Genomic DNA, 141282 nt, shown 5'->3' on the forward strand with positions numbered 1-141282 from the left:
CTCTTCTGTCAAATCTCCCTCTCTACAAGGACACTGGGGAAGGCGTTTAGGTCCCACCTTGTTAATCCAAAATACTCTCTCCATCTGAAGATCTTTGACTAAATCACATTTGCAAAGACGCTGTTCCATATAAGGTAACGTTGCAGGGCAGGGATCAGGACCTGACATCTTTGAGGGTCATCGTTTGGCCTACCGCAGGTAAGGACAGCACTCCTATTTGCCTGTAGCAACCTGGGAAGGTCTTTGAAAGGTATGTGACCCAGAAAAAAGAGGAAAGAGAAGGGAATGGGACGCGAGAAAGTGAGGAAGGGTAAGATGTGAGATTGCCATGTAAATGGTTAATGCACTTCGGTGCTCAGTTAGGCTCAGAGCTGGGGTGGTGCGGGTCATGGCACTCCCTTCAGCGTGATCGAAATCGAGTGGGGCTAAGTGTCGATCCCACTGGGTTCTCATAATTGAGAAGCCCCGTCTTGGAACACTATCATAAAAGAAAAGGGGTACTAAGCTTAAAGGCCTCCCCAAGCAGAAGTATCAATTGTTGTGCTTTTCTCTGAAGAGCCTAAGTGCCTCCTCCTCTCTCTTCTCACCATCCCACCCTCGTTCTCCTCACCTTAAAGACCAGGTGCCTGAAGGTCCCTCCAGTTCAGTCAAGGACACAGCTCCACACCAGTTTCTAGCAATTCTTTTGCCTTAAGCACGATTGGGAGAGGACTGTGTGTGTGTGTGTGTGTGGCAACAGTAGTAATTCAGGCTATTTGATTATAAACTTTGTGTGCAATAAGAAGATGGGTTAGGTGGAATTTCTTATGTATTATTTCATAAATTGCTATCATGAAAGGAGGTGTGGAACACAACTGCTTTAAAATCTGCACATGGGGTTTCTTTGGGAAAGAAAGATGGATCGCGCATCCCCAAGGCTGTGGACTGGATGAAGGATAGCAGCTCCGTTTAACAAGTGTCTGCTGCGTGTCCTCAGCTGCGATCTCATCCGCTCCGCCACCCTGCTCCTTAGGAATGAAGACGACCATTTTACACGCCAGGAAGTGAGGCTTGTAAAGGCCAAGAAGTGGAGGAATGGGAGTTGGAGCCGTCTCTCAGCAAGGTCCAAGACCTTTCAAATAAATGCAGCTGCTCTGAAAATATTTCAGATGTGCATGGTAGAATCTGTTAACCGGTCAGCCCTTTATCTTATGTTTTCCTAAATGGGAAGGGGTGACTCCAAAACACAGCACTTTGGTTAGATCGTTTGGGAAGGGAGAAAGGTGTATGCAACTGGCAGCAAGCCGGAAGGAAGCAGGAAGCGGAGGGATTCACACGCCAAGGCCTGCCTGACCAGTGGATTAGCTGATGAGCTGCCTATTCTGTGAAGAGTGAGGTACGTGGGAGGTGGAACAGGTCCGTCTCTTTCCCATCGCTTTCTTGTTCTCCTGCCTTCATCGTCATTCACACAGACAGGAACTATGGACACAAATGGTAAATGCTGTGAGTTCTGCCTCCCCTAGGAACCGAGACACCCAGACACCAGTGGCCTGAGGCTGGAGATGGGGGCGTCAGGCCTTTGTCCTTCCAGTGCACAGAGCTCCCTGGGCAGGGACCTAAGACAAGCTCTGGAACCCATCAGTAACCCCCTCCCCATGCAACGGCCACAAATAAAGGGGCTCCGGCTTTGCCCTTGACAAAGGCCATGCTGATTCCTGGAGAGGTGTCTGGGAGCCGACAGTTGCTGTTCTGAATTTACAGGCTGAGACATCGGATTGTGGGAGAAAACGATGAACTCACCAGAGGGCCTTCATCTGCGCGGCCTTTTCCAAACAGCGGCTCGGGCTGTGCACCTGGGAGGCCAATGGCGTCGTTTCTGCGCTGCGGTGTTCGGAGCAGCTGCCCACTCTGCTCACTCGGACATTACACTTCGTGGGCTGCTGTGCAGGTGATGGGTAGATGGATAAGAATGCTGACTGCAGGGTCTGACCCTCGAGCTGTTTTTTAAAAAATAAACATAGGACTAGTTTTTTGTTTGTTTTTAAATTTTGGGGACTTTAGAGCTCTATCCTTTCACTTTTGGTGAGAGTCAGCGGTGTTGACTGTGGCCCAGCATGTAAGTTGCCTTATTGAGAAAGGAAATTCGAATGTGCATTTAAATTTGATTTTAAAAGTTCTTACTGTACTTAATTATTTCTGAAATTTATTTTTATATTTGGCATGCTTATGCTGTAAGTTTGACACATTTAAACATCTTAATAAATATTTTCCCTCAGACTTGAATTAATAGATCAATTTCACTTGATAAAACATAGAGCCTATACTTGAAGTTTGCTTACAAAGCACTCTCACAAAAACTGGGTCAAATGATTTAATCTGTTCTCTCCGTTAGAGAGCAGCCTTTCTCCCCTCCCTTCCTCCCTTGTAAATGTGACTCAATTGATTTGGTACACTGTCTGGTTCTCTGATATCTGTGAAATTACTACTTCTAAAAATAGCTGCTCAGTTCCTTTTATGCTTTATTTATTTCTGAGGTAGGCCGATCATCGTTAGTGTTGCAACACTTTGAAAATTGTCAGGTGGTGAAGACCGATGATCAAGACCCACAAAGATGTCATCTGAGGTTTTGCAAAGTCTGCATATTCAACTCATTTTACGTATTTTTGACTGTGATAAGTCTAGAATTTTCAAATATCCTTGGAATTATTCCCAAGAATTTTGCTTTATGAAAATCAACTAAATTTTAAAAATAAGATGATTTGAGCACATGACAGGGTGGCAAGTGTGAACGAAGTTTGGACGTCCCTTGTGAAATTTGATTTCCCTCTCAGACTTAGTTCTCCCCTTGCACAGAGCGGGCTGGAGTGATTATCTGATTGCACTGTGGTGACATGGTTAACAAGATCATATCGTTTCTGTATTAGCAGCAGTGTAATAACTATTCTAAACTTAAGCTCTGTGTTCTTTTTCCTGGGCTAGAAGTTAACTCATCAGAATTCTGTGTTAAAACTAAAATTCCTCCCACCTTGCACCCAGTGCTGCAAGGAGGGACCATGTTTGCTTTCACCGTCTTTTAGTGGCTAGTGCAGTGAGTGGCCTATCCTGGAGTCAGGTACAAAAAAAAAAAAAAAAATCTTAGTGGCCACCAAGACAATTATGCTCAATTGTTTTATCAGGTGTAAACTAACCTCCAGAGCAGCATTGATCAGATAGTGTTTTAATAGGATCAATATGTGCAAACATGTTAGGAGATCATAAACGGGGAAAAACTACACCACTGATTTGTCCTCAAATACATTATAAAAAACAAAATATCGCAGAGCAAGGGGGAACTATTGTGAAGATGGTTGACTGCAACTAAAATGCCTTCAGGCCTGAGAATCGATATTAATTGTACCATAAATAAGTGAGTGTCACTCGATGACAGGTGTTGCAGGACCTGACAGGAGGTCAGCAGCCGGTCCCAGCTGTCCAGAAGAGCTGCGCTGTGTTGTCGCTGTGGCATCTCCAGTGCACAGGGAAGAGGCCCCGCCGCACACAGAGTGAATGCCATCGGCCGTGCTGCGGTGACACGCTGCTCTAAGCCTTTGCCAAGCTAACGCCAGGCTCGCTCACCTAACCTCACAACTATTTCTGGTAGTGGAAATCATTACTGAGTTACAAGAAGGACCCAAAAATTGACCACAGAGTTATGATGATGGGGGGTGGGATGTAGATTCACTGATAAGACATTCCAAATTACCTTTCAGAATTTTGTAATATGCTAATGACTCATGATTTTACACAGAGAAACTAGAACCCTGTACAAGGATTTTACAGTGCGTAAGACCCACCTTCCTGTTGTCCCTTGCTTGGGGCACATGATGTGTGCATGTAGCGTTGTCCTATCTCTGGGGCAGGTGAGCTGGGAAACTCTAGCCTGTCTTTTAAAGGCACAGGCGGGTGCTGCAGCTTTGTATGATAGTTAATATTAATAGCTCCTTCTCTGATCCACCCAACTGGGGCAACACCCACCAGCACCACGGGGCCTGGGACACACCTCTCTTAAAGCACCGTGTTGGAATGTTGGTTCCCAGCCCATCTCTATTTCATCTCTGTTTCTCAGCTTGACTTAAAGATCCCAGGCAGGTGTGCACCTGGCCCAGGTCAGGGCTCCCGGGATATTTGCACAGTGAATGGGATTCTCCTTTATAGAACATAGCTGAGAATTCCTGTGCTACTCTCCGGTCTTCTCCCCACCCCAGGACAGTCAGGATAATGACCTGTTCCACCCTCTTGCCGTTAGGTAGACCATGTGACCAGTTGTGGCTGGTGGATTATGAGCAAAGGTGACATTTGTCACCTACTAATTGTCTGCCAGCTTTGTTCATGCATTTGATGAACATGCATTGAGCATGTGCCCAGAGGCGGCGCACTGTGCTGGCTGGTGGGGTGCAGAGATGGGGGAGGATCAGGCCCCAGCCCAAGGGAGCACGACAGGTCAGAGGCGTGCACAGGACAACACTGTAAACACCATGTGCTAGGTCCCCTGGAAAGCTGTGTGCAGCCCTGTTTCAGTCTCACCTCCTGGGTGCCCCTCAGTCCTCTGGAGCCTCCACCATGTGTCAAGGTCACTGGTGACCTCCATGTGACAAAGGCCAGTGGCCACGTATTTGTCTTCACTCATTCATTCAATCGTTCATTTTTCTGCACATCCTACACACATGATGTGCACAATTCTGGCCCTTAGGATGCCTCAACAAGCAAAGCAAAGATCCCTGCCCTTGTGGAGTCTCCATTCCAGTGGAGGGAGAAAGGCAATACATAGTAAATACAAATGAATAAGTAATACGCCGAAGGTTTTAGGTGCCATAAGAAAAAGAGTGCAGCAGCAGAATTGTGTTTTCAAGTGAGGTGGTCAGGGTGGCTCCAGCCAGAGAGAGATTCTGGCAAAGACTCAAACAAGGAGAGAGTAACAGGAGAAGGACAGGAGAGGCAACAATGGGGAGTCAGGTCGGGCAGGGGTGGGGCCACCGTCAGGATTCTGGCCTTCGCCTGAGCAAGACAGGAGTCCCAGGGGTTCTGAGCGGATGTGCATCATGTTCCAAAAGGGCCACGCTGAACACTTCATTTGGAAGGGACTCATTTGGCTCTGGGCCTTGGAGCCAGCAGGCCATTCCCACGCAGAAGCCCTCACTTGGCACCTTTCCTGCATCCCCAGTCTGAGTTCCTCCTGCCTCGGGGATGCTCCGCCCATTTCCTTTGCTGGTTCGGCTGCTGCCAGCCCCCAGGCGGCCACTGCCCGTGTGTGGTCTCCAGACCCTCTTCTTATGTCTTTTCACACCACATTCCCTTTGTCTCTTGGTCATAAATATTGGACATCTGCCCTTGATTCTAATTTAAGTCTAGGCTTATCCTTATTCCTCTTCTTGTTTTTTTCAGATGGGGTCTTGCGGTGTTGCCCCAGCTGGTCTGGAACTCCTGGGCTCAAGCGACCCTTCTGCCTCAGTCTTCCGAGTAGCTGGGACTGTGCACCCAGCTGGACATCATTCCCAAATCCCAGATTAGTTCATCTAGTCACTTGGCATCTTTTCTTGGAAGTCTAGACAGCATCTTGAGCTTGATCCTCCAGAAGGAATTCCTGCCACCCACCTTCCTCCAGAACCCATCATCCACTGTACTTTCAGCCAGACCTCGTGGCTCTCCTGGCAATTTTGCCACCACCGCCTCCCAGTTGCCCTAGACCTAGAGCTGCAGTCCTCTGGGCTCTTTTCCCCGTCCTTCTTGTCCAGTGCCCCAGGAAGCTTGTCTATCAGGACATTTCTGCGTGTCTTCCTGTGTCCATACCAACCACCCAGTCTGCAGTGCCAGCATCTCTTGGAATAGATTGTTCCCGGCTTCTCCGTGTGGCCTCCTACAAACGTGAGAGCATGTCCCTGCCTTCTCAAAAGGGGAGAGCATGTTCCTCCTCCAGCAGCTGTTCACCACGCGTGGCATGAGAGCCAAACACCTTTCCCCGGTGTGGAGTGGACGCTGGGATAAGCCACCCAGGTCTGGCCTCAGGAATGAAGGACTTGTTCCCCAGCTGCTGGGGACATTGCTGGCAGATGGCCTCAGCCCCTTGGATTTAGATGAAGAGAGGGCCCTCGTCCAAGGTCACGATTCATCTCGGAGAAGTGGACATCAGATAACCGATCGCTGTGGGGTGTGAAGGCCACATCCCCCAATCTAGGGCGGCTCTGAGGGTCTTGTCATCTTTGGAACCCCCCACAGGGCTGGCCTCGACTCCCACTGAGGTTGTAGCTCAGCTCAACCTCCCCTCCCCACCTCACCCTGCTTCCTTCCCGCCCGCAGGGGGTGGGCCCCAGAGCAAGCCCTCCTTAGCCTCCTGCGGGCCTGGTGGGCACCCACCGAGCCTGTTCCCCCTCTCCCCGCCTCCCACACCATTCTCTGTGCTCCCCCCCGCGCAGGGGCCCTGTGTGGGCTCTTTGCTCAGCGGGAGCATCCTTCCTCCTGGGTCTCAGGACTGATCCTTCTGGCACTCAGCTCTCATCCTGCGCTGAATTATTTCCATCACAGCTCCTGACGATTCCTGATACATTCTTGTGTATTTGTTCACTGTCACTTACCCCACCGAAATTTCAGTTCCATGGTGCATCCCTGCCACGTGGAATAGTGCCTGGACATAACAGGTGCTCCGTGAATACTTATTGACCCAACAGGGACCTGGAAGGGAGTTCTTGGTGCAAGGGCTGGCATGGGCAAAGGCACGGGGCTCGGAGAACACTCTGGACCTACCTGGAGGTTGGGCCCAGCTGGAGCCCTGCAGTGGTGAGGGCTGAGGCTGGAAGAGGGTGGGGTGGGCCCTCTGTATACACATGTCCAGGCCTGGACTTCCCTTGGGTGACAAGGACACAGTGTGGGGTTTTACAATCAGGACAGACAGGTTCAGGTTTTGAGTCTGGGTGTTCTGTGGGAGGTGGAAGGAGGAGGCAAAGGTTAGAAGCCAGGGGCCTTCTGCAGTGTTTGCAATGAGGAATTAAAGGAGCTGAAACAAGACGGTGATGGAGGTGGTGGGCACCCGCAGCCCAGGCAGGCCCGTGACTCACTGGGTTTGGGACTGGGAGAGAAGGCAGGAGCCTGCAGCAACTCCCAGGTTCAGGCCCGGGAACCAGGCGTAACCCAGAGCCCGACCCTCAGAGAGCTGCTGCCTCAGTTTCCACATTCCTTCCTCATGCCCCTGTTGGGATGATTAGCTCTGCTCAGAAGCTGCCCCAGCCCTACCATTCCTGCCTGTGGAATCCCACTCTGCTGCATGAATCCACCGGGTGTTGATCCAAAAGAATTGAAGGGGTCACGAAGAGGTATCTGTACTCCCACACTCACTGCAGCATTATGTGCGACGCCAAGGACCAGACTCAACTTAAATGTCCATCAACATGGGAACAGATAAAGAAAACGTGATATGTACACACAATGGAATATGTTCAGCCTTGAAAAAGAAGGAAATTTTGTGACACATAACAGGGATGGATCTGGAGGACATTATACGAGGTGAAATAAGCCAGTCCTGGAAGGACACTCGCTGCATTAATCCACTTCTACGAGGCGACTAAAATAGTCCAATTCGTAGCATCAAGGAGCGGACTGTGGTGGCCAGGGCCTGGGGGAGGGTAAATGAGACCAGCCGGTGTAAAGTTTTAGTGAAGCAACATAAGTAAGCTCTAGAGCTCTGTGCCCACAGTCAATAGGACGCTGTATTGTACACTTAAAACTTTAAGAGGGTAGCTCTCGTGTGTTCCTACCATGATAAAATAAGATAAAATAAAAAATCCTGGGATGAACATTCCCAAACAGGCCTGGCAGGATTCCACTGTTTTGCACATGCTGAGAAGGGTCGTTCGTCTGGGGACGGTGCTTTCCAGACACCAGTCTTGCCGAGACCTGCGCATACGGCGGTCCCGGAGACGCGCTGCGAATGCCAAGCCCAGCACTTCGTGGGACGTGTGACTTTTTAATATGGAGGGTGAATACGTGAAGTCACAAGGACCCGGGAAATCAGGGATGTGTGGTGGCTCTAACGGTTCACCTGCCACTGGGGAATGCACCTGTGTCTGGGGACAGTCTCTGTTTGAGGCAAGATACCGTCTGAGGACAAGAGCGCCAAGCCAAGGCCTGCAAAAGGGGACAAGAGAGCAGGGGCCGGGAAGCCAGGAGGGGATGGAATTAGAGCTTGGCAGCGCAGTGGACGAGTGGGCAGGAGCCAGGATCTGGAACCCGGGGATTCAGAGCTGGCTCGTCAGGGGGTGAAGATCTTCTAAGGTCTCTGAGCACTGGGAGAAAGGGGACCGTGGACAGAGCTGCATGAAGCCCGCGCGCTGGCATGTGATGTCGGGCTGATGCAGTGATGCAGTGGCAACTGCAGCAGCCCTGTGGGAGGTCGGGGGAAGGCCAGGTCACAATAGGTCTGGCTGGGCTAGAGGTGCTGTTGCCAGGCAACCGTCCCTCTGCTTCTTTCTGTTGTGATTTTCCTGACTTGGTCCTGGGGTCTCTCTCTCTGGAGAGCGGCTACAAAGGCCAGGCCTGTCCTGAGGGGCGGTGCCCATGATGCACGGATACTTTTTTACCCTGGTGGGCGGCCTAATGCCCACGTGTCTGATGGTGACCAGGTGTCCCTCTCACAGGCAGCAGAGGCCCTCCTGGCTGCTGTCTGACTGTGTCTAGTTCATTGCTACCGAGACGGCCGCGCCCTAGGAGCCCTGGTCAGGAGGAAGTTGGGTCTGGGTGTGTGGTCAGGGGAGACCCAGAGCAGGCAGTTCCGCAAAGCACAGGAGACAGCAGAAGCAGTTTGATTCCGTGCAGAGGCTGAGAGGAGAGGGCAGCAGCCTCGCAGCCCCCGGTCAGGGGCACGTGCACTCCGCCGGCCGATGAGCGCGGAGAGAGAGGGCCCGGGGGCCAAGCCCAAAGCAGGTTCCCCACAGGGAGCCCTAACTGGTGGGTTTGGAGCCAGCAGGCACGCGCTCCGTGGCCACCTGGGATGGAGAGGGGGTCATTGCGGCAGCTCTGGGCAGTCGCTGCGGGGTGTGGGGTCTGTGGAATGAGTCAAGCAGGCTGTCTCCAGCTGTCCCATACGAGGTGCGGAGGGGTCCCCAGGAGGCGGTGGTGCGAGGCAGGTGTGTGGGAAGAGGACGACTGGAAACTGAGTCAGGAGTGGCTGAGCCCGGCTGGTGTGAGAGTCCAGTTTGCATTCAAAGTGCATCCGAGGGAACATGAAATTGTTGCAGGTTGACAATGCTCACCTGTGCCTCCACAGGGCTTCCTGTTTGCTGCCCCAGGTGTAGCGCCGTGCCTGGCACGTGCGGGCACTCTGTGCTGATGAGTGAGTGGGTGTGGGATGGAGAAGGAGGAGGGGCAGAGGGAGGGGGGGCTGGTGGGGATGTGTGCAGATAGGGGTGGGGTGGGTTGATCTCAGTGTGGGAGACGGGCAGTGCCAGGCAGGTGGGTGTGGCTGGAGATGCAGAGGTGACCGTGGCTCTGACACACGTACAAGGGCAGCCGAGAGCAGGCAGGGCCTGAGCCCAGGTGGGAAGGTAGGCTGTCAGGGGGCACAGGTGGGAGACACACGACCATGTCACAGTCCTGTCCGAACTGGCATTTTTAGGGCTCTGCATGGTGACTGGCATGGCGTCGGTGCTCCACGGAGGCTTGTTGAATGAACAAACTCATGTCTCGGCTGAACACAGCTGACTGGCTTTCAAGTCCTGGTGTCGAGCTGGGCAGCAGGCAGATCCCTGGGATGCTCAGGGGCCTCACGTGGAAACACGGCGCTGCGGGACGGACGCTTCTGTGCACCGCAAACCGTTTCCCAGGCGCAGTTGCTCGCCGCACGGAAAGCCGCTTGCTGAGCCCACAGGCTTTGCCAGTCGGCGTGGTTGGAGGTCGAGGTAATGAGTGGAAAGCACGTGGCAGTGGGCGGGTGTCTGCACCCCGAGAGCACGAGGGCAGGTGCCTGCACCCCGAGAGCACGAGTCCCCGTGAAAGGTGTTGCGTTTGAGAGCTTAAGTTTCCCGACGGGCTCAGGACCAGTTCCTGTGCTTTAGGGCAGGGACTTGCTTGGGGCCGTTCACCTGCACTCAACTCCATGGCATTTCTTACCTTTCCAAAGGGAGGGGCTGCAAAATCTCCTCTAGAGAGATTACCTTGTTTCCGTTCCTTTTCTCTGGGTCTGTGTTAGCTTCCTGTGGCTGATGTAACAAAGTGTCACAACTGGGTGGCTTAAATATTAGAATTTGTTCTCTTACAATTTGGAAACCAAGAATCCAGGTGCAGATTTTAGGGGGCTCGCTGCCTCTGAAGGTGCGGGGGGCCCTCCCTTGCCTCTCCCAGCCTCTGGCGGGTGCCGGCAACGCGTCGTGTTCCTCGGCTTGTGCCAGCGTCACTTGTCTCTTCACATGGCCTCCTTCCTGTGTTCCTCTCCTCTTGTAAGGTCGGCAGTCCTTGGACTTAGGGCCCACCCACTCCAGTATGACCTCCTCTGAACTTCACTACATCTGCGAGGACCCTCGTTCCACATAAGGTCACACTCTCAGCATGCTGTGGTGACCATGCCGGGCAGGAGGCACGCGCTGCCTTTGGTGCAGCAGTTCTCAAACTGCACCCTCATCGGCACCCCTGTGTTGGGCCTCGTGCTTGTGCCGGTTGGCATGGGCTGGATTACTCACGCCACCTCCTTTGGTCTTTGCCTTTTCCCCCCTTGTTTTTTCCCTGCTGAAGATAAGAATAACAGTTCGTAACCTGAAGGGCCACAAGGATTAATGACAAAGTGGTGCCCTAGACATGCCCCTCCTGGAGCCAAATGCCCACACTCTGCCTGTTCTTCCCCATGTCCTTGCTGTGGGGACACTTGCCTCTGCGGCTTCGTGAGCACCCAACCCCCACCCCACCTCTGCCCCATCGACTGGCCTGGTGACGTGTGCCCTGTGTGAAGATGGCCTGGGTTGAACCGACCCCCCGGGAGAGAATCTAAGTCTCAGTCTGGCACGATTCACATGCTGTTGACACCAGGGCTGGGTCAGTCCTGGCTGGGTGTCCTGTCCTATGCATGGGACGGTATGGAGCTGCGTCCCTGGCCTTGACCCACCAGATGCTTGTGACGCCGGCTCCTAGTCACAACAGCCCAAAATAACTCCAGACATTACCCAGTGTCCTGGGTGGGGAGCAGAGTCAGTCACCCCGAGTTGAGAAATGCCGGCCTGGTGCACCTGACCGTGGGCTGCAGAGGCTGGGAGGAGCCCGTGGAGAGGTCGCGGCAAGCGCATGCCAGGAGGCTGCACCAACTGTGTGGAGAAGACTGTGAGCTCGGCCGAGGGTGGCAGGGGGCACATGTGGGCAGGAGCCAAGAAGTCACATAGCGCCCTGCTTTGGTGGCACCCCAGCAGGAGGTTCCGGACGTCGGCCATCATCCCCTTGGGGGCCAGCCCTGCTCTCCCCGTCCCACCCCTGCAGAAGCACTTGCCAGCGAGGCCCAGTTGCCCCCACCACCGTGACAGCTGGGTTAGGACCATCGGAATCTTGCCGTCAGGCAGGCTGCAGGTTCTGGGTGGTTGTCAATGTGGTCACTGCACTGGTGATCTGGTGGTTGTCAACTGTACGGTCACCGGACTTCCACTCCCACTCAGGAAAGCATGCGCCACGCGAGTGTCACTTTACTGAGTGCTCCCTACAGTGTTGGTGGACCCCACAGCTGATCAACGTGTTCGGAACGCTGGGGTCTCTCACCCTCAGAGACCCTCAGAGAGTGGCCGTGATCACACTGTGTCCTGCAGAGCCCCGGTCCTCCAGCGCATCGTCAGAGGTGACGTGATGGAAAACGAATTCAGACACGTTGAGACGCCCCCAGCACCCTTCGGCAGCTGGCGCAAGAAAGGGCTGAACAGACACTTCACTGCAGGAGAGACACAGGTGGCAGACGGGAAGTTCAAAGATGCTCAACACCGTTAATCGCTAGGGAAATGCAAACTACAATGACCGTGAGACAGCACCACACACGTGTTGGAATGGCTAGATTAAACATGCAACATCAAATGTCAGCAAGTATGTGGAGCAACTGGAATCCTCATGCCTCGCTGGTGGGAATGTAAAATGGTGCCACCACTTTAGACAACAGTTTGGTGGCTTCTTGTGCAGTTAAACATACCACGACCCAACAATTTCACTCCTAGATATTGACACAACAGAAAAGAAAACACAGAGCAGCTTTATCACCTAAATTGGAAGCCACCCAAAGGTCCATCAACCGGTGCTTGGATAAAGAAATGGCGCTACGTCCACGCAATGGAAGACCACTCAGCATGGAACAACTGCCAATACAAGAACACGGATGCTCTCAAAAGCATCGTGCTGGGTGAAAAGATGCCAGACGCTGAAAGCTCCACACTGCACGACTATTTATGTGACATTCTGGAAAAGGCAAAGCTGTGGGGACATAAACCAGGGGTGCTGAGGGTGGGGGAGGTGATTGACAGCCAGCCAAAAGAGGGAGCTCTTGGGAGTGGTGGGCATGCTCTGTCTTGGTGGTGGTGTTACTGTGACTGGCTACCCCCGTCAACACTTAGGGAGCCTAGCCCTAAAACAACGAACTATGCCGCATGTGCATCCTGCCTCAATAAATCCGCCTTAAAGAGACAAAAAAAAAATGCAAAACAAAAGTCCTCAAGCTTACACGGCCCTGACGGCTTCTGAAATCGTGCTGTGCTCCCCTGAAAAGCTCAAAGGATGACAATTTTAGAGCCATCCCTCCTGAATCTTTATTTCTGGGTTTTAGGTTTTGGGCGTAACTCACACAATCTCTTTAAACATAAGAAGTAGGAAAGCTTGATGTGACTTGCTGCTGGTCCCTCCATGCAAGGATCAACCCTCCGGATCTCTGCTGAGCCTTTAGTCCAGACACTTTATTTTTCTATAAACAAGGATATTAGGAAACAATATTTTTGGCAAGCATGGCTTGCAGAGACTTGTTTTCTTTGGAATATTTCTATAAGCAGAAATGTGAATGGTGAAATCAGTCCCTAGTTTTGGTGAATGTTTTTGAAGTGAAAAGTCAAAACTTTGACCAGGGCTACGATATTTATATGCCCTGAAATAAAATGCTGGTTTGGAAACTGTATCCGTTAGGAGCCCACGTTTAACCCAGGGTTACCACCGGGGGAGAGGCAACTGTGATTGTGAGGGGCCTGGCCTGCAGGGGGCAGGCCCCTGCCTCCTGTGTGGTCCCTGGGACATTCCTTTGTGCTGTGCCCACACCCTTCCTGTCCCTGCCTCAAGCCCAGCCCCCAGGGCAAGAACTGCCGCTCTGGTGGGTCCTGGGCACGGTTTGCCAGGGGCAGGGCGCCCGGCCCGGAGGACCTGCTCCTGGGGAGCCCATGCTGCTTGGGCTTGCTCCCTTGGCTCAGACCCTCTCCTGCCGCCTTCTGGATCTTTCCTTGGGAGCGGAGCCAGGCTGTCCTCCTTGCAGGCCAGGAGATGCCGTCCGGCCTGGTCTCCTCCCTCTCCCTGCAGCTGTGCTCGAGCCCGCTGAGTCCAGCTGCGGTCTGGGAGGAAGGGGGCTCAGGTCAGCCCCAGGCCTCAGCATCTGCCAGAGCACCCTGCATCCGCGACGTGGCATCAAGAGCCCCTCTCCAGGTGTTAATTCTGCAGGGCTCTGGCTGCTCCTGCCCAGTGTGGCTTCTGTTCCCTGCACACAGCTCCCTTCTAAGGGGGCATTCCGGGGTCCTGTCCATCACGGCGCCTCCCTGCCGCATGGGCCTGCCCCAGGGGCCCCAGACTCCTCAGAGAGTGCCCAGGCCTCTAGGGAAGCTGAGCTGCTGCTGACGCTGCCACAGGCCCGGCATCGGGAGGACAGCACAGCCCGACCACTGTCCATCTGCAGTTCCACCACGGTAGCTCTTCAGGTTGTTAGCTTGGTGACTTCTGGACTCAAGTTTTTTTTTAAAGAGAGTTTATTTTATGGAAGTCGTTTCAAACATAGCAAAGTCACAGACACAGGAGAGTACAGGGCGCCTGTCTGCCTTTCCCCCGACCCACCTGCTGTCCAGCTGTGCTTGTTCGCTTTGGCATTTGCTCTTCCTGTCTCTGTCTACACCCCATGTGCACGATTTGCGATCATTTGCGAATCAGCAGTGTTAACCATGACCCTGATCCCTATGTACTTCAGTGTGCATTTCCTCAAGATAAGAGCATGATTTTGCATAAGCACTGGGTCAGGTTCCTGGTGAGAGATCAGCAGAAAGCTCCTAGCTTGTTGGAAGAGGTGCTCCTCTCTTTCTCATTCTGATTCTTTCTTCCACAAGCCACGCCCTGTTTCTGCTTACCTCTTTCTTCTGAGGTCAGCTCTAGTTCCCTGTTCTGTGTCTCTAGCTTCTCACTGTGAGATGGCCCCTCCTGGGCCCATAATCCTGCAGAACCACCCTGTACTGTTGTGCAGTCTGTGCACTGCATAAAGGCTTCAGATGAAGGGAGCAGCTCTTGGTCTGCTCATGGGCCAGGTGGTCACAGAGCTGCATTTGCCCAGAGCAGACTTTTCCTAATCCGCACAAGGTGGCATAGCGGCCAGGAGTGGCCAGTAAACAAAGGTGTTTTAGAAGGTGGGAGTGATCCATGGTGCCCAGTGGCGTGGAGTTAAGAGAGAGGCAGACTGAGACTTGAGCACTGCGTTTAGAAACAAGCTGTCCTTGGTGATTTTGAGATTTGTTTTCACGGGGCAGTGGAGGTGACAGCCTCATTAAAGTTGGTTCAAGAACTGGAGGAAGGAATTAGGACATCAAGACCGTGTCTGTGTGTGTGTCTCTGGGTGTGCAGTGAATTCTTATAGTTTCCTGTTACCTTGGATCCGCTTTGAATGGCAGTCGGACTCTCACCAGGGCCCGGCTCAGCCACCCCGACACGGTTTCCAGTCCTCCTCCTTCGAGGTGGTTGGTCCAGACACCTGCCTCGCACCACCCCCTCTGGGGACCCCCTCCCCCACCTCCTATGGGACAGTGGACGCCACCTACTTATCTCATCCCTCTTGTTCCCACACTCCACAGGGACTGTGCAGATCTGCCACAGTGACCCCCCTCTTAGTCCCAGAGTGACCCACGGGGCTCGTGCCTGCTGGCTCCAAACCCACCAGTTAGAGCTCCAGGGGGAAGCCTGCTTGAGTAACGCCCTGAACCCCAGTAAAGATGCTGGCCCCCAGGTCTCTGCCTCCTCCCCTCTCCTGCTCTCCCCCTCCCCTGCGGGTTGAGGCTCGTGTCCCCCAATGCCTCCCCTTCCTGTTGGCCCTGCGAGGACACTGCCCTCCCCCTGCCGGGCCTGTGAGGCATCAAACTGCCTCTGCTGGTTCCTGCACCTCGTGGAGCTGCCTTCCCTGACCACACGCCTCAACCTAACTCCTTTCCTGGGCAGGGCTAGAATTTATAGCCACTCTCAAGAGACAGACCTCAGACCAAATTAGAAAGAATAGATATTTACAAGACAGTGTGTGTGTGTCATGCATATGTTGAAACCTCAACCCTGAATGTTGTTTATAAGCCACCTGTCTTTGGTATTCTGTTAAAGCCCCCCACGTGGACTAAGTCAAGGGCACTCCCCATGGTTGTGTAACGTTTTGAGCTGAGTTCAAATGTTTTGAGAAAATGCACATAGTGTGTGGATCACAGAGGTCCTCCCCCATCCTCACCCCTTCTCTACTCTTTAGTTATCAGGGTGTGCGGGGTGGCCATGGACCATGACACACAGCTAATGTCATCCTGTGCTTGCACAGGCTGGAGATGCCCTTGACCATGTCGTCTACATGCAATCTGTTTGCAGACGTGCTGGGCTCCCCGTGTGCGAGCGTGCACACGACAGGGGTGCTGGGATGAGCTGGGCTCCCCGTGTGCGAGCGTGCACACGGCAGGGGTGCTGGGATGAGCTGGGCTCCCCGTGTGCGAGTGTGCGCACGGCAGGGGCGCTGGGATGAGCTGGGCTCCCCGTGTGCGAGTGTGCGCACGGCAGGGGCACTGGGATGACTTTGTCTTTTTATTCATCTTTACGTATCTTTCACCACTTTAGCCATTCAGGCTGGAAAAACTCCTTTTTCATGTAATAATTGAGCTCAGAGGAGCTGGCCGTGTTGCTCATCGTCACTGGAGCCAGAAGGTATTTTAGTCTCTGCTCGAATTGGCTTCCTCACTTCTTTCCAGGCCCTGCAAGTGCCTTAAAATTTCCATTTTTTAGGTCAAGCCGTTCTTTAATCAGCCAGAAAGCACAGGACACACGTATTTCTTAGTCTCTTCCAAACTGAGATGGATAAAGGAAGTTTTCTTTTTTAAAAAAGTCTGTGTAAATTTACATTCATTTTAAGAAGAGAGAAGGAAGGCACGCTCTCCAACCCTCCTATCATGGCTCATGTTTTACTCAGTAACGCTTTGCAGATGGCCAAGGAATGCCGGAGCTGCTCTGTCTCTGCGTAACATCGGGCCCAGGGCCTGTGTGTCTGGGCCGTGACGGTGGCCGGGGGGTGACAGGCGTTCGGTGGGTGGCGTGGGGTGTGGGTTCCTGCAGGAGAAGGGCTCTGCGGCACCACCCGACAGAGCTGGTTGGCAAGTCAGTTCCTCCAACACCAACTCTACGCCCCTCGTGGTTCCCAAGAGAAAGTCACAGGACTTCAGAGATGGGAAGGAACGGGTCTGCTGGGTCAATCTGCTCACCTTCCAGAGGAGGAGCTCAGCTCCCAGACGCCGGGGCCGCTCCAGAATCAGAACTCAGACCCTTTGACGCCAGGGCTCTTTGCTGCAAGGGCGGGAAGGCTGGGCAGGACCTTCGCCTGTTTCCCGTCCTCTGGGGACGTCCTCTCCTGTCCTGTTGGGACACTCAGGAGGAGGCGCAGGCAGGGCCCCTCCCGGGAAGGTGAACTGGGTGTCAGGAGGTGGCGGCTGCCAAGTGTGTGGAGTGGGCAGGACCCTGTCCTGCTGCTGGCTCTTCCTCTGTGGCCCTTCTCCAGCTCTGGATCTCTTTGCAGACACTGGTCCTGGTGCCACCTGTCCCCGAGGTCGTGGGAGTGTAGAGCGATCTCCTTACCTTACAACCTGGCTTCCATCTGTTTCCTCCCCGATACCCACAGTGCAGGCAGTGGTGGCATGATCCGTGTTGCAGCCTTTGATTTCCCAGGACCTGCACGGGTCAGCTGTGTCCCCATGCCTGTCAGTTTGGGGGCCACACCCCGGGCTGGCTTGGCGTAAGGAACGCAGACCAGAGCTAGTCAAACTGCCGCAGACCCGTCGTCCCTTTCCTTGAGAGCTTGTTTCGGGATAGGTGGTTCCCGATGGGAGCTCCTGCATCCATCTGAGAAAATGAGAGATTCCCTAAAATTGGCCGATTTGTTTTTGCAGAAACAAGAAAAGTCTGGTAGTGGAACGCACTCTCCTTTGAGGCATTGAAAGTCTGTTTATTACAACGTCTGGGACCAACCATTTGACATAGATGTTAACGTTCCTCTGCTCTGGTGAAATAGGGACAAATGGAGGAAATGTTTTGCAGAATGTGGAAGCATAGTTCCTTTCGACCAGTGCCATTGTCTTAAACAGAGCACGGTGGCAGGAGGCAGCGTTTGAAGGGTGTTACAGGCTGAAATGTGCTCCCAAAATTCATATGTTAAATTCCTAACCCCCAGTACCTCCGAATGTGACTACATTTGGAGACAGGGTCTTTAAAGAGTGATTAAATTAAATGATGTCATTGGGGGGCCCTAAATCAATCCGAATGGCGTTTATCCAAAGCAGAGTATAGGGCACAGACACACTGAGAGGCAAGACGGCTGTCTGCCAGCCACGCGGAGAGGCCTCAGAGGAAACCAAGCCTGCCGATGTCTTGATCTTGGACTTTCAGCCCCCAGAACTGTGCGAAAAGAAACATGTGCCATTCTAAGCCACCCAGTCTGTGTGTCTTATTATGGAGGCTCCAGCAGTTGATAGGGTGAAATAGTTAGAAGTGGTGTTTGACTTCAATTGAAACTCTTATAAATGCTGCAAACTGCAAGCCCAGGGTCAAGGTGGGAGGCTGCACGACTCAGTAAGTGCCAATACATACCCAGTGACTACTGACTGGTTAGCAGGTGGGGCCACGATGCAGAAACTGCTCTTGTTTTTACCGACACCCTCAGCTGTCTGGGAAACAATGCCATGGTCACCCACTGCACCTGTTAACTATGGAAATAAAGGAAGAGAGTTTCAACGGTGGTTGCGTATGGAAACTTCCCTGTGAATGACATAATAAATCCCTGAGACAGAGGCTGCTGGTGCCCACCTCAACATCCATCCTCCCCTTCCCTGTCCCTCTTGGCAATAGAGCTCCAATTTTGTGTGGAGTAGCTAATGTGCCCAGCTGAGAGACAGCCCTGCCCAGCCTCTTGTTCTTCTTGGCCCTCATGTGTTCTGCCAAAGAGAAATCCACGGAAGTGTGTTGTGAGAATTCTAAGAAGTCTTCTTCAAAGGGAGGGGGCACTTCTCTTCCATCCCTCTGCTTCTCTTGTTCTGTTGCCTAGAATGCCAATGTCGTGGCTGGAGCTCCAGCAGCCACCTTGTTCCACGCACCCACTCCAGGAAGGGAAGCCACACATGGCAGAAGAGAAAGGCAAAAGCAGCCTGGGGGTCTCACGGCTTCATGAAGCTGCTGTGTCTGCCCTGAAATCCCAGACATGTTGCATGTGTGAGAATCAAACCCTTCTGTGTTTAAGCCACTATAGCCAAAACTTTGCTCCGTTCAGCTGAACCTTATCCTAATATTTCTGTGGTTCAAGGTGGATGAAATCACCTTAGTCCAAAGAGATTTTTTTACAAGTACGTGACTGTACGTTTGGTGTCTAGAGATAGCTCCCTCCTTTCTGGCCCCATAGGGCGTGAGACCCGCTGGGTTTCCTGGGTCTGCTGCACTCGGATAAATGAGGTGTCCTCCTTGTCCCCACATTTGCGACTCTGTCAGTCCACGATGAAGAGGAAGCCCGGAATACGCTCCTCTGCCAGCAGCCCCGCAGCCCCGCACTGGCCTCGCAGGGAAAGTGCTTGTGAAACCCGGACAGCCACGTGCCACTGAGACCGTGCAGACAGCTGCTGCAGGTGAACATGGCGAGCTGTCCCTTCCTTCCGTGTGTGCGTTCTTGGCTTTACTCAATCTTAACCCCTGTTAGCATTTTCTCTGTAAAATAAGTGACGCTGGAGCTTGGCAGACTGGAAAAGGAGTGGGTGAAGGAAAGGTGAGGACTGGTGACAGCAACCTGGTGGTCCCGCGTCCGGGGCCTCGACACTGACTGCCGGCCGCCCAGGCAGATGCGAGGCCGGGGTGGGGCCAGGTGGGGCCGGGTGGGCCGAGGAGACCCTCAAAGCACCGAGAGCAGCAGTGCTGTTCCGTGTGGCCGCAGAGCAGGCCCACTGCAGGCTAAGCTGAAACTCGGTCCAGTTACACGTGGGACCGTGGCTCAGATAAGGGGGCAGCGCCAGGAGGCCGGAGGGCACTCAGGAGACAGTGTCGTTGGCTGATCGATGGAGTGTGTGCTTGAACTGGGTGATCTGTTTCCAAGCAGCAACCTGACCAGGGGCAGCGGGGCTGGCCTTCCGGCTCACACAGGTTAACATCCTCGCAGGTGTGCAGGGGCCCAGAGGCTGGGTCCATCCAGTGGCTTCCAGAGGCTGCTCAGGTCTGGCCTATGTCCCGGGGGTGGGGGGTGGAATTTAAGAGATGTGGCCCTAGGGGTCGTCTTTGGTCTCAGTCTTTCTTTGGGGAAGGCGGTCCCTGCACTGGTTGAGGCTTAGCTCTGGGGAGTGCGGCCCTGACTCCGTCTCTGGCCACCCTAGAATTTCCCTCCATGTCTGGTCCATAATGAGCCAGGCCCCACAGCTTGCCCACCCGCTGGCCCACATGGGCAGCCCAGCAGGGAGTTCTCGGCTCCCACAGCCTGGTAGGAGGGGCCGTGCCCTCCTCGGGGTGGCTCAGACGGAGCCACCCGTAGTCTTCAAGGCGGGGCTGGCGGGAGCCCCAGCTCGCCCCGACCTCTGCTCCACTCCTGTGTACTTACCTGCCCTGCTATAGGTGTGGCCTTTGGCTCAAAGCTCATTTTAAAACATAGAACATAGAGTTTCACAAATGGTTAGATGTCACTGGTTTGCAAAACTTAAAGATTTTTAAAAAACTTTATGCCCAGCTTGTCATTGGTCCACCTGGTCCATTCTCTTGAGCAAGGATGGAGACGCAGACCCCCTCTGCCATAGAGAGCGCCCTCCCTGGCCGCAGTCCTCAGTCTCATCTTGGCTGCGGATCGGAGTCCCCCCAGGGAGCCTTCCAAAAGCTAGATGCCAACCTGCACCCTGGGCCACCCTGCTCCTGCCTCTGGGGCAGGTATTGAGCCCACAGCCATCCCAGCGTGCACCTGGGCTGAGCCACTGCCACGGCAACACAGGGCACAGCCAGGGCAGGTGAGTGCTGGGTTGGGGCCCCACTGTCGGCCCAGAAAGCCTGCCCTTTCGAGGGGCCCAGGCTTGCCGAAGGCACGTATGCTTCGGCCTCCGGGATTCAAGTTGCCCTGGGCCTGGGGCTGCAGTTGGAGCCCTGGGCGATGACGGGGTCTTCAATGGCAGCAGCCCTTGGCACAGCCCGGCTCTGAGCTGCAGGGTCCTCTTGAATGCCCCGGGGCGACAGCAGCCCTTCACAGGCTCACTGTGGGCAGAAGGCGAGAGCGTTGTGGCCTTGCAGAGTGCCAGGCAGAGGCTGCGCTGCCCTTTCTTCCGGGGGGACAGTCAGAGTCAGATCTGAAGCTGCCCAGGCCGCCTCGTCCTCTGTCTGCGGATCCTTTGGTAGATGCCCCTAGACGCCCCAGAAGCTCTGCGGGAGGTTCCAGGGTTTCCCTCTCCAGTGCCCTGGGAGCGTCACCCGTCTGCTAAGGCCTGTCACCTTTCCCTACTCACGGGTTTGCCCCTGGAGAGGCTCCAGCCCGAGCCTACGGCTTTCTCCTTTCTCTGCTTTCCTCCCCCTCTGGCAGCATTCCGCATTTCCTGAGCTTGGCTTTCCTGCCTTCTCTGGGGTCTGCCCCTGTCTGTATTCTCGTCCAGGTGAAGTTGCTGGTTCATTTAAATTATCCTCTGCTTTGTCACTGTTTCCTTCCAGGGTATTCTCCTGTCACCGGAACCTTCCTCCCTCGGTTCCAGACCTCGGCTAACTTGGCCCTGGGCTCCCTGAGTGGTTCTGTCTGGGGGCACTGAAATCCCCTCCACGTGGCCGTGGTCTGGTCGGGCCAGTTCACGGCCTGCTCCAGCGTCCTCAGGTCCACTGCTCACCGTCCCCTCCTCGTCTCACAACCCTGGGCTCCCCTGGTGGCCCAGACAGACGAGCCAATGCCGTGTGCGTGTGCATGTGCGTGTGTGTGCGTGTGTCACGGTCTGTGATTTGCACACAGGTAGTTGCTTTTCCTTCTGCCTGCCAATGTTTCCTTCATTCCCTTGGGCTGAGGTCGCATGGTCGTCAGGTTGGCTTCCCACTGGTTTCCTGGTGAGGGAGCAGAAGAAGAAATAAATTGATCTCAGTGGGACTCGGTCTAAGTAAAGAAAGCACGAGAAAGAACTTCACATGACCCTGCAGAGAACGGTGTTGGTCCAGGAATATTATAGTGACAATGTTGGGTGTGGACATTGTGCCCAGCAACGTAAAACATGATGTCTGATGAGGGGTTATGAGAACTGGTTCTTGACTCTGTAGGCACTGGCGTTCACAGATTGCCAAGTTCCTTGGCATGATTACCTGAGAGCCTTCCCATCTTGATTTAAGTTATGCAGCCGTGGCACTGTAGAGGCCACAGCGGCTGCTATCCTCCCACTTGGGGGCAGCCGTGGGCTGGAGGACTCACCCCAGTGTCCTTGGGGCCAGCCAGCTGGGGTCCGTCCTCACACAGGGCTTGAGCTGGGGCACAGCGCCGTCAGCGCAGGAGCGGGGCCAGCGTCCGCCATCCCGTGGCTGTGCGTGTCCTCAGACAGCGGGTGAAACAGGCACTGATCACAGTTTCCAAGAGAGGAGAGCACTGGGTGCTCCCTGGGGCACGAGGGTGCTCCCTGCAGCTCCTCCCTAGGGAGACGGCAGGCACCAGTGGCGGCACCTTTAGGCTGGTTTTTGGTTGGGCAGAGGAGCTCCCTCCACTGCAGCCAAACCCAGCTCTTTTGTTGAGGAGGCAGAACCCGGGTAGCGGGGCTGCACACACCGGCAGGAGGTGGGGAACCCGTGTCTGTTGGCAGCTGAAATGGGAAAGCACAGTGTGGCAATCCACACAGGGGGCGGGGTCATTCAGACATGAGAAGCAATGTGGAGCTGATACACGCTACAGCACGCATGAACCTGGAAACACCCTGCTAAGCAAAGAGCCAGGAACGCAGGGCCAGTACTGTGTAGCTCCCCTGACGTGAGAGGTCCAGAAGAGGCGAAGCACAGAGACAGACAGGGGGTCCCGGTTGCCCAGGGCAGAGGTGGTGAGGGCCTGGGGGGGATGGAAGAGGGGACAGTCAAGGGCATGGGGCTTCTTTTTGGCATGGTGAGATGTTCTAAGATTGGTTGTGGGGATGGTTGCACAACTCCAGGCTAAGAAATGATTGAATTTTACACTTTAAATGTGTGTACGGCATGGGAGTTATATCCCAACAAAGCCGTTACCACAAAAAATACCTAGAAACAAGCAAAAGGGGGCCGCCTTAGGTGGCCGGTTCTGGAGGCAGCGGGGAGGGTGACAGTCCCCTACGTCCACTTGGGGGTCCTCCTGCTTCCTGGACCTGTGGCCACAGCCCCGCCCCTGTTAGTTCTTGTGCTGTCACTGAGTCTCTGGAGAGGCAGCCACAGAGCCCATGGCAGCCGCTCTTCCTGGCAGAGGAGTGGAAGGAAGAGGCCGCGTCCCTGGAGCTGATCTCAGGTCTGAGCTGGGCCTGGCGGAATCGCTATTGCACAACCGAATCCACACGTGGCAGAAGTACCAACAGGTGCGACATTTCAGCTTCAAGCCTGGTCAGGAACGCGGTTCAACACGCCGACAAGGGTCGTCTTGAACTGACATTGAGCTTGGTCAGTCTCTGCGACTCTTTGCACAAATCGAACCTTGTTCTCTCCATTTGGAGTCACACGCCCTGGATTTCAGGGAATGGAAACAGGTCTGAAAGCGCCAGATGCTGTTGGGATTCTAAGTCCTTGGCAGTTGGGAAGCCAGTCTTTTCACCGAGACATTAGGAAGACGGTGGCCTGCGGGTGGAGAGGGCCTTCCAGAACGCGCTGCCCAAATCCCGCCTAACTCCAGGCCGGTAAGCCCAGGAACCTGCCGGGGGAGCGACGGAGCCGGATGTGGTTGAGTGAAGGATATTGAAATAGGAGATTCTCCTGGATTATCCACTGGGCCCAATGTCATCACAAGGGTCCTTCTGGGGAACGAGGGAGGCAGGAGGGCCAGAGAGAGAAGCAGAGATCAGAGCCAGAGAGAGGATGGAAGATGCCGGCTGCGGGCCTTGGAGATGGAGGGAGGCGCCCAGGAATGCAGGATTCTCCCCTGGAGCCTCCAGAGGGAACACAGCTCTGCTGACACCTTGGTTTCAGACTCCTGACGTCCAGAACTGTAAGGTACTGTGTCTGTCCATCTCGGCCGCTGTGGCAGACACCACAGGCCAAGTGACTTATCAACAGACATTCACTCCTCGCAGCTTCAGAGGCTGGAAGTACGAGACCAAGGCACGGGCAGATCTGGTGTCTGGCCAGGGCTGCTTCCTGTTTATAGACGACACCTTCCAGCTGAGTCCTCACCTGGGGGAAGGGGCAAGGGGTCTCTCTAGGGTCGCTTTTATAAGGACACTAATCCCATCCATGATGGTTCCATTCTAATGACCTGGTCACCTCCCCAAAGCCCCACCTCCTAATGCCGTCACCTTGGGGGTTAGGATTTCAACACATGAATTTTGGGGGGACAAAAACCTTTAGTCTATGGCAGGTAATAAACACGCGTTGTTTCAAGCCCCCGAGTCTGTGTAATGCGTTACAGCAGGGGTGGGAAACACACGTGGGTTCTACTACTGGCAACGGCAGGAGAACAGGTGAGGTCTAACACAAAAGGGAGCCGTGAGAAACCCTGAAACGCTGGTCCCCAGTCACAACAGGCCCAGCTCTGTTTTTCCAAAGCCACTCGCTGCTCTGACTCTGCGATGCGGCTTACACGGGGGTGGGGGTGGGGGTTTCCCAGTTCCTGTGGAGGGGTGGGTCTTGCCCAGTGTGGCCCGGTGACCTGGGCTGGCTGCGGCCTGACAGGGCTGCCTGGTCACTTGTCCTGGTGCATCCTCCGGCTCTCGTTACCTGTCTCGAGCCTGACCCACCTTCCTCCTGCAACCCGGGTGCCCTATGACCCGGGTGGCCGCACTTCCTTCCTGCAGTCATTCCAGAGCATCAGGGGCCGTGTCCTGCTGGGAGGAGGGGGGAGCTCGGTGCCCCCCGTGCCATGTGGTTTCAGGCTGGGGAAAGCGTCTGTGAGCGAGTGACATCTAGGCTGAGAGTGGACGGGCGTGCAGTGGGGAGGAAACATGTACTCACCGGGACAGGGCACTGGATTCCAGACGCCTTTGAAAGGGCAGGGCTCATCCGCTTGCTCACTTATCTGCCTGCGAACTGCTCACGGGGCACCTCTATGCCACGCCCTGGGTTGGGCCGGGGACAGATCAACTTGTATGATGCAGCGTGGACTGAAATGCGCAGCGGCAGCAGCAAGTGTCTGCTTGTGTCTGTCTGGAGCAGGGAAGGCGGCGGTGTGGGTGAGCGAGGGCTGGGAGCCCAGAGGCTGCGGGAGAAGGACCCGCGAGGTTCCGAGTTCCCAGGACCAGCGGCTGGGGGACAGTGGTGGGGGTGGGTGGGAGGGGGCCCCAGGGGACCCCAGTCTCTGGCACGGACAACCAGGGGAGTGTGGGGGCCCCTTAAGGAGAGGGGCAGGCACAGAGAAGAGAGTTGTAGGGGGTGAGGGTCCGCGTGTTCCCATTGCAGGGGCTCCCTTCCCACTTCTCAGGGGGAGGCCGGGTCTCTGGACCACACCCAGATGGAAGCCCTGCGGTGCGCACAGGGTGAGGCCAGCCAGCACTCGTCCTACGGGGGCTATGGCGTCCAGCCGTGTGCCCTGTGCCCACCACCCCAGGGGTCCCCTGCTGCTCGGGTGGGCACTGCAGTGCACTCCATGGGGTTCTGCCCGTGGCTCCCCTAAGCACGTCTACTCTTGCCCTGCTCACAGGGCGGGCTGGAGGACCACAAGGTGAGGTCCCGGGAGCGACCCTACCCAGCAAGGCCTGGGCTTTGAGGGTGGATGCCTCAGGCTCTCCTCCCTCGATGGGACGTCCCTAGTGCAGCCCTCTCCCTGGGGCACCTGTCCTCCCGCCTCTCCTGCACTTCCTGGGATCACTGCCCCAAAATCAACCCTTTGCACCCGGATTCTCATCTTCAGGTTTTTGAGGGAGGGAAATGAAACAAAGGCGTTCGTGCAAGTCTTTACGTGCCGTGATCGGTTGCATCCATTGGGGTGAAAAGTTGATAGGGCAGGTCATTTTTCAAAATCAGAAAATATTAACACTGAGTAACACTCTGTGATAAATTTTATTGAGTCGTGAAGAGTTCAATTTATTTATTGTGATCTTTGGATAAAAACAAAACATTTAGAGCTAGGTTTTTCTGACATTGTAAAAACTCTTCTCTAAATTAATCTGCCCTCTGAAATCAGCACGTAGCTGCACCTGCCGTCCTTCTCTGACTGAGTTTGGGGACAAGGAGGGGATCAATCCAGCAGGGGGGATTTTGGGTGGGGTGACCTTCCTAACACTTTCCAAGTCACACCGCGGAGGCGCCTTCGCTGTGCCTGCATCTGAGGTTGGCGCGGTGCCCTCGCCCGCCTGCCTGGACACGCCCCTTCCCTCCGGGCGACACCTGAAATGCAGAGAAATACATCAGGCGCTGCCGATGGCAGAAAGCGGTGTCTGCAGGCGTCCTGTGCTCCGCCCGGGGCTGGAATCCATAGTGAGGGGGCGCGGACAGCAGGGTGAGTCCAGAAAGAAGACGCTTTGCTGACCCCACCCAGCGCTAAGGACAGGCAGAGACCCTATTTGTGGCAGCCTTCCTCCCAAGGCTCCAGGTCTGTGACGTAATTGCAGCCAAACCAGAATCGCACCTCAGTTGCTGGACATGATGTAGTTAAATACATCTCGCCTGTTACAGTACTTAGCGGTCTGGGCCTGTCTGGCCGGCTCAGGTGGGCTGCAGGTCAGTCCCGCCGGCCCCGTGGCCACTCTGTGCTGCCCGATAAGGAGCACGAGCTCAGCCCACTGAAGCTCCCAGGACGGCTGCTGGGGCAGCGGGACCCAGGACGGCGGATTCCAGAGCATCGGTTCACCCTTCTGTTACAGAACTGTCATCCCACCCCCAAGCCTCTAAGACAGAGCCCTGCCCTCAGGCTCTGAACCTGCTGTGTTTAACAGTCAGAACACGGGGGCGGGGGCGTAGTAACCACCTGCGATGACCTTGAGCTGCATGGGGGCCGGTCCCTGCACAGCGGGTGGGGAGGGGCCGTGTGAGCCACAGACACCCGCCAACCCTGGGGAACTCTGACCTTCTGGCAATGGGCTGTCACCACCGTAGCCACCTCAGTACCATTAATGAGTGTTTCCAATAACACTAACAAGGCAGTATTAGCAGCTAAAAGCACTTGACCTCTTATAGCGTTTTCACATCCGTGGTCCTGGGCGATCCTGACAGTGACCTGCCAGCTGGGTATTGTCCCTTGTCCTCATTTCCCGGGAGAAGCTGAGACTGAGGGGAGTCAGGGAAAGTCACCCAGCTGGCGAATGATGGAGCTGAGCCCATGGGGCCTTGCGGGCCTCATGCCGGGCTCTGGCTGGGTTTGGTGACACTGGCTGTGGGTGCACAGGAAAGTGGCCACACGGGCCTGGCCATGGCTCCATCCATGCGTTCTTGTCCAGCCCCTGGGAGCCAACGGCGTTCCTTGTGATATGACTGACCATGGGTCACGTGAAACCTTGGACTCCACTGGCATGTCTCCAAAGGCTCAAAAGTGTCCTGTGTGACTCACTCCCTTTGGCGTGGGGCTTCCATCCCACCTGTGTGTCCCCTTCCATGTCCTCACCACTGGCCTGCCCAGCTTGGGTGTCTTCTGGGCTCCTCATCCCAGCCTCAGAACACCCCACATACCCCTGTGGGCTGTGGCTTTGGCCCCCAGGATAAGCTCTTCTGGCAGCAGGTGGTCCCGGCATTGGAGGTGTTTCTGCAGAGGCCGGACCCCAAATCCCATCCTCACAGGATTCTGTGTACCTGTTTATAGCTTCAGCCTGGGAACATGGGCGGGGAGGAAACTGATGCCACAGGTTGATAATCTACTGCATAAAATAGCACTGTTCTTATTTCCCTCTTCCTGACTTTGAGGGAACCTTCTTTTGGCCCAGCTGCCAGCTTGTGTTTGTCCCCATGAGCATCTTCCCTGCCTTGGCCCCGCCAGCCTGGCCCCTCTGGCTCTGTCTGGGGTGGGGTGGGCATTACTGTGAATTTTCCCACCTTGAGGCTGTCGTGAGCCCTGGGTCCCCTGTTTTTACTGCCCTGGCCCCCAACCCACTGGCGCCCTCCCCTTCCTTCCTATTTAGAACAACTAAGTTCCAACGGCCCCTTGTGCTTGGCCACTGTCCTGGCATCTGCAGCCAGAGCACCTGAGCACCAGAGCACCTGAGCACCTGAGCAGTGGACGGTCTGAGAGCATCACAGGCAGCTGTGTCTGGGCTGGGAACAGGGTCCGGACGCGGCCAGCCCTTCTCGAGTCCCAGAGTCGGCAGAAGAGAGTGTGGCGCGGGAGCAGTGATGGTGTGTTTGGATGGAATCCCCCTCCACAGTGGCTCCCCACGTCTGACTGTGCCTGACCCAGGCTCAATGACCCCCACTGTCCTCACACGTGGGGCAGAAAGGTGGGGGAGGCGAGAGGCGTCTTGAGGGGTGGTCCTCCCCACGAGGGGAGTGGGGGAGCTAAGTGACTTGTTAGCTGAAAGATACCAGGAGAGTTAGAGGTGTTTGCTGTCCGTGTGGAACTCAGTCGCATTTGGGGAACATCCACACCCTGCCTGCCCAAGTCTGTCTGTGTTGCTGCTAAGGAAGCGCAGGCTGGGTAAGTGATAAAGGAAAAAGGCTTATTTGGCCCACGACTGTGATGGCTGGACGTCCAAGGTGGGGAGGGCCCCAGGCTGCGTCCACGCATGGCGGAAGGTGCAGAGAGCTGGCGTGTGCAGGGATCACGTGGCGGGAGAGAGAGCAAGGGGGGAGGGGCCAGGCTCTTTTTAACAACCAGCACTTTCGGGAACTAACAACGCAAGAATCACTCGCTCTCAAGGGGGGCATTAATCTATGCATGGGGGGTCCACCTCCCATTAGGGGACCCACTCCAGCATTGGGAATCCAGTTTTAACATGCGGTTTGGAGGGGACAACCACCCGACAGCACTGCCCTTGTTTCCCGGAGGGTCTGGAGGTGGCTCTATTGCCACTGCCCCGGACCTGGCCGGGGACGTCAGGCGGCTGTGGGAGCCTCTTACAGACCCAGGACTGCGGCTCTGCATCCGCTCTGCATAAGCCGTGCGGTGGCCTCCTGTCCAGCCAGTCCGACAGCGGCTCCTTATGAGTTTTCCGCTGATTGTTCCCCTAAAACTAAGCACAGCTAGCCACGGCAGCTATCCAGCACCGGGCTCAGCATCCACACGCCCACCCCCCGCCAGGGACAGGTGGCGGCTCAGGAAGGAGCACCTGCTTCCCCCATGGCAGCATCACTGTAGGGGGAGGACCACCACCTATGACTCTTGTTCTTTCTCCGTGTCTCTAAATGCAAAGGAAAAAGACGGGCCATTTCAACAGATTCAGGCCAGGGTGGGGGTGGGGAGATCATAGTCTTTAAAATTTGTTTCCAAAACAATAAGGCAGGATTTAGGCATTGCTAACTGACTGTCCCATGTTTATTCTGAGTACAGTGGAATCTTCAATGGCAGGATTTATGTAAAACCTGTCTCAGTGAGAAAAAATATTTGGTTTCCCAGAGACTGTGCTGGGGGAGGAGGAATTCCAGGAAACCGAAATTGGGTTTGAGCATCTCTAGTCCAAACAGTGGGGAGCCGCTGGTTTCCATGTCTGCCGGGGAATCGGGTGACTTCACTGAGCTAAATGCAGGGTGACCGTGGTGCAGGGAGGTTTCTACTTCGAGGGAGAAATTCTCACCCTTTCTTACCTGCAGGACGGTCACCCACTGCACATCTGAGGACTCAGAGGGCAGCAAAGCATACCAAGCTATCACGTTAGACCTTGGGAAGCTTACTTTGGCTGAAGGGAATTTATTTTAAGATTCTGAAGTCATCACCCCTGCACTTTGTTTTCTGAGTAATGTGCCCTGTCTTAGAGACACTCGGGAGGAAATGCCTCCCTCCCGCTTTATTTAGGTCATCGCCACAAAGCCGACACGAAGGCCAGGTGTGCGGTCACTGGCTGGCTGCTGCCAAGGGCAGATTTATGGCCCCACACTGGACCCCCTGGCAGTGGATCCTCCACCCCGGCTGGGCGGTTGCACATGTGTCACTCCTGTGCATTTATGCTTCAGCTACGAGGCGCTGGGCCGTGGGAGCGGAGGGACGGGGGACAGGAGCTGTATGAATGTGCAGGTGGACAGGGAATGGGCCGTTTCTCATGGGGGTCCAGGAAAATAACCCATCATTCTCTTTCTTCTGGAGTAGCAGTGAGCAGGTTGCTCCGACCAGTTGCCGAGGGCATCTAACCGATCTGTCCAAGACAGGAGTGTCAGCCACCAGTCTCAGGCCAGGGACGGATGGAGGCAGGAGTTTGCAGCGGAAACTGTGTCTGACCTTCGAATTGCTCCCTGGGATGACATCCTCGATTAAAGCTTTTGTCTCCTTTCCCCCTGTTCCACAGCAAGCATACTCCAAACCGACTTTTCTCTAACACCAGTGGACGCGGGAATCCCTGGAGACCTTGTGGAAGTGCAGGTTCGGATTCCATAAGTCTGGGGTGGAGCCCAGGAGTCGGCCTGACCCTCGAGCTCAGTGACGGTGGTAACACTGCCTCCTTGGACTCCAGGAGACGTCTAGAACCAGGCTGCTGACATGGCCTTCCTTTCAGCACGGTGCTGAGCCCGCGCCAGGCGCCGCAGAGTGCTTCTCCGTGAGGGTTACAGGCCAGCGTGTACTGACACTTGTCTGGCATGAACGCCAGTGTGTGCATCTGTGTGAACGTGGATTCGTACTTGCGGGAACCTAAGGAAAGCCCAACTGGCTGTGCAATCCAGGGGACCTGACCGTAGCTGTGGGGGCTCAGGTTGTGCTGGGCTCAGAACCAGGCACCTGGCCCGGCTTGGGTGTCCCCCCAAGATATTCAGGTGCAAGCTGCTATTTGCAGGGTCAGGGCACTGCCTCTCTGTTAGCATGCTCTCGCTCTTGCTCAGGCTGGTCTCGAACTCCTGACCTCGAGCAATCCTCCCGCCTCGGCCTCCCAGAGTGCTAGGATTAGAGGCTTGAGCCACCGCGCCCGGCCCATCAACTACGTACTTTGAAATGTGAAACGTGAGATTTTCCTAAATGACTTGTCATAGTGGAAATGACAGTAGCTAATACTCGTTGAGAGCCCCACGTGCTGGTGTGTGCCAAGTTCTTTACGTGCAGGGTGTGATGTGCCCCTCCCATCAGCACTATGGAGTAAGGCCCGTTATTATCCCATGTTGCAGATGAGAAGACTGAGGAGCAGAGCTGGGCTGTTCCAGAGACCACCCCAGAGGTCACGCCCCAGAGGTCACCAGCTCAGAGGTCACCACAGTATCCTTGGTTCTGGCGGCCACTGGAGGTCTCCAGTGAATGGGGAATGTGTTACCTGTCACTCCCTGAGTCCAGTGTTCTGCAGAAAGCGGTCGAGTCCTGGCTGGGGCAGGGTGGGAGCTGGTGTCAGAGGACCCGGGTTTGCATCCTCATCATCCACCAGGAAACTAGTAGTGCATTAGCCCCTTTCCTCTCAGCTCAGGGAGTTTCATCTTTTTTGGAGACAGAGCCTCACTCTGGGTAGAGTGCAGTGGCATCAGCCTAGCTCACTGCAGCCTCAAGGTCCTGAGCTCAAGCCATCCTCCCTGCTCAGCCTCCCAGAGTGCTGGAATCACAGGCGTGAGCCACCGCACCCGGCCATCAGGCAGTTGTTTTAAGGATTTTAAGCCACGCATATAAACACATCAGCAAGTTGCTGGGATCATAACAGGTGCCCAGTAAAAACGACAGAGTAAGTAGCAGATGGGCAGGGAGTGAGAGCCTTTGCAAGCTGCGGGGAGCTCCCCACGCCCAGGGACCCATGCAGTGACCAGGAGGCACAGGCACAACCCAGCAGACAACGTTTTTATCCTAAACGCTGTATTATGAAAATTTTCAAACACAGAAAAGTTGAATAAATGTAAAGTAGACATCCTAGGTTCTACAACTAACATTTGCTATACTTGCTTTATCGAATATCCACACACCTGTTTCTCTCTCATCCATCGAGCCATGGCATCTTGTGTGAATGCGTTTCAGGGTAACTTGCAGACCTCCGTACGTTTCCCTAAATATTTCACCACACACATCTGCAAGTTAGAGCTCCATATTTGTTTACCCCTTTTGTTTTGGGGGGTAAAATTTAGATACAGTGTAGTGCACAAATGCTAAGTGTGCATTCACTGCGTTTTAGCGAATGTATAAGCTTCCTCTCAAGTTTAGAACATCACCAGACCCCAGGAAGCTCCCGATGCCCTTTCAAAGCAATACCTCCCCTCACTCCTCAGGAGCAACCAATGCTCTGATTTTTTTCACCATAGATTCTAGAACTTTATAAAAATGTAATCGTATAGTGAGGTCTCGGTTGTATCTGGCATCTTCCATTCAGCGTAATGTTTCTGTGGTGCGTTCATGTTGTTTGAGATTTATCAACAGTTCGTTTCTTTTTGTCACTGAGTAGTATTCCAGTTTAAGAATGTGCCACAATTTGTTTACACACTCTCCTGTTAGTGGGCACTTGAGCTATTTCCAGGTTTTGGCTATTCATGAAGATGCTATGAACAGATATTTTTGTGGACATGTTTTCCTTTATCTTGGGCAAATATCTAGGATTGAAAGTGTTGGGTCCGGTGGTGTACGTTCAGTTTTGTGAGGGACTTCCAGACCCGTTTCCAGGTGGCTGCGCCACGTCACACGTCACCGACCATGTCTGTGAGTTCCAGTTGCTCCACGTCAGTGTTCTGTGCTGTCTTTTTGAGTGTCAGCCATTCTGGAGGGAACTTCAATTACCTTTCAAAAAGGTCATGTTGTCTTCTGTTGTTTTTCCATCCTTCTTTGGAGGCCTGTTTAAATTTATCCAACTAAATAAACCCAGAGCCAGTTCTCCAAGACTTGTGTAGAGTCTAACATTTATCGTTACTGCTGTGGGTCCCCCTGGCTGGCACTTCTGCCCTTCTATTGGGTGCCAGGACTCTGGCTGTCATCTCCCCGCTGTTTTCAGGGAACGTCCAGGGGGCAGCTGTTCACATCCTGGCATGGGTGACTTTGTCACCGGCTCAGTTCCCTCAGGAGGAAGTCCTGCCCTGGGGACTCAAGCACAGGAGCCATGGTGCTCAGTGCTCCCTCACCGTCCCACCTCACCTAGTGCATAATTCTCCCCTGCAGAAGAACCGGGCCCTCCTGGGGAGTCTGTTGTCCCGGCTGGCTGCAGAGCTGACAACAGCTGAGCAAAGGTACAAGCCGAGGGGATGCAGAGCCCCAGCACCCCGCAGTTATTCCTCAGGCATCAGAGGTGTTTCTGGAAAACGTTCTGCCTTGGTCTCTCACTCAGCCCTTAGGAAACCTCCCAGAGGTGGCCTGTCTGGCCGTGGTGCGGAGACCGTCTGGGCAGAAGGCCCTGGAGACTCGGACAGAGAGTTCACTGTGCTTCCAACCCCTCCCGGCCGGCTCCCCGGCCGTCCCACATTCTTCATGGCTGTGGGCTGAAAGGCGTCCAGACGGAGGGAGCTGTGGGCACAGAGCCTGGGGACGTCCCAGCCCACCCTGGCTCCCTTCTCCAGCAGTCACGCAGGCCCAGCCTCTGCCCAAGGCCTGTGCTGGGCCCACTCTGGCGCCTCCTTCCCCAAAGCAGGAGGGCACGTGAGGACGGCTTTGGCCTTTGAATGTTCTTACGTGATCCAAGTTCAGAGTATTCTGTTGCTGTCCTCTGGCCCCAAAGCTTCTTCCTACTCCTTGCACAAATTCCCTTCTCCCTCCAGGGACTTCTGCCACGTCTGGGAATCTACCCTGTGTCCCCAGCAAGGCGTCAGCTCACCGAGGCAGCACAGACGGGTCTTCACAGTGCCCCAAGCCTGGCCCATCGCTCCAGCTCCTAGAACCTCACATGGGCCTTTGGTCTGCTTGCATACTCCTGACGTCGGGCAGCTCATTGCCTCAGGAGGCAGCTGCTGCTGCTGTCTTCTAGCTATGAGAAACTTCTTCCTGTGCTGAGGGAAACCCACCTGGGAGTAACTCCCGCCATTGCCCCTTGTTCTGATTTTGGGCTCTACCGAGTAAATAGGAGTTTCTTAGCCAGGGCAGCCTTTCAGACACTTGTAGCCAGCTGTTGCCCTGCATGTGTCTGCTCGGGGGAGCTGTTTGCGTATGTGGGCACACACCGACTAGACCCCTGTCCCACCGCCCCGTAGCACGTCCACCACTGTGTGGATGTCAATTAGTGGTGACTGATGGCCCAGGGAACCTGTGTCTTAGCTGGTGGTAACCAGCGTGGAGGGGGCTTAGGAGTGGGTGTCAGGGGTGGAGCAGACGGCTCGGCAGGCCACAGGCAGTGGACCAAGCCTTGCTGCGCCTCTCGCCCCACACCCACCATGGCTCTGGCTCCCTGGGTGGAATGAATGGGGGCCGTGGGCGTGGTGAGCTTGGGTGACCAGAGACCTCGGAATAGGGGGAGGAGGGGGAGACAGTGGGTGAAACGTCAGTGCCTACTTCGCAGCCCACATGGGGTCTCTGCCCATCCATTCTTGGGCAGGGGCTGTCTATTATACTGCAAGTGCAACCCCAAAATGTCGCTGCGTAGGAAGGCAAGTCAGGGCCCTGGTCCTCACTCAGGACGTTTTGTGCCTGGTGAGTGAGGCTGAGCAGGCTCCCCTCCCCCGCTCCGAGTCTCGGGGTTTCAGGCGGCAGGTCCTGAGAGGCTCTCATCCTGGTGGCTCTTCAGCAATAGACAGATACAGCAGGGGACAAAGTCACAGACGCTCTCTGCTGGAACCCCAGACACACGGGCTGCGTTGTCTGCAGGTCGGAGGCCCAGAGCTGGACTGAGGAGTAAAGGCAGTGGGGGTGGGGCACCGTGGGGACGGAATGGACGCCTGAGAAGACGGCCCCTCCCTTCCTCTGTCCCTCCCTCCCTCCCTTCCTTCCATCTTTCCTTTTCTTTCAAGAAAGGTATTTCTAAGAGGATAAGTTGGATGACCAAAAGGGCCATTTCTTTCTACTTTATAAAAATTGACAGAAGGAGCATTTGAAACTATTTGCCTCTTGCATCCCTAGGCTTCAGTTCTAGAAGACCCTGGAGGTGGGGCGGGCCCCTGCCCTGCCAGGGTGGACACGAAGGACCGTGTGATTCCAGGGTCACACGCGTGAGGCTGTGGCCCAGCCAGACCTCGCCGGGCGTCTCCAGCCCCACTTCCCTCGTCACGCATCCTCTCTCCTGCATTCGCTGACTGGGAGCCATCTGTCCCCTCTGACTGACAGACCAAGGGAAGGACAGGCCAGAGAAGATGACACGTCTCCACTTAAGTCAAGCCAGGGTTTCCGAATCCCTGAGCCCTGACCTCTGCTCTTGCCACCAGCGTGCCCAACACTGTCCCATCTAATTTTCTCAAAACAGCCTGGGCAATCTTGAGGGCAAATCACTTAAAACATTCGTACCGGTTCTGGCACCCAGAGGTGTCATCTTCGCGGAGCCAGCAGACCTCGTTCTTAGCGCGGGTGAGACCCTCTTCTTCGCGCTTTGCCTCTGAAGGCGGCGGGGGAGGCATGTCCCGGCTGCTGCTGTTGCAGCAAACCGTGGTATCCTTGGCTCTCTGCGGCGTCCCTGCAGCCTCTGCTCCGCCGCGTGTCCTCTGTTGTCTCTCACAAGGCCACTGCCCTGCATTCGGGGCCCACATAGTCCCCACTTACCTTCTTTACAACCACAAGGACCCTCTTTCCAAATACGGCCGCAGCCTGCGATTCTGGGTGGACGTGAATTCTGAGGGGACACTATTCAGGCCACTGCAGCGCTGGCCTTGTTTGGTATCTCTTCCTTGTCCTTCTTCTCCTCAGACCGTGTCGAGACTCCGGCAGCAGCGGTTTCCCCGGGCACGGCAGCGTCGTTCCTCCCCGCGAACCCGGCGGGCGCTGGCTGCGATCTCCCTTCCCCTCCGGGGGGGAAAACGTCCTCACGGCTCCCCCAGCCCGGAGACGCCCCAGCCGGCCTTTCCCAGTGGACTTTCTCGTCTGTCTCTTACTTATGCGAGCCCCAGACCGCCGCCCCTGCTGGGTGGAGCAGGGCCTGCCCGGGGCCGCTCTGCACGCCGACCGGCTTTCCTCACGTACTTTGAGGTCTGTGGAAAGGGGATGTTTTTCCTAACATCGCCTCAAACGTATTTCCTAACAAAACCTCCCAACCTCCGGAAGACGGGGAAGAAGTTACTCATCTGGAAGGAAATGCCAAGTTTTCAGGGCCGGCAACCAAACCCGCCGGGTGATGTGGCCGCCTTGCCGGCCGGGCTGCGGACACGGCCCCGTCTCGCCCCAGGCCGGGTTTCCAGCGAGGTCCCTGCCTTGGGCCATGTTGTGTCACGAGTTTAAGTTCCCGCCAGGATTTTCTGGTGGGTCCTGCTTCCTGCCAAAAAGAGCCCCCTTGTCGTGGCAGCGTCACGGTTCTCCCGACGCCGGAGCGTTCTGCAGGCTGGGAAGGCGGAGAGCCGGCAGGACGGCGGGAGAGCCGGCTCTGAGTCGCCCTTCACCTCCATGGCGCAACAGCGAGCATCTTTTCTGGGCCAGTGATTTGCAAACTGGTCACTTTAGAGGGAACCTCCACCCTCACGAGAATTTTAAATATATAACAACATGGCATTTGCACATATTCCGGAGACCGGGGGACCACAGGCATCCATTTCTGAGCAGGGAGTGACTTCCTCGCACTCTTGGGTTCCCTTGGCAGGAGGGAGGTGAAGAAAGCTGCCGACGGTGACTTTCCCCATCCCTGATTTCTCTGGGAAAGGACGTGAAACCGGTCTGAGCCTGGACCGCCAGGAGGAGGGATTTTCCTGCCGGTTGTGGTTACTCTGGGAGGCGCGGCTGTGGCTCTGCTGAGCCACCGACGGGTCCCTAAGATAAGACGCAGCCGGGTAGAGAGTAGGGGAGGGTGACGGAGCAGAGCCTTCCTCTGCCTGCTTGTCTCTGGTGATCCCCTGACGTGCGTGCACCCTGACCCCAGGCCATTGGTTCCATAAGTGTCTGCTGAGCGCCTGCTGTATGCTGGGTATCAGGAGTCAGATAGGTCCCGACTCCACCCTCTGCGTTGTCCCTCACCTACCTGGGAGGGGAGACCTTCACTCACGCTGCCATAAAAGATAAAAGGACCAACGACGGGAGAGGTGACAATCCCCTGCCCCGATTCCCTATCTGTGGGGTCCATGTGCTTGTGATCCACATTGTCCCCCCCAACACGATGCCACCTGCTTGCTTCAACCCTGACCTGCTATTGTGAGACCCCCTTGGAAGCCCTGACCTGGCCCAGGCTGAGTGTCCCCTGCCTGCACCCCTCGTGGGGACAACTCCTCGAGCGCCAGCCAGCTCTCATCTGGGACCAGTGGGGTCCCCTGCCTGCCTGTCCATCTCGAGAGACGGCCAAGGGCAAGGGGTCCTTCTGGCCAGCAGTTCCCACGCTGGATGACAGTACTATGGTGGACGTGCAGCCCCCTCCAGCGTGGTCACTCTCACACCCGATCCTCGTGCCGGGCGAGCAAGGACACCAACCTCACGAAGCGGCGGTGACGTCCTAGGGGCTCGCGTGCGCTCACATTGCCCCCTGGGGTGCACTTTCTCCTGCCTGCTTGCAGGTGAGGACCCAGGCCGAGTGCCTTCCGAGGCCACTCAGAACGCAGAAAGACCTGGGTCTGTGAGGTCCCCAGGGCCCATGGCAGCCTTCTTCCTCCTTGTCTTCCCAGGCGGCCAGCGGCCCCGACATCTCTGCACCCCGACGGCTGCAGCCTGCAGAGCCCAGTTCCTCAGCCTCAGCTGAAGCCACTGACTCGGGAAGGGAGCCCCCTTGCTCTGAGGCTGTCTTCTCAGGCACAGCAGCTTGGGGGACCCTGATGGGGACCCCTGAGCTGGATGGAGGAGTGCCACCTGCCCGGCAGACTCACCCAACGCCAGCTTTCCTCGTCACAGCGCCCCAGACAAGGCATTCTGGGCCTTAACAGTCCTTAGGATCTGACCCAAATTCCTCCTTCTGAAATCTAAGTCGGCCTCTTCTGATCCGGCCCTGAGTGATACGGAGCCCTGGGTCACCACGCGCCTGTGAGGTCAGCGCCTCGGACGCGGTACTGGAGGGCACAGGGCCTACTTTTGCTGGTGCTCTGCCCCGACGCCACCTCCAGAGAGGTGAGCTCTCAGATGCCCCATGTCCTGGGTGCCGGGCAGGGGGAGCGCCTGGCGGGCGGCTGGGCGGATGGAGTGGCATGGCGGCTGGGGATGCCTGGAGCTCTGTGCCCTGGCGTCCCTGCCCTCCTTCAGCCCTGGGTGAACCACCGGCCCCGAGGTCTCAACCTCCCCCCATGTGCCGTGTGGTCCTGGAGTGGTTAGCTGCGGAATTATGATTCCTGTTGTCTTCCCATTAGACTCTGTACTGGTTTGCTACAGCTGCCCTAACCAAGTACTACGCACCGAGGGGGCTCTCCCGTTCCTGGAGGTCAGAAGTCCAAGCCAAGGTGTGGCAGGGCCGTGCTCCGGCTGAGACTCTGGCTGGGAACCCTTCCTTGCCTCTTGGTGCTGGCGCAGCTGCAGCAGCCCCGGCATTCCTTGGCTCACAGCAGTGTCACTCCAACTTCTGCCCCGGTTGTCTACGGGCTTCTCTCCTCGAAGTCCAAACATCCCTCTTCTTAGGAGGACTCTGGCCCTGTTGGATTTAGGGTTCACCCTGCCCCAATAAACCCTATTTCCAAAGAAGGTCACATCCACAGGTACGGAGGGCTAGGACTTCAATGTATCTCTTTTGGGGGACACCATTTAACCCACAACAGACTTTAAGGCTTTCTGGGACTGGGGTGGCCTGCGGGAGGCACAGGGACTGTGTGTGAGGAAGGACAGAGCGGGCAGGGCGCGCGCTCTGCACACAGGTTGGCGAGTGGACAGAACGGATCGTCCTAGCACAGAGGTGTGCGGGCAGTCTCTCTCTCTCCCTCTCTTTCTTGTACTTTTGGTTCTTCTCAATGTGCATTTTCTATATCAACCTGCCTCCCCTGCCGACTCCCTCCCCCAGCTCTCACTTCCTGTCTCCTCGCTCCTCTGAGCTGTTTCAGGAGTTGAAACTGCAGGGCTTGCCCACGACAGCAGGCGTGTTTGCTCCTCCAAGTGAGAAGCAGCCACAGGTTGCAGGCCTGAGGCCTCCCTCTGCGCTCTGGGCCCACCCTCGTCCCAGCCGGGCCTGGCAGGCCACGTGCACAGACACTCGTGGGGCCACACGGGCTCTCCTTTTTCCTCCACTGGCCCAGGGCAGAGTCCCACACAGCAGCACCTAGGGAGGGCGGCTCTGGCCTTGATCTTGGGAGATGCCCCCTGCCCAAGAGGCACTGAGCCAGCTCAACTGCTCAGACACTCAGCAAGCGGGGGTGGCTTGGACGGGGGCCGGCAGTCTCCGCTACCAGCGTCATGGTCAGCACCTTGGACTGTCGTTTTCTCAGGACAAATCGGCCTTTCCCATGTGAGCTCCCGACAGGCGGAGTCTGGGTTGGGTCTCTGGACTCCCCCAGTGCTGGGCTTCGGGCATCTCCCCTCCCCCGCTGAGGCTGCTGTGCCGGACCCTGTGACCATCCAACGGGGACAAAGGCCTCAGGACAAAAATAACACTCTCTGAACACCGCTCACCGTCGGTTATAAGAAACAGAGAATGTGAAAGAATTTCCAAGTAAAAGTAGGGGAAGGTTTGCACAGAAGTGAGTCAGGGCTGTGCACGGCCAGTGTGGAGTGCCAGCCACTGAGCCGCCCCTGCAGGGAAACAAACCAGATGTGGCTGAGATAATACATCCAACCCCAGCGCCACTCTCACAGGCCAGAGGGGAGAGGAATTTTTTTTTTAGTGGGATAAAAGCATTACAGACCCATTAGCTCAAAGGGAGGGGCCTGCGCAGGCGTGGCTGGCAGAGAAAGGATCGGGCTGGACCATGCGCCAGAAACGCCAAGGGACGCGACTTGCCAGCAGCCCTGGAGACCTCCCGCCTGGGCGCTGCAGCTGTCAGGGCCCCCCAAGCCCAGAGGCATTGGGACGTGGCCACGCTTTTTCAGACTGACACGTGTCCTCATGCATGTGTCATCCACAGATCCCACATGTTCTGAGCATGTCTCTGTTCACCCCAGATAAACTCTGCTGGAACCGGGGGGCTCCAGGGGGCAGAGACGAGGGGAGAGGGCCAGAGGGCCAGAGGGGGGCTCATTCTGCTCGCCCACGGGAGGCGGGTGTGCACGGGGTGCTTCTGAGAGGACTTCCTGCTTTAATTACAGCGCCGATGCAGGTGGCAGGCACACCCTCACACCCTCGCATCCGGGGCTGAGCAGAGGACGGGCAGGTGGCCCCATGGGGTGATGCTCGCGGGGGCTGATGTGTACCAACCTGGAGTCTTGGAGGCAGGGGTCGCTCCAGGTGATCGAATCCAGAAGCTTCTTCCATCCATGCCCTAAGCATCATGTGACCAACCACCTAGGGCTGCTGGGACTGAGGCAGGACTTTCACCAGTGACACCAGGACCTCAAGGAAACAGGATGGGCTGCTCACTTGTGGGAGCTCCCTAAGAAATGCCGTGCCCGGCCCCAGCCCCAGGAAAAGTGGCTTAGACCCTGGGGGACAGCCAGGCTGGCAGCCCAGACCTAGTTCTACCCAGGGCATTTGCCAGCGAGGACACGGAAGGAAGGGCCCCTGGCCGAGGCCACTCCCTGTAGCAGGTTGAGTGACAGCCCCTTCCAAAGAGATACGTCTAAGTTCTAACCCCTGTGCCTGTGAACGTGAACTTATTACTTGGAAATGGGGTCTTTGCAGGTATAATTAAGGTGAGGATCTTAGGGTGCGATCATCCTCGGTTAGGGTGAACCCAGACCCAATGGGGAAGGAGGGGAGAGTTGAGACACACAGAGGGGAGCCCATGAGACGCCCGGCGGAGAGTGGGGTGATCCGTCCACATGCCAAGGAGGGCCAGGCTGTGGGCGGCACAGGCTGGAGGAGGCAGGGAGGGGCTTCTCCCTCACGGCCCCCGCAGGGAACCCGTCTGCCGACACCGTGACTTCAGACCCCAGGCTTCGGGACTGTGAGGGAAGAGAACGCCCGGTGTGCGATTCTTAGTTGTAGCAGCCACAGCACACTCCCACCCTGTTGGTCACCATCGTGGGGCCTCTCAGCGGGCTCTGCCCACCACCCCGTCTTGCCCTCTGTCCCTCTTCCCTCATCTCTGCCCCCTGGAGCCCCCTGGTTCCAGCAGAGTTTATCTGGGGTGAACAATGAGAGACACGCAGAACATGTGGAGTCTATGGATGACACATGCATGAGGACACGTGTCAGTCTGAAGTAACACGGGCATGTGTCAATGTCTTTGGGCTTGGGGGCTTCCGGCACTCTGCGGAGCCCAGGCAGAAGGTCTGCAAAGGTTACCGATGCGTCAGATCCCTGGCAATCGGTTCTCTGCCAGCCACGCCTGTGAAGACCCCTCCCTTCGATCTAATTTGATTAATATTTTAGTCAATGGACTGAGGAAATCAGACTGCACCTGGGCCTGGCACTGCACCGTCTCCCAGGGCTCAGTTACTCACCCGACAGAGCTCAGGACTCGTCAGCCTCTGTAATTGTGTGAGCCAATTTCTCCTAATAATAAATTTCTTTTATTATAACTTTTCTGTTTCTCTGGAAAATCCTGACGCATACAGTGCATATCTGAGAATGTAAAAATCATTTATTGAATCAATTGTTTTCTTAATTCCTAAAATGCTTGGTGGTAGGGGTGTGTAAATGTTCTCTCTCTTCCTCTTAAAAATAAAAGGCTGACTCAAGTTAGTGCAAAATAACTTCTGCAATTGGCTTTTCACTCCAACCTCAGCCGGGTGGAGGGACTCCTGGGCCTGGGGCCACGGTGCTTCCCGGGTTGATCCCGAGGACACAGCTGCCAGAGTGTGACAGGGTCACCTGCAGCCATCTGCTCTGTTCTAGGCAGAACTTACTTGGAATCCTTCGGGAGAAAGGTTTCCACTATGCCACACTGTAAACTCATTCGTGTAATTATTGTGTTTAGTTCAGAGTCCATTGATCTTGCTTCATCATTTCAAGCTCACATGACAATATAAATTATTGGTCCTAGAAACACCGTATTTCCACATGTCCCGAGAGAGATGATCCAGGATGAAGTGCTGGTGCTGGTAGGGACCAAGCCAGTCACCCTCCCACTACATGGAACCAAGGCCCCGAAGTCCAGAGGGCTGAGGACGGCCCCAGTCACACGGATAGGCCGGAGTGCCATCTAGAAGTCGGGATGCCAGGCTTAGCCGAGACCCCGTTCGCTGGACCACTCTGCCCTCCCCTGCAGAGACCTAGGACCCCGATTTGGATATGTTTTTGTTTCTGAACTTGCATTGGCTTCTTTATAAGAATTGCTAATTCTTCATCAAAACGTTACTTATGAGGATAAATATCATTCCCGATCGCAGTTCTCCCTCTTGAAAAGAAGGGAAGAGATTTCCTTCCCCTCCTTCTTTCAGCATGGACTTTAGAAAGCTGCTAATTGTAAGTGCTTTCTCCTCTCTTTGAAACCTATCTAAATAAATCCTTTGGAAGACCAGATTGAGACTTTGCTGGCTTTATGGCCTACAGATGTCTTTCTCCAGGGCCCGAAGCCGTCTCTGAAATGTCAACCCCAAGGGAGACAGCACCCCTGTCTCTGGCTCTGCCAGCGTCGGGGGGAAGACGAGAGCCTCACTCTGGGGGGCGCTTGCTCCAAGTTGCACGGCTCTCTCTTGTAACATTCTGAAATAAAAATAAATACATAAATAAATACAAACAAACAAACAAAAATAAATACCTATTTTCTAGCACTGGTCCCAGGGTTGAATATGCATAATTCTAGATATCATCACAAATTAAAAGAAAAACTATCTCCTGTCATAAAGACGTGAGAAGTTTATTTTTCCTCTGGATAAAGGCAATTAACTAACACAGTTGGTCACCCCCACTGCCAGGTGAATCCAGGGTCCACGATGTGCCACAAATGGTGCTGCCACATCCTCTTCCTTGACAGCTAGTTATTGATCATCCTGGAAACAGGGACTGGGTCGTATCCGCTTGGCTACATAACACGGCGAGATTTCTTTCTTTGCAGTCTCTGCGTGATTGCCCATGACTCGGGGCACCTTCGGGTTTCATGCTTACTCAGTGATAACACTGTTTTCTTCTCTTCCACCCTCGTGGAGAGGTTTTCTGGGTTGGGAGCAGGTTCTGTTTTGGATTGTATTTCCCCAACAACGCCTTATCTGTATTTAATGACAGTGAACAATGGACACCTTTAAAATGCTCTAGGATTCTAGAGGCTTTTCCATACATTATTTTTATTTAATTTTCACAAAATCAGGAGGCACTAAAACACTACTAAATTAAAAGGCATAACTATTTCATTTTGGTAGTTTCCTATTCAGGAAACTGAGGCACAGAGAGGTTAAGTGCAACCCACGGGAATCCATCCAGCTGTTGGCAAAGATAGGGCCGAACCCAGGGCGTCTGGCTCCCGATCCAGGGCTTTCCGCTAGACCACGCTGCAAGGGACGCGGGGTACAAACCAGACCAGCCCGTGGCTGCTGATCGGCCCTCCCAGTCTAGCTCCACCTTCAGCCCATGGAGGCCTTATGGGTGCCCCTCCGATGGCCCCCTGTCTCTTCGGGAAGTTTCTCGCTCCTCCTCACCTTCTATCTGCTCTGGCTCCAACCCAAGGAGGCAGCACGTGCACTGTGCTCCCCGGGGCTTGGAGACAACACCTGGACATGGGGTGTGTCCTCATTTCCCATCCATCCTAGCCTGGGGGGCAGCGGTACCCAAAGGGGATGTGAAAAAGCGGAAGAATGTGTGATTTTAAAATGCTGAGCATCTGCAAAGGTAAATACAAAAATAAAAAAAGACCAGAGTGTAAAGTGTGTGTGTGGGGGAAGGGAGGATGCAGGCTGTCCCAGGGAGAGTGGCGTTCAGTCACCTAGCCGAGGGAGGACCATGCCCTGGGCTGTGGCAGCTCCAGCAGGGAGGCCGGGTCTGACCCCACACCCGGAGGGACCTCCCCACACAGCCATGCTCCAGCGAAAGGTCTGCTCGCCCAGGACCCTGTCCTCTGGGGTTCGGAAGGATGTCACAGCCCTCATGCTTTTGTGACCTGAGTCACCTAACACCCTGAGTGAGTGTGGGCAGGGCTGGGGGGGGGTCTGCGTTTTCAATCTGCCTTCCCCACGCAGGCGCAAGCGGTCTCCCCCCACAGGGAAACACTGCGCTCAGCTGCTGCCACTGTTGGGAGCTGCCGGGGTTGGGCTGGGAGCTGCCGGGGTTGGGCTGGGAGCTGCACCGGCTCACCCAGGGGCTCGTCCCCATCCAGGTGTTTGCAGCTGTCTGACTCTCCCCTCTAGCTCTTCATCACGACCACCTGACACAGCAGGCTTTCCTTGCTACACCCCCCACCCCCGCTGGCCCCTCAGAGACCAGGGCTTCCCCTACCCGGCCCCTCCCTGCCCGCTGCGGCTGCCCTGCGGTTCTTGCTGTGGTGGCCGCACACGGAGAGGATTCCGGAAGGAGGCCGTGAGCACATCGCAACGTCCAGCTTTCCAGCCCAGTGGTGGCCCACTCTGTGGCCGGGCTCATCCACCCCTTGGACGCAGTTGCCACAGCCCAGGACAGAGCCCAGGTGGATGCGTTTTGGCCCGAAGGGTAACAACAGATGTAATCACCTCCATGTGCTTATACACGGGGGATCCCAGAAGTCTGGGCTGAGATGGGAAGGCCCGTATAGGTCACCGGGTTCAAACCCCTCCCTCTGCAAGTGGGAAAAACAGCAGCCACAAGCCCGGGCAGCACCGCTGAAGACAGGATGCGCAGTTCACGTCTAGGGAGAGGCCGCACTTCCTCAACCTGTGTGTTTGTGCATGTGTGTGAGTGCGCTGATGTGCGTGTGCAGGTACGTGTGAGTGTGTGTGATTGGGTGTGAGCATGTGTGAGTGTGCAGATGAGACTGAATGTGCACATGAATGTGAGAATGTGCGTGTGTGTGCATGTGTGTCCGTTTGTATGTGTATGCATGCACACACACACATGTGATCGTGTGAATGTGTACATGTGAGCATGTGTGACTGTGCCTGAGTGAGCGATGTGCATTTGTGAGAGTGTGCGTGTGAGCATGTGCCATTTATGTGTGGCCTTGTGTGTCTGTACATGTGGGTGCATGTGCGTGTGTAAGCCTATGTGTGCATACGCAATTGTGAGTGCATGTATGTGGACATGTGAGTGTGGTGCGTGTGTAAGCATGTTCTTAAATCTGGCCTTGCACGCCAGTGGCTTCCGCTTCTCCAGTCCTTGGACGCTGCGTCTGGCAGGTGCTGGGCTTTTGCGTGGAGGCCCTGCTGGGACAGAGAGTTCAGGTTCCATGACGGCTGGACCTGTGCTGGACACGTGTGTGGCGGTGTTGGACACAAAGTGCTAGAGCATTCTCTCCCTGGTGGCTACGGTGCGGGGTTATTTTCTCCCCAGAGTGTTCACGAGGAAAGTGCAAATGTGGAAAATCCCTCTGGCCGTTATGCAGAGAAACATGCACACGGGATAACTGGAGGAAACGCCTCCCTGTGGATGAGACACACGCGTGCCTCGTGTCTGTGTGAAATGGGGCTGGAAGGAGACTTAATTTCAGGTTTTCCTTCCATCCCTGGAGTATGATATGAACAGAAAGCATGTTAGAATGACAATTTATGGGCTCTTCATGGTGTCCTCAGCTGGTTAAGTGTCTCGACTTTGCTCTCTGTCTGCGTTTGCGGGTCTGTGGCTGGATGTTCCCAGTGGAATCGTGACCAGGCTGGGGTGGGGGGCGTGTGAAGAGCTGGGGCTTCGGGCTTGGACAAGCTGGCTTTAACCTTCCACGTGCGGCTGTGTGGCCTCCTGAACCTCAGTTTCCTTATCTGTATAATGGGAATGAAGGGCCTACTGCGTAGGGGGGTTGTGAAGATGACAGAAAAGGATGTGAGGGACCAATTCTGAGTTTTAAACTGTGAGATTCTCCCTGCTTTCACCTTCATATTTTATAGAAACGTTCATATTATTACAGTAGCGAGAGTTCCGAGAGATGATATATAAAACATTATCATACAGATTATAATATAATACAATACAAAATCTCACATTTTTCAATGCCCAGATTTACTTAAACTGTAACACTTTCTGTTTATTCTTTTGGTGCTAGTCAAATTTTATTTTCTCGAATATCATATTCTAGCTTTAAAATTTATTCTTTTCCTATTAAAACTTTTTTCGTTTTTTTAAATGAGTTGGTCCTACACGAAGCTTTGATTGTCTATAGTGTTGTCTCCCACAGAGTTGAGCTGCGCCGTCCCCTCGGCGGGTGGTTACTCCCAGCTCCTCTGTTGTGTTCTTGTCCCGGCATCGGACGTTTAGTCGCAGCAGTTAATCACCTTGGAGATAAACCTACCAAGAATAAGCAAATCAAAGATGTAGCAATGCTTTGGATGCTAGAGGTCCCTTCTGGAAGAAATGCTTTGTGTTCAGAACACAAGGGAGTTAGACTGCTGAACCTTTCAGCCAAGGTGGAACTTTGTTAACCTACCTGAGAGTTCTCTCAGTGAAACTAACCAGATCTTCTTCATCTAATGTTAAAAGTTAGGCTTCAGCTTTCAATACTGAGCAATGAAAGGTGATCAAAGGCATGACCTAGAAAGTATTTAATATGGAATTAAAAACTCATTTCACATTGACCATGATGGCTACTGGAATACAAAGCAAATCACCTATAATCCTATCAAGATGTTTCCTTTTCTTCCCTTGGCCCTTTCTGGCTTTTGTCCACTTTTATATAACCTCACGGAGTTCTCGTCTTTATGGAGACGGAATTGTACGAGTTAGTGCTTTGACTTCACATTGTTACGTATTTTTTTTAATGCTGATGAAACATCTTCTTGGTGAGCATTTCAGCATCTGTGCAATGTTACAGTCCCCTTGGTGGTTCCATTACATAATTTTGCATTTTAGACTAGGATAAGTAAAGCACATCTCTGCGAATGCAGCTTCATGCCCTCAGATCGACCCCCAGGAGGACAGAGCTGGGACAAGGGGCACGCACACTGTCGTGGCTTTTGAACTGCATTGTTGCCTGTGTGAAGGATGCTTTTCTGAATCCGATGGACCATTTTGATTGGACGCTGTCTTCTCCTGCCAGGTCAGAACGAGGGGGTAAGAGAATACTTTGTGTTTGATGGAGACAGTCAGATTTGGGTCTGAAATGTGCTTTCTGTGTAACCATGAGATAGATGGGACCCAGCGATGTGGCCCAGGCTGCTGGGTACTCACCTTTCCTAAGAGATGCCATCTGCTCCGAGCAAGAATAGGCTGTGCCACACAGGTGTCCCCAGGGAAACGGCCGTGGCGGTGGAGGGCGTTCACGAAGCAGGCATAAGGGACTGCTCCCAGGCGCTGCCTCTGAAGCCACTGCCACCACCAGAGGCACAGGGAACAGAAGGTTCCTTTCTCCGGGCCCAGGCAGCTCAGGCCCCTTTGTGCTCCTGCTTGGAGAGACCCCGACGGCAGCGGTGGAGGCCCAGAGCCCCGCGGCCCCGGCGCCCGCGATGTGCAGCACCTTGGGGCTGGCCCTGCTGGCTCTGGTGGGCGCTGTGGCCCCGAGCCAGGCCAGCGGCTTCACAGGTGAGGGGCCTGGGCTTGGCATTGGCAATTCTTGAGAAGGGGGCTCCCTGGGAGCAGGTCTTGTGAGGACAGTGCCCTGCTGAGACCTGCGCAGGCAGGGACACATCTGCTTTGAGAGGTGGCATCGCTCCTTGCTGTCCTAGCTTTCTCGTGAGCTCGCGTGGGAGCAGGCCGTGGCGGCAGGGTGGGAGCACTGTGCAAGCTTCTAGAAAGAAGGCTCCTGACGCCCCCAGTGGGAATTGCCTGGGGGAGTCAGCAGCTGGTCAGTTAATACCAATTCGATGGTGAGTACAGGAGATGCTTGTTTTTCCATTCTTGTGACATCTGGGCGTTTTCTGCCATCCCTCATCTAAGTCACGTCTAAGCTCGTGGCTGAGCCTCCCTGGCCCCAGCAGCTGATGTCTCCGCCCCACCCTGTACGACCAGGGCCTCCTGCTCCTTTCCAGAGCTTACCGTCCTCACCCTCGTGGTGAAGGTGGGCAGCAGTTTGTCCCCCTCCCCAGAGGCCCCACCGAGCCCAGGGGTGACCGGGACGCAGCCGGCCCCAGGTGGGGGGTTGCTGCTCAGGCCACCGTTGCTGGTAGAGTGAGCTTGCTCTGGGGCAAGCGTGGGGTCCAGACCGTTTCTGCAGCCCCTCCCTCCACCTGCCCCTGAGGGTTGGTTCTGCCCGTTTCTTCCTGGGCAGAAGGACGAGCCCCCGAGTCTCACTTTCTGCACACTGTGGGCTGCTGTGAGGTCCAGGGAGGGAGGCTTCAGAGGTGCTGCCCGGTGTGGAGAGTGAAGGCAGCCACTGTGTGTACTTACCTCCGCTCCATCTCTGCGGTCCCCTCCAGCAGCCCATCTAGCTGCTCACCGAGGGCGACAAACCGTAACGCCGACCCCGACCTGTTGGCCGGACTGTCAGTAACGCCCAGAACACAGAGGCTGCATTTCTGAAAACGCAAATACTGCGTGTTCGAGCCATTCATTCATCCTACACTGAAGCCCCGTGCCAGGTGCTGGGCGGAGCGAGAGGGACGCTTCGTGGTCCCTGTGTTCGTTTGCTAGGGCTGCCGGAACAAGGACGCGCAGGCCGGGCGGCTTCGGCAGCAGAAACGTCTCGCAGCTCTGGAGGCTGAGGTCCAGGCGTCGCCGGGCTGCCTCCCTGTGCGGCTGTAAGGGAGACTCTGTTCCAGGACCGTGGCTTCTGGCGGTTGTTGGCGATCTTTGACGTTCCTTGGCTTGTAGACGTGTCACCCGGTCTCTGCCTTCTTCTCTTGAGTGCATGTCTGTCTCCGTAATTCCGTTTTTTAACGACCTCACTTTAACTTGACACGATAGGGTGACATTCTGAGCTTCTAGGGGCAGGAATGTGATTCAATTTGAATAAGGTGACAGCGGCTCGCTGGGGAGGTGGGAGTGCAGGCACCACTTGGGTGCAGTCCTCGGCCGGGGCCCGGGGCTGGCAAACGCCGCCGTGCCAGGGTCTGCAGAACCGCGAGGGCTGATGTCTGGGGACAGGAGTCAGGTTCCGGGCAGGAGCTGTGCGGGGACTGACAAGGTGAACCCAACACTCATCCCATGGTGGGAGTGACAGTGCCCTCCTCCTCCCGATGACAGTGGTGACAGTTGAGCTGACTTCTGTCATCTATAAACCTCTCACATGTGCTTTTAAGTACCTGCTGATTCATCCCCCACCTCGTTGAAACAAAAGCTGTCATTGCCACCTGCCTGGACCACATGAGCCTTCAGCAGTGTCTGTGGAGGGACCGTGGCGTGTTCATTCCCCACGTGGGGACCTGAGGCTCGTGGACGCTGCCCGACGGGCCTGAGACTCCACAGCCTGTGGAATTGGGAAAACGCAGAGCAGGAGAAAGGGGCACGGGCCCCCAACTCCCGATTTCCACTCCACGTTCCCTCTTTGGTCACTGCGAGGCCCCCGGCTTCAGGAGGCGTGTGCCGGCTCAGGGCGGCATCTCCTCGCTCTGCGAAAGAGGATTCTTAGCACGCAGGGCTACGGTGACGCTCTATTCCTGCGGGTCACACCCTGCTGGTGCCCGGTGCCTGGGGAGGCAGAGGCCCGAGGGCAGGGCCGGGCGGTTCCGAGAGACCTACCAGGAGATCCGCTTCCCTTGCTCTTGCAGACCGAGGCCTTTCAGGTCTCTGCTCATACTGATTTGGCCCTGGCGTCTTTCTCTCTCCGGTTCCTCAGTTCCCCTCGTTTCTTGTCTCCCTCTCAGAAAAGGGCCTCTCCCTGTTGGGCTACCAGCTGTGTGACTACCGCGTGACCCGCAGTGTGCAGAGAGTGCAGGCCGTGCAGACGTCCCGCGTGACCTACATCGCCTGCGGGGGCTGGATCCCGTGGAGGCGGTGCCCCAAGACCGTTTACAGGACCCAGTACGAGGTGGTGGAAGTCCCCGAGCCCAGGAACGTGACCGACTGCTGTGCCGGCTACGAGCAGCTCGGCCTCTACTGCGTCCTGCGTGAGTCCGGAGTGCTTGGCTGGGCGGGGCTGGGCAGCCCCCCGGGACTCCTGGTGGGTGGTCAGTGTGCATGCCCGTTGGCCCTGGACGTGCTAGGTCTGAGCCTGCATGGGACTGTCTAGAAGGCTTGTCCCTGGCCCCACCCCCAGATCCCTGACTCAGTGGGCCAGGGTGAAGTCCAGGAATTAGGTTTCTAACAAGCTCCTGGTGACACTGGTGCTGCCGGCCTGGGGGCCCCCCTCTGGGAACCTCTGTGGTCCTCAGACTTGATGCTGCACTGAGGGTTCCAGGCAGACGCCTGGGCGGACCCTCAGAGGTTGGGGCAGAGTTGGTCTGGGGCCCAGCTTGGACATCGGGACTTTTTTCGGGCCCCTGAGCTATTCTAACACACAACCGAGTTTGAGAACCAGCGTTGTAATCTCTTCTGCGACAGCGGTCAACCTTTTCTTTTTAAAAACTCCAGCAAAAGTCTTTTTCAACCCCAATTCTAATCTGAACTCCAATATGTGAAAGAGCCGGTGGGGCCCTGGGCCTCCCACACTGCCCGCCAAGCACCGCCATGTCCTCTCGCTTCCTCAGTGCAGTTTGGCAGCCACTTGGGGCTGGTTCCCAGGGGGACCGGTGTGGTTATGCCAGGCGGGGCTCGGGGCTCCGTCTCCTGACAGGCAGGAGACTTCGCAGATGGCCTCTTCCAGCGTGTGTGGGTGCATGGGGTGGTGAGTGTTAATGTTGCGTCAATGCCAGGTCTCAGATGAGTTTCTGCACAGGCAGAAGCTCTGCCTCCCACCCCGCCGTACAGGGCAAGTGGGACAGGTGTGGCTTCAGTTAGGTGTATGCCGGGGTCGCTGCTAGACCCAGAGTGCAGAAAGCACCAGCTTCTGGGTGCCCCGAGTGGGTCCTAGGCCAGGACACCAGCAGGCTGGGGCACAGACCCCCCAGAGCAGGACCACAGCTGTGGCGTCTTGGGTCAGTGCAGACCTGCAGAGGCTGCGTTGGCTGGGTGCCCTGGCCGTCCCGAGTGTGCCCTCCCCCAGCCCCCAGCACCACCTCACAGAGGACGGGGACAGCCGATGTCTGGTTCAGAGGGCCAGGCACAGAGCGCCTGACGGTTCTGGGTAGAGCAGGTATTAATACCAGTGTGACCTCTCTTAGGAGTGTTAAAAGGACACCACCGTCACTAATGCCACCAACAGTAACCAGACAGGGCCAGCTGACCGCAGGTGCAGTGGCAGTCCTGTATTCCGGTGGGTTCTTTACCAGGCCCCTGGCAGGGAGAGGCTGTGCCCTGGCCGTCCTGCCCAGGTGCCGGGTCTCGCCAAGGAGACCCTTTCTGTCCTGGAACCTGCACCACTCTCCCCTTCCTGTCTCCCAGAGCCACGCAGAGGGGCCAGCTGAGCTGCGCTGCTGCTGTCTCAGCCCTGGGAGCAGCCTCCCTTCCTGGGGTTGGTGGGGGGAGCCCTTAGGACACAAGGTGCTGGGCCTACCTTGGTAACGAGCAGGTGGGCTTTGCAGTCGGGTCTGTCAGTGGAAGGCCAGGGCCTCCCTGCCCCGTCCCGTCTTACCTGTGAGGGCCACGCTTCTACCTGTTGGCTGCTGCCAGGACCAGTGAGGTCACACGGCCAAGGGGGGAGGGGGAAGGAGGCCTTGGGGGAGGCTGATCGGGGCCCCTTTCTGCCCCCAGCTCTGCCAGCCACACAAGCGGCCCGCAGGACAGCCACCTGCCCTAAGAGATGCTGCCCCGCAGTGATAAACAGTTAATTTCCCCAGGGGAGGTTGGGGGGCTCCCTCCCACCACCTGCCTCCAGGAAATGCCTGTGGGGGGATCAGCCCCACTTTTAGAGCGTTGGCACCTTTGATCAGGGAGTCCCAGGGTGGGGAGTCCTGAGGGCGGGGGAGGGGAGCCTGCTCGGAGCTGCAGGGAGTGATGAGGGTGGGGCCAGGTGGGGGGTGCTGGGAGTGAGGGGACATGTGTGTCCCCTGGGGGCCCCTCGGGACTTAGAAGTGTCAACAGTAGTGGGCGGGGGGAAGGCAGACAGGAGACAGGAAGAGAAGCTCCAGAGGGGACTCTTCAATCCCTGAGGCACCCAAGGGTCCCGGCTCCGCAGACGGCACAGGCTGGGACAGGCAGCGCCTCCACCACAGTCAGCCACGGAGCTCGAGAGGCCAGGCTGGGAGGCAGGTTCCCTGACCCCCAGGCAGACTGTTTCAGTTTACCAGGCTCCCCCTGGGTGTAGGGGAGTTTGCGGCATTTGAGGATGGTGGCTGTGGCAACGGTGGGAGGTGGAGCATTTCAGGGCACTGAGGACCTCAGGAAGGTCCCTGCTGGTGCTGGGGGCAGGCTCGGCTCTGTGGCTGCTGCCGGGGGCCTGGTGAACAGTGTAGGGATTGGCCAGCGTCTCTACCAGTCTCACGGCGCAACGAAGAACACTCCAGACCACAACCGCAGGCTGAAGGAGGAGAAACTTAGTCTCAAACCTCTCCAAACCTCTGTATTTATTGCAGAGAAAGCATGCAGGGTCAAAGCAAAGAACATACAGAGAGAATGTTTGGAAAGAACATCCAGATAAAAACCTCTGGTGCCAGTAAACCCATTATTCTAAAGGAATCTAGTTAGTGACATGCAACATATCCATATTTATCTTGGGATTCCTCGTGACTCCTTAAGGCTATACAGACAAGGGCAGGGGCCCAACATCGGTCACACTCGCCTGCATTCCACAGCCTGCCGTGTGCACCAGCTGATACCAGTCATGTCCCCAGTCCCGTTTGCAGGACTGCCCGATTTCCACCTTTCTCACAGTCCCTTTGCCAAGGCCTTTGTGCCTTTTCTAACATCCTCTATAAACAGTGTGACCCCGGGGGCAGCTGTGGCTCCTGCCCGTGCCGGGGCTGACCATGAGCGTCTCTCTCTTCCCAACGCTGTGCTCAGAGGCATCTCCTTGGTGGCCAGGAAGTGCCCGGGGAGGGGTATTTACACTCTGGGTATTGGCAGCCCGCCTCCTCCACGCCTGCACAGCTGTCCCATCAAAGCCCGAGTGTTCCGCGGAAACATACAGGGAGATGGCTTGTGACGGGCTGGCTCCGTGGGGCTAGAAGTGAGACAGTCTCAGTAGGTGATGGGCCAGGAACGAATGAAGCAGGGACCAGTATTGGGCATGATGGACATCGGGGACAGCCTAGGAATCGGGCAGGGGAGGAGGCAGAGTGCTCTTCCTTTGCGGCAGGGCCAGGGTTGCCTCAAGTGGGTGACAGGCACCTCTGCCACCAGGGGGACCGGGCCTCAGAGTCTCATGGCTGGGCAGCAGCAAGACACCAGGCTCTTCCTTCCTCTCCCACTCAGCCGGCTTCCCAGGAAAGGGAGAGAAGCATGAACACGCATGTGACATCACTCTCAGTCTAAGGGACCTTTTCAACTTTCGAAGTCCCGCATCTGGAATGTAGTGAAAAGTCATACGTTAAGTTTTTATTAATACAGTGACAAAAATGAATACACAAGCTCTACAGAAAATTTGGAAACACAAAAAAGAACATGGGGAAGTTACCCCAAAGCCTGGCACCCACGGAAAACCACTGTCTTTATCCAGGGCAGGCATTTTTGGAGGATGATCACCCTGTTCAGGACTTTCTGTCGCATGATATTTCCACTTAGCAATTTATCCAGAACGTCTCTCATGTCAGTACCTATCATCCCACTGTGTGCCTCAGTGGCTACGTGGCCTTACCTCACATGGATGTATCAGCTTTCATTAAGCAACCTCTTGCCACTTACCATGTAGCTGTTTCTAATGTTTCATTGTCATAAATAATGCCATGATGAACAGCCACAGTACCAACACTGCTATGCACAAGTGGCACAAGTTGAATTTCGGATGCAGGACAAATTCTGAGAACCAGGAGGGAGACTCTGAGCCGATGCCCCTGACTCCAGCGACAGTCCTGGTTCTGTAGGGCCTTCCCCCCGGCACCAGCACCTAGGCAGCTCTGCCTCGATGGGCAAGCGCAGGACGCCGCTGGGCAAGGAGACTCCCCAGGACTCGCCGTCCCCCCAGGCTGATGACCAGAGGCCCTCGGTGTGAACTTCTGTCCCGACCAGGCTGAGGGATGCCGAGTGGAGGAAGGGGCGGGAACGACAGCTCCCAGCCTGGGATGCCTCGGCCAACAGAAATCTCCGCTGTCGTCTCCCTGAACCTGGACCAACCGGGTTGCTAGTCGCTGGGTGGCTCTGTTTCATTGCTGGATGGAGCTGGGGAAGGAGGAGGAGGCTTCTGACTTTCTACCAAGTTGGAACTGTTGACAATCCCCTTAGGGCGTCAGTCGGCTGCCAGCTCTGTGGCATGAGGGGATTCCCAGCAGCTTCCATATGAAGACGAAGAAGAACTTTAGCTAGGAAACACGTCTGTTGGGATTAGGCAACCATTTTTGGAAGCCGATATTTTTTTGGGGGGGATATAACCTGTGTTTTCTTCTTATTTAAATAAACTGTTTAGAATAGTTTTGGATTTACAGGAAGTTGCAAAGACAGTGCAGATGGTGCCTGTACCTGCTCCTGGCAGTTTCCCCCCAGGTTGGCATCTCACACGCCGAGGGCACGTTTGTCCCAGCTAAGGAGACAACACTGGGCATTACGGTTAATTAAATGCCACAGTTGGTTGGATGTCACTGCACTTCCCCCTAATGTCTCTGTGGCCCGGGAGCCACCCTAGGTGTTGGGCAGCTTGCTCAGCCTCCTGCGAGATGCAGCAGAGACTTGCAGACTCCCGGCGAGGCCCCATGGGACCCGGTGTGTCCCTCCTCCAGCTGCACCAGAGTCCCCTAGAGCCACTCACTCTCCGCACGGCCATTCCTCTGGGTCCGGGAGACATTGGTATAGGCACCCGCGTGACGAGAGCATGAAGACAAGGCAGCATGGAAGAGAGAATGCTCCTGAGAGGGAACTTCGACAGCACGACGGGGCGGGCCGGTTCTGGGTGGAGGCGCGCTGAGGTGGGCTCTCCATGAGCTCAGTGGTCCGGCCCCCTGCTCTGCCTTGGCTGATGCAGCTGCCCTTGGTGACATGTTCCCAACAGAAGCAGGGCCACCACCTTCTTTCTTGGTTGTAGAGTGTTCTGTGGAGACCCAGGGGACCCAAGAGGACGGTCGTCCCTGGGTCTGCAGCTCCTCGTGGCTTCTGTTCCATGTGGCTGAGCCACGAGTCTTCCCAAAGGGCTCGAGAGTCTTCCCTGCCTTTGTCGGGGGTCTGGAGCCAGATTATCCTCCCGCCTTGGCCAGTTTCTTGGGCCCTGGGGGCCTGGGGCCATTCACAGACACGGGCAGCTGAGGTGCACGAGGGCACGGCCAGGCTGGAGTCACCCCCCAGGGCAGTGTGTGCCCCCCATCAGGTGGCCGGTGTGGGGGCTGCAGCACCGGGTGAGCCTCCCCTGGATGCCGATGTCGGGGTCCCACCTTCCCTTGCGTCCCCCTCTGCTGCCCTCAGGCTCTGGGAGCTCACGTCTCCTCAGCTTCCTTCCATCCTGGAGATGGGCCTTTCTTGCCCGGAGCCCACCGCGGCTGTCTTGCCGTGGCGCACAGCGGGCTCCCCTGGGATCTGTCCACGCCGACCAGCGTTGGGCACACTCCTGGTGTCTCGTGTCCCCTGGGGTCCGGTCTCTTCTCTCCATGCCCTGACAGCAGCACTCTGCATCCTCGCACGCTTCCGGCGATTTCCAAGAGTTCTAAATGCCTTCTTCCTCAGGAGCCCACCACGGCCTCCCCAGCAGCCCTGGCATCTCCATGGTGACTTGGCTCCCGGAGCCGCCTGTCCCTCCTGTCTTCTTCTCCCGCAGGGGCTCGCTGCATTCACGCAGAACATGCTGTGCAGGTCCTGGAACGGTGGGCTGACCTCCCTTGCCCCCCAGGGCCATGCTGCCGTGCCCCTCCATGGTGGAGCCTGGCAGACACGCCAGACTTCACATCTGCTTGGCCACGTGCCTGGGTCCACCAAGGCAGCTCTTCCCGCAGCTTCCCCACTCGGGCTGGAGCCAGCAGGTGCCTGGCCTGGGCCTGGAGGCCTTTGGAAGCTTCTCTTTCCCTCTGCCCCCTCCCGTCCCTCAGCACATCCTGCAGGTGCCCCCACGCCCCCAGACTCTGGCACCTCTCCCACCTGCACCGCCACCCTGCCCAGCCTCAACACCTCTCACCTGGACTGTCACCAGAGGTCCCCAGCGGGGCTCCCCACGGCTGTCCCCAGCCTTCAGAGTAGGCCGTGACGTGCAAGTCAGACTGGCGCCTACCCTGTGCTCCGGGGCAGGCTGGCAGAGGGGGAGGCAGACGGCAGAGTGTGGCAAGGGGCGTTCCACAGCGTCGGCCGTGGGTCCCCGGCTCTGCGCACGGGGCCAGGCAGCTCCAGCCCCAGGGGCAGCCTGAAGGGCCTGGGAGACGGGACACGGAGCTGGTCAGAGCAATCAGAGGGTCTTGGGTGCACCACAGTGTCCCTGTCACCACTCGGCGGCTCCAAACCGCCAGGGCCCACCTCACACACAGGAAGGGGCTCTCTGTGGCCCAGACCCACCTGCCCCACTGTGCCCATGCCAGGCCCGCAGGCTCCTCCCTCTCCTTCCGAGGGCCCCATACTCTCGGCTCTCGGGCGTCAGGGCAGATGTCTGCTCTCCTGGGGGCCTTCCCTGACCCCCCACCTGCCCCACCCCTGTGAGCCCCCGAGGCTCTCACTGTCTGGCGTGCTGCAGCTCCACCTGCACACCTGTCCCCGCCAGAACTTCCTGCAGCAGAGACTTGTCTTCAGCTCACTGCCGGGTCCAGCAACTACCGAGTGAGCGAGCGAGCGAGCGAGCGGGTGAGCTGTCAGGACCGGAAGCAGCAGGGCACCTCTACGGGCCAGGTGGAACCTTGCACCTGGGCTCCTGAGGCCCAGAGGGAAAGCAGACACCCAGGACCTCAGCTGAAACTGCCCTGGCGGGAAAGATGGTCAGACGAGATTAAAGCCAAAGCCAACGGCCCTGCGGCGGGACGTGCAGCTGCCCAGGCCTGGAGGTGGCCGCTAGCAGGCTGTGTTGGCATCTGCAGGAACCGCAGGCTGAACCCAATGCCAGGAAGCGCCAGGATGCAGTGCCCGCACAGCTTGTTAGTTTTGTTTTATTGTATTTTGCTTTCTAATTGCCGGCATCACTAATTGTATCATTTCCTCCTCAGCCCTGAATCGGTCTGGGGAGTTTGCAGCGAGACCTGGGGCCTGCCCGACGGCAGGGCCTGCTCCGTCCAGCCTCACGTGCAGCGTGGACTCCGACTGCCCCGGGCTTCAGAAATGCTGCCCCCGGTCAGGGGGGCGCCGCTGCCTGGTCCCCACACCCCCAGGTAGGGCTGCAGCAGAGAAGGGTCCCCAGTCAGCCCTGGTGGGGGAGGTGGGGAGGAGGGGTATCTAGGGCCGATTTCACTGGGGCCCCCACTGGATGCACGGCACAGTCTGCTCCTGGCAATTGCGTTGTCAAAATGTGGCCACTGATATCTCGGTGGGGATAGCTGACAGCTGACATTCCTGGCAGAGCAGAGCCCTGACCTTCCCGCTCGCTGGGGAGCCCCAGGAGCTCCCGGTGGGGTCGTCGGGGCTGACACGTCTGGCGGTGGGAGGGCGAGGCTGGCGCTCCACGGGGGGCTGCCCAGCCCCACGGCAGGCGTGGCCCGGCCTGCATGCCTGCTGGTCTGGAAAGTTCTCTCTAGGCCGGGGGCTGCACCGGGAGAATGGGCTGGCCTATATATATGTGTGTGTATATGTGTATCATATATAATATTATCATAGCTTTAGTGTAGTATATAGCAATAAAGTAATAATGTAAATAATATCAAGTATCATTATAATACTATATGTTAACTATACTATTAAACTATATGTTATATACAATAATATAGCATGTAGTACATGGAGTATTACATACAATATATTATCATAGTATTTGATATTTATAGTATAAATAAAGCAACGGTACAGTATAAAATAATTTTACACAGCAGTATACCATCACACTACAGCGAGCACCATAGGATATATCTATATCCTGCAAGTACCTCTTCAAGGGAAGGCCCACCGCTGTGGGCCCCAGGGCTTTGACCCTGCCCAGCCCACCTCTGGGCTAGCAGTGTGTGTGGGGGGTCCCTGCTGTCCCCGCTGCAGGGAGGGGAATGCAGAACGGGGCCTCCCAGCCCTGTCCCCACCCCAACGGCCTCTGGTGGCCCTGCCCTGTCCCAGCCCTAACTCATCGGCCTTTGCCCTGGCGCAGCTCCAGCGAGGACCTCGGGGAGCTTCTGGTACAATGTCACCGTGCTGGTGAAAATGGACTTCCAGGACCTGGAGCAAGTGGACCCCAGGCTCCTGAACCACATGCGCCTCCTGCACTCCCTGGTAGGTGAGAAGCACAGGGGAGCTTCCCACATGCCCCGCTCCAGGGCAGGTGGACCCAGGTGTGGGAGGAGGAAGGGAACTTGGGCTCGGGGATGGGGACGTTCCACAAGTGGCCTCAAGATGACTGACTGTGAACCCAATTGGAGTTCTTAAAAAATTTAGCCTCAAAGAGGTGTAATTTACATCCAGTACCGTGCACACAACTGGAGGGGGTGGTGAGGTGAGCTTTGCTGCACACCCGTGACGACTGCCACCCTCCACGGTGCGGAACACAGTCCCTGACCTTGCAGTGGTCTTTGCTGAGACGGAGGGTGTCCCAGCAAGACAGCCTGAGCCCCAGCTCGGCCCTCGCTAACCTCGCTCCCTCAGCCTGGAGTTCTAGCTCCTGCTTTGTGGAATTCCGCACCGTCCTGCAAAGTGCTGAGACGGGACCTGCGGACCAGGGCGCTCCGCGGCCGCCCAGGTGAGCGGGAGAGCTCTCTGCAGCCGGGTCCCTGCGACTTGGAGGGTGGTCAGCAGCTTCCCCGGCTCCTCACACAAGCAGTCAGCAACATCCTCCCGGTTGTGACAACCAGGAAGGTCTCCAGACATGGCCCACTGCCCCCTGGGGATGAAGTCACCGTGGCTGAGAACTGCTGATGACACAGCTCACTCTGACCTCTCAGCAGCGACTTCCAATGAGGACGTCGTCCCACGCTGGGGTCACCACTGGTCTTGGGAATCCCAGCATGGACAGGGCGTTGCACCCCCTTAGGTGGCCTTCCCTGTGTGGTGTGTGACCTCAGGGCTGGCTTGACAGCGACCGTCAGAAGGGCCCCGAGCTTGGTTTACTGCTCTGTTGTGTCTGGAAATGTGTAAAACTATTTGAACAAGGGCCCACGTTTTCCTTCTGCGCCTTGTGTAGCTGGTCCTACCTGTCCTTCAGGTCTTGTGGGTGTGGCCCGCGTGTGCCCGGGTGTCCCGGTGTCAGACCCAGAGTTGGGTCCCTCCTTAGTGGTTAGAGTAAGCCTGCCATGGCAGGCCTAGAGCAGGTGGTGCACACAGCAGACTGCTTGGGAGGGACTCTGCCGCCTCCTTTGCCCAGAAGCCTCCTTAACTACCCGTCGGGGGTAGTTTCCTCTGGTTCCTCTTAGCTTGCTGAGGGGCTGCCCGGGTGGCCAGTAAGAACCTGGCTGTGGAGTCACAGTGCCTGGCCCTGTGTGACCTTGGGCAAGTTACTTAACCTCTCTGTGCCTTGGATACCTCCTCCATTAGATAGAAAGAGTCATATTCCTCCCTGAGACAGGGACTGTGAGTTTAAATATATGTAAAGAGCTTACAAAGTTTTCCGATGTGAGAGGGGTGTGAGATGTTGCGCTTGCTGGCACGTTAGACGTTGCTGTGTGCCGCTGCCGTGTCCTCGTGTGTGGCTTTTGTTTCTCCAGCCAGAGCGTCACCACCCGTGGAACCGCCTGCCCGGCCCGGGTTCTGACCGGCACATGCCGGGCTCCCGGCTTGTTCCTGCTGTGGAACGAGGGGCTCTGGCAGGCTGGGGCTGGTCCTCAGCTGGTCCCCCCGGGAGAGGGACTCCAGCCCTCCTCACACCTCCTCTGGGGCTCCCAGTGGGGACTTGGGGGTTGCTGGCAAAGCCTGTTTTGGTGACACTGGTCTGGCTGTGGGGTCACCGAGTTGCGTGACCTCCCAATGGTTGAGCTTTCAGGACATTAGGCTGGAATAAAAGAATTTATGTGAAACGAGAAACAGATTGTTTTAGACCATAGATTTTGGTCCCTAATTCTCTAATTCTAGTTCTGATTCTCTCTGTCATTAGCTACAAGAGCCCTGTGGTCTTGGTGAGGGAGGGAGACGGGGGTCGTGGGGATGACTGCTGTGTGAGCGTCCTGGCCCACCGTGACAAAGGACCACCGACAGGGGGATCTTAAATCAACAGAAATTTATTCTCTCGCAGTGCCGGGGGCTGGGAGTCCAAAGCTGAGATGTTGGCAGGTTGGTTTCTCCTGAGCGCTTGGGGGTCCTGGCTCCTCCCCTCGGCTGCACACGGCATCTTCCCGTGTCAACATGTCGTCTTCCTCCGTGCAAGTCTGTCTCTGGGGCCAAACGTCCCCTTTTTACAAGGACATCAGCCATATTGGGTTAGGGCCCCCAGTGGCCCTAGAGCCCACCTTAACTAGTCACACCTACACTTGCAGCGACCCCATTTCCAAATAATGTCACATCCTGAGGTACCCGAGGTCAGGACTTCAACATATGAATTATATGTGCGTGTGTGTGTGTGTGTGTGTGTGTGTGTGTGTGCGTGCGCGTGCGGTGGGCACAGTTCAGCCCATGACTACTGCTGTTGCAAAGGTATTTCTAATTCCGGTTTGCAGGACTTTTACTGGGACGATGACAGGTGCACAAATATTGTAGCAGTTCTGTTTTGCGGAGCTGAATGCTGAGTGTACAGTTCATTCCAGCTTCTCCGGACCCCAGTCTCCTGTCTGCCCGACGGGGGAGGGGGCCTCCGTGTGACCCCTTGATTCTGGTTTCACAGGTCACCAGTGCGCTGCAGCCGCTGGGCTCCACCGTGCACCACCTGCACTCGGCCGGCGGGGACACCTCCACCACAGTGTCGCGGCTACTGCTGGGCCTGCCGCGGCTGTTGCCCGTGGCCAACGTCTCTGCCACGCTGGACGATGTCGTGAGAAGGGTCTATGAAGTGATCCGCATCCAGGTGCAAGGTTGTGCTCCCCTCCGTCCTCCCTTTGGGGCGGCTGCAGGGCGGGGCCTGACAGCCCAAGCGCCAGGACAGTCCTTCACGCTGAAACGGAGGTTTCAGTCCGGGATGGAGGAACGATGGGTTCCGTGTGTTAATCCCGCAGGCGTGGTTGGTTTGAGCCATGTCGAGGTCATCCTGTAAACTCCGAGTCCCCAGGCTCGGATTCCAGAACTTTCTTTGCCCACATCCCCTCCCCCAGGCAGGCTTAACATTCCACCACGTTGGTGCTGGGTCCCAATCCCAGAGCAACACAGTAACTTGTTTCCTCAGTTCTTTGGGTTCCGGAAGTTCCCTCCGGCCTCCTTCCCACCTTGCCGGGATGCCGGTGCCTGGGAGGCCTTTCTGTAGGTTTGTTCAGCGTTGAACTTGCGCTTGGTGCAGCGCGTGGACGCGGCCTTGCTTCTGGAAGACGTTACCTGTTTTGTTATTGTTCTTTTTTTCAGTCTATGTCAGGGGTTGGCAAACGTTTTCTGAAAAGGGCCAGACAGTAAATATTTTTGGTTTGTGGGCCACATGGTCTGTCCCAGCCACGTGGCTGTGCCATGGCACCAGGACAGCAGCCACAGGCAGCACGCGAGTGACGTCTGGGTTCCAGCAGAACCCCCTTTCCCAGACGGGAGGCAGGCGGGCTGGGGTCTGCTGCTCCCAGGCTATGTGTGTGTGTGGGGGGGCTGCTCTGGGTGAAGCTTCTTACCTGAGTTGGAAGGTGGCGTGTGGCAACGCCGGGGCTGGAGCCCGGGAAAGCGCTAGTGGTTGCACGTGTCCTCCCTCAGCCCCACGGACGCTCTAAAGCCCAGCTGTGTTGCTCTAGTGCAACAAGCAAGGTGCTCACCTGTCATCTATTCTGCCAATGTCCCCACACCAGAGGTGGCAGGGGTGCATCTGCAGGTGAGCAGGGTGGGCTTGTTCCTGGCAGCCAGGAGGGAGAACCCACGCCACGGGGAGCCGTGGGGAGTCTCAGTAAGAGGCTGCTAGAAAGAACCGATTATAGGACATGGGTTTTGATTGGGTGGTTTGGGGGGCTCAGGCAGTGGGGGTCTGTTAGATTGGGTGCTGTCGGAAAGTGGGGGCGATTCTATCATTGGGCATCTCAATAAACCTTAGCTACAGGGAGGGGAAAATTGCATGAAGATAAGCTGTAATTGGTAAAAAACTAATGATCACTCATTTTGGCCAAGAGAAGGGAGCTGATGTTTTGTGGGTGACACATGAGCTCATTCCTGTCTTAGATGAAATCACGAAGTGGCCTTGCGAGAGGCTGGTCTCTGGCTGGGAGTGCCAGGCCAGGCTCGGGACGCCAGGGGGGCTCTGGTTCCTTTGTCAGCACGGACAGACGCCCGTGCACTTGATTGACTCTTGGGGTGGGATGTTTGGGCCCCTTGGTTTCATGACCGCCCAGACTCAGTCCATCCCAGAGCGATTTGCTCGGGTGACAGCAGCTGCCCAGGAGCGTGTGAGGTAGGCAGAGGTGCCCTGCCCGGGCGTGGCATGGGCCGCTGCTGGCACTGAGTCTGGGCTCTGTCAGACAGGGCTTCCGCGGGCCCCTCCCCCAGCACGGCCCAACACGCTCCCTTGGCTCACGTGGCGCAAAACCACGGCTGTGACTCTGCTAAGTGCTGCTGCCTGTTCTCCTTTCGACAGATGTCAACGAATGTTTCTACGATGCCCTCAACGCCTGCCCTGCAGGGGAACCGTGTGCAAACCTGGAGGGCTCCTACCGGTGCGTCCGTGCTCAGGAGTCTCCAGCCTTGGCATCCCAGGAGCTGGACCACACGAGTGACGGTAATGACAGGGCTCTCCACATGGCATGGGGACGGCCTAAGGAATCTTTGTAAGGCGAGATGGTGCGTGGACCACAGAGACTCTTCTTTCCTTGCCTGCAGGGAACAGTGAGCTCACAGAATTGTCGTTTAATTCTTTCATCCCTTCTTGATCTCACAGTGGCCGCTCTTGCATTCATCCTTCGATTTGGTCCCTGTTTGGTTACGTGCCATTCCTGGTGCCAGACCCTGGTAACAGCACCGTGCGAGGGTACTACATAGTCTCCGCCTGTGTGATTGATGGTTTAAATGGAGACATTCTGTTGAGTGAAGGGGCATGATTAACGCTTGCGCTGGGGACACAGGGACAAGTCAGGACCGTCCCTGGCATTATGTGATCAACCTGGATGGCATCAGAGCGTGCTGGGTGTCAGGGGGACCCCCGAGAAGGGAGTGCCTGGCTCTGGCCATGTCAGGAGGGTTTAGGGGGGAGCCAGGTGTGCACCTGGTGCTGGCACCCGGGATGGGCTTCTGCCACCAAGGGGCTTCGAGTAAGAAAATACTGCATAATCGGCAACGCAGGAAAGTGCCGTGAAGACGGTGAACAGAGAGCAGGGGTCTGGGGTGCAGGTGGTGAGGGAGAGAGGTGGGCTCAGGCAACATCTTAGAGACAGAACCCGTGGGACTTACTGATTAATTCAAAGAGGAAGAGGAAGGATAAATCAGGAAGAATCCAGATGTCTTTTTTTTTTTTTTAACATTTCATTGTCAATGCTCAAAAACACAGATGTCTAGATTGAGCGGTGAATAGATGGTGTTTCCCTGCAGGGGGTGGAAGACGGGGCTGTCACCATCGCTGTTGAGTGGTGGGAGCTGAGATGGGGTTGGACGGGGTGGACGCCGGACGCGGCCTGAGCTGGACGCTGATGCCGGAGCTGGGAGGCAGGGCTGGGCTGTGGGGATACATCAGGGTCATCCGCATGGGGCCGTGGGGGGCACTGAAACTAGGGGTGTGGCTGAGAGGAGGGAAAAGGGCCTTGGGCCTGTGTCAAGGGACCCCGGTAGTTAGAAGTCAGCAAGGAGGCAGGAATGCAGCAGCAGGACAGGACGGGAGGGCTCAGTAGGTCCAGAGCGTGAGCTGCACGGCCAGCTGGGGAGGGACACACACGGGTCACAGGGTGTGGGGAAGTGGCTGTTGGAACTCAGGGGACAGTGTGGCCCTTTGGAAGAGAGGTGGGGTTGGAACCGTGGGCCTGGCTTAAGGGACAGTTGGAGGAGAGGAAGAAGGGACAGCAATGGGAACCCTACGGAGGTTTCACTGTGAAGAGGCTCAGAGAACCGAACCCAACCCAAAGCGGGGCGTGGACTCCCAGGAGGGTCTTTCTAAACACGTGTGGCCTTAAAGCGTATCTGTGCACTGACGCTGATGCAGAGATCCCGGCTGACTCTGGGCTCCTGGGGCCCCGCCTGGTGTGCAGCAGGTGCCCCAGCCTGCAGGGCTGTGTGCAGGTGGCACGGCCATGGGTACAGGCTGCTTGGTGGCAGGGAGCCGTGCTCGGCCTGGGTGCTGGGTTTGCGCAGGAGATGGGCAGGTGGACTTTTCCACTTCGGGGATGGGGTGTTGACTTGTGGGTAGGGGTGAGGGCCGAGTTAGCATCCATCCATCCACTCGCTTACACGACACTTTCAGTGAGTGCCAGTGACGTGCCAGGTACTGTCCTAGCTGGGATTCCTCAGTGTCCAAGAGCCGCTGCTCCCAGGAACTCACATTTCAGTGAGGACAGATGACAAAGACGTGGACAATTGGAAATCTGGAGAAGGTGATGAGGATACAAAGGAAAATGTCACAGGAAAGTGCAGGGCAGGGGGAGGGGGCTGGAGTGCTGCCAGGTGTCATGGCCAGGGCAGGGCCAGGGCAGGGCGAGCGGGCAGAGACCCTCGCGGAGGGAGTGAGTGGGCCGGGGCTGCGGCACCATCACTCGTGGGAGAAGTGAGAGCGTGCTGGGCTGGATAATGGCCCTAAAGACATCTGCGCCCTCACTCAGGGCCCGTGAATGTGTTCCCTGCCGTGGCAAAGCGCACTCTGCAGGTGGGACTGAGCTGAGGGTCTCGAGATGGGGAGATTGTCCCGGATAATCAGGGTGGCCCCGTGTAACGACTGCAGAGGTCCTTGTAAGGGGAGGCAGGAGGGTCAGAGGCCGAGGAGAGGAAGGAGGATGGACATGGAGGTCGAGAGGGAAGAGGCACAGCGCTGTGGCTTTGAAGGTGGAGGACGGGCCGCCAGCCCAGGGGTGCAGGTGGGTGCTGGAAGCAGGAGGAGGTGGGACAGGGACGCTGCCCACAGCCTCCTGGGGGACACCCGTGTCCCACCCACCCTTTGACTGCAGAGCACCGAGAGGGTGGATCTGTGTTGTTTGGAGCCACAGGGGTTTGTGGTCCTTTGTCACAGCAGCCACAGGTTCAGTTCGGGGCCTCAGCGGTGGGGCTGGAGGAAGGACTGGACACAGGCAGGGCCGCTGGGCCACAGCGTGCAGCCACGGGAGGACCACGGGGCGACCAGCTCCACTGCAGAGCACCGTGGACACGTGTAAACAGACAGGACAGTGTAACGGACCGTGGCGATTTCCCCCCCCCCAGTGGCCGTCTCTGCCCCCCCACCCCCATAATTTTGACGTCGCCTTCATCACTGCCTTCGCTGTCACTACGGTGTTTGAGAGCGTTTCTCTATGAGATGATAAAAACCAAAACGGTAGCACCATCAGCACTCCTTACAAAACCCAGTCGTTCCATAATGCCACCAAATGCCTAGTGTGTTGACGCGCCTAATTCTCTCTCCACAGCCATTTTCCAACAGTTAGAGTTGGAACGTAGATGGGAGCCACCCATTAGTCACGCCATGTTTGCAGCTATTTTACTTTTTAATCTGGGGGTTTCTCCAGAATCGTTGGGGAATCTGGCTCCCGCGGCCCGGCAGAGCTCCTGGGGCTGGGGCTGGCCACGGCGTCCTGGGGTGTCAGTCACCACGGCTGTCTTTGGGTTTCCTGTGACCAGGGGTTAGCTCCAGAGTGGGCCCTTCCCGTCACTGTGCCTGGGCCCCCTGGAATCTGTGAGGCCAGCAGGGCCCTTCACGGGACGCGTCCAAATGCACACAGTGCACAGGACAGAACACACCGCCTCCCCCGAGACACAGGCATCAAAGCCCCAGATGGTGACACAGCGACAGGTGGCCCCGAGGCCCCTCCACCCTTTCCAGCCTCGTCCTCGCCTGCCCCTTGCTGCTCCCAGGGCAGCTCTGTGCCCCGGGAAGCCTCACCAAGGACTCCTGGAGTTTGTTTCTGAACAGCCCGGCTCTGTCACCATGTAGAGGGGGGAGGCATGTGGCATCGTCCCCGTTTCCCTGAGGGGTCTCACTCCAGTGGCCAGCTGCGGCCGCTGCCTCAAGGGCACACCCTCGCTGGCCGAGTCCCCTCCCCTGTGTCGCCTCCTCACTTCCCGGGTTTCCAAACAAACCACCTGCAGCAGGTCCTTGCCTAGGTGCACCCCGGCTGCTGGGCCAGGGGGGCTGTGGCAGAGACACTAAGTCCACCAGCTCCTCCCTCAGTGACAGACGTCCTTCGAATTTCGGGTGGAAACGTGCCCAGTGGAAAGACTGTGTTTCGCTCCCACCCTTCCAAGTAGGGTGGGCACACCTCGGCTGTAGCCATGAGACACGCCGGAATGTTCTGTGGGTCGAGGAAGATGCTCAGGGACTCCAGGCCCTGCTGAGAGTGTGCCAGGGACAGGAACATGATGGCCGAGGCCCCATGGGCCATCTGGACCAGGTGGTGGCCCTGAGGATGAGTAAGCCCAGACTGTGGCATGGAGGAGGGACAGAGGCGCGTAGGAGCCAGGGCTAGGAATCACAGACGTTCTCTGCATGAGGCGGCCCCTGTTATTTGGGGTTGTCTGTTCTAACTGATTCTGACGTGGGCAGGGCGGGACGGAGGGAGACACAAGGCAGTGGTCCCGGGAGCAGGCGGCACAGTGGCCCTGGGGGCAGACGGGGCCCTCCCCAAGCGTCGGGCACAGGCAGCCCCCGGGGTGTGGGTATTGGGTGGGAGTTCCAGCAGAGCATTGGCAGCAGGGTCCACACCTGACTCGGGGAGCTGACAGTGTCCCTGTCAACCAGCAGGAGATGGGACAGCCAAGTTCACGGTTGCTGCATTGCATGGGGACAGAACTCTGATGCGGAGCCTCCTCTCAAATACTTCTCCTGGATGGCAGGCACGGCGTCTTATATTTGGCCACTGAGGCTCTAATTTGTCATCCTGGAATTTGCTGTATTACTTTAGCGACCTTCTAGCAATAATAGAAGGATAAGTCACCTCCAGTCCCAGAGTCCAGCAGTTTCAGTTGTCCCTTCTTCCCTGCCAGGCTTTTCCCTTGTTCAAACCCTGCTGTGTTTGGAATTCTGTGTCCCCCTTTCTTCGCTTACTGTTCTGCAATACAACGTCCAAGAAGCGACCTGCCTTCATCCGTGTGGTGCTAGGTGGTTGAATAATACGATGTTCTAAGCAGTGATACGATGCTCCGAGCTGTTCCCCTCGTGGGGCCATTGAGGCTGAACCTTAGCAGTCTAGAACTTGAACATTGTGACATGGTTATCGAGAACCATTAGATCCAGTTTGAATTAATTAATAATCTAATCTGCATGTTCTTTTCCCTTTAAAGGGACCCGACGGTGAGGCCCTCGCCTTGTTGGTAACATCACAGCTAGGAGTTGCTCGGTGCTTTGCACAGATAAGCTCTGCTCTGCGCACTTGTGGGTATTACCTCATGTAATTCTCAGAACAACTCCACCTGGCAATTGCTCATCAATCTCATTTTTCAGAAGAGGAAATTGAGGCAAAGGAAGGGAACTTTCTCGCACTAGGTCCCAAAGCTGGTTCTGTGCAGACCTACACGAGCCAGGCTGTTAATTACTGGCTGTCCGCCCGTGTCCTGTGGCCGTGGTCCCTAGGCGCGCTCTGGCGGGGCCATCCCTGAGACTGTGGGTGGTCTATCCCTGGGCTGGAACCCCTGGGTTCTAGTTCCCCAGGGGCTGCCGTCTGTCACGGTGCTCCCAGGGAACAGCTGGACCTATGCCACCCAGGCCGCACCTGACCTCCCTCCCCCAGAGTCCAGGATGGGGAGTCAGCAGAGATTGAGAGGAGTGGAGCGATTTTCTTTTGTGTTCCAGAACCTGACCTGGAAATGGGCGTAAGGTTCTTATTTCGGACTCTTCTTGCCATCCTGCGGGCGAGGGGCGGGGGGAGTGGGTGGGTTCCCAGAGTCGGCGGTGGATGGGGAGGGGTCCAGGGCCCTATCACTCCCACTGGAATGTTCTACCTCCTGTCAGAATGCAGCTTCATGGGGGAAGGGGCTTGCCTTCTGCTCACTGGCAGACGGGCCCCAGCACTTGGCAAACGGGAGACACTGAACAGGCATCTGTCGGATGGACGCGTGGGAAGAAGTTTGAGTGGGGCCACTCCTTGGGTCTCCAGGCAACTCCCAGCCTGGCTCTGGCGGCCCCCACCCCCCACCGTCGCAGCTCGCGGCCTTAGGGCCTGGTCAGAACCGTGCCCCTCCCTCCACACAGGTGCCCATGACCTTTGCGTAGAGCTGTCTGTGGATTTCCTGGTCTGCGGCCTCCAGGGTGAGATTCTTGCCCCGTTAGTAAGAACAGAAGGTTAGAATACAGCTGGGTTTACCCTGGTCAGGCATCTGAAAAGATACCAGACTCTCCTTACAGTCAGGCTTGTTCCCAGCACGACGCTGCAGGATTGCGTCAGGATAAAAGGCCGCCCGAGCGACCGCTAATCACAAGTGAGCAAAGCTGCACAGCCTGGCTTCCCTTCCAAGAGCGCATGACGGACGAGTCCAGTGTCTCCACATCAGAAATTCAGGGTGAATTCCAATCGCCCATTGCTACGGGGGACAGCATGTGTTTTAAATTTAGAAGCTAATAGAAATGAGCAATCTGCTGGAGTGGCTGAGGCACAGCCCTTGGAAAATACAGCGCAAATTTCAGATACTTTTCTTGTGAAATTAGTCACCCAATTAATGACACACAGGCAGCTGGATTCTTGCACAAGCCAGAAACCATAAGAAATATCGCATCGCCTGCGCTCTGTGCTCTGGGAACGTGTTCTGCTTTTGGGAAGGACTGAAACTGTCTTCAGGGTCATCCTAACGACCTCTGATGTGATCTCCCTTCTCCGCTGGGACCTCACAGCCACTGGGCACCATGGAAACGTCTCCCGAACCTGTGGCTGGGGGGGAGGAGCCAGCTTGGGGGGACGTGCCAGCTGCGGAGGCGGCCAGGACCAGCTAGAAGTAGCAGCTGGGGTTCACCTGAGCCAGTATTCTCGGCTCCAACAGGATCTTTCACAGCTCGATACTCAGCATGCAGGCTCAAGTCCTCGGCGGCAGATCTCCCTTGCTAAGGCTCAGGTGTCGAGCTGGCAGGGACTCCCGCCTGGCACAGGGAGATGGTGGGAAAGGCGGCGTCCCCAGCACCTTTCCTGCTGGGCGGATGGGTCAGGGCTGCCCGGGAGACACTCGGACCTGGCCTCATAGACCGGAGAGTCCGGCTTCACCCACACGCCTGTGAAGCCCTGGATTTGGGTGCCCGGCCGTGGATGGGGAGGGCTTGACAAGGGCTCCGGGGCCTGAGTTTCAGTTATCTGTGCTGCTGCTGCCCTCGGGTCACACACAGTCAAGACTCCAGTGTCATTTTCTAGGGTCACAGCTTAAGGGGGACATGGAGAAGCCAAAGGGTGACTGGAGGAGGGTGTCCTGGCTGATGGGGGACCAAAAACCCAGTCACAGGGGCCCACCCTGGAAGGGAGAAGGGCCGGGGTAGAAGAGTCCTTCTGGTTTTCAAATACCTCAAGGTCTGTCGGACGGAAGAGGGGTCAGCCTGAGTGTGTCAGAAGTGGGTCGATTTCACGGCACAAAGGCAAACTCTCCAACAGGCCGTGCCGTCCGTCGGCCGTGGGAATGGCCACCTTGCGAGCTGGTCAGAGGAGGGCTGGGAGGTGCGTGAGTTTCCCGGGGCTTCCTAGCAAATTGCCACAAACGGGGGGCTCAAAACAATGGAAATGTAGTTTCTCACAGCCCTGAAGACCAGAGATCCAGAATAGGCACCACGCGGCCCTAGTCGGGGTGTGGGCAGGACCACGCTCGCTCTCAGGCTCCGGGAGGACCCTGCCCGCCTGCCCCGCCCGCTGCGGCCGCGCAGCCTGTGGGGTCTGGCCCCATCGCTTCCACCTCCAAGGCCAACATCCTTGGCTCTCTGTCTGTCCCTCTCCATGTAGTCTGCTCCTCCTGGGAGTCTGACAATCTCCCCCCATTCTCTCTTTTTTCTTTTAAACCACACACTGTCCTGATACTGACTCTGTCTTATAAGGACACTTGTGATGCATTTAGGGCCAACCTGTTCAATCCAGGCTAATCATTCCATCTCAAGGTACGTCTCTTAATCACATTCACAGGTGCCAGGAACTAGGAGCTGGTATCTTTGGAGGTCATTTTCAGCCTACTGCCCGTGGTAGAATGATCTAGGAGTACAGCAAGTGACCTTGGTCATGCGCTGTCATTCAGCTTTGCCATTGACTGCCTACCTGACCTTCCTGGGTCTCAGTTTCATCCTCTGTAAAATGGGGATGTCATTAATTGAAGAATCCATTAGCTGGGATTGCTGTAAGGACTAAACAGGATTACATGCCCCGTGCACACAGCTCTCAGAACACATCAGCTGTAACCGTGTCGCTGACAGCTCGGGTGACACGTGCCATGGATGTTGGGGGTGGGGTGGGGTGCTTCGTGGGGCGCGTGGCGGGGAGTTCATTCATCGCGTGTGCTGCGGCGACGTGGGTGCACTGGCTCGGGCGCTGTGGGCGTAGACTCACTTTCCTTTCCTCAGTGTCTGCGGCAGTGCCAGGTGCATAGTATTAATAGATGATTCGTAAACATTCAGCCATATGGAATTGCTGCTGCAGTTGGTCAAAAATAGTCAAATATGGGCGATTTCAAATGTCTCCAGGTAATAAATTGGAGAAAGAGCCACACGAGCATTCAGCGGTAGCATCATCCTCGGGGAGAATTTAGTTCTTTCGATCAGAAGGGATTGTCTTTCTCCAAATTTCCACCATCTCTCTTAGCTGCAGAACCCGCTGGCGGCAGCTTCTGCGGATGCCTCGGGGGATGTCATGGCCTTGGAAAGGCCAGGTTTGCATCTCCTCAACCCGGTGGTCTAAGGACCCGCTGGCATCGTAATTTAAAGAGTGAACGTATGTTATTAAACAAGAACACATGCATTGCCAGCCCCACACCTTCTCACCCTCCTCCTGGACACCAGTCCTCTCATTCCTTTCCAGTACTTGGGGTGCCCTTTTAATTTTCATTCCACTCAGCTCAGAAGCACCCTTTACGGAATGTGCCTTTAAACGGGCCACAATATGGGGGGCCGTCTGCAGCCCACCGATGCGCTCTCTCCACGTCACTTGGGTTCTGAATGGCAGCAGGGAGACAGGGCCATAGACCTTTCCTATCTGCAGGCTGTTGTCCCGCACGTCGTCCTCCACCGATGGGGATAAAAAATGCTTGGTGCTGTGTCTCGACTACACAAAAATAGAACAGTCAGTGCCTTTCTCGGAGTTTTAGAAAAGACACCATAGCCCTTCCTTCCTTTTTCAATGAGACATACGTTCCCCAGGCACAGACTGAAAAGCTGTGTGGTCGTTCGGCCGGGAAGTGGGGAAGCTTTTGATTTAAGTGACCCCGGAGAGGGAGGTGTGACCCACAGTCTCAGGCCCCAAGCTTGCGGCCACCCCCTGTTGAAATGTTTCTGCTTTTCTTGCCACAGAGGAAAACACCATAAAGAATGAACAACTGTGTCCACATCTATCACTACGTCCAATATGCAGAAAAATACTGGACAACTCAGTAAAAAGTATAGATGTGGTTTTTTAAAAATACGCCCTACCTCTTTATCCTGGAAATGTTAGTAGGACACAGCCAGAATTTGGATAGATGTTACTGAGCCTGTCCAAGTAAGGCAGAGAGGGAGGGCTGAGTTTCCAGTGATTTATACCCATCTACTGTGAGTGGATCCAGCAGGGTGTACAGAGAGGATGCAGGCATCCATGGGAGCCAGGATTTACACAGGGCAGCTCAGCACTTGGCTTGGAAGGAGAGGCAGCAGGGCTATGTCGCATGACTATGATTGGGTACTAAATTTGATTCTGAGCTTCTTGGCAGCCAAAGAAAAAAGGGAAATGAGTTGGGTTACGTTGTTTTTTTTTATCATTATTTGTTATTGAGAGGATGCATACAAATGTGTTTGGAAACACAGAATTTTTTCCTTATACTTGACAGTCTATGTGCCATGAATCTTTACATAAAGGGCTTTGGGAAACCACATACTTTGAAATCATTTTTTCTTTACTATGGTTTTGCAAAAGATGGTTTTAAAAAGTTCCTCCTTGCTTGTTTTTTATAGAACTGAAATTCTGATGTAAAAATTTTGGTGCCTAGACTGAGGGCCACCTACTTTTTACATAATTCATACTACCCAGATACGTGCTGTGGAGCCAGACTTTTTTCACCCAAAAAAGAACTTTAATTCTATTTGAGTACGAGATATATATGGGTTGGTACATTTGAGCTTTGCTCTCTGCAGCATGGATTGCAGCAGGAAAGAGTAAAGGGGCTATAAAGGAAGCTCAGCCCGAACCCCGAGTCGAGCCTGCTTCCTGGTGGGGAATGTTTCAGCGATGAATCAGCCAGTGCAGCAGTCCCTGTGCAAACGATCAAGTGCGTGTCATGTGTCGGGCGGCCCAGGGCCCCGTGAGTGTGTGACCCGGCGGTATTTCTGGACGCAGCACAGACACGTTGCGCTGTAATGCCCATTGCTACACCTGTTTTCCCCTCAGCGACTCAGTCCCCAGAGAGAACATTTGACTTTCTGGTAACCACCGATTCTGGATCGCACAAAAAGCCACACACTACTGTGTTATTCACTGTGTAGACTGAGGCACACTTGGATTAGCCGCCCCTCTAACTTGACTCCGTGATGGAGGGGCTGAGATTTCAACCTCAGACATCTTTACTGTCTCCGTTAAATCTCAACACCCCCATCGCCTCCCTGCAACCCTAAACTACCTTCCGAAATTACTCAGAAGTTCTGAGAAAAGGAAGGCCGGTACCTCTTTTTTGAACGACTGGGTTGGATTCATAATTGCTAAAAAAGCGAGTGCCACCCGTGTTGGTCGACCTGATGGCTAAACAGTGAGCACTAAGTGAGGATGAGGCTGTGTTTCCTACTTTGCAGGGTAAAACCCTCCGACACCTTGTGCATCCTCCTCACTCTCCCATAGATTGTCCTCCAATCCGTGACTACATGGTCCTCAACGTCACCAGCAGCAGTTTCCGCGTGTCCTGGAGTGTCAATGCCAGCTGGAGCCGCACTTTCCACGTCCAGGTGTTCAGGGGTGAGGAGCTGCTCCGGAGCGCCGGGACTGAGGGCCGGGCCCTGGCGGTGGCCGGGCTGGAGGCTGGAGTGCTGCACAGGGTGAAGACCAGCTACCAGGGCTGCGGGGCCAACGTCTCCGCCGTACTGACCGTCAAAACTGGTAAGGCCACCAGGCAGCGTCACGCATCTGCCAGTGTCTTTCTGTCCCAGTCTCTTGGCCCCAGCCCTGCATGTTGTTCTTTCTATAAGCAGGGCAGGAAGCCATTGGTCCCATGGCTTGGCAGGGTGTCGTGTTGGCCTGTGGGTGCCTGCATGGGCTCCTCTTCCTGTTTGGGGCTCACTCTCGTGGCTGGGGGGATGACATAGAGTGACCTGGCAGGTGGTAGCCACTGGCATGCATGTGGAGGCCTTTGCCACCCTGAACCCCCCAGAACTGAGGCCGTCTGACTCCCCACAACCAGCCAGAGCATTGGAGCAGTTTGCAGGAAGCAGAATGCCTGCTTCCCGTGGGGCTTACGTGAAAGCCAAGGCCCTGCCTGTAATACATGTGCTGGGAGAAGACTTTTTCCCAAAACAGACAAGACACACACGTGCACTCTGGACGCGTGTCGGGAAGGCAGCTGTGGGCCCGTCGGGCTCTCTCCCAGGCAGCCCACCGCGGCTCTCGCCTGGTGCTGGGGTGCTGGGTGGTGAGCAGCCTCGGTCAGGTTAGGCGTGGGCGGCAAGAGTTCCCCCGGGCTGGCCTCGTGCTGCTCGTGTGAACATGTGCGGGGCAGCAGGCCTCACTCCCACCCTGGGCGCTTAATATGCGTGTCCCCAATAGGGACCAGGGGGTGCCCCAGGCGGGGCCTGCAGGCTGGTGTCTCAGCGGCGGAGGGTGCACAGCATAGAACACAGCATGGAGCCCTGTCCGGCTCCGTCTCACACACAGAGATTAGCGCTAGTGCCAGGGACTGGCGGCAGAGAATGAACGCCGGGTGTGAGCCGGCCATCCGTGACTCGGCCCTACACCCTATAGCACCCGACCACAGACGGGCCTCATGCTAAGTCGTCAGCTCCAGAACTGGCGCCCAGGCCCCCCAGGACCCCAGCCGAGCAAAAGGCTCCTTACATTGACTCCCCCCAGTTTGGCTGCCTCAGTCTAGATTCGTGTCTCAATCTATTTTTGAAAATAATTTCCCTGCCAAAGGACAGGCATCATGGAAAACATTCGCAGAAAAGCGTGTGACTTCTGACCACAGGCATTCGGCTAATTGGCGTTACTGTCTGTCTCAGATGCCCGAGTGTTTGAAGTCACAATTAGGATCCTAAACCGCAACTTGACAGAGGAGTTACTCAACCGCAGCAGTGTGGAGTACCAGGACTTCGCTAGACAACTGCTGCGCGAGGTAAAGCCGAAACGCAGACGCCTCGACCCCTCCCTGGGTGCTGTGAGCAAGGCCGCCAAACACGGGCCGGCAGAGCCAGCCCGGCTCTTCCATGTGCGTGGCGAGGTTGCGTGTTGCTGCAGCCCCAGGGAGGCCGAACCCTCGTCACGCCATCATTGCTCACAAGCTTCCCCTCCTTTTGTGGGGTACTTAACCTGGATACTGGGCGGACCCAGCTTTAGAATATGCGCCCTTATTCAAATGGTCCGTACAGCTGGTTTTCTGTTGAACTTTCTGTGTTCCTGCGCTGGCGTAGCTTTATTAGCATTTACCAACAATCACGACATCCGCTCTTCCCTTGTGGCTAAAGGGAGACCAAGCCAGCGTGAAATACCATCTATCCACGAATAATGAGTCAGAGAGAAAAGGGACTTCCTAAACTGCCAAGAATCATAAAAGGTCTGAGATTTGACCCTTCCTGCAAACTAACAAGTTAGTCTGCCGCAGTTTCATGGATGCTGGCAAAAGACACGAGATTCCTGGGTCAGGGATGCAGGACTGACTGATTCACAGCACAGCAGGTGACGTGAGCGTCATGTTGGTGCAGTTTCCCTTCCTGACCCCAAGTCCCACAGAGGACATGTGGAGGGGCCCAGGGTGACGCACACACAAAGTGGGTCTGCATCACAGCAGAGGAACCCCAAACTTAGGGAACCAAAATCTTTTATAGCGGGCTGCAAACAAATCTGCCTAAACCTTGCTCCAGAAGGAGACATTGTCTTGGTCATACTGGGCAGTAAACAAACCAGCCCTTTGCTCTGGAGGGAGCCACTGTCCCTATCTCCCAAGGCTGTTCACTAAACAAACATACTTGGGAAGATATTCTAGAACAAAAGGACAATCAGTGCTCCTGCTTGCAAGACGGTAGAAATGCACGGGACCCGAGGGTTCCTTCCCAACATTCATCTGCAAGGGAGTCTGTTTTTGCACATGTTCAGAGAAGTCCCTCTCTTTCCAGTGTTCACTCACTCGTGTGCGGGAACAGACTGGCAGGAAGGCAGGGGCCAGGCTGGTGTCTCCCTTACCTGGGCACAGGTGACCTGAGCACCCGGCTCTGTGTGTTTGCTGAGGAGCACAGCCCAGTAAAGAGGGGGACAGCTCCAAATAGCCACCCAGATTGTTCCTTGGTGGTCCTTCTCCATCAGTCTGTCCATCAATCAGCCCAACGGTCCCTCCCATGTACCCACACAAATGGCCTTGGCACCAGCTGTCAGGACACCCAGGGTGGATTGTTCCTGTGATGCTCCCAGACCGGGAGCTTGACCGTGGAGGTCACTGAGAGTCCCCCACCCCACACCAGGCCAGGCCCAGCTGTCCCAGCGGAAGCCGGACAGGGCTCTGGGGGCTGGGAGGGCGTCTCTGCCTCCCCTGAGAGGTCGGTTGCAGGTGGAGGGACTTGGTGCAGCATCCGTAGGTCACACTGGGCCCTGCTTGAGGGTTTGACGATGTTGATGGATGTCTGCTCTGTCTGAGTGGTTGTGGCCTCTTCTCGGCCAGGTCGAGAACTCCTTCCCCACGGCAGTTGCTGACCTGCACCGAAGTGGGAAGCTGAGGATGCAGATTGTGTCTCTCTGGGCGGGGAGCGTGGTTGTGAGGCTCAGACTCACGGTGCAGGACCCTGAGTTTCCGGTGGGCATCTCCACACTGTCCCCCATGCTCCGGCCCCTGCTGGCAAGCACAGTGTTCCAGATCGACCCGCGGGGGACACGCGTGCAAGGTACACTCCTCCCCACCCGACGGCACTGCGTGCTGCCCCTGGTCCCGAGCAGTCCAGGCGGCTTTGTTCTGAGTTCGTCTCTCCCTCATCCCAGAGTCGAACTGAAGGAGATACAGCCCCTTACTCTGTGCTCCTCCCCCGGAACCGGGGCCCAGGCAGTAGCCAGGAACAGCAAGCCCACCTGCATGGTCCCCTGAGCCCTGAACACAGAGCGGGGCCGGGCTGGAGGGTCCACATGGGTGAGGGGACAGGAGCTCGCGGGATCTGTGGTCAGGGCTCTGGCACTGCCGAGTGGGTGCTCCGCTGCCCGCTTGCGGGTCTGTTTCCTTAGCCCGTGTTACTGCGTTTCACGTGGTTCTGCCTTGAAGCAGGAGGTCGTAGATGCAGCAGAGACAGAGAGACACAGAGAGAGACAGAGACTGAGACAGAGACAGAGAGATAAAGTCAGAGACAGAAACAGAGACAGCGAGATGGTTTTGCAGTTCCAATGCAGGCGTACGTTTCTCTCCCAGAGGTGGGGCACACACAGCCTCTAAGTCAACAGGCCTCTGTTTGGGCTCGTCTGTGGAAGGGCCCCCCCCCCCAGCCTTCCTGGGCCTGAACGTGAGCTCCGTCACTGTCTCTGGCTCTTGGTCCCAACCTTCCCCCACCCAGGAGTGCAGGGAAGGCCGGGGGTACCTGCACGTGTGCCCCCTGTGTGCTCAACCTGGGGTCATTCTGTCCACGAGGCACCCCCTCAGCCCCCTAAGGACGGAGATGCTGCAGTGTTGCCTGCACCTGGTAGGATCCGCCTGGCTGGGGGGCCAGCGTGGGGGCCGGGCAGGGGCTGGGGCCCTGCGGGGGTTCCCTGGTGCTGCCCCCAGCACCCCTGACCCCAGCTCTTCCTCCACACTTCCTGGCTCCCCCCTTCCTCTGCAGAGCACGGCCTGTGCTACTCCAGATCTTTGTCACATGAGGACCTCGGGCAGGAGGGAGGTATGGGTTGAGTGGTGCCCCTCCAAAAAAGGCATGTCCACCTGGAACTTCAGAACGTGACCTTATTTAGAATAACGTTCTTTGCAGAAATAATTTAGGTAAGGATCGCTAGATGAGCTCATCCTGCAGTTGGATTTAGGATGGGCCCTAAATCCAATAACAAGTGTCCTTACAAGAGACCGAGAAGGAGACACAGACACACGCGGGAGACGCCAGGTGTCCACGGAGGCGAGGTTGCAGATGCAGCCACAAGCCGAGGGACTCTGGAGCCATGTGGCGCTGGGAGAGCCGAGGAGGGACTTGCCTGGGGCCCGGGAGCACGGCCCTGCTGGCACCTTGGTTTGGGACTCCCCGCCAGCACTGTGGGCATGAATGTGTGTTGTTCCGGCCCCCAGCGTGTGGAATCTGTTCCAGCCGTAGGAGATGTGCCTCGCGTGTCTGATATCCCATAAATCAGCCTCAAGTGTTCCCGCCTCCCCGGTCCCCACGAAGTTCCGGACGCCCGTCTAGGTCACCAAGCCCCGTGAGCTGCCTCTTGCCAGGCTGAGTTCCCGCCAGCAGCGGGCTGTTTACGGCGCCTTTTGGAGCTGGGGTGCCGCTGCGGGCGGGTCCCCTGTGCAGCCTGGCTGTGTGGCTGGCAGGAGGTGGCCCTGCCTCTGCAGTCTTCTGGCACCAGAGCCGGCGGAGCAGCCCCTGCCTGGGGGCACATGAGGCCGACCCCAGCTGCGGGGAGACGTCCCCCTCCCCAGAGCCCCCCACCTCCAGGGCGAGGACCTGCCGGAGGAGCACATACGAGGCTGCTCTGCAGAAAAACAACCAACCGCGGCACGAAAAGCTCCTCGGAAGATGAAATGCTCTTTGCTCTGTGGCTCATACAGAAATGATGCTGTTGGCGTGGTGGGAGCATTCTTGGATCATTCTGGAACACTCACTGCCCGTGGGCCGACACATCCCAACCCCTCCAGAGGAGGCCGACGGCAGCCCACGCGGGGTCAGGTGGTCGTGACCCCATCTCAACCCCAGGGGAGGAGGCGGCGTGTGGCGGTTACAGTGAGGCGGAGCAGGTTGGAATCCTGGCTCTGACACTCAATCTCTGCGGGACGTGTGAGGCACAAGTGACGGCACCTCCCTGGGCCTCAGTTTGCCCATCTGTGAAATGGGAAGACGAGGGCAGCGTCCCGCCTCTGAGGCCAGTTGAGTAAACTCAGGGTCAGTGCACGTGTGGAGTCAGCACAACTCCTGGCACACAGCGGCCACATCTGCTGCCACCTCAGCTCACAGGGTCACCTCTTCGGGGCCAGCTCTCATATCTAGGAAGAGTGACTGTCCAGGAAGACCCTCTGGCACCCTGGGTCCCCACTGGCCCCTCTTCCTCATGGGCCTTATGGGCCCTCTCCCGGCCCTCCCATCGCTCCCCTTCCATCTCCTCCCCAACAGCCCCCCCCCCCCCCCCCCCCCCCCGCCCCGTCCCCGGGCTCTGCACAATTCCCAGCCCTTCCATGCGAGGACGGGCCTGGGCTTCCAGCAGGCGTCGCTGCAGACCTTCGTGTTTACGGTTCTGCACCGACGTCAGCCGTGGTGACGAGACCCTACCAACAGCGACTTCTGCGTGAGGGGCCTCTGGGGCCTTGTGGGCGGCCGCCTCCTCCTGGCTGGGGGCTGGTCAGAGCAGGTCAAGTTGAGCCACCGGAAGCTTCTGTTCAGCTGCCTGCTCCCGACGGCGTCACTGCCACACAGGCCTGTCCTTCCCCTCGTGGCCGTGGGAGAAGGAACCGGGTGCGGGTGCCGGGCCTGGGGCCACCGCGGCCCCCTCGCCTGCTGGTCAGGCTAGCACTGCGGGCGGCTTTCTCTCCTTAGACCGCAGGGCTGCTGCCTCTGCCTGGCGTCTGTGCTGGTGGCTCCAGAGCCAGGTGCTCTGTGCCTTCCTCCCTCCCGAGTGCGCATCTGACACAGGCCCCCAGGAGAGTTGAGGGCTCTGGACCAGGCAGCTGGTGCCACCGAGGAGCCCACGCCTTGCTGGAACGGGGGGCCCAGGAGGTCTGAGGTCTGCACCTGCTCTGGTCACCTGCAGCTTGTTCCCAGTGGGGCCAGCTCAGGGAGGACACCTGTGCCCGGCAGTTGCAGCTCTGGGGCAGCTGTCCCCAATCGTCTGGGGATGGCTTGTGCCTTTGTCCCGGCAGGAGCAGAGTTTGGCCTCCTGCTGTCTTCATCCTTGTTTGGCAGCCTGGGGGCGGGCGGTGCGGAGGCCCCGGCTGCTCTTCCCGCTCCCACCCCTTCCTCTTCCTCCTAACTGTAGAACCGCTGGCCTCGGGGCCTAGCAAGGCTAAATAAAACCCTGGGCTGTCTGCTGGGGGCGGAGCCTAGGTGAATCACCACGGCCGAAAATAGATGCCAGGTGCTCCATGGTTTGAGTCAACGTCTGGTGGAGTCTCCGCTGCCCAACGGCCTGGGCTCCGACCCCGCCTGGGACACCCAGGACAGCCCCTGCAGCTGGGGGTCGGGCAGTGCCCGGGAAGGAGGTGTGGATGGTGCCCTGGTGGCACAGCAGCCCCGGGCCACGCGCGGGTGGCGGCTTGACCATTGCAGCAGCTGACAGCTTTCTGGTCTCCGGGAAAGCTGCTTCTGGAGACACCTCATGAGACAAAGCTGGAAAAACCACAAAGCGAGCCTCTCAGCACTGGCCTGCAGGACTTTCTCAGCACAAAACCGAACTAGTCCCTTATCTGGGCTTAAATCCCAACCCAGTCAGAGTTCCAGAACATTGGGCGTGGGTGGGGGTTCCCGGCACCTCCACCTGCAGCACTAGAAGCACTCACAGAAGAGCCTGGCCTGGCTCAGCCCCTGCCTCCCCATGGGAGCCACCCCTCCCCCCAGCTGGCCCCTCCAGCAGGGGCAGCTCCCCAGAGCCCCCCCAGCCCGTGAGCTCCTCCCCGGGCCACATCTCAGCCCTGTGCCCGGCGGCCTCCCTGCGGGTGGGGCAGGGGTGGCCTCCCTGTGGGGCTGTCGGAAAGCTGCCCCCACCCGGCTCCCCTGAACTCAAGTGCAGCTTGCAATGTTTGCTCCTTAAGTCTTCATTCATGCGTACTGTGCAATCATGTGTCAACATACACGGCCAGCGCATTCTTGCTTGGAGCAGGTCCAGGGATGCGTGGTGGTCACCAGGGAGACCAGGGGGTGGGGGGAGGGGCAGGGGAGGGGAATGGCATCGCGGGTGAGTTTCTGTGCCTCGGCCCTGGCTGACGCTGACGGGAAATGTGGGGCACGTGCGTAGTGGGGGTGGGGACAGGTTTAGTGAGGACCGGAGGGTGGGGCCACGGGGAGGGGCTGACCGAACACTCCTCCTCCCCAAGTCCCAGGGGCCAGGGCCTGCCAGGGCTGTGACATCTCATGGGGACTTTGGGGCGCAGGAGGAGGTGTCGAGGCCATTCCTATGCCGGGTGGGACAGCTGGACGCTCTGAAAGGCGCGGGAAGTGCGTGCTGTGCTCAGCCGGCCCCTCCTGGCGCGGCTGCTTTTCTACCTCTTGGCTGAAATGCTAGGAAAGCAGCTCACCCTGCTGGCGTGGGAGCAGAGCATGAACAAGGGAGGACACATCACCTGCGGTGCTCACGCCCCCCGGGGACCAGCGTCTCCTAAGCTTGGCCCCCACACGCGCCAACCCATAGTGAAGGTTGGCGCAGGCCCCCACCCCCAGGGCCGTCTGTTCCTGGCCGGCCACCGCAGCGACGGGCAGAGAGCTCTGCTCTGGGGCCACCAGTTTCCCGGGCGGTCTCTGGCCTCCTGCTCACTGGCTCCGTCTTGTGTCCCCGCAGACTGGGACGAGTGTGCGGACAGCTCGGAGCACGACTGCTCGCCGGCCGCCCGCTGCATCAACCTCGAGGGCTCCTACACCTGCCAGTGCCACACGGCCAGGGACGCCAACCCTGCCCGGGCCGGCCGGGCCTGTGAGGGTGCGTGTCCCCCCCCCCCCGCCCTTGGCCTGGGGACCTGGGGATGGGGCAGGGCCAACCTCCCCATCGGGCACAGCGCTGAGGACCCGCGACAGTGTTAGGGCCATGGAAATGTTTTCCTTTGCTTTAAAATCAGGAGAAAGAAATTAATATAATGAGAGCAAACACACGGATACTCGAGGATCCAGCTGGATTCTATCCGTCTTCGTCCTTGTGCTGCTGCGAATCTGATTTTCATTAGACTCTCTGTGGAGGGAAGCTGGGCCCACAAAGTTGGGGTGCAGCCCCGGGAGGTGGATCCCTCTCTCCCCAGGTGGCCTCGAGCCTGAGAGGGTGCAGAACCCAGGTGTGCTGGAGAGGGCCCAAGGGGGGGGGTCTCCAGGGCCCCAGGCCTGCCACGTCTCAGCCCCAAGTCTTTTTTAGGGGCCAGTTCTGATCGGTGGGTCGGAGCTACCCGGGGTGCGGAGCTGAGCGGCGGGAGGCCACAGGCAGACCTGATATGCCATGGCTGACGCAGTGTCTGCCTGGACGCAGCTGTGGCAGAGGCGCTGGCACCCACTTGCCATCTCCAGCTAAGGCCCTTCTAGCTGGAAGGAGCAGTTGAGAATTATTCCCTGGGGAGAATATTCCTTAAACATTGTGTGCATCGTCCTGCATCCTAGTGTCCCCCGCTTGTCTTCACCTGCTGCCCAGCAAGCTGATGAGAACATCCAGCACCGAGCCCCACACTTGGGGAACTTGTCCCATTTTCCCAAACCCACAATGGGTTGATCTGAGGCTGCGAGAGCCAAGCCTTGCGTTCGAGTCTGGGTTCTGGAGCCGCAGGCCCAGAACGGCTGTGTCCCCTTTGGGGGGCTCCTGCTCACGGGTGGGCCCGGCGGCTCTGTGCACACGTTGCTGGACCGGGCGCCCGTCTGACAGTGGCTGTTTTGGCAGGTGACGTGGTGAGCCCCCCAGACAGTGTGCTGACTTTGGCAACGGCTCCCAGCACGGGAGCAACAGCCCTCGGCCCGGAGACCTCCCCCTTGTCACCCAGCCCCATGCTCCTGCGGGGCACCTCGGCAGCAGGCCAGGCCCAGACCCCAGGGCCCCCGGCCAGGAGAGGGGGCAGTGGCACCGTCGGGAACTACAGGAACAGCACAGGGCAAGGAGTGGAGGAGGAGGCACCCAGCGAGGCCCCAGGCTTGGGGACGGGCCAGAGAGCCACCGGTGGGGTGACTGGCGCCACCTCCTCCCCCAGGGCTCCTGGGCCAACCCATAGCCCTCCTCAGGGGGCCACAGAGGGCCCGCAGGACCCCCCTGGACAGTTACTGGGAAACTCCAGCACGGAGCCCCCCTCCTGGCCCAGCCCTGCCGAGGGCCCCACCGGCCACGTCGTGTGGCACGCCAGCCTGCCCACGTGGGAGACACTTCTGAACTCCACGTGGCTGCGGAACGAGGATCCTGGACGTTCTCGCCCTGCAGACCTGCCATCAGCCCCCACGTCTCTGAAGCCCCCCGCCTGTGGTGAGTGCGGGGAGTGGTGCCTCCTGGGGGCAGGAACCCACCCGGTCTCCCTGTCGGGCAGCTCTGCAGCCAGCAGTGCCCCCCGTGTTGGCCCCTCGGTAAGCCCACCAGGCATGCCCATGGGCATCCCTCTGAAGACCCCCAGAACCTGCTCGAGGGGCTTTCCTTCCTGGAAGTCCAGGGACCTCAGGGGTGTGTTTGAACCATCTTCTGAAACAAAACCAAAGCAGACACCACTTCCCCCCATCTCGTGCTCAGGGCTGCAGGCCTCGGAAGCCCCGGCTCAGGAGGGGTCTTCACAGGACTCACCTTGGCTGATGTCACCTGCGAACCTCTCGTGGCCCCGTGGGGATGTGTTTGATTTTCGGCCTTGGGCGAGGCCTCTCTTCCCTCCTGCCTCCGAACAGCTTGGGTTTAATTTTGGCATTTCTGTTCCACCCCCAGGTCCTGTCTCCATCGGGAGGATAACGGTCTCCAACGTGACCAGCACGGGCTTCCACCTGGCGTGGGCGGCGGGTCTCACCCCGCGCCCCGCTTTCCAGATCCTCCTGACTTCCACGCGGGGCCCCGAGGTCGGCCTGGAGACCCGGGACACGAGTGTGACGCTGTCGGGGCTGGAGCCCGGCGTCCTGCACCTGGTGGAGATAGTGGCCACGGCGTGCGGGCAGGAAGGTGCCAGAGCACACCTGAAAGTGCGGACAGGTGAGGGGTTCAGTTTGTTTTAAAGGGTGGGACAAGAAGTACGAAAACGATTTTCAGTGGGTTATGGTTTAAAGAGCCGGATTCATCTGTGGGCTGCTGGGCTTCCGTTTTCTTCTGAGCGTAGGAACGTCTGGCTCAGTTCCCACTCGGGAGGCAGCCACGGCACAGAGGTGGCATCGCAGTGTGTCCCAGACCCTGTCTGCAGATGCTGGCTCGTCCCTGTCCTCGGGTGTGTGACATGGCAAATGCACGTGGTGCCAGTCTGTTGGGCCGAATCCACTCCCTCTGACCTGCTCACCCCGAGGCCTGGCTTTCGGGGAGGACAGGAGAAATCGCACAGCCAGATGGACGCCGTGCGAGGGGCCCCCCAGAGCCCACAGCACCGAGTAAAGGGGTGGTGACCGACTCGGGGGACAGGAAGTCACATATAGACTCCAATAAGCTGGAGCTGATCACTGATAATAGTTATATATATTTAGGTAAAATTCCTCGTCTGTCCTCATTTGCGTGTCACTGGGTGTCGTTTTAGACGTGTGCCTTACCTGAGCAGCCACGGGCTTGTCTAACGTTCCGGGTCCGTCTTCACGGCCCAGGCACCTTCCCAAGCGTTGATCACGGTGGTCTCCTTGGTGGGGAACACACTCTTTGGGGGATGCCAAAGATGACCTACTGGGGTGCAGTAAGAAAGTTTAGAACTTTTATTTATGTACTTTAAAGTACTACTCAGCCATGGGCTGGGGAATTCGAGAACAAGAGGGAGGGAGAGGACACTAATCGTGCAAGTTCATGGCCAGCTGGAGGCGGGGAGGCTGGCGTTGGCCGGGCGCTCAGGCAGGGCAGCCCTGGGGTCTGAGAGCCGGCGCTGGGCCCTGGAGGTCCCACCCTCCCTGGAAGGGACGAGCTGCCCATGTGACCCTGAGCGTGCTCCTGCCCGGGCAGCCACCCTGGTTCTGCGGCTGTCGGATCAGGTTGCCTGCACCAGCTGCTGCAGTTCTGGACCGATGGCCCTCAGGTTCAGCGATGGCAATGACCCCAAAGATATGGGGCTTGGGGTTCATCCAGGAATACATAGCGGGACAGCTTAGGGGGACAGCTTGTAGCTCATCTTGAGCCTGAGTGAGAGGCTCTGGGGGGACAGACTCTAGGTCCCCTGGGAGGAGAGCCTTGCCATTCTTCTGCCCTGCCCAGGAAGCCCAGGGCATGTGGCAGGTGCTTCACAAATGTCTGGTGAGGGACTCACTGAGAACTGAGGCGGCTGCCTTGCTGGGGGCCGGGATGCAGCGGTGACATTCCTGGACCACGTTGACATATCATGTACTCCCAGAATCCCTCTGCGGGGGGGAGGATTCGGATGGAACAGACGGTGCCAAAGGGGGGACTGCCCTTAGACTGCAAGAGGTCAGGGGCCTGGCTCTGAAGGGGACCCCTGGCACCCTTTTGTGGTGTGGGGTCAGGCCCCCTTCGTCCTGGTTTACTGGGACAGCCCAGCTGGCACCTGTGACCCTGGCAAGATTGTTTAATTTTGCCTGCCCTCACACTCAAAGTCATCCCGGCTCACCGGTGCGTTGTCCAAACACCCAAGCACGAGTGACGGCAGCGAGGGAGGGAGGCTGCCCCGGGGTTGGGGGAGAGAGGCAGAGGCTGAGCTGGTTCCGGATGGTTCTCTGAGCTTAGGCTCTGTCCTGTGTCCTCTGCAGTCTGGGGGGCAATGTGCCTTCTTCCTAGAGCACAGGTCAGCCTGGTTCGATGCTCTTCCTGGCCAACGTGGAAATATGACTAAGAAGATTGAAAGGACAGTCTGTCACTAACACGTTGCTGTTCCAAACATGCTTATTCTCCACCCTGCAGCGGCCCAGAAACTCAGCGGACAGGTCAGAATCGCAAACGTGCGGTACCTGGACTCCTTCCGCAACACAAGCAGCCAGGAGTATCGAGACTTCCTAGAACTCTTCTTCAGGATGGTAAGTTGGTGGCATCAGAGGTTGTTTCCTTTGGAAGGTGAAGGGTGGAGGGTGGATAGAATTCTGGTCTCATCCAACTAGGAATTCGGCTTTTAGGTTCCATAAACTTCTCATTTCTGAAGGAAGCTGGGACGTTAAGCTCTGGCCTGGATCTGCCACCGCGAGGCAGGTCAACAGGCAGGAGACGCGACATTTCCTCTTGTGTTTTCTGGCTTCACACTGTTCTGTGTCCAGAGAAACTTCTTGGTCAATTGTGGGACCCTGTGGAGCAGAAAGCCCCTTCCCTGTTTAAAAAAAAAAAAAAAACTGAAAAAAATTTGAGATCTGTTTTACACACCATAAAATCCACACCCGTAAACCGTGAAATTTAGTGGTTTAGACTATTTTGAAAAATGGTGCAACTGTCACCACTATCTGATTCCAGAACATTTTCATCACCCCCAAAAGAAACCTTGTACCCACTGGAAGTCACCCCCACCCCAATCCCCTGGCAGCCACTAATCTGCTCCCTGTCTCTGTGGATCTGCCTGTTCTGAATATTTCATAGCACTAGAATAATACAACATGTGACCTTCTGTGTCTGGCTTCTTTCACTTAATGTTTTCGAGTTTACCCATGTAGCATGTGTCCACGCTTCATTCTTTTGTCCGGCAGGATAGTATTTTGTTGCGTGAACATGCCAATTTTTATTCATCCATCCATTCATTGACGGACATTTGGTTGCTTTCTCTTTTGTCTGTTATGAATGAAGCTGCTACGGTCCCTGCCTTAAAAAAATATTTTTCCTCCTTTCTCTGGCTCTCCCATCCATCCTCTCAACATTCTTTGGGATGCTATATTGTTACAATTTAGTAACAAGTATTCTTTTTGATAGAGGTTAGATTACCTTTTGAGGTATACAGCAGCAGTCCCCAACTTTTTTGGCACCAGGGACCAATTTCATGGAAGACAATTTTTCCATGGACTTGGGGGGGAGAGCAGGGGCGTGGGGGGACGGTTTCAGGATGATTCGAGAGCATTATATTTATTGTGCAATTTATTTCTATTATTATTATATTGTAGCATATAATGAAATAATTCTACAACTCACCATAATGCAGAATCAGTGGAAGCCCTGAGCTTGTTTTCCTGGAACTAAACGGTCCCACCTGCGGGTGATGGGAGACAGTGACTTATTTATTATGGTCTCTGTGCAGTCAAGCCTCTCTGCTAATGATAATCTGCATTTGGAGCCACTCCCCAGCGCTAGCGTCACCGCCTCAGCTCCACCTCAGGTCATCAGGCATCAGATCTCGCATGTGCAGTTTACAGTAGGGTTCGCGCTCCTATGGGAATCTAGTGCCCCCCTGATCTGACAGGAGGTGGAGCTCAGGTGGCCATGCGCATGACAGGGGCAGCTGTAAACACAGGTGAAGCTTCGCTGGCTCACCTCCTGCTGTGCCCCTGGTTCCTAACGGGCCACGGGCTGGTACCGGTCCACAGCCCAGGGTTAGGGACCACAAGTATAGAGAATGCACTCATCATGGTCTAGTGATCTTGTTTGCGTAGTGGAAATCTCACGTTTTAGCTTTTCCTTAGAGTGGCAGTTTGTCAGGTAAAGAAGGGGGGTTGACATCGCCACCTAGTGGCCAGCTGTGATAACGCGCTGGCGGGCGCAAACCCTGCCGGCTTTTCTCGCTGGTGAAGTAAGTACATGGTGCTGCCTCCAGGAATTGTCCCAGAGGGGCCCCTGGGGACCTGGGACCTGATTCCCAGCTCCTAGCCCGGTGTGGATTCAAGAGTTGTTGGTGATTTGATTGCTAGGGTGCGTTACTCTGTTCTTTAGGTTAAATAATAGTTACCCATAATATTACGCGTAAATCATTCTGCCTAGCTCTAGTGGTCAAATGAGGAAGCTCCATTTCCAACGGAAGTTTCTGGATAAATCTTCCCTCTTTGAACCAGTTCCTTCTTTGCTCATTTTTGAGGATAGTTGTTTCTTAAATTTGTTTAGAATTTCAGGACAGGAAATAATCATGTGATTTAATTACACAAGTAGGATGTGAATTCACATTTAGGGGGTGGCGGGTTAACGCAGCACTTGGTTCTTCGTCACTTCCTAGCAAGGGGCCTGGAAATTTGCTTTGAGACCGGCTTGAAATGCAACTGAAGGTGACATTAATCTAAGACTGTGACAGATTTCTCAGAGAGAGAGGGGGAGAGACAGACAGACGGACAGACACACACACAGTAATGACAGTAGCCGTCTGACTGAGTCAACCAAAGGCAGCTGGGTGTCTCTCTGGGGTCCTCGGCCGGTGACAGGTGACACTAAATTTGTTCACCCTGGGTGTCCCAGAGGCTGGGCAGTGAATCCACAAGCCGGTGCCTGGAGCCATCGCTCCTCACGGTTTTTCTCCGTGAGGACAGACCCCAGAGGCGCACGTTGCCGTAGGAGATTTGCATTACGTGGGCTATCAAAGCTCCTTGTGAGGCTGTGTGTCTTCCTGGGCATTCTGACAGCGACTGGCAGGAGTGGATTAACACGGCGTGTGCCCTGTGGTTCTGTCCAAAGTGACAGAGCCTTTTGGAGGCAGACACCGCCGGTCCTAATCGGGGTGTTGGAAATGCTCACAGGGAAGCAGTTTGGGGTTAGCTGGGGAGGAAGAATGTTGGGGAAAATGTTCAGAAGCAAAAGGATTGTTCTAGAAAAAATAAATGGGGGGAGGTGGTCTCCCTCCCCATAGCCACTCTCTCGGTCCCCTGCCCTCCACCGCTCTGAGCTAAGAGTGGCAGGTTCTGAATGTCCTCGTGAGCCCGGCAGGCTGCAATCCCCGCCAGCCCCGCACTCGGCTCACAGACATCTCTCTGTGACCGTTTGCTGGTTACGGGGGTCAAGGACCCTTCTCAGCATCACAGACACTCCCAGGCATTTGTGCTGGGCCAGCAGACATGGCAGATGGGAAAGGCGCCCAGAACTGATCTGTGGCTTTTGTCTTTTTGCCAAGGCCCAGCCCTGCTGCTGGGCAGGATCCCAGGAGGGGCCACCTTAGGGCAGACGCCCTGTGTCCTCTGGGCACGAAGCTCCTCTTACGGGGTCTGTTTCTCCGAAGGTGCGGGACTCCTTGCCAGACACGCTGCTCCAGCAGGTGGACGCCGGCGGCATCAGAGTGGAGGTTGCCCGCGTCGCCAACGGCAGCGTGGTGGTGGAGTTTCACTTGCTGATCATCGCGGACGTGGATGTCCGGGAGGTGTCCGCCGCGTTCCTTGCGGCCTTACGGAACGCGACTCTGCTGGAGGTGGTCAGAGGCGACACCTTCATATGGGGTAGGTGGAGGCTGGGCCTGGCGGAAGCTCACCCATGTTCCGGAACCAGAGGCAGCTAGAGCCCAGCCACTGCCCTGCGTCTATGAAAGATGTGCCCGTGTGCCCCTCCCGTGGGCTTTGCCCGGAATTAGATGAAAACGTGAAATATTAATAGATAGGAGCCTCCTTGTCTCTCTCATTGCAACTATGGCTTTTTTAAGGTGTAAGGGTTGAAAACGTCTTCAGGTCTCTGCAGCCAGACTTTCTCCCAAGCACGGTTTCCAAGGAGATCCTAGCAGAAATAATTACAGAGGAAAGCAGGGAGAAAAAGGCAATTTGGATTCTTTTCTCATATCTTACTGGAGCATAAATGATCAATGGCTTATAGTTACATGTATAAAAAATTGAAGACTTTTTTAAAATTGAAGATTAATATTTTCTGATTTTTGAAACGAGAAGGATTTCCCAAGGAAAGCCAGATTTTCAGAGTAACAGGATGAAATACTGACTACATAAAAATATAAATCTCCTATGTCAATCACAGTATAGCCACCACTATAAAGCAAGCAACAAACCCAAAAAATCTTTCAAAATTTTGGTAAAGAATTTAGATCCTAAATATGCAGAGAGATCTTACAAATAGATGATAAATACCTAGAGCCTGGTAGATAAGTGCACAAAAGACCTGAGTGGACGGTACATAAAAGAAGACACAATGACTAAGATGTGATAATCAAAGACATTCCCATTAAAGTGAGTTGCTCTTTTTTGCCCATCAAATTGGAGAAAAAAAAGAAAATCTTTTTCTGCTATTACTAATACCAACAAAAGTGTAGTGAGGCGGGTGCTTGCATAGATTGCTGGTAGAAATAGAATTTGCTCACACTGCCTGGAAACCAGTTCAGCAGTATGTGCCAAGAGCTTGAAAACTGTTCATTCATCTGGACTCTGGAGTATCTCCTCTAGGACTAAGGAAATAGATCTCAGTCTGGACCATGGTTTGCATACAAAGATGTTCATCTTCAGTGTTACTTTAAAAGCAAAAGAATTGGAAATGACTCATGGTCAGGTGGCACCAGGAGAGGTGCTAAGTTATGGCCTGTCCCTGCCGTGGCTGCTGTGCAGGGCTGAGACCGCGGTCTGCCCGCATGGAAAGTGCCGGTGGCTGTGGCAGGACACACTCCTGGTTAGAGGGTACCTGTGCGTTAAAAGACCAGGAGGGGTACATCAGTGCCCACGCAGGGGATTTGTGTTCTCTGCTGTGCTTTCTGGTTGCCAGCCCTCTCCCGAGGGACACCTGCCTTCCTGTCCATGAGCCAAAGGTGGAAGGCACATGGCCTGAGGGCCTTCTGCCAAGGTCGGTCCCTTAGCCTGGGTCCCAGAGGCCTGGACTGGGGCGGGGGCTGCTGGTCTCCTGGTCACTCCAGGGACTGAACGGGTGGCCCTGCTCTGCCCAGCGCCCCCGCCCGGCCCCAGGGCCAGACTCCTCCTTCCAGAACAGCCCCCGAGGACATTCCTAGCCGGCTCCCAGCCCCAACAGCAGAGTCCCCTGAACTCTCCAGAACCGGTGACCTTCCTGCAGTCTGATCTCATCAGAGAGTTTCCAGTTTGCCTTCCTGAGATGCGCCTCCCCCCAGCCTGTGTGAGCAGTCGCATGACTGTGCCCCGCCCCCAGCAACCTGCAAGCCCCCAGGGACGCCTTTCTGTTCTGTTCCCTAAACGTCCTGCAGATTACGATGAGTGTGAGAGGAAGGAGGACGACTGTGTGCCGGGGACGTCCTGTCAGAACACCCTCGGGTCCTTCACTTGCCGCTGTGAGGGCAGAGCCCCTGATTTCCATGTGGAATATTCTGGAAGACCCTGTGAAGGTAATATTCTCACAGTCCTTTTTCTGGAATACCATCCCATGATCTGTTCTTTTAAGGGCATTCATTTGCGAAGGGCTTCTTGTCCAAGTGAGGTCAGCATATTTTCATGTCCCGGGCAAGTTTCCTCTGTGTGTGTGTATGTGGTGTGTGTGCACCTGTGCACGTGCATGTGTACATGTGTGTGCATGTACCTGTGGTGTATTGGGTGTGTGTGTGCTGTGTGAGTGTACGTGTGTACATGTGTGTGCATGTACGTGTGTACATGTGTGTGCATGTGTGTGCATGTCCTCCCCATTCTTTCACACACTTGCAGCCTCCGGGTGGTATGTCACATCTCCAGGTGTGGCTCCGGTGTCTGTGATGAGGAAACGTGACCAGACACTAGGCATGAACCAGCAGATGCTGAAGGACTATGGTGCAAAACAGCACATGTGACAGCAATATGTGGGGAGCGTGTCTACTTGGCCACTGTCTCCACTGAGCATGCTTCCCATTAAAGAGGGCCTTAGTGCATTTGGCATTGACCCCAAGACGACCCCTGCCATTAGGGATCTGCAGTCAGGTGAAGGGAGACAGACATTTACACCAGTGAGCGTGGCATCACGGGGACTGTAGGACATGCTCTGCTTGAGGCAGGCACAGGATGCACAGAGGAGGCTAAGTTGCTTAGTCCCAGTGGTCAGGGAGGGCTTCCTGGAAGTGGTGTGTGGGAGCTGGCCGTAAGAGGGCTAAGGCAGCGGCAGGCAGGGTGTGTGCCTGGCGAGGACAGAGCTGGTGAAGGGCACGATCTGCAGTGCGGGAGCCTGCAGGAGGCGGGTGCAGAGTGGGAAGCGGGCAGCGGGGAGGCGGGTGCGGCCAGTGGCGAAGGCTGTGGTTTGGGCCGTGTCTCAGTGACGGGCTGGGCTGGGCGGGGCTGCAGAGGGCAGGGCAAGCCCTGCCAGAGATGAAAGAAGGTGCAGACCAGGCCTGCTTGGGGAGGGCTGATGCCCAAGGAGAGGGCAGGGTGCCCACCGAGCCGTGTCTTGGGTCTGCTTCCCTGGAGACCCAGGAGGGGCCCCTGGAGAACCAGTGGACGCATCGGAAGCCTTTACAGAGCCTCCTTGATCTTCCCAGCAGTCCCCAACCTTTTTTGGTACCAGGGACCAGTTTCATGAAGGGGACTGGGGGGATGGCGGAGCTCAGGCAGTGATGCAAGCGATGGGGAGCAGCTATAAATACAGATGAAGCTTTGCTCGCTCACCCGCCGCTCACCTCCTGCCACTGCTGTGTGGCCCCCGACCCCCGTTCCATGCCAAGTTTCATGCAAGACAGTTTTTCTGCAGGACAGGTGTGGGGGTGGAGCTCTGGGGTCTGGGCCCTAGCAGGTCGCAGACCAGTACCAGTCCATGGACCAGGGGTTGGGGACCACAGTCCTAGAACTGGAACTGAGTGTGCACTGGGGGCAAGGAGGAGCCGGAGCAGGGAGCTGGGGTGCAGGATCCTGAGAGATATTGTCACCCCATCTTAGAGGTAGACTCAGGGCCTCTGAGGGCTGATGACTTGCCTGTGCCCACAGGCTTGGCACATGCCCAGCATCGGCCCTGAGATTCCCCAGCCCTCAGAGCCCATGGCGAGCCTGGCTGCGTGGGCTGGTGGAAACGTGTAACGCGTGCATGTGTGCGGTCGTGTCTCAGACACGCAGTCCGCAGGTGTGGCTGCTGCAGGGAGCAGAGCAGCTCCCACCCACTATTCTCCTGCCCCTCCGCGCCAGCCCCAAACACAGACCCACCCTTTGCCTTTGTCTCCTCGTGCCTTGCAGGTGTCTCTCCTGGCAGTGCAACCTGGGCCCCCGGCCCAGAGCAGACCCCAAGCCCTGCAGGAACCAGGGCTGCCCTTGTGCAAGGTGCCAGCCCCACCCCCCGGGTCCTGCCCCAGCGGCTGAACCTGACCGGGGCGGTCAGGGTGCTCTGCGAGATCGAGAAGGTGGCCATCACCATCCAGAAGCGCTTCCTGCAGCAGGAATCCATCCCTGAGTCCTCCCTGTACCTGGGACACCCCTCCTGCAACGTCAGCGACAGCAACAGCACGCACGTGCTCCTGGTGGCCGGCTGGAGCGAGTGCGGAACCGTCGTGCAAAGCGTAAGGCCCGGGCCAGCCAGGCTCGGGAGGTGCCCTGGGGCGCGGGGCTCTGGGCTGCAGGGGCCTCCGTAGGGGGAGGGTCCGCATCTGGCAGGACCAGGCAGGACCTTGCGTCCGAGGTCTCTGATGCTGAGCAGGGGACCCAGCACAGGGGTCAGGATAGGCTTTGTCCTCTGCCAGGGACCCGGCTGCATCCTGACATCTGGACGGGGCTGTGAGCCCCACCCTGCTGGAATCCAGTGCAGGGGGCCTGGGGCAGGCCTGGGTCAGGTTTAAAACATTCTCCCTGCACAGACAGGGAGAGAGACATGGGTCACAATGAACGCTCCTGCGTGTGCCCTCAACAGCCCCCCGACTCAGCCAGCCCAAGCACCAGGGCTGTGCTCCCAGGGCCCTGCTGGGCTGGCAGCAGGAGGAGGAGAAAACCCGCACCTTCCACTAGTCCAGCCCAGAGCCCGGCCCTGGGGGGCAGAAGCAGCCCTCGGCGTGGCTGTCCCCTGGAGAAATGTGCCACCCTGGGGTAGGACCTGGGGACGCAATGCTGACCTGGCAGTGCCCAAGGGTCCGTCTGTGCTGAGCCCTGCAGCCTGGACTGCTCAGCTTGGGAGAAGCTGCTGTGTCGGCTCCGGATGGGGGCTGGGAGAGGCCCGTCCTAGAACGGGGGCCAAAATGGTCCCGTGGGGCGAGTGGAGAGAACCCCGAGTGTGCCCTAGGTTAACTTGCTGGTGGTGGCTGGACTGGGGAGGCCAGGGAGCCGGTGGAGGAGCTAAGACGTGGGGTCTGCCCGAGAGGCTCAGGCCAGGTGGGCGGCTGGAAGGGGCTGGGGTGTGGGGTCTGTGATCAGAGTGGGACTGTGGGGATGGCTCTGCAGGGGGCAGTGCCTGGCTGGGGGGCTGGGCAGAAGGCTGTCCTCACCAGGATGCTGGACAGAGATGCCGCTCCTGGCAGCCGGCAGGGACTCAGGGCTGGACCTGCATCCCTGGGGGCCTGTGAGCAACCAAGGCCCTGTGTTCTGGAGAAAGGGGTGGGGAAGAGTCCCGCACCCCGAGCCCTCTGCGGACCGGCTGGGGCTGGGTGTTCCGTGCACGATGACCTTTAGTCCCCTAACAGCTCAGCAAGGTCTAGGGGGGTCGGGTTCAAAGTTGGCCCCGCCCGTGGGAGCCGGCCCATGCCCTGCGCCCTGTGGCTCTGCCTCTTCTGGGTGGAGCTTTGGACACGCTCACCGGGAGGGAGAGGAGGGACAGGAGGGACAGGAGGGACAGGTGGGACAGGTGGGCTTCCGCTGGGTTGGCGCAAAACATGCAGACGAAACCCAGAGCCGCGGCACAGGGAGGCGGCGCCTGGGGGCTGATGGGTGGGAACGGGCATGTCCTGAGCACAGGCGCAGTCTTGGACCCCGGGGCTGAGGATAGAAACCCACCCCGGGGAGCGGAGGCAAGAGAGCCCCAGAGGCTGGGGAGGGGCGACGCCGGGGGGTGGGGTACGGAAGGCAGCTCCGCGGGTGGCCAGGAAGTGGCGGGTCAGCATGGAAGTGTGGGAGGCCCTGGCAGAGCAGGTGCGTGCACAGGAGAGCAGGCTCCACTGTCCCTGGGAGCCCTCGGACCCTCGTGTGGGTCCCTGGGTTGGAGGAGCAACCCCCAAGTCTTCCTCACCCCCACGCCACCCCTTAAACTCGCACAACTTAGGAAGAACCATCCGGGTTTTGCTTCACTTCCCTGAAGATTCTCGAGGGGTCTCGGGGGTGAGCCAGGGTTAGCCGAGGGCTGTTCCCAGAGGGGTGCGGGTAGCTCCTACGCAGGGTCTGTGTGAGCGAGAGCCGCGCGTGGGCGGGGTCCCTCTGTCCCCTTGCACCGAGAGGCTCAGAACAGGACAGTCGCTGCCCAGTGTGCTCAGAGCGTCCCAGGGGGAGGCAGCCCCTCCCTCGGGGTGGGGGGCCCCAGACGGAGCCTGCAGCCGTCACTCCCTCCCTTGTTTACCTGAGCGGGACAGACATCCGATCTGACAATGAGACCCACGGGGTTTGGGGCACGGAGACAGAAAAGGGACATTTGTCTCTTTTGAGCCGTCCAAGCCCTGGAACCCATCGGCGCTCTTGATGGTTTTTGATATTTGTCAGCAATTAAGCTTCCCCCAGGGACTTGATTATGCAGAAACCACGGAATACGCAGTTCGGTGAACAGGACAAGGGCTAGGAGCAGAAGCCAGACCTTGCGCTCTCCTTGGCAGTTTACGTTAGGGAAAAATCGCCAGCGTTTGGGCACGTCAGGGAAGAGGCTTATCAGAGAGTCTCCCCCGCACCTAGAGCAGGGTCCATGGCCAGGCGGGGGGCCTGCTGGGGCCGGGAGCCCACTCTGGCCCCATCTGTGCTCAGAACATGACGAGCACGGTGGTGAGGACCACGCTGCGGAACGACCAGTCCCCGGAGGTAGTCATGCACTCGCTGAAGATCCTCAGCCCCATCCGCTGCGCCTTCCAGAACGACCTGCTGGCGTCCTCGGGCTACACCCCGCAGTGGGGGTAGGTGGACGGGTAGCCCCTCTGCCCAGCCCAGCTCCTCTCAGCCATCGCTATTTTGGGGGTTCTTTAGGGTTTCAACCACTTGCAAACCCTTCTCTGAGGCTGAACACACAGATGGGCAGTGACCGGCACTTGGTTAATAACTGTCACTCCCTAACTTTTGTCCCCACTTCCAATTCAGGACCCACCAGAGAAAGCCACATATACTCCCCTTGCCAATCCCATAGGATGCCCCCAGCCCCTGGACCACACCTCCTCCAGGGCAGACCCAAGTGAGCGCCCTTTCTGCCCTGCAGGACCCCCCCAACTGAGCCAGCACGAGTGGGGGAGGCCCACCCCGTGCAGCAAGCTGGGAATCGGTAGCCTCTGCGTGCTCCCCCTCAGGCGCTCCCACTCAGGGGGTCCTCCTGTACAGCCCCGCTCCTTTGGAGGTGCTTTTTGGGAAGGAACAGGAACAAAAGGGCTTGGAGAAGCCTCCTGAAAGCCACTCCTCTTGCAGGGTCTACACCATCATCGAGGACCTCCACGGCGCTGGAAGTTTTGTCACCGAAATGCAGTTATTTATTGGAGATTCTCCCATACCTCAAAATTACAGCGTGTCCGCCAGCGACGACGTCAAGATCGAAGTCGGGCTCTACAGGCAGAAAAGTGGCCTCAAGGTGGTCCTGACCGAGTGCTGGGCCACCCCCTCCAGCAACGCCAGGGACCCGGTCACCTTCGGATTCATCAACAACAGGTGGGGCTCGGGTGGCACTGGGCGCACCCCTCACCTGGCCGTGGGGCCCCTCACCTGGGCGCCGTGCACTCTGGGGACCTGGGTTTTTGGGGATTGGTGAGGTGGCCGGTCCTCCGACGCCCACGGAGGCTGTGGGGTCCTCGAGCGTCCTCAGACGCGCTGTGAGTAAACTTGTCCAAGAACGAGGACAGCAGGGCGGCTTGTGTATAGCTAAGGAGCCCCGTTTCCCCTCCTCAGCTGCCCTGTTCCTAACACGTACACCAGCGTCATCGAGAACGGCAACTCCAACAAGGCCCAGTTTAAGCTGAAAATCTTTTCCTTTATCAACAACTCCATCGTCTACCTGCACTGCAAACTGCGCGTCTGCATGGAGTCCCCGGGGACCACCTGCAAAATAGTGAGTGCGTCGCTCTCTAAGCTTTCCGGCGGATGCACGTTCCTTGTTGCCATGACGAAAGTGACGCTGACAATGAAAGCCCAGGGCTCGCCCGGCTCTAGGGGGTGACTCGTGGGAGGAGTCTCCATGCCCTGCAGACTTGTGGTCTGAGACATCGCAAGGCAGGCAGCCCCCGGGTGGAGACCCAGTGTGAGCTGTGGGGCGTTTGGGATTTAGCGATGGCTAAACAAAGTCCTTCTTGAGGCCGTGACATTCACTGACTGTTGAGTCAGCACTGCCTATCGTGGCGCCTGGTGCCTTTCCTCAGGGGTTTATCAAATGTTCAGGTGTAAAAATGTTAATTTAAGATCATTTTTAGCAACATGGATGGAACACACCAAATATCAGCCACTATAATATTTAACAAGGTTTTTCCCTTCCCTAAGTTCGACATTCATGCAGGGATTATGGATAATTTTACATTCTCATTTCCTTAGACCTTCGAATCGAAATCTGCTCTGTGATCCTGAGGCTGGGGAGCTATTCTTTATGCTGCAGACATGCATGTGAAGTGACCACGCATGCTGTCACATGTTGTCTGAGGCAGGGGTCAGCGTAGCGTGACCTTTTGTTCAGTGACTGGAGTTTCTCTCCCCTTTGGAGGATGTGCTTGTTCCTGAGCTCGTCTGAGAGGGTGACGCTGAACCCCAAAGTTTTCCTAGGTGACCCGCCTTGAAGCAGCGGCAGGACATGGAGGACAGAAGAAACACAGAGATGCCCGATTCTGCTGATGTCCCTTTTGCTCAAACCGTAGATCTTCCTGAGCAATGGACAAAGGGAGCAGAGGGCCCCAGTGCCAGCAGGCTGAGGGGTGCACTGGGGTCTGCCTGGTTCCCTCAGATCTTCAGAAACCCTAAGACACCCGCCGGCCGCGGCGAAGCTTTGCCTCTGCGGGGAGGGGCTCGTTCTCGACTATTGGCCTCGGGGGTCTCTGCATACAGAATCTCTCCCCACGTTCCCATAGGCTGGAGACCCTGTGAGTTTTCTAGGGCTGCTGTAACAAGCTGCCACAAACCAAGTGGCTCAAACAGCCGTCACTCGTTGTCTCACAGTTCTGGAGGACAGAAGTCCAACTTCAAGGTGTCAGTGGGGTGTGAGGGCAGGATCTGTCCCAGGCTTCTCTTTCAGCGTCTGGTGGCTGCAGGCGTAGGTGGCATTTTTCCTGTCTCTTTGCATTGTCTTCTCTCAGCGCATGTCTGTGCTGTGTCCAAAGGTCCCCTTCTTATGATGACACCTGCCATATTGGATCAGAGCCCACCCTCATGACTTCATCGTAACTGGACATCTGTAAAGACCCAGTTTTTAGATAAGGTCGCATTCACAGGTACTGGGGGTTAGGACTTCAGTATCGTTTTGGAGGACAGGTCGCACCCATCACAGGTGTATGGTAGCAGATTCCACAGTGTCACTGAGCCAGGAAGCCTCTTCTGTGTGGCAAAGCCATCAGGAGGAGCTCGAGACTGCAATGGCCTCTGGAGAATGCAGAGGGACTCAGAGCTGTGACCAAGACATGGCCCCTGAGGATATAAAGGCCTTTCTCCAACTTGCTGCTCTCGGGTACCCCACTTCCTCCAGCCCCCCAATGCCCAGGCCTCCCTTCCGTCACACTGACACCATCCCCTGGGCAAAGTCCCCACTGCCCAGCCCCGCCAGGTCTGCACTCCCCTGTGTAGCCATATCCGCCCGGTAACTCCACACTCCAGCAGGACACACGGGCATGACTCAGACTACCATCCCCATAGTGAGTTACTCTTCCATGAACATTGTTCGACTAATATGAAGTTTCTTTTCCTTTAAACAAACAGGATTGCAATGATTTTCGGCTCCTGAAAAGTAGTGACAACTCTGCTACACACCAGACATCCTGGGGACCCCTCCTTCGGTCCGAAGGTGAGTGGATGACTCGGTCTAGACAACTAAAGAAACGATGCGGCTGATTCCGTTTCGCCAGTGCGTGAACCAAAAAGCAGCTACGTACTTTGAAATGTGAAACGCGAGATTTTCCTAAGTGGCTTGTCATAGTGGAAATGACAGTAGCTAATACTCGTTGAGAGCCCCACGTGCCGGTGTGTGCCAAGTTCTTTACGTGCAGGGTGTGATGTGCCCCTCCCATCAGCACTATGGAGTAAGGCCCGTTATTATCCCATGTCTCAGATGAGAAGACTGAGGCTCTGACAGCTCAAGCACAAGTTTAATGCAATGTTTTGAGCAGCGTAACATGAAGCCAGTGAGCTTTTCTGATGCTGCATAAACACATCGAGAGGGTGGTTAAGAGGAAGGACACTGCTCTAACCAGGCAGTGTGAAGTTCTGGGTGTGTGTGCGTGTGCAAGTGCATGGAAAAGCTGCTTTATTCAGAAGATGCCAAAAAATGGCATTTCTGTTCCCCCTCAGTATAAAACTTCCATCAGCCAATTACATTGCATGTGTATCAAAAACTCAAAATCAATTTTCCAGGAAAACATTTTATTTTCTATATGATCCATCCTATTGTTTGGAAAAAATAATGTCGGTTTGAGGGAAAATGTGTACTTGGGGTATTCAGACAGACACTGCCATGGTCCTCCACCTACCGTGTGTCAGGAGCTCCCCTTTTTCTTTGCAACGTGCCCTGCCTACCGCGCAATGTTGTTGTGAGTGTCCAACGCGGCCACAGCAAATAAGACTCCTGGGAGGCTGAGATGTGTGGGGCTGAACCTAGGCTCCCTGGACTGCAAACCTGGCGCTGACACTTCATAATAATTGTGTGACTTTGGGCACCCTATGTGGGATTGTGCCCTGTTTGCCTCATATGTGAAATGGGGACAATGGTAATTCCCACTTCACACAGGCCTGGGGCCCATAGACGTCACTGGGTGTGTGTGTCAGTTGTCATTTGTAGCCAGCAAGCGCTGCGCTGGCATAGCCAGTGCGGGGAACGCCAGTGTGCTCAGGTGTGACTGGTCAGGCTCAAGAACAAGGACTGTGATCATCCATTTGATCATCGTTCTTTCTCACTTGCCATTAGCTGTTGCTTATCCATAACTGTCACACAAACACACAGAAAGATCTTTTATACACGGAATCTCCCAGTTGGTGGGGCTTTGCTACATTTTGTAGCATATTAACAGAAACTCTGCTGGGGACCGCAGGGGCGGGGAGAGGCTGGCAGACGGGCTCCTTCAGGACCTCGCCTCTGCCCCGTCCCGTGCCCCCCCACTCTGTCCCTGCCATCACCGTCACTTCCACTTTAGGGAAGAGATGAGGACAACTCGGAGACCTAGGGGGGGTGTGTGTACACTCACACAGCTGCACCTGGACCGGGGGCCACGAGTGCAGATGCCACCTGCTTGTAACCTTCCCTCCCCGTCCCCAAGGGGCTGGGCTGGCTTTGCTTTGAGCTCTCGCACCAGGCGTGCCGTGTCCTGGGCTGCCGTAACAAGGGACCACAGCCTGGCTGGCCTAAAGCAAGAGATTTATTCTCTCACTGTGCTGGAGGCCAGAGGTCCCAAGTCAAGGTCTCGGCGGCATCCTGGTCCCCTGAAAGCTGCAGGGAGGATCCTCCCCCGCCTCCTCCCAGGCTCGCGGGTTGTGGCCGATCTTTGGTGCACCGAGGCTGCGGCCACATCACTCCAGTCTCTGCCTCCGTCTTCACGCGGCCCCTCCCTGCATGTCTCTGTGTTCACACAGCTGCGTCTCCACAGGACGCCAGTCACACCACACTGGGGCCCGGCTGCGGCAGTTTGACCCCAGCTGAACGAACTGCATCCACACAATTCCGTTTCCAGATAAGGCCACACCCCGCAGAACGGGGAGTTAGCATTTCAGCACAACTTTTTCGGGGAAACGCGATTCAGTGCAGGATAGCGTGTGCTGCGGTTTGGGAAGACCCCCTCTGAGCAGCCTCCCCGAGCGTGTGCCCCGACACGCAACACGCCAGCAGCAGCATCTCCGCTGAGCTGCTGGGAATCTCCATGGCTGCTGCTTTACTGGACACCCCGATGTCACACCCATTAGAGGGTAGAGGGTCTGAGGCTCAGTCCCTGGAGTGCTCAAATGTGCCCGCAGGAAAGGTCTAGAACAATTACTGAGGTCAGTTTTTGCTCTCTCAGACTTCACCAGTCAGGCCTAACGAGCAGACTTAACTAGCGGCGCCACGGGCCTCGCCATCCTCACCAGCGGCTGACTGTTGAGTCAGATCACCTGCAGACCCTGGGACTCCAAGCCCCAGCGACCCTGCTCTTATCTCAATAAATAAGATACCTTTTATCCCAGACAGTGGCCACGAGACTCCCTGAAGTTCCACCGAACTTATCGCCAACCCCGTTCACTCCACAGCCCGCCATAAAAGCCCTTGCACTCAGCCGCGCAGCGGGACTGTTGGAGACTGTGTCTCCAGTTCTCCCACCAGACATCCTTTGCATTAAATTTCCTTTCTTCCTTGGCAATACTCATTGTTTCAATGATTGGCTCTTGGTGTGGAGAGTGAAGGGACCTAGGCTGGACCCTTTTGGGGGTTTGGTAACAATTTGAGGGGCTCATCCGGGATTGTGCTGCTCGTGGCTTGGTGACGGCACCGTGGGGAGGATTCCTAAAGCCTCCCAGTGCTGCCCGGCTGTGTTTTTGCTGGAGGCTGGTTTTGGTTTCTCCCACCAGCTCGGCATCACCAGCTTCAAATTCGTCCCTGCCTGCCTGGGGGGAATGGATCTCTGAATTTCGGCTTTGTGTCTGGATGGGAGAGTGCTGCGTGAAGGCGCCACACGGGCAGAGATGCCCCTCCTACATCGGGGAATTCCGAGGGGAACTCCTGTTTGTGAGAGTGGAAAGTGTCTTGATTTGGCACTCCCAGCTCTTGTTAGGTGTGAATGCAGTTTGTTTGAAGCCTCTGTTTACATTGAGTGTTTACTGGTGTGTGATATGTCAATGTAGAGTCTGTTAAGTTCTCTGTCCCTATTTTCTTTCCTGCTTACTCCGAATTTGCTGTTGCTAAGTTCACAGCCCAAGGTCTAGGAGGTTCAGAGATGCCCTCGATGGTAGTTTCTCTTGTGGCAGGTTCTAAGGTCTGGGAGGTTAAGCAACCTCTCTGTCCTAAGGTCTGGAAGATTAGAAGACATCTCTGTCCTAAGGTCTAGGAGATTGAAAGACATCTCATCCGTGGAGGCAACCTGGTTGAGATGCAGAGATGCCCATGGTTGGAAAGGGAAAGAGAGGGATGGAAACATAATGTATGTGGACGTATGTGGAACTTCAGAGGATCCCATGCCTGGTGTTCTGAGATAAAAGCTATTGAAACTTTGTGTGCATGTGTATGTATATGTATTGTTACATTATGTCTACATGGTACCAACTTGGCTTATGAAGGAGCACTCATTAATTAAGTAAATAAGCCCAGATGCTTTTTCAGTTCACATGAATTTAGTAATCTTTGGTAGATAAGCTTTCTACCATCTGATATTAACAGTACTGTTAGGGATTAAAGATGCCTTAGGAGCTGTAGTCACAAGAGCTTAAATCAAATTGGAGGCTTCAGTTGGCCTTTTGGTCTTGCTACACATAAGTTGGAAAATGTTTTGAGCTTACTTGAATACTTATGTTTGTTTTCTTGGTAGGTTTTAAGTTTAAAAGTAGTAATTAAACCTGTATTTTGTGATTGTTTCTTGGTCTGTGTTTTGAAATTCTTTTCCCCAATTTTATTTATGAAGCTGTTTAGATATTGAATTTGTTTAGGCATTGAATGATTTTGTTAAAGTACAATTAATCACATCAATTGCATCAAAGCTACAAAAATGGTTAACAGGAAAATAACTTGATTTGTGTGACATTTGAGTTTTCATGAGTAATCTAAACTGGTAAATGCAAATGAGATAAATGATTATGAGTAAAATTTTCCTAAAAATTATAAGATGGCTTGGAGTTACGTATTCCCGTGTTTAAGCTATAGCCTTCTAGTTTCTTGTTCCTTTTATAATGTCCACTGTTAATCCTGGACACACTGTTCTTATGTCTGATTAATTCAAGTGAAGAACGTTTTTCTTTACCTTTCAGTAACTGGCCTAAGAAACAAAGATTTTATGTTTTAGCAAGATAATTCCTATGTTCTTATTAGGTTTTTGATTACTTGGGGAAAATTGAGCTTTCAAAAGTTAAGGTTTTTACCTGCATCTAACTTTCTGTGTTGCCTTTAATATCTTTTGAACATCACTGTTGGTTAAATGAATTGCTATTATTTTAAAATGACCTGTGATTCTGTTTTGATCAAATGTTTTGAGACCATTTAGATGGTTTTTAAAATTGCCTAATCTTGATCATTATTTGAAGGTCTAAGGATTGATGTTGAAGGTTTATTCAATATTCCCTAATGATAGGTGCTGTCATGTCAACAAATTTTACTTTGGGATATTGGTATTTTAGAGAAACCTAATTAATTAAAATCTTTAAGCAGATGTGTTCTAAAACTTATAGAACTTAGAAAAGATGTTACATTATTCAGAATAGCAAATCTTCTTAACATCTTTGCCTAAATTAAGTCTCTGACTTACTTTCCTCCCTCTGTGAGGGCATCTGAGGACATGACCTCTCCCTTCGGTACCTGCCAGGGTGCCCAGTTTGGCCGGGGTCCTCCTCTGTTCCCAGCAGGGCAACTTCCTTTAAGGCAGGTCCCCACAGAGGAATCAAATGAAAACAGACAACCTTCTAGACTAATGTGCATTTATAGAAATAAGACAGGAGGCAGATGACAATGCATCAGACTCTAAAAAGAATTTTAGAAGCCCACAGATGTACAGCCGGAGAACCCTGAAAACTCAAGACCGATTAACACAACCCTTATAGGTCAAAGCACTTGGTACCCAGAAAAAGTTGCAAAAATTGGAAAGTGGCTCAACCTTGCCAGTATCTCACCTGGCTGAAGCAGCCTATGGGGTTTTTCAGACTAAAGAACAACAAAAGGGAAAAATGCATGGAATGAAACAGCAGGCTAAGTTTTGGGCAACAGCCCTGAAAGAGGAAGGTCCCTGGAGGAAGGGCCCAAGTTGGAGCGGGGGTGGGGAGGCTGCCCTGCAATTGGCCAGGCTACATGCAGAAGACAGAGACTGGTAGGACCCCAGGCCTCCCGCAAACCTCCTGGAACTAAAACCAGTAATCAACATCTCCCACCGGGAGCCCAGGGTAACGGTTAAGGCAGGAGACAGGCTGGAATTTTGTGATGTTGGGTGATCAGAAATTCTTTCCGGAGTGCGCTCTCCCAATGCCGGGTCCAGAGCTTCCACATTGCAGACTCAAGTGAACTTTCAGCCTCCAGAACGTGCCTGCGCCAGGCAAGCGGCTCGGCTCTCCTGGCCTTTTCTCTCAACCACATTAGCCCTGAGGCATGGGCTACAGGATGCCCTGCAAGGGCACAGGTGGACCCCGTTAAAACTGGGAATTTCTCCCCCCCACTCAGGCAGTGCCCCTTAGAACGTCAGCTAAGGAGCGTCTTCCACCCTAGTTTCAGCCGTTTTGGGATATGACTGCTTCTGACTTGTCTCCTTACAACACCTCCATTCTGCCTGTTCAAAACTGTGGAACCCAGGAAAACTGGTTTGTTCAGCATCTAAGGGCACCCTTTAGGGGTGTCCCAGGTCTGCTCCCTGCCAGAATCCCACCTGCTGCTTACTGGAGGGGACGGTGGGAAGATAATGTCATGGGATGTGGGCAGTGAAGTTGAGAGAGTCCTACAAGACATACGACAGAAGGAACCGCACCGGGCAGGGTGGGAACACTAATGTGGCAGGAACAGAAAAGGCCAAATGCTGAATGTGGAGAAACAGAGAACTGGCTCTTGGGTACAAAAATAATGCAGTTTCAGTGTAGATTTCTAGCTGTTCCTGAGTCTGCTGGGCTGGTGCTTTCTGGCTGGCTGTGACTGCAGACGGTGTGGTTAGAGAAGCCCCTCCTGCTGCCGGCCCCTTTCAGCTCCCGGGGTGCCGGCTCAGGTGCCCCAGATTTTCATAAAATGTGACTAGATTTTTAATTCACCGCATGAGTGTGAACCAAGAAACCAACGTAAGCTAGGACAAAGAACTGTCCCTTGCCCTGCTGAGAAGTCAGGGGGGCCCCAGGAGCAAGGTGGCTCTTAGCCCCTCTGAAATCCTGTGTGGGAAACCACCCCGGGGCCTCTCGTCAGGTGCAGCCTGAGAATTGTCTGAGGGGCGGCTCATTCAGACGCAACATAGCCAGGTGACATGCTAACGAGCAGCTCCAGCCAGGACACGGAGCACTGCTTAAAACGCGGAGGAGCCAACACGGGAAGGTCAGCTGAAACCACAGTGGGCTGGTCCCTTTGGGGTGCTCCTGACCACCCACTCGTCAGTCAAGCACGTGGGTGAGATTTGCCTCTCTGAACCCGAACAGAGAGCCACGCCAGCCTGGCCCTGTGAGCCTTCAGTGACTTTGAACTAAGCTTCCTAACAAGGGAATAAGGTGTGTGGCCCATGAGCACTTGCGGTCCCAGGCCCGACACTTTCGCTCTTGCTCAGACCCCAGCTGTGTCCCATGTCAGCAGGACGCACGCAGCCAGGTAGAACGACACCGATTCCCCCAGATGGCGGAATGAGCAAATAGAAGGGCAGATATTGCAAAGTGAACCCCTTCCCAAGTTAATTTTTGTTCCCTCTACTTTACCCGTCAAGTCCAACGACTGGACTTAACTAGTCTTCTCTGGACTTGCCACCCATCGCCAAGGGCTGGTTCTGGAATCAGACCACCTGCAGGCCCCCTGCCTCCCCGCCCACTGAAAAGCCCTTGCGCTTAGGCTGTCGGTGACAGGGACCTGCAACTGTTTCTCCTGGTGGACGTCTCTCGCACTGAAATCCCTTTCCTCCGCGGCGGCCCTCCTTGTCCCAATAATTGGCTCTTTGTGCCGCAAGCAACTAGACCTAGGCTGGACCACTCTGTGGTGTCAGCAACAACGTGGTCCCACTGTGCACACCCACATGCGGTTCACGCCGCACGAGTGGAGCTCACGGGAACAGCAGACACACTGCTCGATGGGCTGCGAGGCTATGGCCATGTGGCATCGAAATAAGTGATTCTTGGTGTGTCTGTCTGTCTCTGACTAATCTCCCCATTGGTGTCAACCTTTCCTGGACCACGATGACCAGTCAGCAGGCAGCGTTGGCCCATGGGCCCCGCTGTGAGTAGCCCCAAGTCGTGTGTCTGTTAGGAGCTATGAGTGATAGAAACCTGTCTGGGGAGGTGGCCACCAAACAGGGCTCTGTCCTTCCCAGGCTGCAGTCTGGGGCTGGCTGGGCGTCAGCAGAGGCTGGTCTCCTTCTGTCTTTCTGCTTCCGAATGTGCAGTGTGGACAGCCCCCCTGTGCTGGCAGGATGGCGCCTCCCTGGACGCAGGAGGGAGGGCCATTGTCGTGTCCCTGGAGGCCGGATCCAGGGCTGGCCAAGCAGGAGGTGTCTGGGGAAGCCGGCCAGGGCCTGGGGCCCTTGGGTTCCTTGGGAGGCTGTGGCCTCCCCAGCTGGGGGCAAGGTTCCCAGCCCCGCTGTGTCCCTCTCTGCAGGATGGGCTTGTCCAGTTCCAATAGCAGGAGGGCTGCTCTCATCTCACCATCCACAGCCAAAATCAGCTAAAAACACTCATCCCAGGAGACTCAGAAGCAGCTAGAAATCTGTACTGAAGCCTAATTATTTTTGTACCCAAGAGCCAGTTCATTTTTTCTCCGTGTTCAGGATTTTGGCCTTTTCTGTTCCCGAAGCACTAGTGTTTCCACCCTGCTTGGTTTTGTTCGTTCATCTGTTGACGGGCATTTGGGCTGTTTCCCTCTTTTGGCTAAGTGGGCGATTACCATGGACATGGGGCTCCAGGCAGCTATTTGAGCATCTGTTCTCAACTCTTTGGGTCCACCCTCCCCTGTGTTTCTGCTGCTCCTCTGGGTCTGGGGACTGTGTGCAGGCCCAGCCCATGTGTCCCCACATGGCATCTGGCCGGGCTGTCCCCCTCCTCCCAGGAGAACCTGTTGCTCCCACACGGCCCTGCCCTCTTGGCCGAGGCTTGGCCCAGGACGCTGGGCAGGCTGAGCTGTCTTCACTGCTGTGCTCTCCTGGGCTTTGGACACCTGCCTCATCACCTTTGGTAACCCACGGGTACACGGGCACACGCCTGCCTCGTCACCTTTGGTAACCCTCAGGTACATTTGCACACACGCGGGCCTCACTTCCCAGTACCCTGGGCCAGTGAAATCCGGGCAGCATGTGGAGAGCTTGCTCTGTTCCTGTTCCCCCTGGTCTGGGCAGACTCTCACCTTGTGCCTGTCCCACCCTCCAGGTGAGTCTCCAGGTGCGGAGCCAGGCCTGGGCGTTGGCTATGTCATCTTCATTGCGGTGGCCGTCCTCGTCCTGGTGGCAGGGGCAGCTGCCCTTCTGATCCTGCACTACCGAAGAATGAACGGAAAATACAACTTCAAAATCCAGTCCGACAACTTCAGCTACCGAGTGTTCTCCGAATGAGGGTCCCGGCTGACTCGGAGGTGGGTTCGGGGGAGAGTGTCTGCTACAAGCCCTGCCTCGACCACCCTGGTGACGGCAGGATGGGTTTTGGCAAAGGGTAGATTTGTGTGTGTCCGGTCATGTGGCCCTTGCTGGAGATGTGTCCTCCCTCCTGAGAAAGCAGCAGGAGCAGTGAAGGAGGGAGACTGAAGGTGGCCGATGGGCGATGGGTCCTATGGCTTACACAACCAGAGCCAGGGGCAGTGCCACAGGGGTGAGAGCAGGACTGTGGCCCCTGCCTCGGATCCCGGCTCTGACACCCACTTGCTGGGCAGCGTGAGGTCTAAGCCTCTCACTGCCTCGGTTTCCTCACTTGTAACAGAAAGTGTGTGATGACAGTCCTCACCATACAGATGAGGAGATGCACAAAAGGCCATTCCAGGATGGCTGGGACGCCGTGAACACTGGCCAATCCTGTGGTTGTCCTTGGTCCTGTGTCCCCGAAAGCCTGTGCTCACGGGGAGCATCGTGCCTGCTGTGGATGCCGCAGGGGGCGCCCCGCCCGCGCGCTGCCCTGGCCAGCAGCCATGGGCCAAGTTTTCAGAACTTTGAGGATGAAGATGCTTTTTCCAGGTGCCTCTTAGGCTGTTCAATTTCTGGGCCTACATAGTTCATCAGGAAAGAGTGACATGCAGTCTGGGACGCAGCATTGCCAGTACAGACCTCCAGTGGGAAGCACCAAGACTGTTATTTTGGTAAAGATTTTGAGGTTTAGAGACAAGGAGAGGGAAGACCGTGAGCCACGCGGGGCAGTATTGTGTGGTTACTCCCGGCACGCTCAGAGGTGCAGGTGGCTGGGAAGGTGGCGGTGCCTGTGGTGGACTCTGGGCGCTGGGGCTGGCCCGAGATGTCAGGTACCCGCCCCTCACCTGTGCACGTCTCACCTGGCGGGAGCAGCGACTCGGGAGGCAGCAGGGAACAGTGCTGTCAGCGTCCTCAGCCAGTGTTCTTCACAGGTGACACAGGTTCGTTTTTCTTGTGTTCACTCCCCACTTCTCTTGCAAAAGCCTTACTGCGTGAGGAGCCTGCTTCACAGGAACTTCAGGTGGGGAAAACGGCCCGTTCCTCCTCAGGCCTGGCTCCCCCAGCCACACCGAGGACAGCGCGGGGGCATGTCCCCCAGCACTGGGTCTGCCATGCTGGCCTGCCTCTGCCACAGCACAGAGCAGCTTCCCAGCCCCCTCTGCAGTGTCGGCATAGCAGTGTCGTCTCCTCACAGCCCTGTTAGCTGGGAGGTTGCAGACTGTGGGAGAGATTTTTCCTTTAGCGCTTGGAACCCTGCTCCCTGTGAAAGCAGACGGCGTTCCTACCAAATTCTGTTGGATTCGACCAACCTCACTGTGTCAGGGTCTCTCCTGGCCTCCCTCTATCCCACCCCAGGAAGCACCCTCCATGCCAAGGTCTCAAAAGAGGAAGGTTCTAGATGCCTTCAAATGGTGGGAGGGTGGGTCAGGGGAGGCGTACTGTGGGGAGGCCAGGAGTGCTCCTGCTGGGCTTCCTCCCTGCACCTGCCACACCTGAGCCGCTTCCTCCCCGGTACCCCCGTTGCTGCATGGAGGTTTCTCTCTGTTCCCTCAAAACAGGCTCTTGAGAAGGGAACTGTGTTTCTACTGATAATAGCAAACGCTCCAAGAGTGCTGACTGTGGGGTACACGTTGGGTACTGCTTTTAGCACCGTACATGTATCAATGCATTTAACTTTCCCAGCTTAAGGTTGCCTTGTTGTTATCATCTCCATATGACAGTTGGGATCAGAGGGGGTGGGTGTCCTGGGACAGGTAACCTGGAAGTGGCAGAGCTGGGATTAAATCTGAAGAATCTGGCTCTAGGGTAAGCTCTCTTAGCTACTGCACCCAGTGCCTTTTTATACTAGTGTGTACATGACTGATAGGCATTTAGAGCAATACCTCTGGGCTTTCCTGCTTATCAGAGACCTGGAGAGTTTGTATTTTAACGGTTCTGTAAGGCTCCAGTCCCCAACCCCAGGCCTCAGACTGGTACCGTCTGTGGCATGTTAGGGCCCCGCCCCCCCGGCCGCACAGCAGGAGGTGAGTACTTACAGCCCCTCCCCATCGCTGACATCACCACCTCAGCTCCGCCTCCTGTCTGATCAGCGGCAGCATTAGATTCTCATAGGAGCGAGAACCCTACTGTACACTGCGCATGCGAGGGATCTAGACTGCGGCTCCTTATGAGAACCTAATGCCTGATGATCTAAGGGGGAGCTGAGGCGGTGATGCTAGTGCTGGGGAGTAGCTGCAAATACAGATTATCATTAGCTGAGAGGTCTGACTGCACAATAAATGTAATGCATTTGAATCATCCTGAAACCACCTGATTCGTGGAAAAATTATCTTCTATGAAACTGGTCCCTGGTGCCAAAAAGGTTGGGACCACTGCTGTAAGGGACCCACAATTCTCGCAGTGGGATGCCAGGCACCCGTGGCAGGGTGCGGCTGCTGTGGCCAGGAGAGAGACTTTCCAGGACACCTGAAGTGTCCCAGGGAGGCAGGTACTGCTCCATCCTCATCTGGGTCCTCGGCCGCATCCGAGGGTCCCACACGGAGTGCGAGGGCAGCGGCAGAGTTCAGTTCACCCGTGCACTCTAATAATGAAAAATAAATAAGCCTCCTCACTTTGGTACTGTTTAGCCTCTGGGCTGGGGCCAGTGGCTTTGGGTCATGGAGACCCTTCCCCTCACCAGCCCCACTCCATCCCAGCCCCGTCAGGAGACGCTGTCATTACCAGTCCGCCCCTGCAGTGGCTTGTGATGTGCCCTTCCTCCTCGCCGGGCAAGGGGGGCAAGCGGCCGCCCCAGCCAAGGCCACCTTCACTGTGCTCAGCTCTGTGGGCTCCTGAGATGTCAGATCTTCGAACCTCAGGCAAGTGGGGTGGACACCGGCCCCATCCGTAAACGTCCCGGCCGCAGCACCCTTCTCCGAAAGGCGCCCTCCACACTGCCCTTCCTGGGCGACTTCAGCAGAGCAAGTGCCACCTGCTGCGGACCTGATTCTGCAGAAGTGAGAGGGACACTTGCGTCAGCTTCATCTCAGCCCCGTCCCCTCCGAGGACCCCCGCTAACTAACGTGCACGTCATTCCCGGCCCCAGAACCCCCCGCACAGACAGGGCCAGCACTGGCGCCAGCCCTCTCCCGGGGTAGCGTTAAAGGGAATTTCAGTGAATATCACTTAGTATTTAAAATGTGAACCCCAAGAACAAGGCCAACCCTTGTCCTGCTAAATTTCTAAGGAAATCAGGTGGGTCGGGGCCAGGTCAGGCTGGGAAAACGTCCAAGGGAAAACTGCCTTTTGTCTTTGCTCATTCTCCTGGGCTTCTGTCTCCCAAAGTGAAAACTGTCTATGACTGGTTCTGAAGTTCCTGCAAAAATCTGCTCTTTGAGGAACATCAGCCGCCAGCTGCCTGCCTGCCCCACCCCCGCCTTGATAGGTTGGCACCTGCAGCAGCCCCACATGGGCTCTCTGCAGACAGGTGCGGGGGCCCAGGTGTGCTCATGGGCTCAGGCATCTGCAGCAACCGCGGCTGTCGTGCCGGAGCTGCGCTCGCTGAGACCAGGCACAGTCCCTTCTTCTGCGCCTTCCAGGAGTCGCTGTCCTTTTGTTTCAGGCGTGATCTGTCCCTGTCCAGTCAGTGCAGATGTCAGTGCTCTGGTTGGTGGTTCTCCCCACTACCCGTGCTCCTGGGACTCCTCTGTGAACTTCGCCTTTCCTGCAGGCTGACCCAGTGACCTCCCTCCCCGTGCAGGTCGCCGAGAGTCAAGCTCGGTTCTTAATCCATCAAGTGGTGACAGGAGTCTGATCCATCTGCACGCTGTGTCTGTGCTTGCATGAGCCCGGGGGAGGATGATGACAGCCTCATCTTTCCCTGGAGGTCCGCCGTCTTAGAGGTCCAGCCAGGTGGATGAGGGGGCCATTGGAAGTGTGGTGTGCCTGAGCTCCAGACACGGATCCTCAGACCTGGCACATGTGGTTCTGCTGCCACCCGAGCCACCCCCACCCAGACCTCCCAAACCTGCCATGTGACCCCACCTCCAGGCTTACGCTCTATTGCCTTCCATCACCCGGTGCACCCACTGCTGTAAGGGATCCACCAGGATCCCACTGGTAAACACCACGTTTCACATTTTCAGAGACACGGGACAATGCGCTTGAAGCTCTTTTAAAAATAGGTCAGTCTTATAAATACGTTGCTAATGGTATCTTCAGTAGGTACATATACGCTCCTTAACTTTTCTCCTGCATCACAAGATATTGTTTCTATTTACACAACAGTGACTAAAGTCACTTTATTACTATGGGAATCTTTTAAATCAGTAGAAATAACATACTATATATACATATCACTCTTTTACATTTTTCCAAGTATTTTCATGCATTTGTTCATATGGTCTTACCACGGGGGAGGTACGGTCTCCCATTACACAATGAAACCAGAGGAGTGGGAGAGTTACGTAATCCTTAGGGTCACAAAATGAATTAATGGGAAAATGGGTCTAAATCTAAGTATTTTAGTCTAGAATTTTCTCCATTATACTATGCTAAGAAGTAATGCTTTTTGCTTTCTTTGAAATAGATTAGAATTATATTAGATAACCACACCTGAAAGTATAGTGTTTCTCCTCAATGCACTTAGAATTATAACATGGTCTTAGCTTTTAATTCAGGATATTAATTTTGTTGACTGTAATTAACTGTCATTAACACAGAACATTTGGGGAAAGGAGTGTTTTGATTTACTGGATATTCTCAGAGTCAGCGAAGAATTGCAGTGTGTGCTATGTGGGAATAACAAATTCTAATCAAGTGGAATAAATTGCACGTGATCTGAAACGTGACTGGCTGCGTGGGATGCTCCATTTGACTTGGTTCCCATCACGTGCTCACTGAGGATCCACCCAGAGCTGGTGCCGTGCTGGGCATTCGGGAAGACCAGGAATGTGTCTCTGGTTCTTCCTGAGTCACGTCAGCTGCTCCAATATCAGCTGAGGACCTTGCCCTTGCCTTTATTGAAAAAGTGAAATATTCAATCAACCTGGGTGTTGCACCCCATGACTATGTGGCTTCTTGGGTTTCAGATAAAGTAGTTGATGTATATTTTAAAGCCCCATCTTTCAGACTTCATCTACAGTTATCACATCATCTTAATAAACATGCCATGTCCATTCAATTGTGTTTTCTGTAGTAAAGAAAAGTGGTCTCCCCTCCTCTGACCTCTCCCACCCCAGTCTCTTCTTCCACAAATATTTACTGAGCACTCACAGTGCACCAGGCCCAGAGCTTGGTGCTATGGACCAAGTGGTGAGAGAGGGAGACCAAGCCTTGCCCTCACAGAGCACGTGGTCTTGTGGGGGAAGGAGATACCCAGATTGATAGACAATGCAACCACGGTAAGTGCTGAGAGCGATGAGTGCATGTGTGCTGTGAGGTGCTTCTGACCTGGTCCCTCCATCTGCCCATCTAACCATCCATCCATCTATCCAACCATCTACTCAATCATCCACTCAACCATCCATCCATCCATCCATTCACCCACCAACTCAACTATCCATCCATTCATCCATTCATCCCTCCCTCCAACCATCCATCCATCCATTGATCCCTTCACCCATCCACCTACATACCCATCCATCCATCCATCTGTCCATCTATTCATCCATCTATTCATCCATCCATCCAACCACCCACTCAGCCATCCACTCAACCATCTATCCATCCATCCATCCATCTATCCATCCATCCAACTAAGGACTGTCTATTGAGTCCCAGTTCATATGCTGACATTAGGAAGACAAGAAGAATGAGGTAGAGTCCTTGCCCTTAAGTATTCACAATCTATCTGAAGAAAAACTCCTGTGGATCAGTAAAGCCAGGAAGGTCTCAGGAGAGAGGGAGAGAAAGAAACAAGAAAAATGCACATGTGTGCATGTGGGTATGTGCGTGTGTTCACACAGCTTCAATGGTAGGGCTTTGGGATGCCACTGTGTCACAGCTGCTGTGTAGGAATATTCTCAGCCTGCATATTGCTTGGAGTTTAAATCCTCCAATCCTAGACTCTTTCTGCTGGTATGGCTTAAGGCATGAAATCAAGTATACTGAAACAGAAGGAAAAAGGGAGGGACCCAGGGTGGCCCATGGACATTTTGTAGTTCCTCTACAATGCAGATATCACCCCCAGGGTTGTGCAGTGCACAACCTGCGAGGCCAGGCTATAGGGCCTTGAAGACTCCCCAGAAGACCCCTCCACAGACTAAGGGTAACGTGGGTCCTGGCTGTGGAGGGGGCAGATTGTGTGAGGGCTCATGGATGGGGTCTGATGGAGGAGAGTTTGATGGACGAAGTCTGATAGGGGAGGGTCTGATGGGGGAGGGTCCAATGGAGGAGGGGAGGGGGCTGATGGAGGAGGGTCTGATGGGGAGGGTCTGATGGGGGAGGGTCTGATGGGGGAGGGTCTGATGGAGGAGGGTCTCATGGAGGAGGGTCTGATGGGGGAGGGTCTGATGGGGGAGGGTCTGCTGGAGGAGGGTCTGATGGGGGAGGGTCTGATGGAGGAGGGTCTGACGGAGGGGTCTGATGGGGGAGGGTCTGATGGGGGAGGGTCTGATGGGGGAGGGTCTGATGGAGGAGGGTCTGATGGAGGGGTCTGATGGGGGAGGGTCTGATGGGGGAGGGTCTGATGGAGGAGGGTCTGCTGGAGGAGGGTCTGATGGGGGAGGGTCTGATGGAGGAGGGTCTGATGGGGGAGGGTCTGATGGAGGAGGGTCTGATGGGGGAGGGTCTGATGGGGGAGGGTCTGATGGAGGGGTCTGATGGAGGAGGGTCTGATGGAGGAGGGTCTGATGGGGGAGGGTCTGATGGAGGAGGGTCTGCTGGAGGAGGGTCTGATGGGGGAGGGTCTGATGGAGGAGGGTCTGATGGGGGAGGGTCTGATGGAGGGGTCTGATGGAGGAGGGTCTGATGGGGGAGGGTCTGATGGAGGGGTCTGATGGAGGAGGGTCTGATGGAGGAGGGTCTGATGGAGGGGTCTGATGGAGGAGGGTCTGATGGGGGAGGGTCTGAGGGAGGAGGGTCTGATGAAGGGGGCTGATGGGGGAGGGTCTGATGGGGGAGGGTATGATGGAGGTGAGTCTGATGGAGCGGGAGAATCACCAGGACTTTCCCACGGCCTGTGGCCCGGGTTGCAGCTCTCCACAGTGGCCACTGGATGGCGGCATAAGCCAGAGTCCGCGCTGGGAGCCGCGTGGTCCGTTTTGTTGTGCTGCAGCTGCAGGCCTGGCCTCTGTTTGCTCTTTGGCTGGATTTGAGCCTCTTGACTACGTGCAAATGCACATCTGAAATTGGTCCGCAGGCTGCAGGGTCTGAGGCAGATATGTGCCCAGTGGTGCCCTTGAGGCCCTGTAGACAGCTTAGAGGATGACGCTGTTCTTCCAGGGTGGGACCAGGCCGAGTCATTTAGCAGCGGGGGACGAAGGCGTCTGTGTGGGCCGTGCAGTGTGCGTCTGCTCTCCCACGTGGATGCCCCCAGAGAGGGACACGCCTGCTTTCCCCCACCTTCCCATTTTTGGCAGAACAAGGGCGGACAGTGGAGGTGACTCAGAAAGGCCGTGGGGACCTGGTGGCTCTGGGAGCTGGTGCTGGGGCCGCCCAGGGGAGATGCTTACAGGAGACGGGGCGTGTGGGAGGGGCGTCCCAATGCCAGGGCCACCTCTGTCTACTTTGGAGGGTGACAGAGTAGCCAAATAAACAACAAAACCAGCAGTGAGCATTCGGGAAGGTCACTCGTGCTGTGAGGTGTCAAAGGGGAGGGCCAGGACAGAGCTTCCTAATCTCGTCTCCAGCCGAGAGCGGGCGGTTGCCATCCCTCTGTGGTCTGAGCCCCTGTGCTGCCCCTGAGAGGGAACATTCAGCTTCCGCTGTTGACTCCCAGGCCCGTCCCATGGCACGTCCCTGTCCCTCGCGGGAATGGGCCCCTCCTGCCCGCGGTGCTCCTGCCTGGCCGGGCTCTGCGTGCCGGGGGCCGGGGCCCAGTCGCAGCCCCGTGTGAGGATCCAGGACGGTGCTGGCGCAGCACGAGGGCTTCTCAGGTGATGACAAATAAACGCTGCCACAGCAGTCGTGGGAGCAGCGGCGCTTTGGGGACAGGCCACACTGTTTTGATGGCGGGATTTCTGGCCCTTGTACTCTGTGATAGATGAGCCCCTGTCCTAGGCCCGGCCACACTGCACTTGACCTCACTCTCCATCACCTGAGGGAGAAGCTTGGAGTGCTCAGGGCAGGGGCTGCGTGTCAGTGACACAATGTGGAGCACGCGGTGTCCCCACCCTGCCCTGTGGTCTTGGTGAAGTCAGCTCCATGCTGTCCCTTGGTGTGGGACCCTCCTCCCCAGGGTGGAGCCAGTGTGGGGTGGGGGTCCACTGCCCAGTGGGACTCCCAGGGGCTGAGCAGAGGGATGGAGCCACCCAGGAACCATCCCGGGGCCTCACTCCAGTGGCCACCAGCACCCAACCCTGATGAGACTTTGGGGCTGCTGGGGTCCTCTGTCCCTGGGGCTCTCACATTCAGACACCACTTGGGACCCCAGTCTTCCTGGCTCAGGATCCTTGTGACTTTCTCTGCAGTGCAGGGTCTGATGGGGGAGGATCTGATAGGGGAGGGTCTGATAGGGGAGGGTCTGACGAGGGAGGGTCTGAGGGAGGAGGGTCTGATGGGGGAGGGTTTGATGGAGGGAGGGTCTGACAGGGGAGGGTCTGATGGGGGAGGGTCTGACGGGGGAGGGTCTGAGGGAGGAGGGTCTGATGGGGGAGGGTCTGACAGGGGAGGGTCTGACAGGGGAGGGTCTGATGGGGGAGGGTCTGACGGGGGAGGGTCTGAGGGAGGAGGGTCTGATGGGGAGGGTTTGATGGAGGGAGGGTCTGACGGGGGAGGGTCTGATGGGGGAGGGTCTGACGGGGGAGGGTCTGAGGGAGGAGGGTCTGATGGGGGAGGGTCTGATAGGGGAGGGTCTGACGGGGGAGGGTCTGAGGGAGGAGGGTCTGATGGGGGAGGGTTTGATGGAGGGAGGGTCTGACAGGGGAGGGTCTGATGGGGGAGGGTCTGATGGGGGAGGGTCTGATAGAGGGAGGGTCTGATGGGGGAGGGTCTGATGGGAGAGGGTCTGCGGGAGGAGGGTGTGAGGGAGGAGGGTCTGATAGAGGGAGGTCCTCTGGTGGCAGCAGGAGCCCCAGGCAGGGAGGTGGGCAGCCCGGGGCAGAGGCTGGAGCCTTGGCAGAGGATGGAGGTGACAGTGTTTGCTCACACCCTCTTGGAAGCCAGCGTCACTGCAGTGGCTGTCGTGGTCTCTGGCTCCTGCTGTCCCCACACTGTGCCCTGGAGCTGCCTTGGGAGGCATCGGCCCCCACGGCTCCCCCGGCCCATGCGTGCTCTATGCTCGTGGTCAGCTGTCCCCAGGGCAGGCCTCTCTCCTGCTGCTTCTCCCCATTCACTTTGTTGGGGCCACTGTGATCTGACTTCCTGCCACCATCCTGCCCACCCCCACGCCCAGGCACAGCGTTTCCCCACGGCAGCCTCTGGGCTGTCCTGTCTCCCTGGAAGGCGCATTTGCCTCCCTGGTTTCACAGCGGCTGGCCACGTGCTCCGTGCGGGCAGACAGGACCTCGAGCACCCTTGGGAGCCCTTGTCCCCTACAGGAGCTGCTGGCGGCTGAGCCGATTCTTCTGGTTCCTCCTCTGGGCAGCCCCAGGTGCCCGATGGCTGGCTTTGCAGGTCACAGAGCTCTCGGTGACATCCCCTGACTGTCGTCAGGTGCTGGGCAGTTGACAGAGCATGGGATTGATAGCGACACCCTCCGAGCCTGCTGCCTCGTCTGTGCCAGGTGTCTCACCTGCAGCCGGGCAGGAGATGGACACTGGGGCCAGAGGAGCCCCAGGTCACAGTTGCCACCCAGGCTGCCACCATCCACGGGCTCCTGGGTTTCTATCTCCTCAGCCTTTGGTTCCGTGACCTCTCGGCCCTGGCACCTGCCTGGTGCTGAGCGATGCCCTGGCCGGGGCTTTGCCGTCCCAGGAGACCACTGTACACAGCAAACACCTTCATGGAGGCTGGAAAACGTAATATACAATTCATTGAGGCTAATTTAAAAAAACTAGTTTTCCTTAAGTAAATTCAACTAATGAGTCTTGTGTATTTGTTTTGTATTCATCTGGGAACTTCGGGCAATCGCCTTCGAAGGGAACTTTGATTAACGTTTGACCAACTCGAGTGATAAAAACCCTCTTAGTAAACAATCCTGTTAAATTCCCTCAGACATTTCAAACTGAATTTCCAAATTTAATTTATCTGAGTTTGTTTTTAAGACGCCTCAGCTGCCTGACCCGAGTGTTTGACGCGTTGAGGACTCTGGGAGAGCCACGGACGCCTTGGAGAGCGCCACGGCCGCCCCGTCCGGCAGCCATCCCGACTCCGCTCACATGGCTAGTTTGTTTCCTTCACACCTTTCAACTTAGTTGGTAAAGAACGGCGCATTTTAAACTAGAATCGGCGGTATTCTGTGGGAGTAAACTAGAAATATCTGAGCTGTGGGAGCCTCTATGATGCCTCATTTTCCTGAACATTGCAAACACTGCAAAACACATGCACAGACTGTTCCCGAACCTAGCAGCAAAGTATTAATAGGATGGGTTTGGTTTACTTTATCCTCTGCAAATGACGGTAAACCTTCCTGCCGCTATAAACCTTCTCCACTACAGACACACAAACAGGGTCACTCTCCCAAAGCATGAGAGGTTTTAGTCTGGATTTGAGAGCTGGGATGGCAGACCTTCCAGATGATTCTGTTGTGTCACTGGTGGGACTTTGTGATTCACCCTGACACAGAACTCTGCCTGGTCCAGAGGGCTGGTCTCCAGCCGTGCGGCTGGTTCATGCAGGTTGTTCCCTGATCCTTCCGTCTAGTTAGACCAGGCCCAGTGCCTGGCGGCTTCACCACTGGTTAGAGCCAAATTCTCGACTCCTTTTCTGATTCCATTCTCGTTTATTTTCAAGCTCTTCCCATCTGGAGGGTCCATGACTCTTATAGGCAGAGTCTCTGTGGGCTGTGCTCTGCCCGGCTCTGTGGCACCCACGTGGACGTCAGGTTATGATACCGCCTGTCCCTTTAGTGTGTCCACTGAGCTGCCCCTGACTTAGCCCCTGTCTCCAGCTCCCCCACCTGGGCCTCCCTGTGCTTCTGGAAAGAGCATGTGGCCCAGTCTAAACTTAAACGCGGCCTCCTGGGCAGCTTATGTGAGTTTATAGATCACAGCGCAGTGATTTGGCCGTACAGGACTGGGGGCTTTTGAGACCTTCACACGCATGTTCTCGTCGGTCCTTACAGAAACTGTTGGTCTCACAGGGCAGGAAACTGGTGCCAGGACATGCCAAGGGGCCTGATCCAGGCTGCGTAACCAGTGCCCCTGCAGGGCAGGTGGCCGAGGGAGCTTCAGTGCAGAAGCCAGCTGGGGAGCATGACCCGGCCTGTGACCAGGACCAGGCACTGGCTGTTCAGGACTGAGCCCCAGAATACGAGGGATAATGCCCTTTCTTCTGGGGACCGGCCCCCGGGACAGGAGCTGGGCTGCTCGTGCTGGGCCCTGGAGTCTCAGGGAAGGGGAGGAAGGCCCGTACTCTTCCTCACCCCCCCGATGGCCCCCTGCCCACTGCTCTGCAATGAGACAGCGTGACACGCATCAGATTGTGAATCCCTTTTGCTCACCAAGGGACAGGAGTCATCTTACCCTGTTCCAGTGCAGGCTGGGGCAGTTTGTCGGGGAAGAAGGTTGTGTCAGGGTCCCTGGGACCATGTTTGGAGCGACAACTCTCTGGAAAGACTCACAGAGCCAGAGCTTGCGGTTTATTACAGCACAAGGATGCAGGGTAAAACCAGCACGTGAAGACCACACAGAGGCGGGGCGCAGGAGAGAGCAGGTGCGGGCTCCCAGCCCCTCCCAGCGGAGTCTCCAGACAGCGCTTGACTCCCTCGGGAGCACTGGTGACAGCACTGTCAGAGCACTGCCACTAGGAAGCCCACCGAGCCCTGGTGTCCAGGGTTCTTTCTGGGGTCAGCCCCGTAGGAGGGGAGCATCCATGTGACTGTCCTTGGCTTCTTAGCCCCCCATCCTCCAAGGTCACACTGACACAGGAGCCCCAGGCCTTCACCGTAAATCCCATTGTCGGGGACACGGTCAGGCAGGGCCCCAGGCCCCAGGTGTACAAAGACGCCCTTGTGGGGCCAGACATCCCGAGAGCTTAGGGGTCATCCCCAGGACCCAGCCAGAGCCGCTCCTTTGGAATGTGTGGGTTTGAATCCCCCAACCCCGCTGAGTTAACCCCTCACTGCACAGAGGCGTGTGGTGTGGCAGGAAGGGAGCCGCGTCTGCAGTGCCCTGCCGTGGCTCAGCCCTCCGCATGCCACAGTCCAGCAAAGACACCTCCAGTCGCCAGGGAGCCAGCCCCTGTGGCCTCCAGCTCTGGCTTCTTCGCAGGCAGGGGACTCAGCCCACCCTAGACCCCAGGCAGGGCTGCAGGCCTTGGTGCAGAGCTCCTTGGCCTCAGCTGTGCGGAAACGTGTGCACCAGCCGGAGGCAATGGCAGGAGTGTGCCGCTGGGGCAGACGTCCCTTGTCATTTTTGGCTGTGCCAAAAATCTTCATAGATTTTACACATCTCTGAAGGTGTTTATAAATATTCTCCTGTAGCAGAAATCACCATCAGCCCAGCAAAAATAAACGTGTTGGTAACCATGGCGACTTTAGTCTTCCAGCGGTGGGCAGAAATGACCTCAGGTGGATGCCGGGGTTTGACTAAAGGCGGAGTGCATCAGGTTGAAAGCTTCTTGGGCTCTGGCACCAGGGTCTCCGGGCTCCGCCAGGGTGTCTGCCCTCGTTTCATACCTTGAAGCTCCAACAACGACCATGGTGCCCAGCGGGTCTCCCTGGGCTGTGTCCCATGCCCTGCGCAGGACTGTAACTAACGGGGACCCAGGGCAGGAGTCCTGGGTGTGACACAGCAGGGCTTTCTTCCGGGCCTGGACCAAGGATCTATCTGGGTTCTGTTTTGTAGAGTTGGTGCTGAAAAGCCCAAATGTCGGAAAATTCTCTAGCTAACCTCAGTCTTTGCTCTGTGGGTTTTGTGATGGGAGAGAGAGACAGACAGACAGACAGACAGAGACAACAGCAGCAAGACCCCAAGGAACTAGAGGTGAGAGAAACATGATCAGCACGCAGCATTTTCAGTGAGACATTACCCCTAATCGCGGCCGCCGTGCATCCACGAGTTCAGGAGCTGCGTGCACAGCCTCCAGCAGAAGCAGACGGACCCCCCCATGTCGCCAGTGCGGGCAAGGACGGGTGTGACGGAATAGCCCGGAGTGATCGGGTGGGGGTGCCCTGCCTCCTTGAAGATGCAGCTGTTGAGTTTTGAACCTTCTCAGTCCTGTGTGAAATTAAATAATTCAAACTTGTGAGAATTCTGACTTCAAGCTGTTGGGACTTCAGGTTATTCTGAGCCTGGAGAGGAAGGCGGCTGTGCACCGGAGTCACAGGCACGCGTTGCCGCTCGGCCTTTTCCTGTAAAGAATTAAGGCCAAATGCCGACAGAGGTAAGAGCCTCTGATCCCTGCCCCTCCTGGCTGAGTCACAGAGTGATCTTCCTGGGATGCAGCGACCTGCAGCCCATCAAACACCTGCAAGGTGAGCGCTGGTCTCCTGCAGAGAATCTGTAACCCCCCTGAGGCTCTCTGTCTCTGCCCGCAAGCGCAGCCTTCACCTCTCCACTTTGGAACGCTGAGCACCATCGTGCGGAGTCGGTGCCTCTGGGTGGCTGTCCTCAATCTGCACCTGCACACGCTCCGCACTCAGTCGTGCCTTCTGCATCTCACTGTTCAAGGCTGACACCTGCCACAGGAGCTGGCTGGGGCAGGGCATTAAGCACCTGGGGCTGGGGACCAGGGGGGCACTCCACATAGGAGAGGGGGAAGGGGCTTCCTGCCAGGCAGGTGACCAGCCAGCCCAAGCATCCCAGCAGGGCATGGCCAGCAGCTGGCCCAAGGGCTCAGGCAGGATCTGCATGGTCACACAGTCTCAGGGTCTTAGCTGGAGGGGTGGCTGGTAGCATGTGAAGAAATGCTTTGTGGAAATGATTTCAGAATTCTCAGAAAAGCCAAGCAGCAAGCTCTCACGGCTCCTTTCCTGCAGTTCGCAATCCTCATCAAACAGAGTCCAGAAAGTTCAAGGCCCCAGTGACCAGGTGGAGGCAGAGGCAAGAGGCTGGGTGCCGGGAGGCTGCCCAGCTGTCACGACTGGAGACCCTCGGTGGTCGTCAGGGCTGGGGACGTGACTGGGCCTGAGGGAGGCCCGGGGGAAGAAACCTGGGAGAAGGCCCAGGGCACCGGGCCCCCTCCTGTCGTCCACGCTACAGGCTCACGGTCGCCACGGAGACCGTAAGCTCAGCCTCAGCGCAGCGGCGCAGGGAGCCCAGGCTCACTGGAGGCAGGTGGCAGCGGGAGGGGCCTGTCCTGGCTCTGCGGGGGGTGGGATAGTGCAGGACACGCTGGGCTTGGGCCCCCCCCACTCACCCGCCTGTGGAGTAAGGATGATTAACATGCGTGATGACACAGGGACATTCTTAGCAGGCCTCTGGGCCACATCACACACTTGAACGAGAAGGGTCTTCCCAAGCTTTCACAGGAACTGCAGCCACTGGGTGTTTGTCACGCAGATTCCGGTGTTTCCGATTCAGTAAACTGGAGGGAGCCCTCGTTTTTTAATTTGATTTTTTAATTGCCACATATTAATAATAATTATATGATTATCATAATATAAGTACATTTATATCACATTATTATGTACAATGATAATTATAATATTATACTATTACATACATATTTATGAGGTACATAGTGAGGTTTCAGTATATACAATGCATCAGACCAGTGTATCCATCATCTCAAACATTTATCATTTCTGATGTTGGCAACATTCAATATCCTCCTTCTTGCTCTTTGAAACTCTGTGATACATTGTTGTCGGCTGCCGTCGTCCCACAGAGGTACAGGATGCTGGGATGTACTCCCGCAGCCTGGCTGTGATTCGGATCCTTTAGCAAATCTCTCCCAGCCCCTCCCTTCCCAGCCTTCCCTTCCTCTAGTGTCCTCTGTTCCACTTTTTACTTCTATGAGAGCAGCATTTTTTAGCTTCCACAAGTAAGTGAGAACATGCTGTGTTTAACTTTCTTTTTCAGGTTTATTTCACCGAACGGAATGTCCTCTACGTCTGTCTATGCGGCCACAAATGACAGATTTCATCCTTTTTTAGGGACAGTACTCCACAGTGTATGTACACTGCACTTTCTCTCTCCATTCATCTGTTGTTTTATCCAAGTTTCCTACAAGTGTCTGGGGGGAGCTATAAGGCAGGCAGCTCCTCCCACAGTTCCCCAAGCAAGACTGGAATCTTCTCTGCAGATTTCAGAATCCGAGAGGGATCCGCATCTCTGGGGGGGCCTCAGGAGGGTGTGGATGGTGGGGGCAGGAATCGGAGGTGGTGGGTGCAGCGGCCTGTTCCCCACGAGCTGCCCCTGTAGGGTGTTGTGGGGTGAACCGCAGGGCTGCTGGGGGAAGTAATATTTATCAAGCACCTACTGCACCCAGAACAAAGACAGACGTTCTGGGACGTGCAGCCCCACCCCCCAAGAACTTGCAGAGTGGGGAGGAGAGAGGCATGAGGCCAGAACTGGGATCACTGCCAAGGAGTAGCAGGGCCTCAGGGGGAGCGCGGCCCGGGGCTCAGGCACTCCTGCAGGGCAGCCCCCCGAGTGTCAGCGGGCAGGGGCAGGTGTGTCCTGGGTCCCCTCTCAGCCAGAACGTCCCTGTTGAATTCCAACCTGAGAGCCTTCCAGCCCCTGCACTTGCTCTCTGGACACACCCCAGGCAGCCGGAGCGTGTTGAGGCAACGTGAGGCTTCTCCCCCTGGCTGCCCTGTCACTAGACTCTCACGACGCGCTGTGACCGCCTTCTCCGTGGGCAGCAGAACGAGGCGGCGAGTCTCCTCCACCTGCAGCGAGCTTCTGCGAGCTCAGCAAGGCTGCGGGGACAGAGGCTGCGGGTCCCCCTGCAATTCCAGTGCCCGGACACCGTTCACGGGATCCACGGACACACTGGCACCCTGCCCTAAAACCTCAGATGCTCCAGCAACACAGGCATTCACCGCCCGGCCGGTCGGTCACAGTGTGTGACGTCTGCTTAGGAGCTGTCCAGAGGGCGGCTCCGAATAAAGGTTTCCTCTTCTCCCCAAGGCCCACACCTGCCCTGGGGAAGAAGGCCGTTCCCCGATCTGCCGGCTCGGGGAAGGCAGCCCCCAGATTCTTACACTCAGGGTCACAGTGCTCGTCCTCCCTCGAAGACGCCCACACACCAGGTCTGCTGTGATACTGATTACACGGGGGTGGGGCGGCGGGGGAGAGGCCAGACCAGGTCGGGGAGGAGGGCGGGACTCCAGGGCGTGCCCAGGTGCCGACTGCCCTCAGCCTGGCCCCTGGCAGCAAGTCCAGTCTGGGTTTTTCAGGCTCCGAGTCTCGTCCCTTTGACTTGGTTTCTAGTCTTTGTCCCTCATCCTCTCAGCAGGTGCTTTTGCTGAGATGAGATCTGCTCGTCCATGTCCCCAGCGCTGCCCCTGGCCCTGACGGCAGCTCCACCTGCCCGGCCTCTCTCACCCTCCCCGGTGAGAACACAGGTCAGACACCTGGAAGCCTCTCCTGCAGCCACTGGAAACTCCAGATGTGGCTCTCCTGACACCCAAGGTCCAGCTGTGGCCGAGAAAAGGGGCATTTGCGGCTCTGTGGATCTATTTGAAGGGCATATGCCCGAAGATGGCTTTCTCCCAAATCACTGAAGGACAAAGGCAAACACAAAGGCACCCTCAGCCTCGCTGGCCCCGGGCCACGCGCCCGGGGGATTAAGCAGATTATGCAGCCACATCTGCTGGGAAACAATGCACAGTGGTCCTTGTCCCAAGGGTGCAGGCCGGTTTCCATCACAGCTGTTTCTGGAAAAAGAGAACCTCGTCTTCCAAGAGAAGCTGGCTTAGTACGGACTCAGGACTCAACCTCTGCCTTGTCGTCCCGTCTGTGGCCGTGACAGGACCCCCATCATGGGCCGATCTCTGCTCATGCATAATCTTATTTAACCGCCACAATCTGGCGAGGCCAATACTGCCGTCATTATCCCCCTTTAGTGACGCTAAGGCCTGCCCAGGGCCCCACGGTAGGTCAGCCAGTGCCCCCTCACCCCACAGAGCCTGGGGGTGCAGCAGTGACAGAATAGGACATGGAAATATAGAGGGTCCCATCCTAGTTTACTGCTGTCACCAGTGACCACCAAAATGGTGGTTTAAGACAACACAAATTTATTGTCTCAACTTCTGGAGACTGAAGTCCAACAAGGGTCTCCCTGGGCTAAGATAACAGTGCTGGCCGGGCTGGTCCCCCCGGGCCCAGGGAAAGATCCGGAGCTGCAGCACTCCTGGGCTCGGGCCCTGCCCCGCTCCAGGGGCAGCAGGGACAGGTGGGTCCTTCTCCCATCTCCTGTCTGAGCTTCTCTCCTGCCTCCCTCTTCCACGTTTAAGGGTCCCGGTGATTACTGTGGACCCACCAGGAGAATCTGGAATCATCTCCTATTTTAAGGTCAGCAGATTAGCGATTTTTATTCCACCTTCTGCCTTATTTGCTTTGCCCTGTGAGATAACACATGCATGATCTGCAGGGTTAGGACATGGGAGGGTTCCCGCTGAGGGTGGCACATTCAGATCTGTGCTCTCCGCGGCTCTCGCTCTGTCTTGGACTGGCGGCTTCCCAGTCCTGGTCCCTGCGGCCGGGTGTGCCGCTGTCAGCTCGCAGTGCCTGGTAAGAGCCCGTGTTAAGCAGCTGTTATTAAAAACCATGGGAATGTGTAATTAGTAAACATATTAAGCCCAAGGTAACAAATGCTCAAAACTCATCATTTTCTAATTGCTTTACTATGATCTGTGCTCTCTCGATTACTTACCTCTGTCAGATCCATGTCCCAGAAATCCCACTGGACAGTTTCCACTGTGCATCTCTCCCCAACTCTGGGTCCAGCTGTGTCCCTTCCATGGCTTGGAATTGGCATCGCAGGATCAGCTACACCGTGGCAGTCGGCACACGCTGCAGAGCAGGGCTTAACTAGGTTAGTGCGGATTAGCCCAAAAGTGTGCTGTGTTTGTAACTGTTACATTGTGAATGGTACAGAAAGTTGTCAGATCACGGTTGAATTGCAACTGTAGGTCGGCTACAAATACAAGAGTTTGGCAAAAATCAACAAAAGCATTCTGTGAGACTCAATCAGCTATATGGAATTTACAATAAAAAGTACTGTAATTTTATTAGTATTCGTAAATTGCATGCTTCGTTTTTATCAATAAAATTTAGAATAAATTTAGAGTACACCAATGTACACTTGTTTACACACATCTTTTTTACAGAGAGCTGGTTGTTAAACATTTATAGGCACACACTGCATTTTCCAGAATCATCCTTGCTTACACTCATGCTCTTTTGAGGTGGAAAAAGGCAGCCCGCACAGGCTTCCACACCTGGTCTGGCTGCCCTGGGTCCCCCAGGGGGCTGTCTCCCAATTAACTGCCTCACCTGCTTGTCCTGTGAGCACACCTGGCAGGGAATGAGCCCATCGCATCCTCCCCACCTGTTGCCTGGCTGATCCTGCTTGTTGCTCAGGCCCGGGAGCCGTCTTCCCCACGAGGCTGGTCTCGACTCTGCGTTGGGGCAGTGACCTCCTGTGTTCTCGTGGCCCTGGGCATTTCCCCATCGCACCCCACGGGAACCATCCTTACTTCTCTGCCTTTACCGCTGGGCTGTGTCTGCCTCATTGGCAAGACTACACCTCTCCTTTCGTGCCCCGGAATTTAGCTCAATCCCTGCATAGTAGGTGCTTAATCAACAGTCACATGAGGAGCTGGAATTGTTCTGGCCTGGGTAAAGGCTTCGGGTCTCTCCCAGGACACAGAGGGAACAGAGGGAAGGGAAGGGCACGAGGTTCTGAGGAGAGCAGTCTTGGCACACAGGACTTCTGGGTGAGTGGGTGGGGGGCATCGGAACACCCCGGCTCAGCCCCTGTGTTGCCTGGCACCCTAACAGAGGAGTTTCTTTCTGCGGATCCACGGGGAACCCGGGCCCAGGTTTAGAGAGGGCAGGTTGGCGCTCTCCCTGTTCTCCCCAAGGTGGTCCTGGGAGCTGAGATCCTGCTGCCAGGTGTGCTCAAAGGACAAACAGGTGAGGCAGTTAATTGGGCGACAGCCCCCTGGGGGACCCGGGCAGTCAGGCCGGGTGTGGAAGCCTGTGCGGCTGCCGTTTCCCACCCCAGCCAGGGCTCTGCCGCGCCGGCAGGAGGCAGGGCAGGCCTCACTCACTCCGTGCTGTCGGCGCAGCTCCCCATCGGGCGGGTGGGGTGGGGGGTGGATGAGAGACCAGACGGGGTCCCAGAGGTGCCAAGTCAGGTCATCGTGATGATGGCAGTGCTGGCTGGTGACTTCCAAAGCCAGGCTCTGGGTCAGCCCTTTCTTTACGTACCAGCCTGGGTGAGCACGCTCAGGACTATGCCCATTTTACAGATGGGAGACTGAGTCTGCACACCTGGCTCTGTCAGCACCAGGACAGCCCTTGGATCCAGGCCACGAGACCACCACAAAACACTTCACACCGGTGATCTGAATGGTGCCACCTGCAAGTTCCTCCCCTGCCCTGCGTCTGTGACACCCTCTGTCTCCCTGCTCTCTCCCCTGGAGCCCTGGTGGCTGTAGGGGGCGCCTCCTGTCCCTGCCTGTTAAGTGACTCTCAGAGCTGGGGGTTTGGTTAGTTCTAGCCACTGAATGTTCTGCACGAAGCCTCACTGGCCTGAGGGTAGACAGGGGAGAGGTGGAGAGGGACGGGCCTGTCCTTGTGAGGCCCGGGGCAGCTGGCCCAGCCCAGCATGCTGCTCTCCAGCGGCTGCAGGATTTGAATTGGGTGGAAGGCGGCCAGCTGTCAGCGAGCGGAGGACAGGCAGCCACAGGCTGCACTGGAGCTGTCAGGGCAGGGGTGGGTGGGGGTGAGGCTCAGAGCCATCGCCCGTCAGGGAACTGGGCAGTGAGAGGAGGGAACCCTGAGAATGCTCCTGGCCTCTGGAAGGGTCGCGTTAGCAGGTGAGCGGGTGAGCGGGTGAGAAGGTGAGCGGTGTGCAGGCCGGGCAGGAGGAGGAGCGTGGGCCTGGGGATTTGCGAGGGGAATGAGGTCGCAGTCAGCAGAGGGCACTGCCACCTCGGAGGGAGAGGCAGCTCTGAGGGAGGGAACAGGCTGGCTATGGGAGGCACATGGGAGCCAGTACAGACCTGCGCCAGGTGGCTGTCCTAGGTGTAGAGGGGCCTGGCGGTGTGTGCCGTGAAGGACTGGAAGCCCCTTGACTTCTGCCGTGAACAACTTCTATTTCGAGACAGTTGTAGATTCACTCATAGTTATAAGAAATGACACAGAGACCTGTGTTTCCTCCGCCCACTTCTTCAGAGGGGCACCTTGCAGGGCGCCAGTCTTCTGCGCTTCGTGTTGCTGGCACCAGGGCCCTCCCAGCCCTTCTCCCGCCAGGCCTCCTCTCTTGGTGGCCAAGCCTCCCACCCTCCTGTCCTTGACTTCTAAGCCATCTTTGACCTAATGGGAACACCTGCAGACCACCTGGAGAATCCTTAATCCTGACCCAGCCCCCAGGGCGGGTCTCTGCGTTCAAGGGCGAGCAGGTGAGTGAGCCGTTGAGCCAGCCAGGGGTCGTTGGTCTCAATCAGGAGCATACAGGGGACTGGACATGAGGGAACTCAGGCCTTGGCTGAAAATCCAAGTCTGGACAGGGCAATTCCAGGAGGCCCCGGGGATCCAGGGGGCGGGTCTCTGCAGGTCGCTGCCCCTGGAGGAGTTGGTTTGACAGCAGCACCCCCATCCTGACATCACCCTGGTGGGGAGGAGGGACCAGGCCAGAGAGCCCCATTGGCCGGGTTGTGTCCAGGCCCTGCCCCTGGCCAGGGGGCGGAGCTCCTTGATTGACAGCTCCTAGGCTGGCACAGGGTTCAAGGGCAGCCCTCCCTAGTCAGGCAGCTGTGACCAGAAGAAGGGGAAGGAAACAGACCAGTTTGACCCCCAGACCTTGGTCAGTGTTGGGTAAAATTGTAGCTGGAACCAGGGCCCAGAGGTTGCAGCAACAGATGAGAAGGTCAGGTGCACAGGTGGCAGAAGAGCTGTTTTGGGAATGCCAGTCCTGGTGGGGGCATAGCTGACGACCAGGTAAGCAGAGAGCTGAAAACACGTGCAGATCGTTGCAGAGAACAAAGAACTCTGGTAACCTGGGGAATCGTACTTAGAGTTAAATCTACTTTTAGTTTTGAAAGTATGATTTAACTTTAAGTTTGCATCTTGCTATCATGAAACTGACTCACTTATTAGCTAGAAATTTCCCTGTGAGAAACTACTTAAGCCAAGATGGTTTATTTTACGTAACTCTTAACCTGGAGACTACGGTGACTGTTTTACTTACTGGTGCTGAGAATTTACGTTTACTCATGTTGTGTTCATTATAGAATGTTGGATCACCAACCTTGTCATGTTTAACCTATGGGCTATCTTGTTTTCATAACTCTAGTGGCAATATCAAAGAATGGTTTTGGCCTGTCTTTGAATGAGGAAAACATCTGTTTTTCTTCTTAAGTAGGAAAAAAATGCAGGAAAAATATAATGATGATTAGAGCTGATTTAATATGCACTGCAAGACCTCTGGTTTAGAAACGGTGGTTTAAAGTCAGCCTTGTCTAGAAAGACCCACAAGCAACAAGAGGGAAAAGAACAGAAATATCAACTCTGTCTCTACTCAGATCAGGCTACACCTGCGACCTCACACCGTGGGCGAGGTGGGAGAGACATCAAAAGCAGAGCTCACTGATCAGGGTGCAGGAAGGAATGGGAAAGGGCCCCTCGGCTGCAGGTTTCAGAAAAGGCCACGAAGGATCGCATCGCTAAGGGAGAGCTCTTGTGTGTAACAGGGGACGTGAGGTCCACGTGCAGGCAGAAGGCGTGTCCCCAAGCCTGTTTTGGTTCTGAGACGTGGAGGACATGGGGCTGAATGAGGAATTATCCAGCAAACATACTACTAGGAGCCTTCAGAATGGTGTTTATCTTTTTATTATAAAAGAGAAAGCATAACATACGCAAGCACGAGAGCCAAGATCAAACACAGGTCAGGCCATTTAATGTAAATCAGACGACCGAAACGGCTAACACCTCGGTCCTGCGCCTGTCCAGGAGACACTCCTACGTCTTTGTGACCAAGACAGTTTGAGGAATATCAATACAAGGGCGGGCGAAAGTGAGGCAGGAAGAAGGCTGGCTCCCTCTGTCCACAGCAGGCAGGCTGAGTTCAGATAGCAAAGCACTAGCAAGACCAAGAGGGATTCTTTAGAATAATAAAGAATGCAATCCACAAAAAATACGTCCCACTATGAATGTTTATGGTCCAAATAAGTGTTTCAACATGTACAGGGTAAAAATTATAGGAAATATACACAGGATCACAGTACTAATACGAGACTTTTAAGAGAATAGCTATTGTGGTGTATGTTGATTTCTTGTTGCATTTTCCCCAATATTTTACTATGAAAACATTTTAAATACCCAGAAAAGTTGAACGAATTGTACAATGAACACCCACATACCCGAGCCCCATGTCAAGGATCAGTAAACTATGGCCTGTGGGCTGCATCTTGCCCACCGCCCGATTTTGTGTGGTCTGCAAGCTTTTTATGTTTTTAAATGGTCAAAAAACAATCAAAAGAAAAATATTTTGTGACATGTGAAAATCACAGGAGATTCCAATGCCAATGTTCATAAATAAAGCCGTGCTGGGACATCATCATTTACTTGTTGACTGACTGTGGCTGGTTTCTCACAATGACGGTGTTTGTGTTCTCCTCTGTCAGAGACTTTTTCACGTGCTTTTTGGACATCGTGTATCTTCCTTTGTGAAGTAATAAGGTAGCTGGATTTCTGCCAGGTGTACGTTTGTTATCCACATGTGTGTGTTTGCCCACAAGTGAATACTATGAGACTAAAAATTTAGCACAGTGGATAGTTGGTGTAATTTGTTAAAAAATAAATAGCTCTTTAAAAAATTAAACTTTATTGAGGTATAATTACATAGCCAACAATACTGCCATTTTAAGAGTACAGTTCAATGAATATGATGTGAGCCAAGGTTTAATGTTCATTCCCTTTTCCCCATACGGAACCCCTGTGTCCTAGTACCGTTTGTTGGAAAGACTATCCCTTGCCCATTGAATTTTCTTGGCATCCTTGTCAAAATTAAATTGACCGTATATGTGAAGGTGTATTTCTGGACTCTTCATTCTGTTCCATGAATCTTTATATCTGTATTTACATCTATACTTTAATAGAATGTCTTGATTTCTGTAGCCTTATAATAAGTCTTAAAGTTAAGTAGGGTAAGTCCTCTTATTTTTTTCCATTTTCAAAAAAAATTTTTTTGGCTATTCTGGGCCTTTTGCATTTCCATACTAAATTTTAGAATCAGCTTATCGATTTCTATAAAAAAGAATGCTAGAATTTTTTGGAACAGGTTTACAGAATTGCTATTATTTCTTCCTAAAATGTATAGTAGAATTCACCAATGAAGCCATCTGGGACTAGAGTTTTCTTGAGGAAAGTTTTTAACCACAAATTCAATTTTTAAAATAGATATAGGAATATTCAGGTTTTTTTTCTTCAGTGAGCTATGGTAATTTGTGTTTTTTAAGAAATCTTTTTCAAATAACTTGTCAAATTTATTGGCCTAAAGTTCATAATTCTTGTATTATTCTTTTAAAGTTTATAGTATCTACAGTGACATCTTCTTTATAATTCTTGATATTGGTGATTTATGTCTTCTCTCCTCTTAAACATTTCTGATTTTTCTGGTTAGAGATTTATTAATTTTATTATTGATCTCGTCAAAGAACTTGGTTTTGTTTTCATTGATTTTTCTATTCTTTTTCTGTCTTGTCTTTCATTGATTTCTACCTTTATTTTTATTATTTTCTTCCTTATTTTCTTTCTTTATTTTTTGAGACAGAGTCTCACTCTCTCACCCTGGGGTAGTGTGCAGTGGCGTCATCATAGCTCATAGCAACCTCCAACTCCTGGGGTCAAGGGATCCTCCTGCCTCAGCCTCCCGAGTAACAGCTGGGACTATAGGCACATGCCACCACGCCCAGCTAATTTTTCCATTTTCTTTTTCTTTTTTTTTGTTAGGGTCTTGCTCTTGCTCATGCTGGTCTTGACTCCTGACCTCAAGCCATCTTCCTGCCTCTGCCTCTGAAAATGCTAGAATTACAGATGTAAACCACCACGTCCAGCCCCTTTCTTGCCTCTTAATTGGGGTTTAATTTGCTTTTCTCTTTCCAGTATTTTGAGTTGCAAACTTAGATCACTGATTTGAGGCCTTTATTCTTTTCTTACATAAGCATTTATAGCCATAAATTTCCGTTTAAGAGTGACTTTAGCTGCATCCCACAAATTTTGATATGCTGTGATTTCATTTCATTCAATTCAAAGTATTTTATAATGTCCTTTGTAATTTGTTCTTTGGCCTATAGGTTATTTCAAAGTGTGTTATTTGATTTCCAAATATTCAGAAGATTTTTCATATATCTTTCTGCTATTGATATCTAGTTTAATTGTATTAGGGTCAAAGAACAGACATTAAATAACTTAAACTACTCTACACTGATTATGATTTGTTTTTTGGCCCAGGATATGGTCTATCTTGGTGAACATTCCATGTGTACTTGAAAAGAATGTGCATTTGGCAGTAGTCGGGTGGGGTGTCTATAATGTAAATTAGGCAAGCTGGTTGATAATGGTTGATACTTTGTTCCTGAGTAAGGGATATATTCTTACTAATTTTCTGTCTACTTGTTCTATCCATTACTGAGAAAGAAACATTTCAATTGCCATCTCTAATTGTTAATTGGTCTATTTCCCCTTTTAGATCTGTCAGCTTTTCCTTTACGTATTTTGAAGCTCTATAATTAGGCACATACACATTTAGGATTGTATGTCCTCATGATAAATTTCTTCCTTTATCATTCAGAAATGTTTCTCTCCATCCCTGATAATATTCCTTGTTCTGAAGTCTACTTTGCCTGATGTTAATATAGCTACTCCAGCTGATTTCACGCCTACTATATGCACGGTATTTCTTTTCCCATTCTTTTACCTTTCATCTAGTTGTGTCATTATATGCATTTAAGGTAGATTTCTTGTAGGCAGCATAACTTTGGGTCTTGCCTTCTTGTCCAGTCTGACAATAGTTGCCTTTTAATTGGAGAGCTTAGTCCATTTATATTTGGGATAATTTGGGGTATGGCTGGATTTAGATCTACCATCTGGCAATTTTGTTTCATTTGTCTAATCATTTATTCCTTTTTCCTTTTTTCTGACCTTATTTTGAGCAATTGAGTATGGACTATTTTTTTGTTATGGTAAAATATACATAACATAAAATTTAAATTGAGTAGTTGTTAAAGTATTCCATTTTAGCTCCACAATTGGGTTATTGGTTGTACTTCGTTGTTTTGCTATTTAGTGGTTGCTCTATTGTTTCTTATGATCATGCTTTAGGGCATTTTGAACTGTCACACTCCACCTTCAAACAACAGAATGTCTCTTCACCTAGGTAGTGTAAGAACCTTAACAACTATAACTGTGTACTTTCATTTTCTCCCACCCCTTCTTTTGTACTATTGTTTTCATATATTTCAGTTGTACATATGTTAGGAATCCCACAATACATGGTCATCATTTTTAAAAATAGTTCTCTTAAAATCACAATTTAATGGAAGAATAATTTTTAAATACAAACATTATTAACATAAAATGTCAAAATGCATAGCAAATGCATTGCATCTTCCTCTTGCTCCCAGAGCATACTGTTTGTACTTTGGTGGCAGCATTTTTTATGTTGTTGTTATTTATTTGTCTTTCTCTTGTGTTAGACAATAAGGTCCTTGAGGCAGAAACAATATCTATTCATTTCGCAACCTTAGCACAATGCTTGGCGCTCGCCAGGAGTTCAGCAAATGTTGTGCCATCACTAACTTCCTGACTGCCCAACTGGCTGACGTATGGAATGAAGGAATGATGGACCACGGGACACAAATACTAAATGCAGATTGGGACACACCGTAGCAGACAGAGCAGATGAGCACCCCACCCCTTCACTTTTATGTGCACCTTCTCCCCTCAGTCCTCACCTCTCACCCTCACCCTCCCACTCACGATTTGGCAAGAGGAGAGAGAAACCCTGTGCTATCAGAGTGTGCTTTAAAGAGACCTGACAAATCATGACCAGGGTGAACTCTGACTTTGGCTGCCTTCCTGGAGCTGCTGGGCGTGGCCCCATTCGGTGCGTCGCTGTGTCTGGACCTTGGGTGTGCCTGTGTTGTGAACAAATGTGCCTGTAAGTAGGGTCTGGAAACGGGAAATGGGTCACTCTGTCTGTGTTCTGGCTGGCCTGGGAAGTGGCTCAGAGCCCCACGCTTGTTCCCAAACTCACCAGGGAAACAGAGGCAGCTGAGCTGTTTCACAAAAGGCAAAGATTCTCTGCAACTGACCTACAGCACCGAATGCTTAATAATGTGGGTGGTATCAATTATTTGGGATGTGGAAATTTCATGCCTAAAGCTTTAAAGTTATACACTGAATGCTTTCTAAATTGGTTGTGTGGCAACCCGATAGTTAAAGCTGGCTCACAATGTGTGACAGTGTTCTCAGTGCTTCTAAAGATGAGGATGTGGAAATATTCCTCTTCCAGCATTTTGAATTCAGAACAATTACAGCATTATGGCTCTCATTCTGCTTTGCTGACCTTTCTTTCATTTTCTAATCCTTGAGATGCTGGGATGGTTGGAAAAATGTTCACAATGTGCTTTAATAAAAATTTCAACATAAATAAGTAAAAAATCAAAAATAATATGATCCCCTCTTTCCAGCTAGTGTTAACCTTCTATTACAGAACAGAACTTATTTGGAAGAGGGATCTCCAAGGCATACAGAAAATTGTTTAAAGAGCTAAAGAATTGTCTTTCAAATGTAAAATTAAAATTAAATTCAGTAACCTTCCTGTTTTGTATTTCATTTATTTAACACATATTTATTAAGCACTTATGATGGGGTGAGGTGGGTGTCAGTGAGGTGGGTGTCATCACTCATTACTATGGTAGAAGCCTGATGGAGTGACATGCCCAAAGAAAGGGGGACAGTTCCCACCAAGCGATCACCAGTTGTTCAAGGTTTCCTTTTGTCTTTCCCCAGCACGAATGGAGTAGCCCTGTGTGGGTGTTTCCCCTCTGCAGTGGCACAGAGCTGGAGAGGCCCTGGAGGGTGCGTACCATGGTGTCCAGCGTTCTTTTGCAGCCTTGGGACCCACAGTGTGGTCAGTGAAGCAGGAGAGGAGCCACTGAAGCGGGGGAGGGGCTCGCAGCTCTGCCTCTCACCACCGGCCCAGTGGCCTTCTGAGCCTTGGCAGTGGGAAACCACTGGCCTTCATTTAAACACAGAGAAATTGTGGACCAGAGAGGTTTGGTGACTTGCCCCCATGGCCCCCCTTGAGGCAGATCTGGCCCTGATAAGGGGGTCTTCTGACTCCTGGGCCAGTGTTGTTTCCATCACACTCGAATTCTCGGAGTGTCATTGTTTTGTGACTCACTGGGTCTCGATTCCACAGAACCATGGCAGTGAGTGGTGTGGGTGGGAGGAGAGGGGCGCCTGGGTGCTACCAGCCCTTCTGGGTGGCAGGGGTGGCTGGGACTCCCAGTGTCCACGGGGTCTTGGATCTGAGAACCTCTCTGAGCCTGCAGGCTAAGGTCTGGATCCCATGAGAAAGCCCGTTCTGGGTCCTTGTGGGCCGCGGCCAGTGTGCAAAGCTGTGGAAGCAGAGGAGAGGGGATCTCTAATTTAGAGGTTGCACGGGGATGGCGGTGAGTCTAGGAGACCCTCTGTGGGGAATGTGGGCCGGAGTTTTTCCTCAGGAAACACCCCACATGGCTCATCAGGGAGGAGAAGCTGCACATCTGTTCCAGAAGAACATTCCAGATCACCATCTAAGACCCCCCCCCAACAACTCTACCACAGAAGATAGTGTCAGTATCTCCTTTGCATTTAAAAAGGCTGTCACCCCTAGAGCTTAGAGTTTTCTGGAAATATTCAGCCTGATTCAATCAGTTCATAAGCTACTCCAAGAAAGTGAGTCAGATATTGTTTTAGAAGTTCCATTAACTCTTCCAAAATGATCAGGTGCCATTTAGTAAATTACTACTCTGGAGTATTTAATGATATCCTAGCACCTGGGAAAATTGATTCCATCTCATAACACTCTCTAAAGTGTGTGGGGGGTGTGTGTGTGTGTGTGTGTGCGCGCGCGCGTGAGGGTGCGTGCATGGGGGGAGTTGGGGAAGCAAAGATGAGGTATAAACGCAAAGCTTTCTCTGTACCTCTGCTATGGAGCTCATTCTTCTCAGTGGCCTGAATTAACAGCTATTTCTATTTCTATTCTGGGGAATTATTAGCTGCAATTTCTTTAAAACACCATTTAACACCCCATCATAATAAAAGGCTCTATCAGTCAGGACTCTGAGCTGTGACCTCCTCTAACAAGCGTACGCAACAGAGAGGGTTCCTGGGCCCACAACGTGGAAAGCCCAGGGCACACACAGGCGACCCCTGCTGGGCTCTGGTGATCCCACTCGTCTTCTCCCCCCTGCACGCATCGTGTCCTCCTGTCTCTCAAAGATCCCGTCAAGACCAGGCTGGAGACGAGGCTGGCAGCCCTGGGCCCACCCCGCTGGGTTCACTGTTCTATGGAGGGAGAGAGCTTTCCCCACTGGCTCCAGTGCTTGATGCCCAGGAGGGACTCTGATTGGCCCATCCCAAGTCACATGAGCAGCCTAAACCAATACCGGGGCCAGCAGTTGGGGTACTCTGATTGGTCAGGGCTGGACCACATGGTTGGCAAGAAGTGAGCCCCACCTGGACCGGGTGGACAGGATTCCTCCCAGGAGAAGGGGCTGGGTTAACTTCAGAAAGGCAGAAAATGGTGCTGGACACACAAAACCCACCAGATCCTGTTTTTCTGACCCTTGCTTCATGTCTTAAATTACCTTAGTGTTTGTTGACAGGCCCATGAATAGCACCTGTGATACCACCCTAGTCCTTTCTGGAACCAGGCTGGGTCTCAGTGCATAAACGTGTCACTACGTATTTTGTTTTATTTTAAAACCTCATTGCCTGCTGTCTCTGTTGCTGGTGCTTTAATCATATTTAACTTCCAGTCTGGCTTCATTTCCTCATATATAGTCCATTTGTTCTAGTAATACACTTCAAACTTGACTTCGAGAATTCTGAGAGGTTTAGCAAAGTCATCCCTCCACGCCACTAAGTAGTGAGCCTCTAACACTGGAAAGTCTTGGCAGTTTCCTCTTTTCTACCTACTGTCCCTGGCTATTTGAATTCCTCAACAGACCGGCCTTCGACCTGCCAACAATGCCTCTTGCAGGGGAAACTCCGTGGATGTTCCTGCTCTTCCTGGCAAGGATCTTAAAAATGTCTGTTTTCCCAACAGCCCTCCGGCACTTGTTTGCACACGTTCAGCCAAGCCACCTGTTTGCTGCAGAAACCCGATCACTCCAGTGTCCCCCTCACAGATTCCCAGCTTCTTGGCCCCTCCTGCCTTCTCTCGGCCGCCATGTGGACGTGGTAATCTGGAGATTTTTATAAGAAATGACCCCAAACCACTGCTTTGAAGTTGACTTTATGCAGCAGTGACAAATTGCTCTAGATCTTTAAGGTCAGGGACCCTGTCCTCGATCATTTGGCCATACCACCCAGTGGCTCTTCCCTGCAGGGGATGGGTGTGTAATGCTTGTGAATTCAACTCCAACACAGACCTGACACGCTTCCCTCTTCCTTCTAGAAGGTGTCCTGCTGCTCCATCTCACAGCAAGTTCAAAACATCAACGCTTGATCAAGTGCTGCTTAAATGTTTGTAACGTTTTGGATGCACAAGCAGGCGTGTGTGCGTGTGTGTGTGCATGCATGCACAGAACTTAGCTCTGTTAACTGGCCTGTAAAACTTGAGACTGGGGACCAAGTTCTCCATCACTTTGGACTTGATACAGCGCCTACTTTGAGTGAGGACTTACTTCATATCAGGCACTTTTAAATGTGCTGAAGACCTATTTCAACATTTACAAATGTGTTTTCCTTTCGTTTTTACTTCCAGCTTTGCACATCACCCTCACAGGTCCTAAGCTCATAGTGCCCCCAATATCAGTCTGCTATTACGTCCCCTCTGCCCCCAGAGCCCTGGGGGGTTTGCCCACTGCCACACGGTCCCAGCGGGAAATGTTGGAGCTGCTTGCATGTTACTTTCTAGAAGCTCAAAGTGGTGCGTGCCTTAAGATTCAAGATCTGAACATACAAACCCAACACTGAGGTATTGGTGCATCTCCAGGAGGAGCTTGGACTTACCGGAGTGTCCTCTCCCAAGGACTTGGTACGCTGCCCCAAAGTCGAGAAAGATCTCAAGGTGGCTAAGGAGACTCTATCATCAAAATCTAACTAGGAACCCACAGTGAAATAGGAGACATGCCAGGTGCTTTCTTTCATTTGGGAAATAAAGAGGCTGGGCATGATAAGTCCTGTGTTCATTTCAGCTGAAAATCCCGACCCTTGCGGGAAGGATTGGTGAGCAACGATTCTAAAACCTGTCCCTTATGTGATTAGGTCTTTATATAATGGGAAAATCCAATTTGACTTCTTAGAAACATGGGTTTCCTCCAGCAAAATACTCTGGTCTTCTTTTTAGAAAGCAGGCCATTTTTAAGTGGTTAAACGTTTTTGGAAGCATTCTCACATGATTGCACTGAATACTTCATGTTAGCATTAAAGCTAAAAATACACCCACTGTTTTTTTTTCTCTGCTTGCAATTGTGACATCCCTTATACTGACACATTCAAGGAGCTCACATTTGACAGTTAGATTTTCTACTTGGATTAAACACTTCAGAAATTGCTTTTTTTTTTTTTTTTTGAGTTGTGAGAAAATCATTAGAGTGAAAAAAAATCTGGACTTGTTACAATGTCCACGTGCCATTAGGGACCGATCAGCTCACATGACGAGTCCTCTTAGTTGGGAGGCAGGGTTTCCCAATGGTCGGAGCAGAGCCCTGGATGGAGCTGGGCACTGCCGGGGATGTCCTTGTAACTGCCACCACCTGCCTCCTTTCCTTTGCAGGTCACAGAGGCTTTGCATCTCCAAACTGACCGAATGCTGCCAGCATGCCCTCCAAAGGGGTTGCGCCACTGCCCCACCGGAATGTTCCAGAAGTCCTGTTTCTCTGCCGCATGGACATACTCGTCATTGACAGGCTCGCAGTGCCTGAGCGTGTGAGTGAGTGTGAGATGGTCTGTCACGTAAGTTCTAGCTCCGTGTTTCCTGACCAATTCAAACAGCGTTTCCGGTGTTTATTGGATGCCTTAGTTTCTTCTGTGAATTTGCTGTTCATACACTTTGCACATTTAAAATACCAGATTGCTTTCCATTATTGATTTGTCAGATTTCTTTACATAGTCAAGCTAGTTATTAAACCTTTTAGGTTGAGTTCTACATACATATTCCCCTAGTTAAACTTACACTAGCATCTTAAAAATGCTGCTATTCTTTAAAACAATTTATATATCTTAAATATTATCTATTTCTTAAAGAACTGATAAAATTCATCTGAAAATCTGTCTGGGATCTCTAGGGAGATGAGAGGAATTTGATCACTGGTTCAATTTATGTAATGGTTATGGGTTATTTTCAGGCTTTTGATTTCTTCTTGATTCAATTTTGGTGATTTTTACTTTTCTAAAGATGACCCATTCCGCTGCGGTTTTCAGATTCATAGGACAAAGTTATTCACAGTATCTCTTAGATGTGCTATAATTTTCACTGCACTGAAATCCGCTTTTCATTCTTATGAGTCATAATTTGTCTTCTCTCCCCTTGGTCCTGTCAGCCGCTCTCCCCCTCCTCCCCTCCGTGCCATCCAGGCCAGAGGACTGTCTGTTGTATCAGCTTTTACAGAGAACCCACGTTGGAGTTTGTTGATCTCTTTTTCCTATTGCTTCTAGGGATGGCATTCAGCTGTGACAAAATGACATGTTCTTGCCATCCACGCGGGTGGCGGTGGCATCTCTCATCATTCTAGTGTCATTTCCTAACCCAAGAGTCGTTTGGAAGAGCATTTTAGTTGTCTAAACATACTTCTTAGGTATTTCTAACAATTGCATTGAGGTCAGGGGAAATTCTCTGGATGGTGGCAATTTAAAAATTTGCTGAAACTTTTTATTTTAACTTCATTTACAGTTATGTAAAATGGTTCTATGTGCACGTGAAAGAACGAGCATTTTCTACGTCTTGGATGCTAAGATGTTGGCCGCTGTTCTGGGCAATTGGTACTTGATCCCAAGAGACTGTTGAGGAAGGCACAAGATTCGCTCTGGCTTGTCAGTCGGAGGAAGGAGGGGGAGGTCGTGGAAGGGGGACCCTGCCCCACCACTGTTGGCTGAGCTTGAATGAGACGGAGCCGAATGGATGTGGGCTGTCCACACGGCGTCTGGGTAGTTTGCTTTCTAATCTATCCGTGTCTGTTCTGTGTTTATTATTAATATTTTCTTCCTTCCGTTTTCTTTGTGCTTATTTGCTTGTTCTTTTTCTAACTCCTTACACTGAAAACTTAATTCATTATTTATTTTTAGCCCCTTCTCTTTTCTAATGTAAGTTTTTAGGGTTTTAAATATCTCTTTAAGCAACATTTTATCTACATCCTTCAATATTTAAGGTAGTTTTAATACAGCTAAAATATTAACATGTTTTCTAATTTCCATGTAGTTTCTTTTTTGACGTGTGAGTTACGTAGAGTGGATGTGTTAATTCCCGAACGTCTACTCCCTTCCCTGCACCACACAGCTGACTTTTCCTTTACATGTGAATAGGCTGAGAATTTTCCAGATCTTTAAGCTCTGGTGCCTTTTTTGCTTAACAATAGCTTCTTCAGTTCCTCACTCTCCTCACATTTCCTGTCCAGCCTCGGGAGGAGCCGGCTGCTCCTTCACCACTTGGCTCAGAAATCTCCTCGCTAGACGTCTAACTTCCTCGCTCAGGGCTCCACCTTCCACAAAGCTACAACTACAACACAAACAGGGCTAAGTTTTTGCTACTTTGCAACAAAACCACCTTTTCCCACCCGTCCAATAATAACAACGTTTCTCATTTCCCCCAGACTTTGGCAAAATGGCCTTTACCATCCGTGTTCCCGCCCGCTGTCTGCTCACGGCCACCCGTGCGCTCTCTGAAGACGTGGGCGCTTCCTCTCCGGGTCTCCTCTTCCCTGCCCGAGCCCTCGCCAGGGCTGCCTTCAGCCGTGCCTGCGTGCCCATCCCAGCTTTTCCCGGCATGGACCTCAAGGCTCCTCGTGTCTGCTCATCACAGTCCTGAAGCCGCTTCCATATTTTTAAGAATTTGCGGTGGCAGCGCCCGCACTTCTCAGTGCCGCTTTCTGCCTCCGTCAGCTCAGGCGCTGTGACAAGGTACCGTGGACTGGGTGGTCTATAAGCCACAGACCTGCCTTTCTCACACTTCTGGAGGCTGGGAAGGCTGAGGTTGGGGTGCCAGGGTGGGCGGGTTCCGGTGCCGGCCCCGCGCCTGGCGTGCCAACGCCGACTTCTGGCTCCATCCTCCCACGGCGGGGAGGGAGAGCAGACCCCCCTGTGTCCCTTCCCCTTGGTGTGAGGGCACTGATCCGAACCCGGGGGCTCTGCCTTCCTGACCCAATGTCCTCCCAAGGCCACACCCGTAAGTACAGCACACTGGGGATTAGGGCTTCAACACATGGATTTGGGGGGACATAACGTTCGTAGCAGATATACACTAAATTTTTAACATTAGTATCTAACATGTTTGTTGGGAGTAAAAAAGGCTGTAAGCATTTTTTCATATATATTTATTTGGTTATAATGTACATGTATAATTTTTTTTTAAAGAGTCCAAGCAATTTGTCCCTGAAGTCGTTAGGAGGTCTGGGCGGGGTCTGCATCTGCCCTGGCGTGGGTGGGGCAGGGCCCGGTTCAGAGGAGCTGCAGGCGGGAGCAGGGAGGGTCATCCTCAGGAGGGGAGGCGCAGGGTGGGGGTCAGAGCCACAGGGAGGCCGGGAGGTGTTTGTCGCTGGGGGCAGCAACACAGGGTGTGGGTGCCCTGTAGG

At 55.1% G+C, this 141282-nt stretch overlaps 1 protein-coding gene across 1 annotated transcript; it reads left to right on the top strand.

Annotated features, from left to right (window-relative positions):
• The first annotated feature begins 47185 nt into the window (after positions 1 to 47185).
• On the top strand, positions 47186 to 106796 carry UMODL1 (uromodulin like 1). Its single transcript, XM_045540713.1, has 22 exons — positions 47186 to 47261; positions 49481 to 49723; positions 56909 to 57070; positions 57991 to 58112; positions 60646 to 60832; positions 62512 to 62652; positions 73031 to 73285; positions 74401 to 74513; positions 76050 to 76269; positions 81056 to 81193; positions 82130 to 82356; positions 82501 to 82699; positions 83144 to 83401; positions 85250 to 85362; positions 88455 to 88668; positions 90378 to 90515; positions 92314 to 92633; positions 95005 to 95150; positions 95650 to 95886; positions 96124 to 96283; positions 98128 to 98212; positions 106615 to 106796. Exons 1-22 carry the CDS (start codon positions 47186 to 47188, stop codon positions 106794 to 106796), a joined length of 3936 nt encoding a protein of 1311 aa, XP_045396669.1.
• Positions 106797 to 141282: the final 34486 nt, after the last annotated feature.

Source organism: Lemur catta, chromosome 1 (genome assembly GCF_020740605.2).
Source record: "Lemur catta isolate mLemCat1 chromosome 1, mLemCat1.pri, whole genome shotgun sequence".
NCBI lineage: Eukaryota > Metazoa > Chordata > Mammalia > Primates > Lemuridae > Lemur > Lemur catta.

Bases quoted from the DNA above. Each gene is read 5' to 3' on its own strand.
- UMODL1 (XM_045540713.1), top strand. From the start codon at position 47,186: ATGTGCAGCACCTTGGGGCTGGCCCTGCTGGCTCTGGTGGGCGCTGTG. The intron at 82,357-82,500 runs GCACCCAGCGAG...CCCCCTGGACAG, and splicing joins GGCAAGGAGTGGAGGAGGAG to TTACTGGGAAACTCCAGCAC. The intron at 82,700-83,143 runs GTGAGTGCGGGG...TTCCACCCCCAG, and splicing joins TCTGAAGCCCCCCGCCTGTG to GTCCTGTCTCCATCGGGAGG.